Source organism: Panthera pardus, unplaced genomic scaffold, assembly GCF_024362965.1.
Source record: "Panthera pardus isolate Hobbes unplaced genomic scaffold, ASM2436296v1 HiC_scaffold_27, whole genome shotgun sequence".
Taxonomy (NCBI): Eukaryota; Metazoa; Chordata; class Mammalia; order Carnivora; family Felidae; genus Panthera; species Panthera pardus.
In genome coordinates this window covers 29257845-29379575 of record NW_026526843.1, presented here as the reverse complement: position 1 = coordinate 29379575, position 121731 = coordinate 29257845, and the positions used below count along the sequence as shown (strand labels likewise).

The following is a 121731-nucleotide window of genomic DNA, read 5'->3' as shown; positions in this document are numbered from 1 at the left end:
TCACGCTCTGTGTGTGTGTCTCTCTCCCAAAAATAAATAAACATTAACTTTAAAAAAAAAAATAAGTACCGATGTAGCTGGATTCTCGCACAGAGAGTCATGACGCAGAGGTTTTTAATTCCCAGGAAGCAACTTTATTCGTGTCGGCACCACTAAGTTGGGTTCGTACCAGAAGAACTGAGCCCCAAATGTCACGTGGCATAGTTTTTTATACATTTTCTATTTCTTTGTCTCCCGTATATGGTAACACACACAAACACGCAGTCTGATTGAGTAATCTCAGTTTACAAGGTCATGAGGGATGTTGTCACGTAGGCGCATAACCAGGTTACCTTGAAGTTTTTTCTCCCTTTTTTTTTCCCTCTCCTTAGTGAGGGGCTCCACCACATTCCCCCCTTTGATGCTCAGACCCCTTCATTTTGGGTCAAAGAGCATCATCTTGGTTTAGAGGTTTATATTTTCAGAACATCATTACACACGTGGCCATCTTTCTTTCAACCATGGCCTCAATGAGACTGGAGACAGACCGTACAACCAAGGGGGCTAAGCAGGGTAAGATCAAGCACCCTCCCAAAATTAGAAAGATAATTCCCATGAGGGTTTTGAATCCCCCGAGAGTTGAAAACCATCCTCCAAATAACTCCCCAGGGTTCCAATCGTCCCGGTTCTGGACAGGACACGAGCAACCTTTCTCATCCGATCTGTCATCTCCTCTATGACTTTTCCTTCATCATCGATCTGTAGGCAGCAGTTGCTCAGGTTAAATTTTCCACAAACACCTCCCTCAGAAGCAAGCAGGCAATCTAAGGCCAAGCGATTTTGATAGATAGCATTGCGCTTTTTTGGTTTGCTCCTTGGCTAGCAAGTTAGGAGCTCTGGCAGTTTCATCGGTTATAAATTCTACAACCGCTTGCAGTCTGATGATGCGGTTTAGCATGTAAATGGGAGTGCGGTAGCCCCAGGACCCAACGTCTGCCCAGCTGACAGGGCCATAATATTGGATTATACGCTCAGGAGGCCATTCATCATCTTTCCATTTGCCAATTTGTAGGACACACTGGTTTCTTTGAGCCTCTCTATCTGCATACATTTGAACTCCCAGATGTTCTCCCCTTGCAAGTGGGAGCAGGAAGAAAGATGGACGGATAGTCCCTAGCACACATGACCCTGACCAGCCTGAAGGGAGTACCGTATAGGCTGTTTTCCCACTTATGCAGTATAGGCCACCTGGGGCCTGCCATTCGATGGCTGCGTCGACATTGTCCCAGGCCTCTCGGAGATGAGAAAAGTTAGACAAAGGGTGGGGATCTGGCTCAAGGTGATCTGCGGCTCCTTACCATTGGATTTCCCTTCCGGTTGAGTTATAAAATCTTTGGCCTAGGCGTGTTAAGCTTCCAACAGAGACGGTGAACTTTCTTCCCCATCGGCAAGGCAGTTTTTCCCAACAGTTGAGGTTTTGAGGAGCCAAACCCCAGTAGTAGGACTGGGGTATTCTGTTCCATTTTAAGGTTCGTGGGGATCTAATTCTCTAGACTCCCATGGCCATTGATCCCCCTTGATGGTTCCCCTACATAGCAAGAAGAGATCTTTAGGGTCTGGGCAATATTTTCTGCTAAGGCAAGGAATAGGTCGCTTGTTATAGAGGAGATGGGGCGGGTACTTTTTATTTCCTCATAAAAAGAATGAAAGACTTTGTGAGTTGAGGCTCGAAGTGAGACAGCAACCCTCTTGAAGTACAACAGTTCCTGGGGGGTCAGCGCCTATACCAATCCTGAGGCCATTTTCCCAGTTGAGGTCTCCTAGGTTAAAGATAGTGAAATTAACGGGGTTACAGGCTCCCAATTTACAGCTGGAGATTGCAGCCCCCTTTTGGAGGAGTGCCGCCATATCTTTACCTTTCCAAGTGGCCCACGAGACACAGCTCCAGTAGGGGCAGTAAGTCCAGAGGGTACCGTAACATATGGATTGGGGAGAGGCCTGTTCGCACATATATTTGTCATTGAGCGTGTATTCTCATTCCCATGGTGGACTTCTGCAATTTAGAACCCAAAAAGGGTTTTTGTTAATAGCTGCATATCTGTCAAAAAGTACCAATACTGGCATGTGGGGATTAGCAACCTGGGTTTGGCTGATTAACTCCCCCCCTTCCTGGGAGTATCAGACCTCCAGCCACTCCTCAGTTGAGGAGTACTGCGGGTCAAAGCAAGTGTATTGACCCCCCCCCCCCCCACTGGCAGATAGAATAGGTGGTCTTATTGTGTCTGCAGGTCCCCAGGGTTTTCCGCTGGCATGAGAAGTGGGTACGGTATAGTAAGGTCCAGGTGACTCCCTGGCTTTACCTGGTTATGCGAATTCATGGGTCACATGATGAGGAATCGAGGTCTACACAAGGGGTTCAGATTAGAAGCAACCAATACCAACGAAGCATCCTATCCACAAAAGGAAGGTGGGTGCTAACAGAAACCCCCCACCACACTTCCAGCCAGCCGGGGTGGCCTCTGCCAATCTTATGGCGAAAAGTAGAGTCAGAATCACAATAACAGTGAGAAACAAGGGGCGGCAGTGCATCACAGTAAGGAAAGAGATCTAGAAAATGAGGACAGTCTATTTGTTCCACCGGACCGTCGATTCCCCAAGCTTCTGCCATGCATAGGTTAGTCAGTTTCCAGAGTGACTGAAGCAGGGATGCAGTGTCCCCAAGCCTCTGGAGTTGCAGATTGCTTCTTCCGCATGGTCAGCTTGCGTGGCGTTGTTGGATCAGGAACGCACTCCCAGTTTCAAGATGCCGGCTTCACTCTGCTGTGATGAATCCAGGGACCCACCTCAGGCACCTTTACTGCAGTAGGGGTGGACAAAATGACAGTGAGCGGGCCCCTCAGAAGGGTTTTAGGGGTTGGACATTCTACTCCTTCACCCATACAGCATCTTCTGGTTTAAAGAAGTGAGTGTCTGGGAGGAGCCAAGATGGCGGAACCGCATGGAAGTTTTTTTTGCGAATGGCGTCCATGAAATACAGCCAGATCAACACTAAACCATCCTGCACGCCTAGAAAACTGATTTGAGGATTAACACAACAATGTGCACAACCCAAACCACAGAACTAAGTAGGTCTGTGGCAAGGAGAGGTGAACTGGGGGAGAGAGAAGCTGCATAGGAGGGAGGACAGAGATGGGGGGAGAGTATGGGAAAAGCACCCCTCCAGAAAAGCAGCTGGAGAGAAAGTGGAAAAGTGGAAATAGCCGCAGGGAGTGAACTAACACAGGAGAAAGGAGAAAGGAGAGGGTTTAAATTCCATTAAGGTTCTATAAAGGGGGAGTGCAGAGTCTGAAACTCTGCAGCTCAGTACCTGGTGGTGCTCTGGTGGGAAGGGCGAATCCCCAGGAGCAGAGTGAGGTCCAGAGGTCCTCAGGCCACACGGGGAGAAGCGGTTCCACTGCTGGAAGGACATTTGGTAGAGGCTGTGCGGCCACCCGGGCCCAGCAGACCCCAGAGAACAACCACATTTGCTGGTGCTGGAACAAGGTCGGTAAAGGTGAGGCCTGGTGCCAGATGTGTGTTGTGATTTTCCATAATTCCTGAAATGCTGCTGCTACACGATCACATGAACTTTTTCTGGGGCATACTGGTGCCCAGCCACAGTCTCTGGGCATTGACAGCAGCACAGTCCCATGAACATTCCTGGGAGCTGCCCGCACCCGGCCGTTGCTCAGTGAGACCCTCCCACAGAGGATCTGAGCAGGTCAAAGCTGCAGTCCCTCAGAAGTGAGGGGTTGGGAAATACAGTGGCATTTGAGATCAAACTCAGAAGGGAGGTGCCGCCTGGGAACCTGACAGCTTGGTCACAGACCGTGTAAAAGCGGGGAGTGGACAGAAGCTGGAGACAAAGGACAGGTGTGCAATTGCTGGTCAGGAGAGCACAGAGTTCTGATACTAGAGACTGGGTACCTGGGTGATGCCATTTTTACGCCTCCAGCTCATGCGCATACACACCGACAAGGGCCACACCAATCCACCCCAGTAAGCTAAGCAGCACCATCTAGTGGAAAATGGAGCCATTACACTAAGCCCCACCCAACTGGGCCAACCTCCAGGAACACAAATCTCTCTGCCTGCTTAGTTTACAGAATATAAAGTTCTTCATAGTTTGACTTCTAGGGGAAAATGATGTAATTTCAATCATATTTCAGTCTGTTCACTGGTCTATCTATTCAATTTTCTTTTTTTTCTTTTTCATTTCTTTTCTTTTTCTTGAAAACAGAAAGAGAAAAAAATATTTTTATTTTCAATATTTATTAAAAATATTTTTCTTTATTTTTTCTACTATATTTTTTAATTTTGTAAATTTTTCAAATTCTATTTTACTTCCATCATTTCATTTTATTCTATTTACTTAATGAACACAGATACAAGCAAGATGTCTGAACCAGAATTTAGAATCATGATAATAATACTAGTTGGGGGATACCTGCGTGGCTCAGTCAGTTAGGCGTCTGACTCCAGCTCAGGTCCTGATTTCACAGTCTGTGAGCCAAGCCCAGCGTCAGGATCCTGTGCTGACAGCTCAGAGCCTGGAGCCTGCTTCAGATTCTGTGTCTCCCTCTCTCTCTGCCCATCCCCCACTCATACTCTGCTTCTTTCTGTCTCTCAAAAATAAATATATGTTTAAAAAAATTAAAGAAAGAAGAATACTAGCTGGGGTCAAAAATAGATTAGAATCCCTCTCTGAGGAGATAAAAGAAGTAAAAGCTAGTCAGGATGAAATAAAAAATGCTATAACTGAGCTGCAATCTCTAATAGATGCCACAGTGGCAAAGACAGATGAGGCAGAGCAGCAAATCAGCAATATAGAGGACAAACTTATGGAGAACAATGAAGCAGAAAAAAAAAGGGAGACTAAGGCAAAAGAACACAATTTAAGAATTAGAGAAATCAGTGACTCATTAAAAAGAACAACATCAGAATCATAGGGGTCCCAGAAGAGGAAGAGAGAGAAATAGGGGTAGAAGGGTTATGTGAGCAAATCATAGCGGAAAACTTTCTTAACCTGGGGAAAGACACAGACACCAAAATCCAGGAAGTACAGAGGGCTCCCATTAGATTAAAAAACCGACCATCAACAAGGCATATCATAGTCAAATTCACAAAATACTCAGACAAGGAAAGAATCATGAAAGCAGCAAAGGAAAAACAGTCCTTAACCTAGACAGATCAGGTTTGAAGGAGACCTATCCACAGAAACTTGGCAGGCCAGAAAGGAGTGGCAGGATATATTCAATGTGCTGAATCAGAAAAATTTGCAGCCAAGAATTCCTTATCTAGCCAGGCTGTCATTCAAAATAGAAGTAGAGATTAAAAGTTTCCCAGACAAACAAAAATTAAAGGAGTTCATGGTCACTAAACCTGCCCTGCAAGAAATTTTAAGGGGGACTCTGAGGGGAGAAAAGACAGAGAAAAAGACCAAAAGCAAAAAAGACTAGAAAGGACCAGAGAACACCACCAGAAACCCCAACTCTACAGGCAACATAATGGCAGTACTCACTCTAAATTTCACTAGACTAAATGCTCCAATCAAAAAACATAGGGTAACAGAATGGATAAGAAAACAAGATCCGTCTATATGCTGTTTACAAGAGACCCACTTTAGACCTAAAGACACCTTGAGATTGAAAGTAAGGGGATTGAGAACTATCTATCATGCTAATGGTCGCCAAAAGAAAGCCAGAGTAGCCATACTTAAATCAGACAATCTAGATCTTAAAATAAAGACTGTAACAAGAGATGCAGAAGGGCATTATATTATAATGAAGGGGTCTATCCATCAAGAGCTAACAATTGTAAACATTTATGCTCCAAATGTGAGAGTACCCAAATATATAAATCAATTAGTCACAAACAGAAAGAAACTCATTGATAATAATATCACAATAGTAGGGGACTTGAACACCCACCTACAGCAATGGACAGATCATCTAAACAGAAAATCAACAAGGACACAATGGCTTGGAATGACACACTGGACCAGATGGACTTCACAGATGTATTCAGAACATTTCATCCTAAAACAGTGGAATACATATTCTTCTCCAGTGCATATGGAACATTCTCCAGAATAGATCACATGCTGGAACACAAATCAGCCCTCAACAAGTACAAAAAGATTGAGATCGTACCATGCATATTTTCAGATCACAATGCTATGAAACTCAAAATCAAACACAAGAAAAAATTTGGAAAGATGACAAATACTTGGAGACTAAAGAACATCCTACTAAAGAATGAATGGGCTAACCAAGAAGTTAAAGAGGAAATTAAAAAGTACATAAATGATAACACCACAGCCCAAAACCTCTGGGATGGAGCAAAGGCAGTCATAAGGGGGAAGCATGTAGCAATCCAGGCCTTCCTAAAGAAGAAAGAAGGAAGAGGGTTGTGTCTCAGATACATAACCTAACCTTACACCTTAAGGAGCTGGAAAAAGAACAGCAAATAAAGCCCCAAACCATTAGAAGACAGGAAATAATAAAGATCAGAGCAGAAATCAATGCTATTGAAACCACACACACACACACACACACACACACACACACACCAGTAGAACAGATCAATGAAGCCAGGAGCTGGTTCTTTGAAAGAATTAACAAAATTGATAAACCCCTAGCCAGACTGGTCAAAAAGAAAAGGAAAGGATCCAAATAAATAAAATCAAGAATGAAAGAGGAGAGATCACAACCAACACAGTGGAAATAAAAACAAAAAAAGAGAATATTATGAGCAATTATACGCCAATAAAATGGGCAATCTGAAAGAAATAGACAAATTCCTGGAAACATATAAACTACCAAAAGTGAAACAGGAAGAAATAGAAAATTTGAACAGACCCATAACCAGTAAAGAAATTGAATCAGTAATCAAAAATCTCCCAAAAACAAGAGTCTAGGGCCAGATGGCTTTCCAGGGGAATTCTACCAAACATTTAAGGAAGAGTTAGCACCTATTCTCCTGAAGCTGTTCCAAAAAATAGAAATGGAAGGAAAACTTCCAAACTCTTTCTATGAAGCCAGCATTACCTTGATTCCAAAACCAGACAGAGACCCCACTAAAAAGGAGAACTATAGACCAATTTCCCTGATGAACATGGATGCAAAAACCTCAATAAGATACTAGCCAACTGGATCCAACATTAAAAGATTTATTCACCACAACAAAGTGGGATTTATACCTGGGATGCAGGTCTTGTTCAATATCCACAAAAAAATCAATGTGATTCATCCCATCAAAAAGAAAGGACAAGAACCACACGATCCTCTCAATAGATGCAGAGAAAGCATCTATTTGACAAAATACAGCATCCTTTCTTGATAAAAAACCCTCAAGAAAGTAGGAATAGAAGGATCCTACCTTGAGATCATAAAAGCCATATATGAACGACCCAACGTTAATATCTTCAATGGGGAAAAACAGAACTTTCCCCCTAAGGTCAGGAACAAGACAGGGGTGTCCACCCTCGCCACTGTTATTCAACACAGTATTGGAAGTCTTAGCCTCAGCAATCAGACAACACAAAGGAATAAAAGGCATCCAGATCGGCCAGGAGGAGGTCAAACTTTCATTCCTTGCACATGACCTGATATTCTATATGTAAAACCCAAAAGATTCCACCAAAAAATTGCTAGAACTGATCCACGAATTCAGCAAAGTCACAGGATATGAAATCAATGTACAGAAATCAGTTGCATTTCTATACATGAATAATGTAGCAACAGAAAGAGATATCAAGGAATCGATCCCATTTACAATTGCACTAAAAACCGTAAAATACCTAGGAATAAACCTAACCAAAGAGGCCAAAAATCTATACACTGAAAACTATAGAAAGCTTATGAAAGAAATTGAAGAAGACACCAAAAAATGGAAAAAGATTCCATGCTCCTGGATAGGAAGAACAAATATTGTTGCAATGTCAATACTACCCAAAGCAGTCTACATATTCAATGCAATCCCTATCAAAGTAACACCAGCATTCTTCACAGAGCTAGCACAAACAATCCTAAAATTGGTATGGAACCGGAAAAGACCCCGAATAGCCAAAGCAATCTTGAAAAAGAAAACCAAAGCAGGAGGCATCACAATTCCAGACTTCAAGCTATACTACAAAGCTGTAATCATCAAGATAGTATGGTACTGGCACAAAAACAGACACTCAGATAAATGGAACAGAATAGAGAACCCAGAAATGGACCCACAAACGTATGGCCAACTAATCTTTGACAAAGCAGGGAAGAATATCCAATAGAATAAAGAGAGTCTCTTCAGCAAGTGGTGCTGGGAAAACTGGACGGCGACATGCAGAAAAATGAACCTGGACCACTGTGTTACACCATACACAAAAATAAACTTAAAATAAACGAGAGACCTAAATGTAAGATAGGAAGTCATCAGAATCCTCGAGGAGAAAGCAGGTAAAAACCTCTTTGATCTTGACTGAAGCAACTTCTTACTCAACACGTCTCTGAGGCAAGGGAAACAGAAGCAAAAATGAATTATTGGGACCTCATCAAATAAAAAGCTTCGTGACAGCGAGGGAAACAATCAGCAAAACTAAAAGGCAACTGATGGAATGGGAGAAGATATTTGCAAACGACATATTAGATAAAGGGTTAGTATCCAAAATCGACAAAGAACATATCAAACTCAACACCCAAAAAACAAATAATCCAGTGAAGAAATGGGCAAAAGATATCAATAGATACTTCTCCAAAGAAGACATCCAGATGGCCAACCAACACATGAAAAAATGCTCAACATCACTCATCATCAGGGAAGTACAGATCAAAATCACGATGAGATATCACCTCACCCCTGTCAGAATGGCTAACATTCACAACTCAGGCAACAGCAGATGTTGGCGAGGATGCGGAGAGAGAGGATCTCTTTTGCAGTGCCAGTGAGAATGCAAACTGGTGCAGCCACTCTGGAAACAGTATGGAGGTTCCTCAAGAAAATTAAAAATAGAAGTACCCTACGACCCAGCAATCGCACTACTAGGTATTTATCCAAGGGATACAGATGTGCTGTTTTGAAGGGACACACACACCCCAGTGTTTAAAGCAGCACGATCGACAATAGCCAAAGTATGGAAAGAGCTCAAATGTCCATTGATGGATGAATGGATAAAGAAGATGTGGTGTATATATTCAATGGAGTCTTACTCGGCAATCAAAAAGAATGAAATCTTGCCATTTGCAACTACGCGGATGGAACTGGAGGGTATTATGCTAAGCGAAATTAGTCAGAGAAAGACAAATATCATATGACTTCACTCATATGAGGACTTTAAGACACAGAACAGAGAAACACAAGGGAAGGGAAGCAAAAATAATATAAAAACAGGGAGGGGGACAAAACATAAGAGACTCTTAAATATGGTGAAAAAACAGAGGGTTACTGGGGGGATTGTGGGAGGGGGGATGAGCTAAATGGGTAAGGGGCACTGAGGAATCTACTCCTGAAATCATGGTTCCACTATATGCTAACTAATTTGGATGTAAATTTAAAAATAATTAAATAAATAAGGGTGAATATCTGTCAGACTCAGGTAGATCGCTCCCTCACCCAGTGGTGTAAGGTGGTTAGGATAGAGCCGAGGGCCCGCATCTGCTGCCTCAGGGATAGACTGCCTATCTCATTTAAATCCCCCCTATGCCCTCGATAATGGGGGGAGGGGGCCCATAAAGGAATTCATAAAGGGAGAACCCAGTCTTAGCGGGGCTGCGCCCGATTCTTAACAAGGAGATCGGCCACACCTGGTCCCAGCGCAGGTGGGTTTCCTGACACGGTTTACTTAACTGCAGCTTCAGGGTTCAGCTCACTCATTCCCCCTTCCCGGAGCTCTGGGGTCCGCACGCAGCATGTAACCTCCAGGTGATCTTTAACCCCTCTGCCACCAGCCGCACCCCCTCAGCCACGAACGCTGGCCTGTCACGTGACCCCACAGCGACAGGGATCCCAAATCGTGGGATAATTTCCTTTGGAAGTAGTCCGGCCGCTTCTTGTGCCTTTTGCGTGCGAGCCGGGAAGGCTGCCACCCAGCCCGAGAAAGCGCACGCAAACGCCGACGGGTATTGGGGCCTCGGCCCCCGGGAAGCTCGGTGAAGGCCACCATCCCGCTTTCAAGTGGGGCTCCCCGACGCTCTGCACCCCGGGGGCGGCCTTGGGTCCCTGACGTGGGCCATTCCGGGCACACGTTTCACATTGCTCCCCCCCCCCCCCCGGGGCTGGGCCGGAGAGTGGGGGGGATGCCGGCTCACTAGTGTCGAGGGCTGGCCGGCCCACACGGGTGTCCCGATGGAACTGCGGGACGAGAGTTGGGGCCCGGGCCTCAGGAATGGCTACCCGGCCGTCTTCGCATTTCCACCATCCGCCCGGGAGGCAGCTTCCATTTTCAGTCCCACACCAGGTACTTTCGTGGTGTGAGTAATTCGGGTCCCACTGTGCCAGCGGGGTGGGGAACAGCGCGGCGGTTAAAGCCGCCGATTCCGCCGTTCCTTTGGAGGCCGCGAGCTTTGCCTCTCGGTCTGCCTTACGGTGCCCCCGTGCAGCCGTGGTGTTTCCCCATCCTTCGATGTCCCCGGCAATGCATGACTGCCACCCTTTTAGGGGCCCACAGAGCGTCCAAGAGTCCCAGGATTTCCTTACCATAGTTTACGTCTTTTCCTCCTGAGTGTATTAGACCCTTCTCTTTCTATAAAGCCGCATGCACGTGGAGGGGGGTGAAGGCATAGCGTTTGCGTGTATATTAACACGCGTCCCTGCCGCCAGCTGGAGGGCGCAGCTTCGCGTGATGAGCTCTGCCTTCTGTGTTAAAGTCCCTTGGGGGAGGGGTTTGGCCTCAGTGACGGAATTCGGCGTCACCACGGAGTTCCCTGCACGGCGTTCTCCCTCTTTCGCAAAACTGCTACTGTGGGTGAAACACTCGGCGCCGGGGTCCTCGAGAGGCTGGCCCCTCAAGTCTGCTCGGCTGGAGGACACCTCATCGGTGACTTCAATGCAGTCAGGGTCTGGCTGGCCGGGCCCGACGGGCAGCAGGGTTGCAGGGTTCAGGGTGGGCCCTGCTTCCAGGGGTATGTGCGGGTTCTCACGTAGCATTCCTGATATCTGACCATCCCGGCGTTGGGTGGCCAGTATTGTCCCTTGTACTCCATTAATGTCAGTACTGGATGTGTCGTTCGGACTGTCCATTCTCGTCCCATAGCTAACTCGTCAGCCTCAGACACTAAGAGGGCCGTGGCCGCAAGTGCCCATAGGCAGGGTGGCCAGCCTTGGGCCACGGAGTCAAGCTGCTCGGAGAGATATGCCACCGGGCCATGCCATGACATCTGAGTTAGGACTCCCACTGCAATACCAGTGCACTCATGGACGTAGAGAAAGAAAGGCTTGGTCGTGTCTGGGAGCCCCAAACCAGGCACATTAGTGAGGGCTCGCTTTGTTTCCCAAAGACCTTCTTCTGGGCCGATTCCCACATCAGGCGCTCCTGCTCTCCCCGCTTTGTAGCTTCATAGGATGGTTTCACCAGGACTGAATAGTTATGTATCCAGATTCTACAGCAACCTGTGGCCCCGAGATACTCCCGAACCTGGCATCAGGTTGACGGGACCAGGACTGAACAAAAAGCCTACTTCCTCTCTGGCCGAGTTGGCGCTTCCCCTGGGAGAGGTAAAGCCAGATATTTGACTTTCTCTTGACAGATTTGGGTCTTTTTCCTTGAGACCTTGTAGCCGGTTTCCCATAGGAGGGTAAGGAGTTGCCAAGTTCCTTCCACGCAGTCCTCCAGGGACCTTCCGGCCAGCAGTAATCATCTAGGTACTGAAGCAGGACACAGCCATGTCGATCCGCTGGGAAGGCTTTTAAGTCAGAAGCTAATGCAGTATGGAAAATGGTTGGGGGGGTTTTGAATCCCTGAGGCAATCCGGTCCAAGTCAACTGGCCCTTGTCACCACCATTTTCGGGATCCTCCCACTGGAAGGAAAAGATCGATTGGCTCTGGAGGGTCAGGCAGTCGGGGAGGTACAGGAATTCATGGATGGCTTCATGGCCGCCTAAACTGCATCCCTGAGGCAGCAGGAAGGGACAGCCTGTCTGATTGTCCGTGGAACCCATAATAGTGGCTTGTCTCTATGAGAGGGGGCCTACGTGTTGTGTCACCACCAAGTGTTCTGCCCCAGTATCTACCGTGAAGTCAATGGGTCGCCATCCCCCCCCCCCCCACATTCATTTGGACCATAGGCTCTTGGGGGCCTAACAAAATAGAGCCGGGCTGCCCTCGTCCTCCTCATAGTCCTCCTTGGTGGCTAGCCCCATAAAATCACCTCATGGGGGCCCCATGAGGCCGTGATGTTGGTTGGCACCGGCCCTGGACCACTTGGCCTCTTCCTTTCGGCTTGAGGCCCTGCTGAAAATTACCCAGCTGCGGGGGACACTCATTTTCCCAGTGGCCCTCCCGGCGACAGTACGCACGCTGGTTCCGTCCTAACTTTGGTCCTGGGTGAGACCCACCCCCTCCCCGACGTTCCCCTTTTTGGCCCTGGCCTCGCCCCTGCGGGGCACCTTTCCGGGAGGGATCTGACCACTCCACCGAGGCAGCAGCTAACAAGTCTGCCTTTTTCTGCCTTTTTTTTTGTCACGGTTGACAAACCCCTCAGTTGCCACTTTCAGCAACCGACTGGCATTCATGCTGGTGAAACCCTGCAGCTTTTGCAGCCTGTGCCGGATGTCCCTTTGGGCCTGAGCTACGAAAGCCACGCTGACCATCCGCTGGTTAACGGGCGCCTCCGGGTCAAAAGGGATGTAGAGACGAAATGCCTCACATAGTCTCTCACAGGACTGGCTAGGGCTCTCCTCGGGTCCCTGGAGCACTTCTGATGTCTTACTCCTATTTATGGCCTTTGCCCCCTTCCTTCATGCCATTTAGAAGGGCTTCTTGCTACCCTTCAGTCCTTGCGAGCCCTCCATCTACGTTTGAGTCATTTGGGTCCCATTTGGGGTCCTCCCCGGGGAAGTGAGCCTGAGCCTATGCCTGGGTATCTAGCATCCCAGCCGGGGCACTCTCCTCTAACCATTTTAGGGCCGCCTGGGTAATTCAGCGACGCTCCTCCATGTGGAAGGGGGTCGGGAGGAGTTGACGGCAGTCCGTCCAGGTAGGTTTATGGGTTTGAGTTACGGACTGCATTAGTTCAATCGCAGCCTGGGGCTTCTCTATAGGAGGGAGTTCAGGAGGTCCAGAGTGGTAAAGGGTTGGTACACAAAAACACGCTGGCCTCCTCAGATCTGGCCTTCCTGATCATAATAGACAGGTCCCCTAGTTTCCCTCAGTGGCACCTGTAGGGCTCCCCGGTATTGCTACAGGGAGGGACTGTCTCTGCTGGCCTGATTTTCTGGGTGCCTTCCGGGAGGGGTGTATGGGGTTAGGACCGGTGGTCCGGGCGAGCCGGTCACAGCCGGAGAGGCCGGTGGTGCTAGAGGTGGTGAGGACTCGGGACTACGGGCAGCCTCCGGTGGGGTTTCAGCAGCCGGGGTGGCCGGAGGTGCAGGTGGCAGTGAGGGCTGCAGAGGGGCACATAGCGGTGGGGTTTCCTCAGGCTCTGCCGACAGTATGGGTTTTTCAGTTTCCGGCCAGCATTTGGAGGAAGCCGTGGCGCGAGCCATCATAACTTTGCAGCTCTCTTTGATACAGACTTTCAGCCAAGGCGGCCGGGATAGGACCAGGTCTTGCCAACAGTCAATGTAAGGACATTGGTCGGGGCGGCCTGGATCCCCCACAACGACCCCGAACACTCGGCCAACCAGTTCCTTATCAAGTGAGCGCTCGGAGGGCCAGCCTACCGCAAACAATGTTCCATCAGTTTCACAGAATGTCTGGAGCTTTCTGGGAGTTAATTTCACACCATAATCTCCTGAATATCCCTTTTTGAATTTTCTCGACAGACACTCTAGGGGAGCCGGTTTACTCTGCTTTCCACCCATTTCCTCCCCCTGACGGACAACTTTCATGCACAAGAGAGGAAAAAGGGGGAAGGGGGGGCTAATTTGGAGAGGACGTACATTGCTTTGTCCGTTTCCCGCCACTCTCCTCTCAGAGATATTTCAGGAGCCCCTCAGCATTGGCAGGTTCCGTATTAATCCCTGACCAGGATCAGATTCCTGAGGAAGCCTGACGCCGTCTTCAGCCATATGAGGTTGCCACGGAACCACGGATCGGGACTCAACACTGGCTTTGGCCCTTGGTCAGGTTGGAACCTTTCCATTGTCTATCACTTTCACACACAGTCACACAGCGACTCCAACCTGCTGCCCAGTGCCCAGCGCCTTAGAGTTGTGGTTTCGTTCCTTTTTCCTTAGGGAACTACTCAGGCAACTCTGGGACTCTGGGGGGTGATCAGGCTCTCCTTCTTCCTCTTAGAGTCAGGTCTACCAAAAGGAACCCCAGGTTCTTACCAGTCTGTTGGGCGGCGCTCCCTGAGCTGGTTCCTGGGCCTCACCGTGTGTGTGTGTGTGTGTGTGTGTGTGTGTCCTTTGTGCATCCGGGTCCTTGCCCTGATGAGCTGGGATGGGCTAGTCTCCTATGGATCAAGTGGTCTGCTGGTGGTAGGCGAGGTCGCCTCTCCCGGTACCCCGAGGTTGGTACCCCCGGCGACGGGGGGGGGGGGGAGGTGGAAATGCACCGTCTCCGAATCCTAGATGAGCCCTCATGTAATGTAATGGGACTGAGGTTTGTACAGACAGAGTCGTGACACCAAGGCTTTCCTTTCTAGGAAGGAACTTGATTCATGCCCTCACGGGCTCAGTGGGTTCGTACCTGAAAAGCTGAGCCCCGAGTGCAGCGGGTTGTGGCCTTTTGTACGATTTCTACTTCTTTGTCTCCCATACATGGTGACATGCAGACATGCAGTCTGGGTGGTCTATGTTAGAGTTGTGAGGAATGTCACCTGTGCGCACATAGCCTCCCTTGTCTTGAGGTTTTCACCACATTCCTTAGGTGTGACAGTGCCTGGAGCATATTGGTACAGACCTCGTAGTTCTGAAGGTACCTAAAGCAGTGAGAAACTTAGTATTTAAAAAAGAAGGATGGGGAGCCCGAAAGGTCAGTCGGTTGAGCATCTGACTCTTGATTTCGGCTCAGATCATGATCTCAGGGTTGGTGGGTTCGGCTCCCACTCCCCCCCCCCCCCGGCTCTCTCTGCTGTCAGCACAGAGTCTGCTTCAGATCCTGGGTCTCCATCTCCCTCTCTCTGTCTCTGCCCCTCACCCCCCTCCCACAGCGCACTCTCTCTCTCTCTCACTCTTAAAAATAAACATTTATAAATAAATAAACTAAAATAAAAAAGAAGGACAGTGGCCAACACTAGGAAATAAGTTTCGCTTTCAAAATCCTCTGGCGAGAATGGCGATGGGCATGTGTGCGCAGGAACATTCTTGAATTTCCCTCACTCCCGGCAAGGCCTGGAGGCCCCGGTGAGCAGCGCGACACCCTCTCTGTGGGGCCCGGCATTGCAACCGCTTTACTGACATCCGTCACTCACAAGCGAGAAAGGCAGGACGAAGGAATAAGGCATCAGTGGATGCCACGGCACAGAGGGCACGCTTTCCCAAGGCCACAGAGCCCCCCTTCACTCTGGGGACACACGGGTGCTGTGAAACTGGTGTCTGATTAACTCCCACCAGAGGAAACTCTGGCATGACCATGGCACTTTATCCATCATTACTGCCATCACCTTACGGGACCGTGGTGTCCACAACTGGTGACTTTTCACGCAGAACTCCATTAAAGGAGCCTCACGTTGCTAAAGAGTCCTCAGAGACAAAGGTTGAACTGAGAATTTAATGCTTTTTAAAAAGGGGGCCCGCGTTCACTTTGGCAGCGCATACGCCAAAATTGGAACGACGCAGAGAAGAGGGGCATGGCCTCTGCACTTCACTGACCCTTACTCGTTTGGGTTTTTTCCTACGCTGGTCTTCTCACACAAAGACAGCGGAGGTACGACTTCTTCTTTACAAGGAGGGATTATTCTAGAACACTGCTCCGACCGTTTCCTTACTCTTGCTCTGAGCAGCAGTAAACCAACAGGCCCCCTTTTAGTGTTTGGAATTGGGGTGCTCTCAAGGATGTGAAAGGTGACAAAATGCTTCCGAGCTGGGGAAGGATCAATAATGTGCTTTCCTCGGCCGGTGGGGGGAGGGGGAAAAAAAGGGAGAAGAGCCTCTTTCTGGCCTTGATGGAATCCCTTCTCATTTTTCTTTTAAAGCCGCAGAACCTGTGTGCCAGAATGGCTTCTAGTCCCCAGTCTCCTCCGCAAAAGGGCGGGTAGTGACCAGAATTGGAAACACAACGTATGCATGTTCGGTGGCCGCCTTCCCATAAATCCCCGTGAGTAACCTCTTAGGAGGTTTCCCCCAGAGTCCAGGGTTCGGCCTGAACTTGTCAGCATGGATGGAGCTCATCTCTAGAAGAAACACTGCTCTCTCACTAGGGACTCCTCCCACCCCATTTTGCACATACTTGTGGTCCCGAAGGAGCAAGGTGGGGATGACGATGGGGTGAGGGAGGGCGGGATGGTAGAGAGCTACAGGTCAGTGCCGAGTCATCATGGGCACTCGGGGGAACTTCTGTGACATGCAGGGCCTCCAGATGGTGACTCAGGGAGGTCTCCTCATGAAAGGAGGCCTCCTTGTCATTCTGTGTAAATGGCATTTCCTTTGCAATTTGCATACGCACCCTACTTGTTCCCGTTTGATACACAAAGGCAAAGGCACAGAGAATTTTTCTCTTTATTGATAACACAACTGCGGAGGAGAAAAGGGTGGCAGGGGCAACAAGGCGGCCCGGGTGTCAGTGGCACCGGAAGAACCCATCTCCAATCTGGCTTCTGAACGAGAGCGACATTCTAGGGCCTGTCCAGCATTAGGATGACCAGGTGTTCCGGGTTAGTAGGTGGGGTAGTTGTGGGCATTGATGCCCTCTCATCTCTCCTGAGCTTGGCTCTCCTGTTCTTAAACCAAACCTGCAGTCAGAGGGAAAAAGGGATCGGTTTAGTACATCGAACAGTTAACGTCCGAAGACAAAAGCCACTACCTACGTGCAAGTGTGTGCTGTGCGCCACTATTTCATGCTGCGCCAAGGGAAGCTGTTTGCTCAGGGAAGTTACCACCACACCCCCTCCCTTTAGCTCCCCCTTAGCGAGCACCAGCTATGTGCCAAATTCCGGAGTAGGCTTATCACTTTGTCCCTCTCTTCCCAATTTTAAGATTCAAATGGTCTTTTCAGGTATCGGATGCAGGTCTACTTAGGAGTTGCACCCGCTTCTTGCGGATCCTGGATTCTTACTACCTGGTAACAGGATAAAGAAGGGTCTGTATCCTGGCGGCTGACGACCACCTGTTACCGCCAGTTACCTCCTGCCGTCTCCTCACTAGGGACAGTGTCACCTTGTTTGGGGGATAATGTGGGCATTGTCAATAGGGGGCCCTATTTAAGGTCATATTGAGGGGAACAGCTTCCTATTTGACAAGCCTATCTTCGGTGCAAAGTAAATAATTAATAGGAAGAAACGCGTTGGGTTTTCAGACAGATTTCCTTCAAGGATGTCTAAGGGGTCATTACTCCTCCGAAACCTCTTGAGAGTAAAAAGCAGTCTGGCAAGGGAGGCCTCGTCATGGGGTCCCATGGAGTTTGTGGCTCGTCTCACTGGGGCGTGAGAGTTGCGGGGGCCAGGCACACTGCCTTGATACTTCAACCCGTAGTGTTAAGGAAAGTGGAGACCAACGTGACCCGAATGAACTAAAATGCTCAAGACTCTTTGGCCGCCCGGGAGTCTAGGGGAAAGAGGCACACCATCGTCACCGTCGTCAATTCTGCATGCTCCAACTTGCCCCACCCTACAAACCTTTCCGGGCTCAGGGCCAGGTCAGCTCACTGTACTCTGGCCACAGTTCCAGGATCCCGGACCCGAGCCGCTGTTGTCCAGCAGGGCAGGGCAGGGCAGGGCAGGGCCCCTCGGAGCTGCTACACAACCAGGAGGTCCCAATCCCATCCCTTTTTCTTAAGGCAAGGTGAAACAGCACTTTAGGAAGGTGGATGACAACAATGAGGGTAAAGGGGTCATGAAATGGCTTCTTCTTCCTAAATACCTGCCCGATAGTTTTGCAAACAAGCAAACAAAACGGTCAGTTAGACTTGACTATCTTCTCGGTGTCCTAGTTAATGGGGTTAACATTAGATTGAAATCCCTTCAGAAGTTTCCAAACTACGCATCTTGAGTGGCACAAAAGGCCTTCTCTCCCTGCCTGAGGCCTCACGCTTGCACTATTTTAAGATTTGTGGTATTTCTGCTGCATAAATACATAGCTTCAACAAGGCCGATGTGATAGAACTCATTCCGGGCGGGGGGGGGGGGGAATCTGAACATACCAGTGGTCAAATACCCATAAACATAAGATAACAAAAGCTGGCTGTTGTATGGGCTGTATTCTCTCTTCTTAAAATTTTTAAAAAATGTTTATTTACTTATTTTGAGAGAGAGAGAGAGAGAGAGGGGGGGGGGGAAGTGGGGGAGGGGCAGAGAAAGAGGGAGAGAGAATCTCAAGCAGGCTCCGTGCTGTCAGCCTAGAGCCTGATGGGGGGCTCAAACTCACAAACAGTAAGATCATGACCTGAGCTGAAACCAAGAGTCAGAGGCTTAATCGACTGAGCCACCCGGGCGCCCTGATATGGGCTGTATTCTCAACATTGGCTTTACAAAACAGTTCTGTTTGCAAAAGAAAGGAGGAAACCATGTATTAAGTTTCTTGGAGAAATTCAGCTGTCTGGTTGGGAAATCTGTGAGAACACTGTTTTCTCCCTGATTTGTGTCTTGTGGCCTCTTTCCCCTTCAGAATGCCACTTCGAGTGCATTAGGAAACCCAGGAAGGAGAAAGAGCTAGTCACCAAACCTTAACGTTTTTCTTTTCCTCTGCAATACGCCTTGTCAGCCTGAAAAAGCGATCCCAGTCTGCTCCCAACCTTTCCAGTCTGAGCCAGGCCCGGGGCCCCAGTCTGCAGTGTTGGGATGCCACTACTCAACGGTCAGCTCTGTTGGGCTGCTTTTCAGGTACTCCCACCACCAGATCTGCAACTGTTCTTTTTTGAGAAATCTTTTAAAGTTTATTTACATTTTTTAGTAATCTCTACACCCAGCATGGGTCTCGAACCCACGGCCCGATATCAAGAGTTACATGCTCCTCCGACCGAGCCAGCCAGGCGCCCCTGCAACTCCTTTCCATCAATGCACTCACACATGTACTCTGCAGCAAAGCCGATACACCCAGCCTGACTTCCTTTCCTTTCTTTTTTGGGCAAATATCACTTTGCTGTAACTTAAGTGGGGTTTTTTTTTTTTTGGGGGGGGGTCACCTTTTTACGGCATGACCTACTAATTAGTCAAAAGTGCCTGAGGGAATGAAAGTATTTAAAATTAACACAATGACTCTATCCCCAAATAAGGGCCACCCAACCCCCAGCCGACCAAATTCCACAAAACTCAACTCTTCAAAATAGCATCACCAACATGAAAAAAATTCTTAAAATGTTAGAAATCCTCAAGAGAATATGTGCTTACGTGTTTAGTGGATTTGTAGAATTTGTGTAGTATCCAGAAGGCCTATTTTGACTGACATGTAGTTCTTCTCTAACCTTTTTGCCCTTCTTAGGTCAATTAATACTCATTCAGTACTGGGTGTTTTTTTTTTTTTGTTTTTTGTTTTTTTTGCTTGTTTCATACTTTAGGCAAATTTTCAAAGCCTGCAAACCGTTCCCCCATTCTCACCGTAACGTGACTGTCCCAGCAATGTTTTCAGGTTGATGCATCAAAATATTCCAGAAAATTAGAACGTAGAGCTCTCACTCCCCACATTGCCTTACCAAACACTTAAAAACAACAGCAAGAGGACTGGGTTCTCGAACTTTGAAGCTGTCCCTCCACCATCAGTCTCAGCTTCACTAAACAGACACTGGTTACTCATATAGCGTGTTCTGAGCATACATTTCTCCCTCACCCCAATGTTTTTTTTTTAATGTTTATTTTTGAGAGAGAGAGAGAGAGAGAGAGAGAGAGACAGAGCACGAGCAGGGGAGGGGCACAGAGAGAGGGAGACACGGAATCCGAAGCAGGCTCCAGGCTCTGAGCTGTCAGCCCAGAGCCCGACGCGGGGCTCGAACCCACGGACTGTGAGATCATGACCTGAGCCGAAGTCAGACGCTCAACCAACTGAGCCTCCCAGGCGCCCCCACCCCAAAGTTTATAAATTCACCCACTTCTCTAAGAGCTTATGCCTGGCTTTAACTTAGTATAACCAATCCCTCTCATAACCTGCTCCTCTGTGCATTAATTTGAATACTTCCACAGTAAGCCTGAGCCCCAATATGTCTCCACACATGACTCTTCAAAGGATATCTGTGTTTTGGGTGGTGGGTTCGGCCCTGCAGCCGGCTCTGTGCTGACAGCTCGGAGCCTGGAACCTGCTTCGGATTCTGCGTCTCCCTCTCTCTCTGCCCCTCCCCCGCTCACCCTTAAAAAAATTTTTTTAAGTAATAAATGAACATTAAAAAAATTTAAGAGAAAGGAATCATGTTCCCTCGGGTAATGGGAAACATCCGTAAGCTGGAGTTCACATACCCCATTTTTCACCCACAAAGACTCCTAAAGTCGATTTATTTGCCAAAGTTAAAAAAGAAAACCGAAACATACCAACTTGAGAACCCCTGGAACAGAAGTGTCACAAACCCTAAAGCCGGTTTCAGAATGGCTGCCCGGCCATTCAGGTTTACTGACCTGCACTCTGGTTTCGGTCACATTCATGCAGCTTGCAAGTTCTCTTCTGCGGGGAGAAAACCACAAATGTTTAGTATTTGGAGCTGTGGATAAAGTGAAATGTACAGATATACATTTTATGCTTGTTTTAAAACGTGTACCCTCCCCTCAAGAGCCCACCCCCCAAGTAAATTTTTCTGTAATTCCCAGTTCCAGGCTTGCTACGGTTTCCCCTCAAAATTTAAGGTAGCATTAACATCTTGGTAGTCAAGATAAATAATTTTATTGCACTATTTAAAAAAAGAAAAATTCGGGGCTCCGGGGTGGCTCAGTTGGTTAAGCATCCGACTTCGGTTCAGGTCATGATCTCATGGTTTGTGGGTTCGAGCCCCGCATTGGACTCTGTGCTGACAGGTCAGAGCCTGGAACCTGCTTTGGATTCTGTGTCTCCCTCTCTTTCTGTTCCCTCCTCCACTTGCACTCTGTCTCTCTCTCAAAAATAAATAAACACTAAAAAATCTTTTAAATAAAAAATAAAAAATTAATGCAAACAAATTATCACAGTTTTATTTACTTATTTATTTATTTATTATTTTTTAAGTAAGCTCTATACCCAACGTGGGGTTTGAACTCACAACCCCGAGATCAAGAGTCACATGCTCTGCTGACTGAGACAGCCAGGTGCCCCTCCAACTTTTTAAAATTTATTTAAAAAATTTTTAAGTAGGCTCTATGTCCTAAGTGGGGCTCAAAGTCTTGACCCTGAGATCAAGAGTCACACGCTCTTCTGACTGAGCCAGCCAGGTGACCCCCTCCCTCAAAATTTTATTTATTTATAAAAAGTTTTTAATGTTTATTATGATTTGTTTTTTGAGAGAGAGACAGACAGAGAGTAAGCAGGGGACGGGCAGAGAGAGAGAGGGAAACACCGAATCTGAAGCAGGCTCCAGGCTCTGAGCTGTCAGCACAGGGCCCGACGCCGGGCTCGAACTCACAAACCACGAGATCATGACCTGAGCCGAAATCGGACGCTTAACCACCCAGCCACCCAGGCGCCCGCCTCAAAATTGTAAGTGAAAGGATCCAGGCCTACAGCTAGCTGCAGGAGAGTACCTTATTCTCCTTAGCCTGATTCCAATAAAATTTTATTTACAAAAAGCTACCAACACAGACAATAAAAAAAAATGTATAAATTATACTACATCAAAATTAAAAACTTCTGTAGACCAAAGTACAAAATCAATAAAGTGAGGTGTACCTGGCTGGCTCAGTCAGTTAAGTGCCTGACTCTTGATTTAGGCTCAGGTTATGATCTCATGGTTTGTGGGGTTGAGTCCCACGTCAGGCTCTGTGCTGAGTGTGGATTGTGCTTAGGATTCTCTCCCTCCCTCTTCCCCCTCTCCAACTAGCACATATGCACTCAGGTGCGTGTGGGTTCTCTCTCTCTCCCCCAAAATAAATTTTCAAACTTCAAAAAGATCAGTAGAGTGACAAGGCAACCCTTCAAATGGGAGAAAATATGTGCAAATCATATATCTGATAAGGAGTTAACATCCACAATATATTAAGGACTACAACTGAATAAATAAACAAGCAACCGGTTAAGAACTGGGCAAAGGCCTTGGATAGACATTTCTCCAAAGATGATTTTAAAATGGCCATGAAAAGATGCTCAACATCACTAATTAGTCATTAAGGAAATGCAAACCAAAACCACACTGCTACCTCATACCGTTAGAATGGATACTATCAAAAAAAAAAAAAAAACACCAAAAACCAGAAAATAACAAGTGCTGGTGAGGATGTGGAGAAATTGGAACCCTTGTGCAGCCGCTAAGAAAAACAGTTCGGTTCAGGTCATAATCTCATGGTTTGTGGGTTCGAGTTTGTGGGTTTGAGCGCTGCTCAAAAATTTAAACATAGAAATTACCAAATGACCCGACAATTCCATTTCTGAGTATATACCTGAAAGAACTGAACACAGGGTCTCGGAAAGATATTTTGACACCTATGTGCCTAGCAGTGTAATTCCCAAGAGCCAAAAAGTGGAAGCAACCCAAGTGCTCATTAATACTAAATGGATAGGGGCGCCTGGGTGGCTCAGTCAGTTAAGCGTCCGACTTCGGCTCAGGTCATGTTCTCCCGGTTTGTGAGTTCAAGCTCCGCATCGGGCTCTGTGCTGACAGCTTGGAGCCTGGAGCCTGGAGCCTGCTTCGGCTTCCGTGTCTCCCTCTCTTGATCAAGAGTGAGATTCTTAACCCACTGAGCCATCCAGCCACCCCTATAGGTAGAATCTAAAAAACAAAACAGAGATAGACAACCAAAAAGACAGACTGTAATACAGAGAAGAAACTGACGGTTCCCAGAGGGGAATTGGGTCGGGGGACAGGTGAAATGGAGGGGATTAAGAAGTACAAACTTCTAGTTATAAAATAAATAAGTCATGAAAATGAGCATACAATATGGGGAATATAGTCAATAATTTGTAATAATGTTCTATGGTGATGGATGGTGACCACACTTATCGTGGTGCGCACTGAGTAATGTATAAAGTCGTTGAATCATTATGTTGTACACCTGAAACCGATATAACACTGTATGTCAATTATACTTCAATAAAAAAGCCAAAAAGCTTGCAAAAAATTAAAAGACTGTATGCTATGGAAAATAAACCGGTCACAAAAAGACAAAATCACAGACAGGAAGTATAATGGTGGTTACCAGGGGATCGGGGGGTGTATTATTGTGTAATGGTAATAGTTTCAGGTTTGCAATATGAGATTTCTGAAAATGAACGGTGGTGATGGTAACATAAGAATAATGTACGTAATGCCACTGAACTGCACAATGAAAAATGGTAAAGACAGTACATTTTACGAGTATTTGACCAAAATAAAGAAATCAGGAAAAAAATGAATAGTCTTATGGAGAATAAAAATGGGCGCAGGGCTTGAATATGCCCATGAAAAGATCCTCAACATCACTAATCAATACAGAAACACAAATCAAAACCACAATGAAATACCACTTCACAGCCATTGAGACGGCTAATATTAAAAACAGGGGCGCCTGGCTGGCTCAGCCAGCGGAGCGTGTGACTCTTGATCTCGGGCTTGTGAGTTCAAGCCCCACCTGGGGTGTAGAGATTACCTAAAAATAAAATGTTTTAAAGAAATAAATAAGTGTTAACAAGAATGTGAAGAAATTGGAATCCTTGTGCACTTGCGGCCACTACGGGACACAGCACAGTAGCTGCTTGAAAAATTAAAAACAGGCTTACCAAACGATCCAACAATTCTGGATATCTACCCCAAATGATTGAAAACAGTGACTCCAACTGCTATTTGCACGCCCATGTTCACAACAGCGTTATTCACAATAGCCAAAAGGTAGAAGCCACTCAAGTGCCCACAAATAAATGAATAGATCAATGAAATTCTGTATTTACAAGCAATGGAATATTACTCAACCCTAAAAAAGGAAGGGACTTCTGAGACACGCTACATCATGGGTGAACCCCGATAACATTATAGTAAGTGAAGTACTTCAGGCATAAAAAGAAAAATACCGTGTAATCCCACTTATATGAGGCACCTACAGTAGTCAAATTCATCAGAACACAAAGTAGAAAGGTGATCGCCAGGGGCTGGGGGAGATGGGGGAACAGAGAGTGGTTCAGCGTGCATCCTTTTAGTTTTGCAAGGTGGAAAGAGTTCCGGAGATTCGTTGTAAAAAAAAATATGAATGCACTTTAGTGAACTATACACTGAAAAAAATGGTTAAGATCGTATATTTTATCTTCACACATATTTTACCACAATTTTTTTAAATTTATTTTTTTTTAGTAATCTCTACACCGATAAATGGCTCGAACTTAGGACCCTGAGGTCAAAAGCTGCATGCTCCTCTGAGCCAGCCACGACTCCCTATTTTACCAGCTTTTTAATAAGTCTTTTTTCTTTTTTTAATGTTTTTTTTTTTTTGAGAGAGAGAGAGAGAGACAGAAAGAGAGAGCGCGCGCACGAGAGACAGAAAGAGAGAGCGCGCGCACGAGAGCACTTCAGCGCAGAGCCCGATGCGGGCTTGACTGGGCTCGAACTGACGAACCGGGAGATCAGGACCTGAGCCCAAATCAAGAGTTGGACGCTTAACCGCTTACACGACTGAGCCACCCAGCCTCCCCTTAAGTCTTTTTTTCTTGAAGTTTGTGCTTGTTTATGTAATCTCTATGCCTAGGTGGGGCTCGAACCTCGAACTCACGACCCCCAGAGATCAAGAATCCCACGCTCTCCCAACTGAGCCAGCCCGGCGTCCCCACCACAATTTAAAAAAACAAAAAGACCACCCACCACAGATTTCCACAGACTTGTTTCATAGAATTACTGTATACAAATATTTCCCTTGATGCACAGAAGGCATTCTCCCCACCCCTAGTCCTTTTTGGTTTAGGAGGGGGAGAAGGAGGTCGGGGGGGGGGAGGGGGGGACGGGCGAGGGTGGAGGGGCAGGGGGGCCGGGGTGGGGTGGGGGAACGAAGATGCCTGGAGATGAGGCGAAGGGCACTTGCCGGAGCAAGCCACTTACCTTGTGGCCACGTCAGGGTATTGAGTGCGCTGGAAAACGCTTTCCAGCTCCCGCACCTGAAACGCCGTGAACTTAGAGCGCGGGGCCCCCTGCTGCCTGCCGTGGGGCTGACGAGCCCCAGCGGCTGCCACTTGGGGTGGCCCTTCAGCGTGCTGCTGCCCCAGCGCCTGGACGACACCGCTGGCCTCGTGGTTCCCCTCGCCGTCACGGTTCGCCACGCCTTCACGGTTGATGTCGCCTCCACAGTTGGCATAGCTGGCACCGCCCTGGGGGTTATTGTTGCCCACGGGGACTAGACTGCCGTCATCAACGTGGCCGTCTTCTTTGGCTTCTGGGGCCGCGTCCTGCACAGATTCAGATCTGATTTCCACTTCTTGCATCCCCAGCCAGTAGTAGTCGGGGTCACAGTATGCACCCAGGTCACAGTAGTCGCCGCTGGGCAGAGGCTCCATGGCTGTGGTGTGGTGGACGGCCACCGCCTCCGCCCACCCTGTGGTGATCGAGACCAGAGCTGGCCTCTTTTGGCGCGTCGTACCAGTTCAAACGCTTTGGCGCAAGTTCGACGCGTACGTGATCCCCTTTAGACGATTGCTATTGGCTTTCCCTTTCCGCCAACTGAGGTGGGTGGGACTCGCTTCCACACGCAAGTGTCTGGGGCGTGGCCAAAAAATTAGGGCTGTGCGGGGCAAGGCGGGAGCTTGGGTTTGCGCACAATCGGGTCTCTAATTGAAAGTTCGGTTTACCACACCCCTCTTGAGCAGAGTGGTCTGAGGACGGGATGGTACCGGATTATGCGAACTGATTTGGGGGGCAAATCAGGGACGGGGAGAGATGGGGGTTCGAGACTTCTCACTACCTACAGGAGCCCTTTGGGAAAAGTTCTGAGAAAGTCTCATGGTCCAGCCCTCTATATTTGGCAACCTGCACACACGCCGGGCTAACAAGTAAAGTGAAATGATGAACCGAGTTTCTGCAAGGACACAGAAAGCAGAGCCCACCACGTTTCCCGGGTGCCCAGAGTCGGATCTTGGGGCCGGATTTGTAGAACATTCTGGGTAAGATGCACTCTACAGGAAATCCAATGTGCCCGATGAGAAAGTTCAAGTACTCCGGATTTTTAGTAATGACGCCCCATCGGAGTGCAAGTGTAGACCCCCAGCCCAGGGCTTAGTGCACCCGAGAACTCTTGCATTTTGCTGGCTTAGGAGGCCACAGTGAAGTATGCATCTTCCGTGGTCCTCCGCTCGCACATCTGCGGTAGCATGTCCCCTATACAAGCTCAGCCGTCCCCTGTGCTGGGCTCCTGGCATGAACTCAGGTCAGTTTCCACCTTTCCCCCTGCTGCTCCCTCTCCCCCCGTGCTCCCTTTTTTTCCCTAAAAATATCATCCTGATCTCTTGCTCTGGAAAAAATAAAATTGTATTTATTGTCAAAAGAGATCCAGGCCAGTGTAAGGGAGGAAGATTTTTTCCTTCCGTCCTTCAAGGTCTTCTAGCTGGTTTAGGAATTAAATTGACACGAGACAGTTTGACAGGAGAAAAAACAAAGTTTTATTGCGTGAACACAGAGGCCAAATAATGACAGTGACACCTCAAGAAATAACCAAGGCATCTCTGAGGAATTGGCAGGGCAAAGAAAACTTGTGTTTGGGAGCTTCGATTCAGAAGGAATTCTAAACAGAATTTGGGCTGGGGTAGTAAATTAGGAAAGGGTGACAAGGGGTGTTTACACAGCCTTCTCTGCTCTATGGAGGATGTCTCTTTACTTCCTGGTACAGGGAGGGTAACTTTCACGATTTATTTCTTACTTTTTTGGAGACAAAGGGGGCTCGGGGTGTTCTTTTTGTATTGGCTGTTTCTTTTTTTTTATTATTATTTTTTAACATTTGTTTATTTTTGAGACAGAGAGAGAGAGAGAGAGCATGAACGGGGGAGGGTCAGAGAGAGAGGGAGACACAGAATCCAAAACAGGCTCCAGGCTCTGAGCTGTCAGCACAGAGCCCAACGTGGGGCTCGAACTCACGGACTTCGAGATCATGACCTGAGCCAAAGTCGGGACGCTTAACCGACTGAGCCACCCAGGGGCCCCTGTATTGGCTGTTTCTTAAGTAATTTTTATTTAAAATAATCAATATACCAGGGTGCCTGGGTGGCTCAGTCGGTTAAACATCTGACCCTTGAATTCAGTTCTGGTCACGATCTCATGGTTTGTGAGATCAAGCCTGGCATCAGGCTCTGCACTGAGAGCTCAGAGCCTGCTTGGGATTCTCTCTCTCTCTCTCTCTCTCTCTCTTTTTAATTTTTTAATGTTTATTTATTTTTGAGAGAGACAGAGTGCAAGTGGGGGAGGAGCAGAGAGAGAAGGAGACAGAATCCGAAGCAGGCTTCAGGCTCCGAGCTGTCAGCACAGAGCCCGGCATGGGCTCAAACCCACAAACCTAGAGATCATGACCTGAGCCGAAGTCGGATGCTTAACCGACTGAGTCACCCAGGCGCCCCTCTCTTTCTCTTGCTCTCTCTCTGCCCTCCCCCGCTAGTGCTCTCTCGCTCTCTCAAAATAAATAAACATTGAAAAATAAATAAAAATGAAATGAAATCACCAATATTCCAAAGGGGCACATTTTGGAGTCGTCTGCCCTTGGCCCCTATACCAGATTGAGGGCTCTATGGTTCTCTCTTCAAGATGTGTTTCGTAATGGGGTGCCTCCGTGGCTCAGTTGGTTAAGCATCTGACTCTTGATTTCAGCTCAGGTCATGATCTCACGCTTTGTGGGCTGGAACCCTGCATCGGGCTCTGTGCTTTCAGGGTGGAGCCTGCTTGGGATTCTCTCCCTCTCTGGGTTCCTCCCTGACTCACGCTGCTTCGGTCTCTCTCAAAATAAATAAACTTAAAAAAAAAAAAAACAAAACCATGTGTTTTGTAGATGCTTTGGGAGGTGTTAATATCCTGAACATTACAAGCAATTTCTAATAATGAGTCCTATGCTTCGTATTACACATGATTCATCTTCTTTTTGCTATGGCAACCATCAGTGTTTTCAGCATCATCCTGTGAAAGAAATTAAACAATTGGTGGGGGCCTTTGTAAGACGTATGCACCTTGCCTACCGTGCCTAATGGATAAGCGTCGCCGCAGGATGGCTCAGAAATCAGCTGAAACATGGTGATTGACCAATTCACATTTAGAAAAGATGTCAAGGAGGTGGGGGGGGGGTGGCCTGAGTGGTTCCGTCAGTTGAGCATCTGACTCCTGATTTCGGCTCAGTTTGTGAGTTTGAGCCTCGAGTCAGGCTCCATGATGAAGCATGGAGCCTGCTTGGAATTCCTTCTCTCCCCCCAAAATAAAATGAGCATTTAAAAAATTTTTTTTTTTTAAAAAAGAAAGAAAAGATGTCAAGGGATGGCGATCCCACGGCCTCTCTCTGACTTTAACCAAGGTGTTTCGTCCTCAGGCTGACTCTTCCGGATTATGCAGGCCTCTCCCTCCCTTGGCTAGGATCCCGATGATGAATTTTCAGTCTTGGATCGGTTGTTATGTGGGAGAAATACAAGAGTTTTCCTCACGGCTTGCATTAGACTAGCTAGAGCAGCTGTGACGTCTCAGACGTGTTCTCGCACATCTCTGTCCTCAGTGTACTCCCCCGTCATCTAACCCACAGTCCCTCGTGTACCCCAGGGGAGCGTTGCCCGAACTCCATACCACCCACGCTAGTATTTATTTACAATTTTTAAGCTAAATTTAATCTACTTTTTATTTTAAACTTCAGGCGGGGCCCTATTCTTTTTCTTTTTTTAATTTTTAATGTTTCTGTATTTTTGAGAGGGAGAAAGGGACAGAGCGCAAGCAGGGGAGAGGCAGAAAGGGAGGGAGACAGAAAATCCAAAGCAGGCTCCGAGCTGTCCGCACAGAGCCCAATGTGGGGCTCGAACCCGTGAATCGCGAGATCATGACCTGAGCCGAAGCCAGGCACTCAACCGACTGAGCCACTCAGGCGCCCCAAGGGGAGCCCTATTGTAAGCTAAAGTAGCCAGGAATCATAATCTGGTGTGACAGGTTTATGAGAGCAAATCTGGAGCCAGACTACAGAGGTCTAAATCCTGGCTTCGCTCGCCACACGCTCTCTGGCTAATCTGGCGAGCTGCGTATTCTTACTTTGCCTTGGTTTCATCATCTTTAAAATGGGAATGACAGGGGTACCTGGGTGGCTCAGTCGGTTAAGTGTCCGACTTCGGCTCAGGTCATGATCTCGAGGTTCCTGAGTTCGACCCCACATCGGGCTCTCTGCTGTCAGCGTGGAGCCTGCTTCGGATCTTCTGTCTCCCTCTCTCTGCCTGTCCCCTACCTGCATGCGCTCTCTCTCTCAAAAATGAATAAGTATTAAAAGAAGAAGAAGAAGAATGTAATAACAGTGACCATGCATTAAATGCCTATTCTAGGCCAAACAGAAGGAGAAGTACTATAGAAGTTACAGTCACCGGCACAACAGGGTCGAATTCATATTTTCAGCATCAGATCGTCCTGGCTTCCTTGTGTAGAATGGTCGTAGGAGAGAAAAGGTGAAAGCAGGGAGCCAGGAGGCTAATGCAACATTCTGCTTTAAGATAACAGTGGTTAGGGTTAAGGCATGCGGGAAAAGTGAAAGGTTTGGGGATGTGTGTTTCAGGTGGAGTTAAGAGGATTTGCTGATGGATTGGAGGCTTGGAGCGGAAGAAAGACGTTACATGCGTTCACTCATTGGACCCTCACGAAAACCCAGTGAGGTAGGCAGTCATTCTCCCCATTTTTCAAGTGAGGAAGCTGAGAGACGGGCTCATGCATTGGCCCGGGATTCACAGCGAGCCAGGCTTTGGACCTGCACTCTTAACTGTCTCTTCCCGGTTATTAGTGGCCTTTTTTATTTTTTTTTAATTTTTTTAATGTTTATTTATTTTTGGCAGAGAGAGAGAGACAGAGCATGAGCGGGGGAGGGGCAGAGAGAGAGGGGGACACAGAATCCGAAGCAGGCTCCAGGCTCTGAACTGTCGGCACAGAGCCCGACGCGGGGCTGGAACTCACAGACTGTGAGATCATGACCTGAGCCGAAGTCGGATGCTCAACTGACTGAGCCACCCAGGCACCCCGTTAGTGGCCTTTTCCTGCTCCCCACGATGCACCTCTTTTCCTATTTCCTTTTCTTCTTATGCTCTTTCAGTACTTTTTCCCTCCTTTCTCCCTTGACTGAGGATAAAACCCAAGGATCTCACTGAGACCAGTGAGTGTCAAATAGTTAAAGACGCAAGTGAGCGAGTCCCGTCCTGTGGATTCCCTAGATGCAGCAAAGGGCTTGAGGGCCTTTCCATGTTCTGAATCACCACGAAGACCACGTTGGTGGGCCACAGACTCAGTGGGTCTATCTCTCTGGTTAATGTGCCAAAAACACAAAACGAAACAAAACAACTGATATTTGTAAATGCAGACAGAAAGCTTAAGGGTTTTTTCCATTTTACTTAATTTTTTTTAAATTTACATCCAGATTAGCATATAGTGCAACAATGAATTCAGGAGTAGATTTCTTAGTGCCCCTTACCCATTTAGCCCATCCCCTCCCCACACCCCCTCCAGCAACCCTCAGTTTGTTCTCCATATTTACGAGTCTCTTCTGTTTTGTCCCCCTCCCTGTTTTTATATTATTTTTGTTTCCCTTCCCTTGTGTTCATCTGTTTTGTCTCTTAAAATCCTCATATGAGTGAAGTCATATGATATTTGTCTTTCTCTGACTGACTAATTTCGGAAAGCTTAAGTTTTTAAGTATTATTATTATTTTTCCTTTTAGAGAGAGAGTGCACGTGGGGGAGAGGGGCAGAGGGAGAGAGAGAGAGAGAGAGAGAGAGAGAGGATCCCAAGCAGGCTCCATGTGGAGCCCGACATGGGACTCGATCCCACGACCTGGGATCATGACCTGAGCCAAAATCAAGAGTCAGATGCTCAACCCACTGGGCCATCCAGGCGCCCCACATACAGAAAGTGTAAAAGAAAATATAGCATCACTTCAGAGCACACTCACACGATTTTCAGAAAAAGAAAGGATTTGTGGGGCGCCTGACTGGCTCAGTTCGAGGAGCGTGCAGCTCTTGATCTTGGGGTCATGAGTTTGAGCCCCACGTTGGGTGTAGAGATTATTTAAAGAAATAAAAACTTAAAAAAAAGAAAAAGAAAGGATTAGTGAGCTGTTAACCCTCAGAAAGGGTTTCCATATCCTTCCTCATGACAGACTCTAGGGTTTTTCTTTGTGATTTGGCCTATTGGGGGCAGGAGCGGGGGAGGCTACATCATTCGGCGTCTGTATCGTGCCAAAGGGGGACCCAAGTCGAGTAAGCGGCATATTCGTAGATATCCTGAATCTTGAGTGTTCGCAGTAGGTGTGCCCTTACCCGAACTCCCCTGGTGCTGCCCCCTCCACTCTTTTTTTCACTAGCGCCAGTCTTGTGTTTGAAGCCCTGTTTGCCTGTCCTAAGAGTGCTCGGCTGTACCATGAGTTTGGGTCTCTCCTGCCTAGGCAAAGATACTCAATCTCGGACTAGCAGATTCTGCCCCATGTTTATTTTCACCCGAAGATTCTTCTGACTTATTCAAAAGCCTCCAACATTGTGTAAAATCAAAGATAGGCTTTCTGAAAATCAGCAGACCTGGGCCAGGCAGCAGCTAGCTGTGAGTATTGGAGAAGTCCCTTATTTTTCCTTATGTTTCTGGACGTTGACCCACGTCTGCAAGAGGAGATATTTAGATTTTGGACATTCAGATATTAAGACTCTGTCTTAGGAATCTGCCAGGCAGGCTTGCAATTCCACAATTCTATCAATCTATGCTCAAAAGAAGCTTATCAGGCTTCTATGAGTTTGCTCCCTTAAAAGAAAAAAACCAATAGCCTTTTCCATAATCTTATTAACGCTGTTCCCCATAGATCATTAAAATGTCTTTTGTCCAGAGGTGGCCGGGTGGCTCAGTCGGTTGAGTGTCTGACTTGATTTTGGCTCAGGTCATGACCCCGAGGTTGCGACATAGAGCCCTGCATGGAGCTCCACGCTGACTGTGGAGCCTGCTTAAGTCTCTCTCTCTCTCTCTGTCTCTCTCTGTCTCTCTCTGTCTCTCTCTCTCTCCCTCTGCCCCTCTCCCCTGCTTGTGCTCTCTCTCTCTCTCAAATAAAAAAAAAAAAAAAAGAGGGGTACCTGGGTGGCTCAGTCGGTTTTGCGTCCGACTTTGGCTCAGGCCATGATCTCATGGTCTGTGAGTTCAAGCCCCACATCGGGCTCACTGCTGTCAGTGCAGAGCCCGCTTTGAATCCTCTGTCCCCCTCTCTCTTTCTGCCCCTACCCTGCTCACGCATGCTCTCTCTCTCATAAATAAATTTTGAAAAACATTAAAATAAATTAATTAATTATTTTTTTTAAAAAGCCCTGGGTGGCTCAGTCCATTAAGCATCAGACTCTATGGTTCGTGATGAGTTCCAGCCCCGCATCAGGCTCTGCACTGACAGCATGGAGCCTACTTGGCATTTTCTGTCTCCCTCTCTCTCTCTGTCCCTCCCCAGGTCGTGCTTGCTCTCTCTCTCAAAATAAACCAACCTTTTAAATAATAATAAAAAAAGAAATATAAAAAAAAGAGTTTAAAATGCCTTTCTTCCAGAGTGATAAATCTTTGAACATGCTCTGGGCCCAAATGTTCATTTCACATACATTTCTTTAACATTTGTGCATACTATGTACAAGACATTACTGCAAATACTTTCCAAATAGTAACTCATTTTTCTTCACTATAACACTCACTGGGAAGGACCCCATGCAGTGTAAGTGTTTTTGGAGGCATTAGGCACCGGGCAGGAATCTGCAATTGTACTCTGACGTGAATTCATTACTAAGACTCTGGGGCACTTAAGCCTTCTCAAGTGGCACAGTGCGTGTCTTGCAGAGTGCATATGACCACCCGGAGAGCCAGACCAACCCAGCCCCCTGATTCTACCTACTCCCAGAGCTCTAGGTAGCATGGAGGGCTTTGACTTCAGCATCATTACAAATACAAATTCGAGCCATCCGGGCGCCCCAAAAGCCATTCCTTTTACGATATATCGTATTAGTGCACACAATTCTTTTTTTTTTTTTTTAACATTTATTTATTCGTTTCGGGAAAGAGAGAGAGAAAGTGCTCATGAGTGGGGGAGCGGCAGAGAGAGAGGGAGGGAGAGAATCCAAAGCAGGCTGCTCGCTGTCAGCCCAGAGCCCGACTTGGGGCTCGAACCCACGAACCACGGGATCATGACCTGAGCCGATATCAAGAGCTTGATGTGTAACCAACCGAGCCCCCCAGGCGCCTCAGTACACACACTTCCAATGGCAAATATATTCTTCGCCACTCAAATACTGTGCGAAATTTATATTTGTAAATATTTTACATAATTTTGTGGCCACACCTGGACATTTGTGCACCAGCAGGGTCCCATCTGCCACAACTGGTGGTGAGAAAGCCAATAGTCAACGTCTTACGTGTTAGTCCAAGGGCTTTGAACCTGAAGCCGACACACCGTCACTGAGGCCAGATACTCCAAGAGGACCCTACTCGACTGCTAGTTATACCTCCACCAGATCATAGATCCCCGGGGACCCCAGCACAGTCTGCAGAGAAGCACAGCTACATCGACAGCACTGAGGACAAGGAGCCTTCACCCAGACGCAGCAGTGATGAAACTGGTCGTTTAGGAGTCAGGGAGGACCAGGAAGGGCGGCACGGTCAGTGCCTGGACGGTGACAGGTGCTTCAGCAAACTCTATGAAACGAACTTTCTCTGGGACAGCAGGATGGACTGAGCTGTATCTGCTGCTCTTAGTTTGGGGCCCTGGGCCTCCTCCTGCCCTTGAGGCCGGGCATTCAATGTCACGATCTCTCTCTTTGCCTTTCCTCCTCTCCAGATGCAAACCCTCCTGTGATCCTGGCAATTGCATCAGAAGATGAGGAGGAAATACACTGTGAACCTAAGGAAAGAGCAGCAGCGCCGGCAAAAGGCCACGGCCGTGCAGGAGCTCCTGGCCCCATGGACAAAAAGGACCCGGAGGGTGCTGGGCTGAAGCTCAGGCAGCCTGGGGATGGGCAGCAGCCCCACTCCCACGCCACTTTGAGCCCGTTGCGGCTGCAGGAGCAGGAGGGCGTTTTACAATGAATTCCCCGCTTGCACATGTTGCCACGGTAACCGGCACGCACAGGCAGCATCTGCTTTCCCGGGAGCACTGGCTGGATCCACCCTCATTCTCTCTCAGGGAGCCTCATTTTCGCCCTTCCTGAGCCAAAGGTTGGGGGGGCCAAGGCCACTAGGGCTCTCCTGACCTCAGGCACCAGGGTGGAGGCAATGCTTCCTGGGCACCAAGGTAAATATTTTCATGCAGCATTAAAATGAATCAAGCAGTGTGGGTGGTACCTGGGTGGCTCAGTCAGTTGAGCATCCAATTCTCGCTTTTGGCTCAGGTTATGATCCCAGGGTCGTGCGATCAAGCCCCACGTGGGGCTCTGCAGTGACCGTGGAGCCTGCTCAAGATTCTTTCTCTCTCTCTCTCTCTCTCCCTCTGCCCCTCTCTCCCACTCACGCTCTCTTTCTCTCTTTAAAAAAATAAAATGAATCAAGCAGGGAAATGTTAGCACGATGCTAGCTAGGTTTTTGTAAACAGTCTTTGAGTGAAATCAGGGTGAGGAGAGTAAGGGGTGGCCAGCTGTGTAAGCGAAGGGTCAGATTCTGCCTTTCTTTAAAATTGTGACACTTTGTTCATAGTAATAATTAATTATTTTTTTTTAATTGTGCAACAGGTATCATTTATCAGGAATCTGGAGTTTTTGATGCCCTTTAAATTTAGTGTGGAGGAAAAAAACATCCCTAAAGCAAGGCCTCAATCTGAATATTACAGAACAATGTACTGGGGGAGAGGTGTTGTGGAATAGGTATGTATGTATGTATGTAAGTAAACTCTACTCCCAACTTGGGGCTTAAGCTCATGAATCCTGGATCAAGAGTCACATGCTTGGGGCGCCTGGGTGGCTCAGTCGGTTAGGCGTCCGACTTCAGCTCGGGTCATGATCTCACGGTTCATGGGTTCGAGCCCCGCATAGGTCTCTGTGCTGACAGCTCAGAGCCTGGAGCCTGCTTCGAATTCTGTGTCTCCCTCTCTCTCTGTTCCTCCCCCACTCATGCTCTGTCTCTCTTGCTCCTTCAAAAATAAATAAAAACATTAACAAAAAATTAAAAAAAAAAGAGTCGCATGCTTTACTGACTGAGCCAACCAGGCACCCCTGGATAGGCGTGTGTGTATGTATGTGGGTAGGTAGGTATGTAGTTTTAACAAGGATTTTAATTCTTTCTTTTTTTTAAATTTCGTTTTAAGTTTATTTATTAATTTTGAGAGAGAGAGTGAGCAAGCATGGGGGGAGGGGCAGAGAGAGAATCCCAAGCAGGTTCCCCACTGTCAGTGAGGAGCCGGATTCGGGGCTCGAACCCACGAACCGTGAAATCACGACCTGAGCCAAAACCAAGAGTCGGAGGCTTAACCAACTGAGCCACCCAGGCGCCCCAGCAGTAGGTATTTAAAAGCATGCATGAACTGAATGTGATGTATTTCATTTCCTCTACAACTCCTGATACTGAACGTTTGTGATTCGCTCACCTCAGAAGGGAGCTTGCAAGATGCATATGCACGTGACTAAAGCCAGCACCCAGGCTAATATATCTGAAAAAAAGTATGTGGTGAGAAATAATTAGCCATGTTTGGAAAGTAGGTTTTTTGTTTGCTTTTGAAAAGGAGTTTATTTTTCAGTAATCTCTACACCCAGTGTGGGGCTCAAACCCACAAACCCGAGATCAAGAGTCGCATGCTTCATGGGCTGACCCAGCCAGGCGCGCCTGGAAAGTAAGTTTCGAACCTTGGGTCTTTGTGAGTGGAAAATGGGATATATAATCCCCGGTTTATGGGACTTTCCCATTACCAGAAGGAATATGATTTCTTTAAAGTAAAAAAAATAATAATGAGGGTCACCTGGTTGGCTCAGTTAGAAGGGCATGCAACCTACATTTATTATATTTATATCTACTTTAATGTTTATTTACTTTAGTATTTATATTTATATGTAATATTTAATGTGTAAATTTAATTTAATTTACTTATGTTTATTATCGATAAGGATAATATATTAATGAATAAGGATAATATATCAATGGTATATAAATATTATATATAAATACATATTTTCTCCTTTTTTTTTTTTTTTTTTAGTAGGCTTCACACCCAGCGTGCAGCCCAACGCGGGACTTGAACTCACGACCCTGAGATCAAGACCTGAGCTGAGATCAAGAGTCAGACGCTTAACCGACTGAGCCACCCAGGTGCCTCCAAACCATGTATTTGCATGTGCATATGCATGTATATATAAATTAGGGTGGACTTCTGTGCGGAGACCCTCTATAAGATGGGGGATAGCAACGTCCCTGCCATAGAATTGGTGAGAGGACATAACATATGTAAGTACCTGGCACAATGTCTGGCCACAGAAGAAGCCCTCAGAAATGCCCACTGCTTTTATTTCATAACACGTCCTATTACCACAGCATAACCCGCGGTGTAGGTGGCATGATGGAAAAAGGCATGATTAGAAATGACACAATCTCTGGGCGCCTGGGGGGCTCAGTTCGTTGAGCATCTGACTCCTGATTTTCGGCTCAGGTCATGATCTCACTGTCAGGAGATAGGGCTCCGTGCTGTAAGACCCCACTGGGGATTCCCTCTCCCTCTCCCTCTCCCTCCGCTTCTCCCCTGCACGTGTGTATGCACACGCACACTCGCGTACTCTCTCTCTCAAAATAAGTAAACATTAAAAAATTAAAAATTATAGAAAAGAAATTACACATTCTCATTCTTTCAGAGACACTGAAATATCTACGAATGCGACGATGTGGTGTCTCTATTTGCAGCAAAATAATTATGTTGAACTGGTTAGGGTATTGATGAAACAAGGCAGGCTGTGAATAAGTTGAGACTGAGATTAGTCCATAAGGTATGTCTTGTGATTCTCTCTGCTTTTGTGTACGCTTGACATTTCACATAATAAAAAACATGTTTTTATGGGTTTTTTTTTTAAGTTTTATTTACTTAAGTAATCTCTGCGCTCAACGTGGGGCTTGAACTTGTGACCCCAAGATCAAAAAGTCACATGCTCTAGGGGCGCCTCGGTGGCTCAGTCAGTTGAGTGCCCGACTTCAGCTCAGGTCATGATCTCACAGCTTGTGAGTTCGAGCCCCGCCTCGGGCTCTGTGCTGACAGCTCGGAGCCTGGAGCCTGTTTCGGATTCTGTGCCTCCCTCTCTCTCTGCCCCTCCCCCACTCCTTCAAAAATAAATAAACATTAAGAAATTTTTTTTTTAAAGTCACATGCTCTTCCAACTGAACCAGCCAGGCGCCCCTAAAAAACATGCTTTTAAATGATCAGGGTTATAAACTCAAATGCTGACAGACACAGGTGACAGGAGACCAGCAAGGAGAGTGGAGACTGGTGAACTGAGAAAAAATAGATCTTTTTCAAAGGGGATGGCCAGTTCTCAGCTCCAGCTGAGTGTACTGGGGGGAATGTTGGGCCAAGACTACTAGATTTTCCAGTTTTTTTCTTTTCAAGACTGGCCCCAAATCCAAATGTTTATATGAAACTTTCCATTCTTTAAATGTTGGCAACTAACTGGGGCGTCTGGGTGGCTCAGTCAGTTGGGCGTCTGACTTTAGCTGGGGTCATGATCTTGCAGTTCGTGAGTTCGAGCCCCGCGTCGGGCTCTATGCTGACAGCTCAGAGCCCAGAGCCTGCTTTGGAGTCTGCGTCTCCCTCTCTTTCTGCCCCTCCCCACTCACACTCTGTCTCTCAAAAATGAATAAATGTTAAACATTTTTTTTTCAATGTTGGCAACTAACTGAAATATGTATCAAGAAGTGTGCTGGCCATCTAAAACAAGCCTGCAGAATAGATTAGTTTCAGGCTGCAGCTGCCAATGTGCAACCTTTGCCTGAGAAGCTGACATTCAACAATTTTCATTCTCTGGGGCAGAAGAATGTAATCGAAAGCACCCCTAAAGCTAACAATCCCAGGATGCCATTGTTCTACCCTCTTCTGTTTACAAGTCCTGCTCCCACACGTGCTTTGTTCTCTCCTTCTCTGTCCGTGACTGTGAGTTTCTCTCGCTTGGTCCTTCACTCTGCTTACCTAGTTCTGATCTCAAATTTCTGACCACCGAGGACCAAGACATCTGAGTGTCCAGGGCCGGAGGCCCTACGGTAATAAATCAGACCCCCCTTGACCTGATCATACTCGCAGGAACATTTTGTAGCTGTTCCTAATGATAAGTGGGCGTCTTTGGGAGAGTCTCAGGAAATACTGTGCCTCAGAGACAAGGCAACAGGCTGGGAAGTTCAGAGTACCCTGGAGAAGAAAAATGGGATTTCATGAAACTTATATGTCTTGTGGTCAAAAACAATCTCCTGAGGTTCAGCAGTTCCTTCAATCTCCTGTGTTTCTTTTTCTTCTATTAAATGAAGTAAAATTTAAATTTAAGATTTTTCATCTTGTTTACCACATATGTAGTATGATTCCAGTCTTATTAGATTCACTCTGCATACACACATCCATTCACCCTTTCTTCTTCATCCTTGTGTGTGTAGGGATGTCTGTAAGAATATCAAGCAATATTGAATATCCCAATACCAACTCTGATTATTTCTTCTTCATGAAATGTGAGTAGATTTGTTCTTTCGGCTTTGGACTTCTACGAATTCCTTGAATTTTCATAATGCCAATCATGCCTATGACTAAAATAAAATATTATATAAAAGAGCAAAAGAACAGAAATTCAAAACATTTTAAATGCATCAATATTTTAATCTTGTTCATTTTCAAGACTGGAAAATAAATTTGCCCTGGCAGATAAAGTGCAGAACTTTCATTTATATTTGAATTTCGAATAAACAACAAATAATGTGTTAGTATAAATATGTCCCGAATATTGCATGGGACATTCTCATTGAAAAAATAGTGTTATTTGTCTGTAATTAAAACGTGATTCAGCCTCCTGTATTTTTTATACTGAATAATGCAGCAGCAATATAAACATATTGCCATTTCTATAGAAAATACTTTCAATACTTTGTACTTTTTTTCCCATTCCATTCACATTTTTCTTTTAATTCAGGAGAGATTAAAAAATATGTGCTTTGAGGGGCGCCTGGGTGGCTCAGTTGGTTAAGCATAGGACTGTTGATTTCGGCTCAGGTCACGATGTCACGGGTGGTGAGATTGGGTACTGTGTTAGGCTCGTGCTGACAGTGGAGCCTGCTTGGGATTCTCTCCCTCTTTCGCTGCCCCTCCCCGCTTGTTCTCTCTCTCTCTCTCTCTCTCTACCCTCTCTCTCTCTCTCAAAATAAATAAGTAACATTTTAAATATATATATGTGGGGGCACCTGGGTGGCTCAGTCGGTTAAGCATCTGACTTCAGCTCAGGTCATGATATCGAGGTCCGTGTGTTCGAGCCCCGTGTCAGGCTCTGTGCTGACAGCTCAGAGCCTGGAGCCTTCTTTGGATTCTGTGTCTCCCTCTCTCTCTGCATCCTCCCCTACTCATGCTCTGTCACTCTCTGTCTCTCAAAAATGAATAAATGTTAAAAGAAAAAAAATTTTTTTAAATGTATATGTGCTTTGACTTGAGCCATTTCTATAGTATTGCACATGTATTATATATACACATATATACCTAGAGATATAGGACACAGTACACAGCCTGTATCATGTAATATGTGATACACACACACACACAACACACACACACACCCTAATGCAAGCCGAATGGACTGTACTGTCAAACCCGGCTCTCTGTGAAATGTCTTCTGGCCCATCGCCTCTCCCTTCAGTCGTTTCAGGCACCGGGCTGAGAAAGGACACGGTCTCTTATTCAGCTTAGACTCCAATCTCCGAGGAACCGGAAGGATGCAGGGAACTGGGTACTTCCGAAGTTCATTTCCTTGGATGCCCACAGCCCGTTCCGTCGTGGGCAGGACCCCACTCTAGGCGCGGGAGGGGCTTTGTCGACTTCCCTGGAACTGGTTCCAAGTCTCCGATTTGGGCAGGTGTGTGGCATCGCGTTCCAGAAGCCAAGGCACCACTCGTGGCGACAGTGACTCCAGTGGCTCCAGTGGCGGGTTTGCGCCCCCAAGAGCGGGAGGCCTGGGGCTCTGGGGGTAGGGGGGCAGTGTCACAGTTGGTCAAAGAGTCTGGAGCCCCCCAAATCCGTCCGCTCCCCTCGGGGCAGCCGCTCTCACTCTCACCCTTGCTCTCCATCCAGTCACTGGAATGGTCTGAGCCATTAGCGTGGCGGCCTTGACCAAGGCTCCTGAAACCAGTCATACCCATCCCTCTCCTGATCCGCACATGCCCTCTGTGCCACGGGGCATCCCCTTCTCTTCTGTCGCGTCTGCTCCCCGCACCCGCCCTGCCCCCCAACCGGAGCGGGAGCAACAAGCCATGGCCTGGCCCCTGGGGACAAGGAGAGGGAGGAGGTGAGTGAGACGGACGCACCTTTGCCTTGAGGAGCCCACCTGACTTTAGCGTCCCCTTCATCGTTCATCCCGCTCTGGAGCGATCCCATTGAAGCGTTTTCTGTCTTCCTTGCACCCATTTTCATCCTTGTCTTCAATCCTTCCAGTCGAGCCCTTATAAATCCTACTCCCTTACATTCTCACACTTACTCGAGTCCCTTCATATGGTGCCCTGGCCTCCCGCTCACCTTTCCACCTCCCGACTTGGGGCCGACAAAGCCAGCGGCTCCTACCTACTGGAATTTACTCGTTTACTTTAATTTTATTTTACTTTAGTTAATACTTTTCCAGCCAGGTCAGGCGAAGCAGCCCTGATGATCAGTGAGGTGATGAGAGGCCCCGTGCAGATCGCCTTCAGGGCAGGAACTTACTTGTTTTACGTTTCCTTTTGACACCGTTTTATTCCCCCCGCTAGATTCCTGCATGGAAGGAAGGAGCCCCATTTTTTTAAGTGTTAACTTCTAATTCCAGTATAGTTAACATACAGTGCTATGTTAGTTTCGGGTATACAATATAGCGAGTCAACAGTTCTATACATTACCCAGTGCTCATCATGGGGAGTGTAGTCTAGGCGTACATCAGTACATCCAGGAGTACTCTGGAATTCATCACAGAATTCCAAGGGCCTGACACTCAGTAGGCACTCAGAGCTGCCTGGGGGATGATGAACAAACGGCTTTAGTTTGAGATAATAACAGATCTGTAAGTGCAAATTCTTTGTTGGGAGCTGGGGAGGGTGGAGAAAAAGGGTTACAAGTGGGAGAGGAAAGCAAGAAGACCGTTCTAAGTGCTCTGTAATACTTAGCTATTATTCCTATATAACGGTTAGTTATTATGCCCATGATTGTCGTTGCAGATGCCGTTATTTTAAATGTCCTTACCTGGTGTTCTTTACCAGTTTCTTCTTCCCGCTCCTCTATTTCTGTGTCTGTTTTATTCTACCTGAATTTTTTTCAGCTTTATTGAGGTATAATGGACAAATAAAAATTCCATATATTTAAGAAGTACAGCTTGATATTCTTTTTTTTCTTTCACAATTTGATATTCTGATATATGTATGTATACATTGTGAAATGATTGCCAAAACCAAGATAATTAACATATCCGTTACCTCACGTAGTTGCCTTCTATTTCTGGAAAGAACACTTAAGATCTGCCTTCTTGGGGTGCCTGGGTGGCTCAGGCACTTAAGCGTCAGACTCTTGATTTTGGCTCAGTTCGTGGGTTTGAACCCTGCGTCAGGCTTTCTGCTGTCCATGCAGAGCCTGCTTGGGATCCTTTGTCCCACTCTCTGTCTGCCCCTCCCCAACTCTCTCTCTCTCAAAAATAAATAAACATTAAAAAAAAAAGGGGATTTGGGGCGCCTGGGTGGCTCAGTCGGTTGGGCATCCGACTTCGGCTCAGGTCATGATCTCGCGGTCCGTGAGTTCGAGCCCCGTGTCGGGCTCTGGGCTGACAGCTCAGAGCCTGGAGCCTGTTTCGGATTCTGTGTCTCCCTCTCTTTCTGCCCCTCCCCTGCTCATGCTCTGTCTCCCTCTGTCTCAAAATAAATAAATGTTAAAATAAATAAATAAATAAATAAATAAATTAAAAAAAGGGATTTGACATTTATATTTATGTATTTAAAAAAAATTTAATGTTTATTTTTTTAAATGTTTTTATTTATTTTTGAGACAGAGAGAGACAGAGCAGGAGCAGGAGAGGGGCAGAAAGAGAGGGAGACACAGAATCTGAAGCAGGCTCCAGGCTCTGAGCTGTCAGCACAGAGCCCGACGCGGGGCTTGAACTCACAGACTGCGAGATCATGACCTGAGCTGAAGTCGGACGCTTAACCGACTGAGCCACCCAGGCGCCCCTAATGTTTATTTATTTTTGAGAGAGACAGAGAGAGACACACACACGGAGCGTGAGCAGGGGAGGGGCAGAGAGGGAAGGAGACACGGAATCAAAAGCCGGCTCCAGGTTCTGAACTGTCAGCACAGAGCCCAAAGCAGGGCTCAAACCCATGAACTTCAAGATCACAACCTGAGCCAAAGCCGGAGTCTTAACTGACTGAACCACCCAGGCCCCCCTACATCTTTTTGTAAAAAAAATTTTATTTATTTATTTTGAGAGACAGAGAGAGAACATGAGCAGGGAAGGGGCAGAGAGAGAAGGAGATAGAGAGAGAATCCCAATCAGGCTCTGTACCGTCAGCACAGAGCCCGACTTGGGGCTCAAACTCAGGAACCGGGAGATGATGGCCTGAGCTGAAATCCAGAGTCAGACGCTTAGCTGACTGAGCCACCCAGGTGCTCCTGACATTTATATCTTAAAAAAAACAGTCTATCCTCTTACCAAATTTCAAGTATCAATATGGTATTGTTAATGTACTCACCATGCTGTACATACGGTCTCTAGAACTTATTAATCTTGCATAATTAAAATTTTGCACCCTTTGTCCAACATCTCCCCATTTTCCCAAACCTCGGCTTCTGAAAACCACCATTCTAATCTCTGTATGAGGTGAATTCTTTTAGATTCCACATATAAGTGAGATCATGCAGTATTTTTTTTTTTAACGTTTATTTATTTTTGAGACAGAGAGAGACAGAGCATGAACAGGGGAGGAGCAGAGAGAGGGAGACACAGAATCTGAAACAGGCTCCAGGCTCTGAGCTGTCAGCACAGAGCCCGACGCAGGGCTTGAACTCACGGACCGTGAGATCATGACCTGAGCCGAAGTCGGACGCCCAACCGACGAGCCACCTAGGCGCCCCAAGATCATGCAGTATTTATCTTTCTGTGTCTGGCTTCTTTCTTTCTTTCTTTCTTTTTAAAATTTATTTATTTATTTTGGGATAGAGAAAGAGAACCAGCAGGGAAGGGGCAGAGAGCAATGGAAACAGAGGATCCTATGTGGGCTCCATGATGACAGCACCTTTGTCTCATGTGGGGCTGGTACTTGAGAACCATGAGATCGTGACCTGAGCCGAAGTCAGATGCTTAACTGACAGAGCCACCCAGGTGCCTCCTGACTTATTTCATTTAGCATAACGTCCTCCAGGTTCATCCAATGTCTTGTAAATGACATTCCCTGATTTTTAAAGGCCAAATGATATACCATTATACACACACACACACACACACACACACACACACACACACATGCATTTGTTTATTTCACCACATGGAGCCATGAACAGTGGTGATTCTACAAGTTTCTGGGTCATAATGGTCTAATATATCAGACACAATTGAAAGAAAACTCATGGAATTTTACCCTTCACACCAGATTACAGCAGAGGGACACGGTGTACCAGGCTCTAGACTGGCATTTAATGTGCAAATGATACAGCTTCCTGGAACAAACCTGAAGAGTCCGTGGTGTCCCAAGATAGGGCAGTGAACACAAAATCTGCTTAGCTTTTAAAAAAAAAAAATCTTTATTTTTGAGAGAGAATAAGTGGGGGAGGGGCAGAGAGAGAGGGAGACAGAGGATCCCAAGCCGGCTCTGTGCTGACAGCAGAGACTCAAATGCGAATGCGGGACTCCAACTCACAAACCATGAGATCCTGACCTGAGCTGAAATCAAGAGCCAAAGGCTGAACCGACTCAGTCACCCAGGTACCCCGGGTCTGTCTATAACTTCCTCCTCTTAATTCTTTTTTTTTTAAGTTTATTATTATTTTTTTTAGTACTCTCTATACCCAATGTGGGGCTCAAACTCATGACCCGGAGATCAAGAGTCACACGCTCTTCCCACTGAGTCAGCCAGGCACCCCACCTCCTCCTCTCTCTAAGGCTGGAATTCTATATGCAAATAACTCCATTGAGGTCTCTATTTCATCATTGCAGATGCAACAAAGTGTAAGTTCTAAAATTATTGAGGTAATCAGGGAAATCTAAATGTAGGCGACTGGGCGATGATTCCAAGAGATTATTGTTGTCACTGTGCTTATGTAGCCGAAATTTCTGGTTTTTTTTGGAAAGTCCATACAAATAAAGATGTAGAGATGAAAACACATATTGTCTTGAGGTTCTTTTATTTTTTTAGAAGATTTTTTAAATTTTTATTTAAAAAAATTTTTAATGTTTATTTATTTTTGAGACAGAGAGAAACAGAGCATGAGCGGGGGAGGGGCAGAGAGAGAGGGAGACACAAAATCCAAAACAGGCTCCAGGCTCTGAGCTGTCAGCACAGACCCCACGCGGGGCTCAAACTCACGGACCACAAGATCATGACCTGAGCTGAAGTTGGACGCTTAACCAACTGAGCCACCCAGGCGTCCCTAAAGATTTTTTTTAATTTTTAAAAAATGTTTATTTTATTTGAGACAGAGCACGCACAGGGGAGGGGCAGAGAGAGAAGGAGACACAGAATCCGAAACAGGCTCCAGGCTCTGAGCTGTCAGCACAGAGCCCGATGCGGGTCTCAAACCCACGAACCGGGAGATCATGACCTGAGCTGAAGTTGAAGTCTGACACTTAACCGACTGAGCTATCCAGGTGCCCCTATGTTTTTAAAAAAGATTTATAAAAAAATTTTAAAGTAATCTCTACACCCAATGTGGAGCTCGAACTCACAACCCCGAGATCAAGAGTCGCATGCTCCACCAACTGAGCCAGCCAGGCACCCCTTGAGTTTCTTTGAAATTGTCACAGCAAGAAGAGAAGAATGAATGGAGGAGAGGAGTTTTGATAAAAGGAAAGGATGGACAGAAGGAGGGAGGAGAAGATGGAGGAAGGAAGGAGAGAGGAGGAAAGGTAGGGAGAGAAGGAAAATGGAAGGGATGTAGGGGAGGGGAAGGGAGGGAGGGAAGGAGACAGGAAGGGAGAGGAAGAAGGAGAGAGAGAAGGAAACTGTTTTTCCATACTTCATTCCGACTTCTTAAGAATTCCGTGAGTTGACCATCACTAGTTTAGTAAACAGTGGTAGTAATAGGAAGAGTTGCCCTATTTCCAGTTGGGGAAACGGAGGCACAGAGACAGGAAGGCTTGCCAGTGTCATGAGGTGAGACTATACCATGAAAGCAGAAGAACACGGCTGTGCCCGGAAACCAGACACGTGTGCTCCACCCAACTCCAGAGCCTGCTCGCTTTCCTCAGCCCCCTGTTCTCTCCTATAACATTTATGAAGGCGGAAGGGGTGGTTAGGGGCGCGGTCGCCACTCTAGCTGATGAAAGGTGCACACATCACCGTAATGCCACTACACACGCAGACGTTTACATTCCAATTCCAGGGGACGCCTCATGCACCTTGTGGACCGATGTGGCCTCCAGGCAGGGACTCTGGCTCTCCACCTTGATCCCCTAGCCCAGTAACTGCAGTGAGCCGAACCCAGAGCCATCTGGGACTCCCCTCCAAGAACCTCGTCCTAAAACGCTGTTTTCATGAGTCTCGCTTGCCCCAAACTTACAGGGTTCCATGCTCCCAGATGCACATATCCCAACACCTCCCTTGAATTCGACCCCAACGTAATATTTAAACTTGATTTCCCTGCTGGATATGGAGTTCTCTGCAGACTCTTCTCTAGCTCCCTCTCGAGGTCACGCTCCACAGCCACCCTGGCTGTGTCCGGGTTTCCTGAGATCAGCTTTCTACTTCTTCCTTCCTGGGGTTGCTCCTAATACCCTCTCCTATTGTCTTTGTTTGTACGGACGTTTGTTTATTTAGAGAGCACGCACGCACGAGTCGGGTAGGGGCAGAGAGCCGGAGACAGAGAATCCCGAGCAGGAGCCACGCTGGGCCGGAGCCCCATATGGGGCTTGATCTCACATCCACGACATCATGACCTGAGCCAGTACCAAGAGTCCGTCGCTTAACCGACTGAGCCACCCAGGCGCCCCTCTCCTCCCCCCTTTAACTGCAGTTCTGCGCCCAGCCTGCTTAGCATTTACCAAACTTTGGCTCACGCTGAGACGTGAGGGAAGCCCCACTACTCCCCAAAAGCCAACTCCGCTTCTACCAGGGGCTGCCAGGAACAGTCTTCAGAGGTTTGGACCCTTGCCCACTTCCACCAAGCTGCATAGCCTTGGGAAGGTCACCCAACCTCTCCAAGCCTCCGTCGCCTTGCTTCAGTAAGAAACAGTGATGCCTCGCGCCACTCTCCTCCCCTCCCCGCGGACAGCTGCAAGGTTCGTCAGCCAGGCCCCGGTGCGCAGCCAGCACTCACGTGAGGTCACCAGCACGAGCAAGCACGGCCACGTTCACTCCACAGGCTCGCACATCCGCCCAGGGGCAGGGGTTATGCTCCGTGTCCGGCACCTTCGATCACAGCCAGGGCCCAAGCACAGCCTGAGCCCCCTCAGCCCTGACCCCTTACCTCCAGCATCAGCTCCGGTCGTCTGAGCCCGTCCTGTGGGCCTGACTTCTATTACCTTGTACACTTCTCAGCTCAGGAGAGGGGGTACCATCGTGATCCCCATCGTACAGATGCGGCACGGGGGGCACGGGGGTGTCAGCTGATTCACCCGGGCCACAGAGCAACTTAGTGGGGGTGGGGCTCCATCATTTTCAGCTTCTTCCTCTCATGTGGGCCGATCCCTCCGCTCAGACTGGGAGAAGCCAGGGCACAAAGGCTGAGTCTGCGCTGGAGGCGCTGCCCACACTACCTGCCATGGGGCCCTGTAAGCACGGCAGGCCACGAGGTTTGGTGACTGGAGCCCAGGTAGGTACACACAGACATGCAGCGGGGCGCCTGGCTGGCTCAGTTGGGGGAGTGTGACTCTTGCTCTCAGGGCCATGGGCTCGAGCCCCACGTTGGGTGGAGAGATGACTGAAAAAAAGAGTTAAAAAAACAAAGACCCCAAATGACAGGTAGCCCTGGAGACCTGACGGTCACAAGAAAACTTTCTGTCCTCGTTGTCAACTGCCAGAGAACAACCAGCACCTGTCTTCTCTCACGGACCCTTGCGAATAAAGAAACACAAAATTGGCTGAAATCAGAAATGTGAGACAGTGTGGTGTGGCCACTGGAAATATTTTATTTTTGTCACCTCAATTACTCCCGCAGCACCCTGGTGAGGTGGTGGCTATTGCTGTCCTCGTTATACGGATGAGGACACCTGAGGACAGTGAGACTCAGCAACTCAACAGGTTAGCCAGCTAGCCAGGGCGAGCAAGCCGCGACGCACATCCCGGCAGGCTGCCTCCAGAGCGCCCACGGCCATAAACCCGGCACATCGAACCCCAGTCGTGGCTATTTTTGCTTAGGACGAGGCTCCATTCGGTTGTTAAGGTTTGCAAAGTGTGAAGTTACTGAAGAAGATACTACCACAACTGATGCCAAGGTAGGGCAATAGTTGTCTCGGGACACGGGAGGGACTGGGATGGAGCCAGCGGGAAGGCTCCATGGGGACGGGAGACACGAAAGAACGCGTCCCCTCAGCGGTCACGGAGAATCGCAGCTAGTCCAGCACAAACAGAATGAAAGCCCTCGTAGGTCGCTCACGCAATAACTAATCTCAAGTCAAAACTGGGCATAGGGTGTCCAGCCGAGGCGGGGGAGGTGCCTGCGGCATTCAACAAGGGCCTCCCTGAGGAGGAAACATCTGGTTAAAGTCGTCAGGAGGACGCAGTCACCTTGCATCCCTTACCACCTCTTTGAAGACGAATTGGTCCGCAAACCTCTTTTAGTTAGTTTCTTACCCATCCTCCAGGGGCATGAGGCAGGGGCACTTATCCCTGAGACCCAGTGGGTGAGGTGACTAGGGCCCGTGATGCATTTAGGAACCCACAGAAATGATGGAGTGTCTGAATTCAAGTGGGGGTGAGGAGAATGGCCGTGGGGTAAACGAGGGATAAATCGAGCACGTTGTCGAGCATAAGGCCCACTGTGGGAAGCTGTTTTCAATATTTAGGATATTAACGAGTCTTGGAACATCAATAAAACAGTTCTGGCGGGGAAAACCACAGAGCCCGCAATCTGCTCTGCTCCCTTTTATTTGACAAGAAATAAGCATGCATACCATTAAGTGGAGTTCAGTATTTGCTTACAGGTTTCCTCTGTTGATGTAAAAGTGACATACAAAGAATGCACAAATCTCAAACTTACATGTGTTGAGTTTTGACAAACTATATAAAACTATGTAGAGTCACTCTTTATCACGGATTCCTTGCTATACCCCAAATCTCTTGTCCCTTGTCTCTTTTCTGTACTCACCTGGAGAAACCAAAACCCTACATAAATTCAACTCTCCGACCAATAAAAATGTATCCCTGCCGTAAGAAAAATAAATAAATAAATAAAAAAGGAAAAGGAAAAGAAAAACAACCAACAAGAAACAAAATTTATTTAGGGGTGCCTGGGTGGCTCAGTCGGTTAAGCATCTGGCTTTGGCTCACTTCATGATCTCTGGGTTCATGAGGTCCAGCCCCCCATCAGGCTCTCTGCCTTCAGCACAGAGCCCCCTTGAGATCCTCTGTCCCTCCCGCCCCACTTGTGCTCTCTCTCAAAATAAATAAACTTAAAAACAAAAGAGGTAAACTTCATTTATTCCCTCAGCAAGGGCTCAGGAAGATCTTTCTAGAAAAACCGAGAGGCTGAGGGAAGGGAGAAATGGCGGTGGGAAATTACCCGCGTCCAAAAGGTCCCAACCCTTGAGGGACATGCATGCTTGTATAGAGAAATCTATAGCTAGAGGCATAGCTGCTGTGCAGGAATGCTTCAGGACTGGCGGTTACAATGAGACAAAGAAACAAATATTTGAAAAAGAAAAATTGCAAGAAAAAAAAAGCAGGAGCTTTGTGCACTTTAAGCAGCCTTGAATGCACTGTGCAGGTTTGTAGCCCTGCACCGAGATGTAGCTTCATCACTAAAATTCTGGAGGCACCGGACTTTCCCAAGGGGCACGTGTGGTTTTATTTGCATAGTGCATCTGAGCACCAGGCACGATCAGCAACCCCAAGCCCCAGCTCCTGTTCCCGGGTACCCGGGAGTTTGGCGGGCTCTAACTTCAGCATCTCGTTGAAAAAACTCAGAGTGTGCCACCTCAGAGCTGATCGCATTCGTTTGATGACTATTCCCTGCTTTGTACCGGCTGCTAGGTCCAGAGGTTGGGGGGTGGGGGTGGGGCTGGCCCAAGAGAGATTGTCCCAACATTTCTGCCAGGTCTCCAGACCTAGGGTGAGGTCTGTCTCTCACCCTACGGAAATGGGCAAACACAATGCAGCACAGCCCCTTGCTCGGGAGTGGGGGAGACATGCCGCCAGTTTGGGGGACACGAGCTAAGTTACAACCGAAGCCGCCAGCTCTGGTTACCCATAGTCCCCTCCGATGCCTTAGAGCAAGTGCTCCCCACCCCAGCCCTCTTGGCAGGAGCACCCGCCCACTTGGTGCCCAAGCCCAGCCGCATGCGCACCTCGGCGAGCCCAACCCCCACTAAAGGGTGGTATATATAAAGCGCCTAGCCGGACGCTGGGTAGCTGAACTCGACGGCACGGCAGCGTAGCCGGAGCTCAGCAGGCCACCGCTTCATGTGTGACCCAGCGATCCAGCAGATCCAGACGCAGATCCACACAGGACGGCAGAGGGATACTATGGATCCTTTCAACCAATTCAAGCGCGAAGTCACGGGCTTCCCCAGCCTGGGAGTCGACGAGGACCGGGAAGAGCTGCGTGGTCTGTGCCCGTCGGGACAAGCGTCTTCGCCAAGTCCCAGAAATGAAGGGTCCCTGGGCGAGGGGAGCGGTCTGGCCACCCCTCAGATGCCTCCCCTGGTCTCCTCCCCACAGCCCGGGCTCTGATGCTGATATCTGTCTCTGGATTTCTTCTTTTGCAGAAAGCAAGCAAGTGGGGATGTCGCTTACCAGAAACGGAGAGGCGGAGAAAGCCAGGGCAGAGTTCGCACCTCAGCAGCAGGCGGCAGGCATACGTATCAAGGAGGAAGAAGAGAGCGGCGACGACGGTGCTGGTTATGGCCACAGCAATGGCAGAGAAGGGGCCGGCAACGTGGGCGCTGGATATCCGTGGCCCCCGGGCTGCGAAACCCGCGATGTGGGCTGCGGCCGCAGTCCACGGCAGTTGGAGCCAGTGGAGCCGAAGCAGGAGGAGCGCTTGCCCCCCGCCGCGGCTCCGGCGCCGGCTCCGGCTCCGGCTCCGGCTCCGGCTCCGGCTCCGGCTCCGGCTCCCGCTCGGGGAGAGAGGCAGCCGGCGGGCCCCCGCATCGTGTTCACCCCGCTGCAGGTGCGCCACCTGGAGAGCTTGTTCCACTACACCCAGTATCCCAGCACTACCATGCGGTAAGTGGGCTTCTGCGCTGGGCGCCTGTGCGGGGTTCGGGGGGAGTGGCTGGGGTTGGCGGGGATGGGGGGGGGGCGGCGGGAAGAACGGGGTGGTTCTGTGGCGGGGGGAGACCGCGGCGGAGACTGGCGGGGGGAGCGACGGCGGGAACGGGACGGCGGCGAGTGGGGGGGGGTGGCGGCGCGGAGGCTTGTCACGTGTCTCTCTCCTCGTGGCTGAAGTAAAACCTACCGGGCCCTCGAGGCTGCGGGTCCCGCGCCTCCCTTGGTTTAGGCGGGAGCTGAGGGCTCTGCGGGGGGGGACCAAGGGGGACGTTCGGGTGGAGGGGAACATCTGGAGCCCGGAAACTGTCCGCTGCGGCTAATAGAAGAAAGTCCTAGAAAATCCTACTAGAAGCGGGGGGGGGGGTGGGGGGGGTGGGGTGGGGGGGGGAAGGGGGGGAAAGGGGGAGGGCGAGAAGTCTGAGACGCGGGAGCAAACGGGCTAGTAGGATTCCCGCCTTTGCTTAAAATGGTGATAAATCTGCTCGTTGTGGATTATTTCTGCACCGGTTTTTAGTGTTATTTTTAAATTTTAGTGTTATTTTAAAATTATTTACGTATTTGAGGTAATCCCAACTCACTAAAGTAATCCCAATTTATGTATTTTAAATACACCCAACGTGGGGCTGGAACTCATGACCCTTGAGAGTCCCAGGCTCCTCCAACCGAACCCGCCAGTCGGCCCTGCCCTGATTTCGATATTTTTAAATAGTGCGCTGGAAAACGGTCTCGAGTAGTGAATGTTCTGCATTCCCTTAAACTTTGCTAGAGGTCTTTAAAAATCAATTAAAATTTAAAAAAGAAGAAAAGGGGCGCGGCTGGCTCAGTCCGTAGAGCATATGAATTTTGATCTCGAGTCGTGAGTTCAAGCCCCATTTTGGACCCGTAGCCTACTTAAGAAAACCGTAAATCGGGCGCCTGGGTGGCTCAGTGGTTGAGCGTCCCACTTCATCAGGTCGAGAGATCTCTCAGCGTTCTGGGATTCCAGCCCCACCTCTGACTTTGCCTGAAATGCTTTGGATTCTGTCTCCCTCCCTGTTCACCCCTTCCACGCTTGCGTGTGGCGCTGCCTCAACTATAAATCAACATTTAAAAAAAAAAAAGAAAAGCAAAAATAATAAAATTGAAAAAAAAAATTAAAATTAAATCGTGCCGAAGGAAAAACTGCCCTCAAAGGAAGCCTCAAGCTACCCCTTACAGAATAGTGGGGGCGGGGGTGGGGGGGGGAGAGTGTGTGTGTGTGTTGGGGGGTGGATGGTGGATGGCAGGGGGGAAGTTAGTGATAGAAAAACGTAACAAAGCACGACCAAGGAATAAACAGCAGTTTGTGCCATCCTTTAGCCTCTAGTGGGAATGTACTCTTAACTGGGTTCATTACTGATAGATAAAGAGAGATGGGGGAGGGGACGGGATGGGAGGGGAGGGGAGAGACAGAGAGAGAGAGAACGCATGTTGTTTTAGGGCTCTAATTTATCATTTTTTATTTTCATTAAAATTTTTTTTTAACGTTTATTTATTTTTGAGACAGAGCATGAACGGGGGAGGGTCAGAGAGAGAGAGGGAGACACAGAATCTGAAACAGGCTCCGGGCTCTGAGCTGTCAGCACAGAGCCGGACACGGGGCTGGAACTCAGGGACCGCGAGATCATGACCTGAGCCAAAGTCGGACACTCAACCAACTGAGCCACCCAGGTGCCCCTTAGGGCTCTAATTTAACCCATAAATTGGGTAAGAGCAATGACTGAAAGTCCATACAGATAGTTCCTCAGTCAGATTCTTTTTCATTTTGGTGTTGATAACACTAAAAGAAACTGAATTAGAATGTCACGTGTTCTTGGGGACTGTGCCTCCTTTACCCACCAAGACTTGGCTTCCCTTAAATTCTTTGTCAACTGAACCTCACTGTAAATCCTGAAATGGCGTGACTTTTCCTAGTGCAGAAACTGGTTCATAAAATGTCACTGACCTCTCCCCGAAAACAATTTTTCAAAAGGTGAATGAAAAATGCTGTATTTTAACTCACCACCAACTCCATATACTGATCTTTGCGATTTTTCTCCCCTCAGCCAGGAACTTTCGAGATTCATGAATGTGCCTGTAGCCAGACTGCAGGTCAGTAAACCCGAAAAAAACAATTTCGCTGGGAGCCATTTTAAACCTGTTTCAGGATTTGGGGCACCTTGGTCATAGACTTTCTCACGTTTCTGTGTTTTTGTTGCCTTTTTTAGATTTGGGAAATAAGTGTTGAACTTTTGGGTCTTGCGGAGGGGAAGGTGGGATACATAAAGCCCAGGTTTTGGAAATTGCCCATTACCAGAGGGAACATGATTTCCTAAAGGAATGAAAAAATTGGTAGAGTATAGTATCCCTTGCATACACATATATATACACCTTTGTCTAAGCTACACCTTACTGGATGTACTTTCTTAGGTCACTAAATTAGACTTATAATACACATATTTTTATAAGTATATGTCACATATATAGTATACTTATTTTTATGTGCAATATATATTTACGTGCTAATATAACTATATATGTATTTTATATATATTATAAATACAAAAACATGTGTGTAATGGAGTAAATATAAATTATATAAGATATATATTTAATTCATAGAATAATGCTTATATTTATCTAAAGTAGAAATACACTTAATATATAAATGTACATATAAAAATATGTAGTATATTGCATGTATATTCCTTTTTTAAGTTTATTTATTTTGAGAGAGAGAGAGAGAGTCTGTGCGAGCAGGAGAGGGGCAGAGAGAGAATCCCAAGCAGGTGCTGAGCTGTTAGCACAGAGCCTGACATGGGGACTTAATTTCCCGAACCCTGAGATAATGACCTGAGCAGAAATCAAGAGCTGGACGCTTAACCAACTGAGCCACCCAGGCGCCCTATGTGGTGGTTTTCCTTTTGAATATGATCTTTTGCTCTAGGATCCAGGCTAAAGCAATTTTATTTTTTAATTATAAAATTCGTTTGATTTATTTTTTAAATTTTATTTAAAAATTTCAAAAATGTTTTTGATTTTCACTGCTTAATTGCTTTTCGTTTTGTTTTGTTTTGTGTTTTGTTTGTTTTTTTAACATCTATGATTTGTTACTCTAGGATTTGGAGTAAGGCAGTTTTATTTTTTAATTAAAAAATTATTTTATTTCAACATTTTTAAATTCAATCAATTCCAATTTGGAGCTATTGCTTTTAAGTGTTTGGTAAAGGGGTGTGGAGAGTGGCAGGCCTCCACTTTAATTTCCCAGAATTCTTTGATCTGTCAGCCTGAAAACATAGTTAAAGAGTAGATTGTGCATCATGGTAGACGTGGGAGGGGGGAGTCGCAACCTTTGAAATCTGTCCAAGACAAAATAAACCCAAACAACAATTTCAAACAAGGTTGCATCAGCTCAACAAAGGGGAAGCCAGTCTAACGAGGTGGAGGGTAAGGGGAGAATTATTTGGGGATATCACTCACGTTCAAATTTGTGAGAGTACCAAACGCATTAGCGAATGGTCCTTCGAGGAGTGTCTAACACCTGAGATTTTGGTCTTCTTTTTCTGTTTTTAAGTGTACTTATTTATTTTGAGAGAGGGAGAGACAGGGGGCACAAGAGCAGGAAGGGGGCTCCCAGCTTGCCGCTGTCAGCGTGGAGCCCTCTTGGGATCCTCTGTCTCCCTCTCTGTCTGCCTCTCCGGCCTCGCCTGCTCGCGCTCTCTCTCAAAAATAAAAAAACATTAAGAAAATTGAATCTCTTGACTGCCATACATGCCACGTGGCAGTGTCAGTGTTAAGTCTAGTCGTTATGTCACATTATCTTCCTGGTACGTATCTATCTCAAAAGTGGCAATTTTTACCTTGTGACCGACTCTAGGCCCTTCCTCCACCCACCCTTCTAGCACTCACAGACCCGATGTTGCTCCATGAGTTTGTTGAGTTTTTTTTAGATTCCACATATAACTGAGAACATAAAGCGATTGTGTGAAGAACATTTTAATGGGTGTCCCCTCGACTATTTTGCGAATACAGTTAAGAGTTGTTTTGATAACCCACCTCAGTTAGGCTGCTTTGCACTTGTGTAGACTTGGCCTCTGGTAAACTTGGATCCCCCAAAAGGAGCTCCCAGCACTGGTTTCTTTAGACTTTTCATATTCAAGCAGCAGAAAGACCAAGTAACTACGAAGCTGGGAGAGGGAAAATGAGGCAACAGAGAGAGTAGAGGCCCTTAGTCTCAAGTAACCTTTGCCAACTGGGAATGTCTACAAATATTAAATACAAAGGAATTCCATTAATACGATGTGGAAAGGACAGTGGAGTCCAAAGGACAGGTGTTTTGTTTTGTTTTGTTTTTTGTACTGTTCATAGCTGGCAGATAGGCGGGAGGAGCCATTTTGTGACTCCTCTCCCACATGCTTAGCTGTCTCCCTAAAGTGTCAGTTTCGCCTTGTTGCCTTAGGAAAACCATATGATTTCACTTATGTGTGGAATCTTAACCGAACAGATAAAACAGAAGCAGACTGTAATACAGAGGAGAAACTGGAGGTTGCGGGGTAGGGGGAGAGGGACGGGCAAAACAAGTGAAGTGGATTAGGAGGCGCCAAGTTCCAGTCATGTAGTAAATCGGTCCCGGGGATGAAAAGTACAGCAGAAGGAATATAGTCAAAATACAGCAATGACTTTGTATGGTGATGATGGTGATTACACTGATCGTGGTGAGCATTTTGTAAGGTAGAGGAATGACGAATCACTGTGCCGTCCACCTGAAACTACTATAATACTGTATTGTCAGCTATGCTTCGACTCAAAAAAGAAAGGAGAAGGAGGGATGGGATGGGGCTCTCCTGGTTGAGGAGAGGGGCTTAGGGGGCCCTGCCCTGCTGGGCAGCAGCGGCTCCTGTCCAGGGTCCTGGAACTGTAGCCAGAGCAGAGGGCGCTGACCGGGTGCTGAGCCCAGGGAAGTCTGGAGGGTGGGGCAGGGTGGAGGGTGCAGAGTGGACAACGGTGCTGTGCCTCTTTGCCCCCGAACTGTTGGCTGGGCAGAGATTTTGAGAACTTGAGTAAATGTGGTCCTAGTCAGGCTAAACCTTCGCTGCCCCCAAAGTGTAAAACGTCCAGGTGCTGTCCGGTGCTTCAGCTTAACTTGTGTCCCAGCAAGACAAGCCACAGGCTCCTGGGCCCTCCAAGCCCAAGCCTCGCTCACAGTACCATCCTTTCAACTATGAAGAGGTTTCAGAAAACGAATGACCCTTTAGTCATCCTTCAAAGAAACCTTTGGTTTCAAAATCCCACACGTGCCTATGGATTATTTACTGCACATTGAAGACGGGCTTTGCAAACTGGGGGTTGTCGCCGCAGCAGGACTTTATGCTGAGCTTCCCCACAAGCAGGGTGACACTAGCCTAGTGATTAGGAGTCAGTGGCAGCTGGACAGCTGAGGGCCAGCTGTCAGGACACAGCCCAGCACGTGTAAGAGTAACAGCAGGGACGGAGTGCCATTCCTCAGCTACACCTGTTTGCCAGGGTGGGGAAAAATAATACGCAAGGTGGGAGGACAGAGTGAAAGCAATAAGCCAAGCCACAGCCTGGCACGTAGTGGGTGCCGTCTGAGGGTGAGCTGAAGGGAGACCCCTCGGTGGTAACTTTCCTAGGATAATTTAGCAACAAGGAAGTAGCTTCCCTGGTGCAGTTTAAAACCCTGAGGGTGTAGAGAGTAGCCTGCTGGGTTTTGTTTTTTGTGTGTTTTTTTTTTTTTCATGTATGACATTCAATGCTCCACATACTAAAACGATCCTTTTTTCTCTCTGATTGAAGGTTTGGTTTAAGAATAGGAGGGCCAAGTTGAGAAGACAGCAGAGGGCACTGAGGTACAGAAACATGCCTCCCATGCCCATGGTCCCCCCTTTCAACTTTAACGTGGGTGGACCCTACCGTGGCATCTTCAATCGGGGGCCAGATTGTGTGTGGATGCCTCAGGAGCCAATGATGCCGGGGCCACCTCGCCCGCCCATGCAACCCTTTCCTCCTATGTTCCTGCCTCCTCCTCCTCCTCCCTGGTTGCATCCACCTTTCCCTCCCTGTGGCTGCCCTCCACTGTTTCGTCACTGTGGCTGCCCTCCACCTTTCCCTCGCTATGGCTGTCCTCCTATGGCCCATCCTGGTGCTGTACCACCCGTGGCTCTTCCTTAATCCTTTTCCCAAAGAATGGGATCTGTGACAGTTTTTTTCCGAGGTGTTTTTGAGCCAGATTCAAGTTTCTGTATCTGTCGCCATAACGAATAGTTCATTAAATGTGTGCTGAACGTATTAAAGAGAAGTCAAATTCACTGACCCTCTATTTTAGGGCATTTTTTACGTTTTCAATAAAGTTGTGAATTCTCTACAATTGTTTTTGCGTGTGGTGCGGGGTCAGTCAGTTGCATGGGCAATGCCATTCATAGGGAAAGGCGAGGACACCTGCTCTCACGCAGCACTGTCCCTGAGTCACCATCGGCAGGCCAGGCGCATCCCCGAAGGTGCCCACGTGCCCGGGGCAGGGTTACAGAGACCCACCCTCTCCTCCGCCACCCCGTCCTCCCGCCCCGCGCGCAAGCCCGACCCCGCAGAGGTGCAGGAGCGGGTGGCGTCAGCCCCTAAGGAGGGACCGGCGGGCTTCCGGGCGGGGCTGGGCCCCAGTCGCCCCGAGGAGCTGGGGCACAGCCGAGCACTGGCAGGGAAACTCGGAAGGGGCTACTCACAGCTCCCGGAGAAGCGGCAGCCGGGTGTGCATCTGGTGCTCTCCAAGTTGCGTCCGGCGCCTGCCCCGCGGGCGGACCAGACCGGGCCGCGCGGCCTTCCAGCGGGAGGGTCCGGCGCCTGCGGAGGCACCGCGAGGCGAGACCCCCTTCCAGGCCGGCGCTGGGCTCGCTCTCTCTCCCCTGTCCCCCACTCCCCAGGCGTGCAGGGCCCGGCATCGCTCGGCCCCCAGCTCGCAGCTGCCCGGCACCTTTCCGCGAAATCCTTCCTATGGCCCGCCGCCCTCGCGTGCGGTCATTTCAAGTCCGCAGCTGAGAAAGGACCTGGGTCTTTGTCCCCTCGGACTTGGGGTGGCGGAGGGGCTCCTGCGGAACCGAGACCGTGTACCTGGTGCCCGATCGGGTTGTTTACACTGGCACACACAGCCCTTCTCGTTGCCAGGACGACCCCGGCCCCGGGGACGAGTTTCGCCGGTGCACCCAAAATGTCTCCCCCCGTCCCCCAGGTTTGGGTTGTGGCGCCGATCTGATATCGGGGGCCACCACCTCCCCCCCCCCGCGGGCCACCACCTCCCCCCCCCCCCGCCCTCCGCGGTGGCGATGGTTCCAGGCCGTGGCCTCTGGTTGGCGGAAGCGTAGCCTCCCATCGAGGCCGGTCCCCCGCCCCCCGCCCCTCCCCCAGCGCCGCGAAGCCGCAGGCTGTCTGCGTAGCCGCCGCCGTGACTCACCTTCTTCTTCCCTGCCGGGACCCGGGCGGCCTGGGTCTGTAGCCGTGGGCCCTCCACCCAGGCTCCGCAAGCCCATCCTACATCCTACATCTCCCCGGGCAGGTGTGTTTGCAGGAGCAGGAGCAGTCTGGGCACCGTCGTCGTTTCTGACCCCAGGATCCTTGCGTGTAAATAGCAATTTTTGAAACCACTTCTGGTACGTATCTTGGTTGATAAATGCGCTATTTCTTTTATTTGTGCATTTTAATAGTGGCAGACGCTGGAGGGAAACTGGGTATTTTTAAAATTTTATTAATTAGTATTCTATTTTACAGCTTTCTATTTTAACGTCTTTGCCTTTGTTATATATTGTAGTCATTTTGTGCATTGTGTATTGTATTTCGCAGTGCATTTTATATTCTATTTTATCGTTATTTTAATTTAATTTATTATTTTATTTTAATTTTGAGTGTATATTTTTTGTTTTTTATTTCAAAAATTTTTAATTGAAGTGTACTGGATCTAAAAAATATTAATTTCACATTCACAGCGTAGTGATTCGACAATAATACGCATTTGGAAATGCTAGCGATGGGGGTGTAGTTAACCATCTGTCACTATACGAAATTAGTGCCATAGTATTAAGAATATTTCGTAATCTATACTTTTCATCTTGGAGTCGTATTTAATTTTTTAACTGGAAGTTTGTACCTCTTATTCCCCTTCACCTATTTTGCCCATCCCCCCATCCCCTCCCTTCTGGCAACTTCGTTCGTTCTCTACATTTTTGATTCTCTTTGTTTTGTACATGGATTTTTTTTAAAGATTTCACTTAAAAGTGAAATCATTTGGTATTTGTGTTTCTCTGTGTGACATTTCACTTAGCATAATACCTTCTGCGTCCATCCATGTCGCCACTAATTGGTAAGGTTTCATTCTTCAGTATGGCTCAGTAAATATTCCATTGTGTATACATTCAACCTTTTCTTTATCCATTCATCCATAGAGGGATACTTAAATTGATTCCTTGTCTTCGCTATTGTAAATAATAGTGCAATAAACATAATAGTGAATATATTTTTTCATATTAGTGTTTTTGTTTTCTTTTGGGTAAATGCCCAGAAGTAGAATTACTGTATTGCATTTTTAGTGTTTGAGGAACCTCCACACTGTTTCCCATAGAGGCTGCATCAATGTACATTCTCACCAACAGTACACAAGGCTTCCCTTCCCTACACATACCCATGTATCACTTGTTTTTTCTGCTTGCGACACTGGGCATTCTGACTGGTGGTAGGCGATATTGTGGTTTTGACTGCATTTCTCTGATATTTAGTGATGTTGAGCATCCTTTAATGTATCCATTGGTCATGTTTTTTTTTTTAAGAAAAATGTTTATTTAGGTACTCTTCCCTTTTTTGGTTGGATTTTTGTTTTGGTGTTGGGTTATATGCGTTGATTATAAATTTTGAATATTAACCCCTTATGAGATATACAATTTGCAAATATTTTCTGTATTCTGGAGGTTGCCTTTTTTGTTGTTGATGATTTCCACTGCTGTGCAAAAGCTTTTTAGTTTGATGTAGTCCCATTTATTTATTTTTGCTTTTATTTCCGGTGCCTGGGGAGACAGACATATCCAGAAAAATACTGCTATGGCTGACGTCTGTAAATTTACTGTGTTTTTTTAAAGGAGTTTTATGGTTTCAGATCTTAGATTTAGGGCTTTGAGTTTATGTTTGTGTATTGTGCAAGAGAGTGGTCCAGTTTTATTCTTTTGCATGTAGCTTTTCATTTTCCCAGCACCATTTATTGAAGAGACTATTTTTTCCCCGTTGTATATTCTTGTCTCCTTTGTGATCGATTAATTGACCATATAAGCTTGGGTTTATTTCTGGGCTGTTATGTTCTATTGACCTATGTGCCTGTGTTTTTGCCACTTTGCTTTAATTACTATCCCTTTGTAGTATAGTTTGAAATCTGGGATTGGGATACCTCCAGATTCGTTCTTAAGATTGCTTTGGCTAGTCTGATTCTTTTGTGGTTCCAAGAAATTTTAGGTTCATTTGTTCTGAATCTGTGAATTCATTCCCAATGACATGGATGGAGCTGGGGAGCATAATGCTATATGTATATACTCATATGCAGAATTTAAGAAGCAAACCAAATGAGCAAAGGAAAAAGAGAGAGGGAAACAAGCCAAAAAATGGACCATTAACTGTAAAGAACAAACTGTTGGTTACCAGAGGGGAGGTGGGTGGAGGGATGGGCGAAAGAGGTGACGGGGATTAAAGACTGCGCTTGTCTCGTTGAGCACTGGGTGGCGTATGTAATTGTTGAATCATTATATTGTACACCTGAAACTAACGTAACACTGTATGTTAACTATACTGGAATTAAAATAAAACTTAACCAAACACACTAAGGTATTTTCATAGTGACGGCATTAAAGCTGTGGGTTGCTTTGTGTATTATAGACATTTTAATCATATTAATTCTTCCAATCTCTGATCATAGTATATCTTTCTATTTGTTTCATCTTCAATTTCTTTTTTCATTAGAATTTTTTTTTCCTTTTGCTTATTGAAGTAGTTGACATACAATGTTATTAGTTTCAGGTATACAACTTGGTGATTGGAGAATTCTGTACATAATGCATTATGTAATGCTCATCACATAAGTGTAGTTATCATCTGGCACCACACATTATTACAATATCATTGACTATATTTTCTATGCTGTACCATTCATCTCTGTGACATTTATTTTATAACTGGCAGTTCCTCTTTTTTTAAATTTTTTAAATGTTTATTTATTTTTGAGAGAGAGAGAGAGAGAGAGACGGAATGTGAACTGGGGAGGGACAGAGGGAGAGGGAGACACAGAATCTGAAGCAGGCTCCAGGCTCCCAGCTGTCAGCAGAGTGCTCAATGTGGGGCTCAGACTCACGAACCGCCAGATCATGACCTGGGCCAAAGTTACGCGCTTAACCAGGCGCCCAGTAGTTTCTTCCTCTTAATTCCCTTCACCTATTTTGCCTATTCCATCCCTCACCCCCTTTCCTCTGGAAACCACCAGTTTTTTCTCTGGGTTTATAAGTCTGTTTCTGGTTTATCTTTGGGTTTGTTTATGAATTTGTTTTTTAGAATCCACATATAGGCGAAATCATATGGTATTTGTCTTTCTCTGACTTATCTTATGCAGCATAATACCCATAAGGTCCACCCATATTTTTGTGAGTGGCAAGAATTCATTCTTTTTAAGTTTTTATTTATTTTCAGAGAGAGAGAGAGAGAGAGTTGGGGGGCATGAGCAGGGGAGGGGCAGAGAGAGAATCCCAAGCAAACTCTGTGCTGTCATGCATAGCCTGACTCAGGGCTTGATCTCCTGAACCATGAGATCATTACCTGATCCCAAATCAAGACTCAGATATTTAACCCACTGAGCCACCCAGGGACCCCAATTTCATTCTTTTTTATGGCTGAGTGATATTCCATTAAAATGTGTATTTCACATCTTCTTTATTCATCTATCAGTGGACACAAGTTGCTTCAATATCTTGCCTCTGTCAATAATCCTGCAGTAAAGATAGGAATCCATATATCTTCTTGAATGAGTGGTTTTACATTCTTTTGTATATACCAGCAATGGAATTATTGGATTATGCAGTATTTTCTTTTTCTTTTAATCTTTATTTATTTTGAGAGAGAGAGCGCGCCAGTAGGGGGGAGAGGCAGAGACAGGAGAGAGAGAATCCCAAGCAAGCCCCATGCTGTCAACACAGAGCCTGATGCGGGGCTCGATCTCACAGACTGTGAGATTGTGACCTGAGCCGAAATCAAGAGTCAGACCCTTAACTGACTGAGCTGCCCGGGCGCCCCTGGATCATACCTATTTTCTATTTTTAGTTCTTTGAGGAACTTTCATAGTGTTTTCCACAGTGGATGCACCAATTTACATTTCCGCAAACAGTGCGCAAGGGTTTCCTTTTCTCTACATCCTCACCACCAGTTATTTCTTGACTTTTTGATATTAGCTATTTTGACTGGTGTGAAGTGATATCTCATGTTGTTTTGATTTGCATTTCTTGAGAACTAGTGATGCTAAGTATGTACCATCTGTATGTGGTTTTTGGAAAATGTACTGTTTTAATTACGATAGCTTTGCAGTATAACTTGAAATCTGGGATTGTGATATGTCCAGCTTTGTTCTTTCTCAGGATTGCCTTGGCTATTCGGGGTCTTTTGTAGTTCCATACAAATTTTAGGATCATTTGTTCTAATTTTGTGACAAATACTATTGGTATTTTGATAGGCATTGCACAGAATCTGTAGATTGGTTTGGGTAGTAATGGACATTTTAACAATATTAATTTTTCTAATCAGTGAGCAGGGAATATATCTTACCGTTTATTTCTGTCGTGTTCAATTTTTTTTAAATCAGTGTTTTATGGTTTTCAGATTATAGGTCTTTCAACTCCTTGGTTAAATTTATTCCTAGGCAATTTTTTCTGATGCAATTGTAAATGGGATTGTTTTCTTAATTTTCTTTCTGACATTTTGTCATTATTGTGTCTAAACACAATAGATATCTGTATATTGATTTTGTGTCCTGCATGTTTATCGGATTTATTTATTAATTCTAGTAGTTTTTTGGGGTTTTTTTATACATAGTATACTCTATAGTGTATAGGGTCACATCATCTGCAAATAGCGACTGTTTTACTTCTTCCTTACCAATTTGGATGCCATTTATGTATTTTTTTTGTCTGATTTCTGTGCTAGTACTTACAATACCGTATTAAATAAAAAGGATCCTTGCCTTCCTGATCTTAGAGGAAAACCTTTCAGCTTTTTAATATTGAGTACAACGTCTGTTGTTTGTCATACATGGCCTTTATTGTGTGGTGGTACGCTCCTTTTATACCTGCTTTGTTGGGAGTGGTCCTCATGAATGGATGCTGAATTTTATTAAATGTTTTTTCTGCATCTATTGAGATGATCCTATATTTTCATCTTTCATTTCGTTTTTTTAAGTTTATTTAGAGAAAGAGAGAAAGAACATGTGGGGGGGAGGGGCAGAGAGAGAGAGAGAGAGAGAGAGAGAGAGAGAGAATCTCAAACAGGCTCTGCACTGTCAGCACAGAGCCCAATGCGGGGCTCGAACCCAAGAACCGTGAGATCATGAGCTGAGCCAAAATCAAGAGTCTTTTTCTTCTTGATGAGACTGGAGAAAGGTTTATCAATTGTATCTTTTCAAAGCGTCATTTCCTAATTTCCTTAATCTTTAATATTGTCTTTTTGGCCTCTAGATCATTTATTTCCACTCTTTATTATTTCATTTATTCTGCTAAATTTGAGCTTCATTTTCTCTTTTACTAGCTCTGTTAGATATATGGTTAGACTTTTTTGAGATTTTTCTTGTTTCTTGAGGTAGACCTATATTGCCATAATCTTCCTTCTTAGAACTACTCTGCTGTGTCCCATAGGTTTTGAATTGTTGTGTTTTCAGTTTCATTTATCTCTAAGTATTTTTTATCTTTCCTTTTTGATTTCTTCATTGACCCATTGGTTGTTTAGTAGCATGTTGTTTAGTTTCCACATGTTTTGTTTTTCTGCGTCTTTTTTTGTAACAGGTTTTGTTTCATAACTTTGCGATCCATCTTTAAAGATGCTTCTGCTATGATTTCAGTCTTCTAAAATTTATTGAGACTTATTTTGTGGCCTACCACAAGATCTATCCTGGAGAATGTTCCATGTGCACTTGAAGGTGAATTCTGCCTTTTTCTTTTTAAACATTTATTTATTTATTTTTGAGAGAGCGAGAGTGTGCGTGCGTGTGGACACAGGGAGGGAGGGGCAGAGAGAGGGAGACAGAGGATCCGAAACAGGCTTGGCATTGTGAGCACAGAGCCCAATGTGGGGCTCGAACCCATAAGCCGTGAGATCATGACCTGAGCCGAAATCGAGAGTCAGCTGCTTAACCCACTGAGCCACTCAGGTGCCCCAAGCTGTTTTGAATGGAATGTTCTGTATATCTCTGTTAAGTCCATCTCGTTTAATGTGTCATTGAAAGCCACAGTTTCAGGGGCCCCTGGGTGGCTCAGTCGGTTGAGCATCCCAACTTTGGCTCAGGTCGTGATCTCGTGTTCATGAGTTGAAGCCCCATGTCGGGCTCTGTGCTGACAGCTCAGAGCCTGGAGCTTGCTTCGGATTCTGTGTCTCCCTCTCTCTCTCTCTGCCCCTCCCCCAGTCGCACTCTGTCTCTCTCTGTCTCAAAAAAAAAAAAAAATGTCAAAAAAAAAAAAGCGCCACTGTTTCATTATCAGTTTTCTGTCTGGATGATCTATCCATCAATGTAAGTGGGATGTTAAAGTCTTTTATTATTGTTTGCTGCCTATGTCTCCCTTTATGTCTGTTAATATTTGCTTATTTAATTAGGTGCTTCTATATTGGATATACAGATATTTACAAATGTTATATCTTTCTGTTGGATTTATGCCTTTATCGTTATGTAATGCCCTTCCTTCTCACTTACTACAGTCTTTGATTGATTGATTGATTGATTGATTGAAATTCCAGTGTAGTTTCAGGTGTACAATATAGTGATCCAGCAGTTCTATGCATTACTCATTGCTCATCACGGTAAGTGTACTCTCAATCCCCTTCGCCTGTTTCACCTATCTCCCCCACCCACCTCCCCTCTGGTAACCATCGGTTTGTTCTCCATAGGTAAAAGTCTGTTTTTTGGTTTGTCTTTTTTTGTTTTATTTCTCCAATTCCATACGTGACTTAAATCATGTAGTATTTGTCTTTCTCTTACCGACTTACTTCATTTAGCATTATACTCTGTAGATCCATTAATATTGTTGCAAATGGCAAGATTTCGTGGTTTTTCGTGCCTGAGTAATATTCCATTGTGTGTATACACTACTTTATATATGTTTATATATACATTTTTTTCTTAAATGTTTATTTTTTGAAACAGAGAGAGCATGAGCGGGGGAGGGGCAGAGAGAAAGGGGACAGAGAATCAGAAGCCAGCTCTGTGCTGATAGCAGTGAGCCTGACGCAGGGCTCGAACTCAGGAACCGTGGGATCGTGGCCTGAGCTGAAGTCGGACGCGCAACTGACTGAGCCACCCAGGCATCCCTATAATGTATATGTTTTTAAAGTAATCTCTGCACCCAGTGTGGGGCTTGAACTCATGAGCTGGCGATCAAGAATCACATGCTGTACTGACTGAGCCAGCCGGGCATCCGGACGGACACCACTTCTTTCTAATCCATTCATCCATTGGTGTTCACTTGGGCTGCTTCCATAGCTCGACTATTGTAAATAATGCTGCAATAAACAAAGGGGTACATATATCTTTTCAGATAAGTGTTTTTGTATTCTTTGGGTAAATACCCAGTAGTGGAGTTTCTGAATCATACAGTAATTTTATTTTTAATTTTTTGAGGCACCCACATACTGTTTTCCATGGTGGCTGCACCAGTTTGCATTCCCACAAACAGTGCACGAGGGTTCCTTTTTCTCCACATCCTCGCCAACATCTGTTGTTTCTTGCGTTTTTGATTTTAGCGATTCTGACAGGTTTGAGGTGATAGATCTCATTGTGGTTTTGATTTGCATTTCCCTGATACTTAGTGATGTTGAGCTACAGTCTTTAACATCTAATTCTTCTGATATAATCATTGCTACCATTGCTACCCAGGTTTTTGTTTTGTTTTGTTTTGTTTGTTTTTTGCTTCCATTTGCATAGAATATCTTTTTCCATCCCTTCTCTTTCAGTCTCTTTTTGGGTCTGAAGTGAGTCTCTTGTAGGCACCATATAGATGGATTTTTTTTTTTATCAGTTCAGTCACTCTGGTTCCCCCCCCCCCCCCCCGCGTATGTCTTTCCATTGGCGCATGTACTTCATTTACATTCAGAATATGCTTGTTGACACGTATGTACTTATTGCTCTTCTGTTCATTGTTTTCTGGTTGTTTCTGTAGTTGCCTTTTCTTTCTGTTCTTGCTCTGCTCCCTTGATGTTTGATGAATTTCTTTAGTGTTAATGCTTGGATTCCTTTGTCCTTATGTATTGTGTGCCTATTCTAGGCTTTTGGTTTGTGGTTATCGTGATGTTCATTCATAACTTTCTATGCACGTAGCAATCTGTATTAAGTTGGTGGTCACTTAAATTTGAACACATTCTGAAAGCACAACATTTGTACCCCCCTTCCAAGTTTTATATGAAAGATGTCATATTTTCTGTGGTTTTATTTTGTGTATTCCTTGACTAATTGTTCAGATATAATTGATTTTATGACTTTTATTTTTTATCCTTCATGCTTTCTAAATAAATGATGGACCTCCTGTCTCTACTATATGTTTGCTTTCACCAGTGAAATTTTTCCTTTCATAATTTTCTTCTAGTTATGGTCTTTTGTGTTTTATGCTTAAATGTGTCCATTTAACATCTCTTGAATAGTTGTTTTAGTAGTGATGAGCTGTTTTAAGCTTCGTTTGTCTATGAAACTCTTTGTCTCTCCTTCGATTCTGAATACTCTACCTTGCCAGTAGAGTATTTTCGGTTGTAGATTTTTTTCTTCCTTTAAGCACATGGAATATATCTTGTCACTGTCTTTTGGCCTGCACAGTTACTGCTGAAAAGTCAGCTGATAGCCTTAATGGGTTTCCCTTGCATGTAACTGCTTTTCTCTTGCTGCTTTAAGATTCTCTCTTTAATTTTGACATTTTACTAATTGCATGTCTTGGTGTGGACTGCCTTGTGTTCATCGTGTTTGGGGCTGTCTGTGCTTCCTGAACCTTGATGTCTGTTTTCTTCCCCAGATTAAGAAGTTTTTCAGCTATTATTTCTTCCAGTTAGTTTTCTGCCTCCCTTCCCTCTCTTCTCCTTCCAGGAGGCCCATTATGCAAATGTTACTATGCTTGATGTTGTCACAAAGGTTCCTTAACCTATCCTCAGCTTTAAAAATTCTGTTTTCTTTTTGCTGCTCAGTGTGGTTGCTTTCTGTTACCCAGTCTTCCAGCTTGCTGATGCATTCTTCTGCATCCTCTAACTTGCTGCTTATTTCCTCTCTGGTATATTTTTCAGTTCAGTTATTGCATTCTTCAGGCCTGATTGGTTCTTTTTTTTTTTTTTTTAAATTTTATCTGTTTATTTTGCACGAGAGAGACAGTGCAAGTGGGGGACAGGCAGACAGACAGGGAGGGCGAGAGAATCCCAAAGAGGCTCTGCACTGCCAGCAGAGAGCCTGATGTGGGGCCCAAACTGACAAACCGTGAGATCATGACCAGAGCCAAAATCAAGAGTTTTGTTGATTATCTTCTTTGCTGTGGAGAACATTTTATTTTGACGCAGTCACAATAGTTTAGTTTTACTTTTGTTTCCCTTGCCTCAGTAGACCTACCTAGAAAAAAGGTGCTATGGCCAATGTCAGATAAGTTACTGCCTGCTCTTACAGGATTTTTATGGTTTTAGGTCTTTAATCCATTTCAAATTTTTTAAAATGTTTTTATTTATTTTTGAGACAGAGACAGAGCATGAGCAGGGGAGGGGCAGAGAGAGAGGGAGGCACAGAATCGGAAGCAGGCTCCAGGCTCTGAGCTGTCAGCACAGAGCCTGACGTGGGGCTCTAACTCACAGACTGTGAGATCATGACCTGAGCTGAAGTCGGACGCCCAACCGACTGAGCCACCCAGGAGCCCTGGTCTTTAATCCATTTCAAATTTATTTTTGTGTATGGTGTAATAAAGCAGTCCAGTTTCATTCTTTTGGATGTTGGTTTTCAGTTTTCCCAATGCCATTAGGTGAAGAGACTGTCTTTTTCTCATTGTATATTCTTGCCTACTTTGTCTTAGATTAATTGACCGTAAGAGTGTGGGTTTATTTCTGGGTTTTCTATTTTATTCCACTGATACATGTACCTGTTTTTGTGCCACTACCATACTGTTTTGATTTCTGCAGCTTTGTAATATAATTCAAAGTCTGGAATTGTGATGCATCTGCCTTTGCTTTTTATTTTTCTTTTCTTTTCTTTCTTTTTTTTGTCCTAAAGATTTTATTTATTTTTAAGTAATCTCTATACCTACCATGGGGCTTGAACTTACAACCCTGAGATCAAGAGTTGCATGCTCTACTGACTAAGCCCATCAGGCATCCCTTTGCTTTTCTTTCTCAAGATTGCTTTGGCTATTCTGGGTGTTTTGTGGTTCTATACAGATTTTAGGATTATTTGTTCTAGTTCTGTGAATAATGCTGTTGGTATTTTGATAGACATTGCATTAAGTATGTGGATTACTTTGGGTATTAAAGACTTTTTTTTTATTAAGTAGGCTCTACGCCTAATGTAGGGCTTGATCTCACAACCCCAAGATTAAGAGTCACATGCTCTACTGACTGTACCAGCCAGGTGCCCCCTAATATAGACACTTTAACAATATTTGTTCTTCTAATCCATGAGCACGGAATATCTTTTCATTTTTTGTGTCATCTTCAATTTCTTTTGTCAGTGTTTTATAGTTTTTGGAGTACAATTCTTTCACCTCTTTGGTTAGGTTTATTCCTGGGTGTCTTACTATTTTTGGTGCAGTTGTAAATGGGATTGTTTTCTTAACTTCTCTTTCTTCTGATTTATTATTGGTGTATAGAAATGTAACAGACTTCTGTACATTTCTAGCAGTTTTTTAAATTTTTACAAATGTTTTATTTATTTTTGAGAGACAAAGACAGAGAATGAGCGGGGCAGGGGCAGAGAGAGAGGGAGACGCAGAATCTGAAACAGGCTGCATGCTCTCAGCTGTCAGCACAGAGCCCGACACTGGGCTCCAACTTGTGAACTGCAAGATCATGATCTGAGCCGAAGTCGGACTCTTTTTTTTTTTTTTTTAACATTTTTTATTTATTTTTGGGACAGAGAGAGACAGAGCATGAACGGGGGAGGGTCAGAGAGAGAGGGAGACACAGAATCGGAAACAGGCTCCAGGCTCCGAGCCATCAGCCCAGAGCCCGACGCGGGGCTCGAACTCACGGACTGCGAGATCGTGACCTGGCTGAAGTCGGACGCTCAACCGACTGCGCCACCCAGGCGCCCCCGAAGTCGGACTCTTAACCGACTGAGCCACCCAGGCGCCCCTCGAGCAGTTTGTTTGGTGGAGTCTTTCGGGTCTTCTCCGTATAATCTGTAGATAGTGAAAGTTTTACTTCTTCTTACTGATTTGAATGCCTTTGATCTCCTTGTTTTGTCTGTTTGTTGTCACTAGGACTTCCAGTACTATGTTGAATAAAAGTGGTGGGAGTGGATATGCTGGTCTAGTTCCTGACCTTAGGGGGAAAGCTCTCAGTTTTTCTTATTAAGGAGGATGTTGGCTGTGGCTTTTTCGTCTATGGCCTTTATTATGTCGAGGTATGTTGCCTCTCAACCTACTTTGTTGAGGGTTTTTATCATCCATGGATGTTGTACTTTGTCCAGGGCTTTTTCTGTGTATGTTGAAATGACCGTATGGTTCCTATCCTTTCTGTTACTGATGTGACGTATCACGACTGATTTACATGTATTTAACCAACCTTGCAATGCAGGAATGAATCCTAATTGATCATAGTGAATGATTTTTTTAAGGTACTCTGGGATTCTGTTTAGTGGTATCTTGTTGAGGATTTTTGCATCTATGTTTATCAGAGATACTGGCTTGTAGTTCTCTTTTTTGTGGTGTTTTTACCTGGTTTTGGTATCAGGGTAATGTTGACCTCATAGAATTAATTTGGAAGTTTTCTTTCCTTTTCTAATTTTTGGAATAGCTTGAGAAGAATAGGTATTAACTCTTTAAATGTTTGGTAGAATTCGTACATGAAGCTGTCTGGTACTGGAATTTTTTTTGTTGGGAGTTTTTTTGATGTGATTCAATTTCTTTGCTGGTTATCGGCTGTTCATATTTTCTCTTTCTTCCTCTTTCAGTTTTGGTAGTTTTTTTGGCAAATGTTTTTTTTAATGTTTATTTATTTATTTGGAGAGAGAGAGTGTGTGTGTGAGCGGGGGAGAGGCAGAGAGAGAGAGAGGGAGAGAGAGAATCCCAAGCAGGCTCCGTCCTGTCAGAGAACAAGCCACGAGATCATGACCTGATGTTAGAAAGTGGTCCAGTTTCATTTTTGCATGTAGCTGCCTCGTTTTCCCAGCATCATTTATTGAGGACACTGCCTTTTCCCTATTTTATATTATCACTTCCTTTGCATAGATTAATTGGTGTTATAAATGTGGGTTTATTTCTGAGCTACCTATTCTGTTCCATTGAGCTCTGTGTCTGCTTTTTTTGTGTGTGCCCGTACCGCACTGTTTTGATTACTGTAGTTCCGTGGTATAGCTTGAAATCTGGGAGTATGTCACTTCTAGCTTTGTTCTTCTTCCTCGAGAGTGCTGTGGCTATTCGGGGTCTTCTGTGGTTCTATACAAATTTTAGGAAAATTTTCTTCTAATCCTGTGAAAAATGACATTTGTATTTTGGTAGGGATTGAATTGAATCGGTAGACTGCTTTGGGAAGTATAAACATTTTAACAATATTCATTCTTCCATCCATGAGTATGATTTATCTTTCTCTTCATTTGTATTCAATTTCTTTCATCAGTATCTTAATAGTTTTCAGATTACATATCTTTAGCCTCCTTGGTTGCATTCATTCTTAGGTATTTTATTCTTTTTGATACAATTGTAAATGAGATTATTTTCTTAATTTCTCTTTCTGCTATTTCATTGTTACCGTATAGAAATGGAACTGATTTCTTTTTTCTTTAATTAATTTTTAAAGTAAGCTCTACGCCCAATGTGGTGCTTGAATTCATAACCCTGATATCAAGAGTCACACGCTCTACCAACTGAGCCAGCCAGGCACCCCTGGAACAGATTTCTCTTTTTATTTTTTAAAATTTGTTTTCTATGTTTTTAGCTTAGAGAGAAAACGCATGAGCATGGAAGAGGGGCAGAGGGAGAGAGAGACTCTTAAGCAGGTGGAGCCCTATACGAGGCCCGATCCCATGACCCTGGGATTGTGACCTGAGATGAAATCAAGAGTCGGACACTCGGGCGACTGGGTGGCTCAGTCAGTTAGGCGTCCGACTTCAGCTCAGGTCATGTTCTCACGGTTCGTGGTTCGAGCCCTGCATCGGGCTCTGTGCTGACACCTCAGAGCCTGGGGCCTGCTTCACATTCTGTGTCTCCCTCTCTCTGGCCCTCCCCCGCTCACACTGTCTCACTCTCTCTCTCAAAAATAAATAAACATTAAAAAAATTAAAAAAAAAAAAAGAGTCGGACACTCAACTGACTGAGCTACCCAGGTGCCCCTGGAACAGATTTCTTTATATTGATTTTGTATCCTGCAACCTTACTGAATTTTAAAAGTTAGTTTTAATAGTTTTTTTGTGGGGTCTTTAGTATTTTCTATATATATCATCATGTCATTTGCAAATAGTGACAGGTTTGTTTTTTTTTTTCTTTTTTTTGTCCTATGGTGTGGTTTGAACTTGTGGTAATATGTTGAAGAAAAGTGGTGAGAGTTAGCATCCTTGTTTTGTTCCTGGTCTTAGAAGAAAAGCTTTGAGTTTGCCATTGAGTATTATGTTACCTGTGAGTTTGTTACCTATGGCCTTTATTACATTGATTTATGTTACCTTTATAACCATTTTATTCAGGCTTTTTGTCATATAAGCAGTAAAGACAAAAAAAGAAAAGATGCAAATCACTAAAATTGAAAATAAAAGAGGGACATCACCACAGATGTTACAGAAATAGAGTGAGGGAATACTATGAATAATTGTATGCCAACAAATTAGGTAACATAGATAAAATGAACAAATTCATAAAAAGACACAAACTACTGATCCTGTTTAAAGGAGAATCAGAAAATTTGAATGAATGTTTTAAAAGTAAAGAGATCAGGGGTGCCTAGGTGGCTCAGTCGGTTAAGTGTCCAACTTCAGCTCAGGTTATGACCTCGTGGTTCCTGAGTTCGAGCCCTGCATCGGGCTCTGTGCTGCCAGCGTGGAGCCTGAAGCCTGCTTCAGATTCTGTGTGTCTCCCTCTGTCTCTGCCCCTCCCCCTCTCGCTCTCTATCTCTCTCTCTCAAAAATAAATAAACATTAAAAGTAAAGAGATCAGATGGGTGGCTCAGTCTGTTAAGCGGCCGACTGCTGGTTTCGGCTCAGGTCATGATCTCACAGTTTGTGGGTTCAAGCCCTGTGTTGTGCTGGCTTGGGATTCTCTCTCTGCTCCTCCCCTGCTTGCTTGCTCACTCTCTCTCTCTTTCTCTCTCTCTCTCTCTCAAAATAAATAAATGAAACATTTTACAAACGTAAAGAGCTTATATTAGTAATAAATTTCCCACAGAAAAACAAAAGCAAACAAAAGCATTATTATCATAAATGGATGTTGAATTTTGACAAATGTTTTTTCTGCATCTGCTGAAATGATAGTATGATTTTTATCTTTCATTTTATGAATGTGAATCACATTGATTTATATGAATATGAGATATCTTTGTATCCCTGGAATAAATCCCATGTGATTGTGGTATAAGGTCCTTTTAATTCAACTTCCTAATATTTTGTGGAATAATTTTGCATCCGTGTTATTAACAAGGGGTGTTTGCCTCTAATTGTGTTTTTGGTAATGTCTTTGGTTTTGGTATCAGGTAATAACTCCTCTGTAGAATGAATTTGGAGGTGTTCTTTCTCTTTAGTTTTTGGGAATGGTTTGGGAAGGATGGGTATTAACTCTTCTTTAAATGTTTTGTAGAATTTGCCTGGGAAACCATCTGGTCCTGAACTTTGTGGGGAGTTTTTGATTACTGATTCAAATTACTGATTTTATTACTTGTAATTGTTCTGTTTAGATTCTCTACTTCTCATTCCATCTTGGAACGTTGTGTTTCTAGAAATTTATCACATATAATTTTTCATAATTGTCTCTTACACCCTTTGTATTGCTGTAATGTCAGTTATAACTTTCTCTTTCATTTATGAATTTATTTGAGTCCTCTTTTTTTCCTTGCTTGATGAGTCTGGCTAAAGGTTTATCAGTTTTATTTGTCTTTTTAAAGCACCAGGTCTTCGTTTCTTGAATCTTTTTAATTATTTTTTTATTCACTATTTCATTTATTTCTGCTCTGATTTTTATTATTTCCTTCCTTTTACTAACTTTTAGGTTTTTTTGCTCTTCTCTTTCTAGTTTCTTTAGGTGTAAGCTTAGATTGTTTGAGATTTTTTGTTTGTCTCTTGAGATGGGCTTGTATAGCTATAAGCTTTCCTCTGAGAACTTTTTTTGTTGCTTTCTGTAGATTTTTGGAATATTGTATTTCTTTTTTCGTTTGTCTCCAGGTATTTTTTTTATTTTTTTTTTTTTGAGTTATTCAGTGACCCATTGTTTGTTTAGAAGCCTGAAGTTTAGCCTCTGAGTGTGTTTTTTCGTTTTCTTGTAATTGATTTCTAGTTTCATACCGTTTTGGTCAGAAATCATGCTTGATACAATTTCGGTCTTCTTAAATTCATTGAGACTTGTTTTGTGTCCTAACATGTGATCTATCCTGGAGAATGTTCCGTGTATACTTGAAAAGAATGTGAGATTTTGCTCTTTGGGGATGGTATGTTCTGTACATATCTGTTAAGTTTATCTAAGTGAATGTGTTGTGTAAGACCGCTGATTCCATATTGATTTTCTGTCTGGATGATCTGTCCATTCATGCAGGTGGAATTAAAGCTCTCTACTATTACTGCATTGTTATGAATTTCTCCCTTTACGTATGGTAATGTGCCGTATATATTTAGTGCTCTTATGTTGGGCATGTAGGTATTTACAAGTGTTGTATTCTCGTGTTAGATTTATCCCTTTATCTTTACATAATGCCTTTCTGTTGTTGCTTATGACAGTCTTTGTTTTCGAGTTTATTTTTGTGTTATGTAAGTATTGCCACCCCAGCTTTCCTTTTGTTTTCATTTGTATGGAATATCTTTTTCTGTTACTTTTCTTTCAGTTTGTATGTGTCTTTGGGTCTGAAGTGACTGTCTTGTAAGCAGCGTATAGATAGATCTTGTTTTTCTGTCTATTTAGTCACACTCTGTCTTTTGATTGGACAATTTAGTTCACTTACATTGAAAGTAATTCTTCAAAAAAAATGTTTTTAATATGTATTTACTTTTGGGAGAGCACAAGCGGAGGAGGGGCAGACAGAGGGGGACAGAGGATCCGAAGTGGGCTCTGCGCTGACAGGCCGACAGCAGCGAGTCCGACGTGGGGCTTGAACTCACGAACTGTGAGATCATGATGGGAGCTGATGGCAGATGCTCAACCGACTGAGTCACCCAGGTGCCCTTACATTGAAAGTAATTATTGGGGTGCCTGGGGGGCCCAGTTAAGTGTCTGACTCTTGATTTCTGTTCAGGTCATGATCCCAGGGTCGTGGCATTGAGCCCTACATCGGGCTCCACGCTGACTATGGAGCCCGCTTAAGATGTGCTCGCTCTCTCTCTCTCTCTCCCCCTCTGCCCCTCTGCCCCTCTCCCCCCCATCTAAGATAAATAAATAATTTATAAAAATAAAAAAATAAGTAATTATTGATAGGTATGTACTTATTGCCATTTTCTTATTGTTTTCTTCTTTTTGTGTGTGGTTTTGTTTTTGTAGTTTTCTGTTCCTTTCTTATTATCTTGTTCTCTTTGCTGGTAGTTTCTGGACTTCATTTAGTGTTATGTTTTGATTCCTTTTTTTTTTTTTAATTTTTTGGTCTCTGTTACAGGTTTTTGGTTCGTGGTTGCCATGAGTTTCATATATAACCTACCATGTATACATACAGCAGTCTTTTAAGTTGATGGTTGCTTAACTGAACACATTCTAAAAGCATTGCATTTTAATTCAGGTAGATCCACTGTCTTTACTATGTTTTCTTTTATCAGTGAGATCTTTACTTTCCTACTTTTCTTACTTCCAGTTATGGCTTTTTCTTTCTTTTCCACTTAAAGAAGTCCCTTTAACATTTTTTTGTAAGGGTAGCTTATTGGTGGTGAACTCCTTTAATTTTTGTTTGTCTGGAAGACTGTTTTTTCTTTCCTTCACTTGTGAGTGATAACCTTGCTGGGGAGAGTATTGTTGGTCCAGATTTTTTCCTTTCAGCACTCTGAATATATCCTGCCACTCTTTTCTGGCCTGTAAATTTTCTGTTGAAAAACAGCTGATAGTTTTACACAGGCTCCCTAGTATATAACTATTTGCTTTCTCTTGCTGCTTTTAACATTCTCTCCTTATCTTAAAGTTTTGACCTTTTAATTACTTGTGTCTTGGGGTGGACCCCTTTTGCTTCATCTTGTTTAGGGTTTTCTGTCCTACCTGTATCTATCTGTAAGCAGCATATAGATAGATCTTGTTTTTCTGTCTGTTTAGTCACGCTCTGTCTTTTGATTGGACAGTTTGGTTCATTTACATTGAAAGTAATTCTTTAAAAACAATTTTTTAAATGTGTATTTACTTTGGGGAGAACACAAGCGGAGGAGGGGCAGAGAGAGGGGGACAGGGGATCTGAAGTGGGCTCTGTGCTGACAGGCCGACAGCAGCGAGCCCAGTGTGGGCTCTTTTCCCTTCCCTAGGTTAAAGAAGTGTTCGCTTATTATTTCTTCAAATAAACTTTCTGCCCTTTTCTTTCTCTTTTCACCTTCGGGGACCCAGATAACGTGAAGGTTATTACACTTGGTGGTGTTCCGATGGCCCTTTAGCCTGTCCTCAGTTTTTAAAATTATTTTTTCTTTTTGCTGTTCAACTTGGATGAACACCACCACCCTGTGTTCCAGATCACTGATCCATTTCTCTGCCCCCTCTAGTCTGCTGTTGATTCTGCCGAGTGTATTTTTCATGTCAGGGGGACGTTGCGGTGGGGGGAGCGGTGCTAGCAAGGTGGATGGAGACTGTCAGATCTGGCGCCCACTGGCACGGGAGGGCTAGGCAGAAGGAGGGCAAGGAAAATGGTATCCTCTAGGGCTTGCATTTCTTTAGACAGTTCCCACCGATCCCTTCCCTTTCAGCACCTCCCCCCAAATTAGTCACATCTCCTGCATGTGTGTCACATGAGCTTTTCAAACTATAGCCCGTGTGCTTTATTTTGGGCTGAGTGATCGATAGTGTGCTAGACTTTTAAGAGCAGAGGTTCCCTTTTCTATAGCCCTCTGGCTCTCCCAGAGGTAAACCCTGGTGATTTTCAAAGCTCCCGCATTTAAGCCTCTTAGGCTTCCCTGTCTTTCAAAGGCAGACATTATGGGGGCTTGTCCTCCTGGCGCAGGGTCTCTGGGCAGGGAGCAGGTGCCTGATAAGGAGCTTGACTACCTCAGTCCCTATGGAGGACCTGTGCATCTGTGACATCCCTCTTTGCGGTTTTCTGCACTAGGGTATGCGTCCTAACCTGACCGCACTCTCTGTTCCTCCTATCCTTTTTGCTGTGGCTTTTTCTTTATATCTTTAACTGTGAAAAATTTTCTCTGCTAGCCTTGAAGAATTTTCTCTGCTAGCCTTGAGCTTGTTCCCAGAGAGAGTTACTCTGTATGTAATTGTAGTCTTTGCGTGTTGGTGGAAGGAGGTTGAGCTTAGGATCCTCCTACTTCTCCATCTTGATTTCACCTCCTCCCTCTTTTTTTGTGGTGAGGACATCTTAAGATCTATTTTATTATGAGCTTTTAGGTGTATAATAACATATTGTTAACTGTAGTCACCATGGTGCGTATTGAGTTCCCAGAATTTACTGATCTTATAACTGGAAATTTGTACCCTTTAACCACCTGTTGACTTGGTCAATTAAGTGGCTTGCTTTTGGCAAATTGATTTTTTTTTAATGTTTATTTACTTTTGAGACAGAGTGTGAGTGGGGGAAGGGCAGAGAGAGAGAGGGGGACAGAGCATCCAAAGCGGGCACTGTGCTGACAGCGGCCAGCCTGATGTGCGGCTTGAACCCGTGAACCACGAGATCATGACCTGAGCGGAAGTCGGACGCTCGACCAACTGAGCCACCCGGACACCCCTGGCAAATTGATTTTTGATTGATCAGGAGCCAAATCCATGACTTCTAACACCAAGCAAAGCTGAATAGAACAATATTTCTATCATCATACACTTGCCATCTAGTTGGAAAGATGAGACATATTCAGGTGAAAAGATAAAAGATTCTTGAATTAATTCTGATACGGGGCGGGGGGTGCCCACACCACCGATTCTCAGACACCAGTTGAGTGCTCTGTAATTCAGATCAATTCAGACACTATCTACGCAGAGATAGCATCATATCTCACAGGTTAAGGGTTCCACCTCTCAAGACAGCCCTCCCATCTTCCGACACAAGTCTAGGTTGTCACCTGCGCTTCCGACCAACTGTTTTGGGCTGGTGTCAGTCTATCAATAACCAGTGTCGTACTTGCACTATCCTAATTAGTTCCTATTATGATTGCAAGGTGACCTTCAGCTATAAATATCAGGAAACCTTGAAAATGGGGCATAGAGAGGACTTGGATCAAACAGTCATTGCTAGGTTCCTCCCTGTCTACCGTACCTAGTTCATACTACAGTGTAGTTTTCGATGATGATAATTCTTTTTCTGGAGGAGGGCCTCTTTCTGAATTCTTTTAGACAGTTAGGGGGTAGGTCAAAATTTCTTCCTCAGTCTTTTGGGCCTTGATTGTTTTCAGTTTGTAATAATCTTTGTACCAAAGTGGTACATCTTAGGATGGCCTGCCCTTGGTCCCTGCAGTCCCCTTCTCTGAAACTTCCCTGGATGTTTCACACATTAAAAGGTTCCACTGGTAGGTGGTTCCATTTCCGTAAATCATTTTCTTAGTCCTGGCAGTGGATCATTTCGGTTAGTCATTTCAGGGAGGTAGTGATGCATGTATTCTCAGTTAGGCCTTATGGTTCAAGTAATAATGTATGAAACGAGAGGCATTTCTATGGAAACAACAGAAAAGTGTGGTTAATGATTGGAGCAAGTTATAAGCCAGTTTCTGGGTTCTGAGTTGAGAACATTTCTAGATGTTAGGGACGAAGCATCTTTAGATAGAGTGAAAGCAGGCAGTAGCATTCTGATAGACTTTCCTGGTTTGTACTTCCAATGTCTCTGGTGATCCTTTGAGTGACCCACAGAGCAACAGGCATGGAGATGGTCTGTATATGAGCTATCGTGGTGATTTTCTGAAGTTTATAGCAAGTTGTTAATACTCAATTTTCAGGGCTTCAGGAAAAAGGACAATTTTAGTTCTCAGATGATTCCATGACAACAGGATGGGGAAAATTGGAAATGTTAGCTTGAAGAGTTGTAGCCAGACATTGACGGAAACTAGAAGAATGCAGGATCTAGCCTAGTTTACAAGTAGAAAACAAAACCTCAAAGACAATGAACAGAACTAGATACTAATATTCACAAAGGGGTGTTACTAAAACATAATTTTTCTCTCTAAAATCACCCTCGTTTTCCAAAGACAGCCAAATTAAGATTAATTTGTTTGCAAAACCTGGCCTGATTATTTATAGAAAGACAGCAAGAATAGCAGTGGATGATATAGGCTCTTTTAAATCCACTTTGCTGGAACTTTGCATAAGAAATCTGCAGATTGGACTTTTAAAAGCCTCTTGAGGCCAAGAAGCCAAGCCAAATACTTATCTTCAGACTATGCCTGCAGTACCTATAGATTTGGTAATTCCTTTCTTCTTAAGGTCCTCCAAAACTCCTGAGATTCCTGCACCTGCCAGGAAGTGGCCTTCTTTATTCACCTGGTAAGGCTACAGGGAAACCCTGTAAGGAGGATATCAGGCTGTTTTTCCGAGGGGCTTTATTATTGGTCCATAAAGTCTATCTTAGTTCCCTAAAGTTACTAGTTATATGTGAGTCCTTGTACACCCCTCTGAAATAGGACATTCCAGTCAAAACATTGGTAACAGAACTGATGTTTCCAATTGTGTATGTTACAAGGAGAACAGATTTCTTATTTAGTTTATGCAAATAAATATATTGCCACAAAAAAAATGAGAATACTCACCAAGAGTTGCCGAGTTCTGGAGAGATTAAGGAGAAAAGGATAAATGTTTCAATTCTTCCTACAAAAATATAATTTATCAAATTGTTGTTAAGTCATAGTTTTCTTTTTTTTTATTTTTTTATTTTTTTATTTTTTAATATATGAAATTTACTGTCAAATTGGTTTCCATACAACACCCAGTGCTCATCCCAAAAGGTGCCCTCCTCAATACCCATCACCCACCCTGCCCTCCCTCCCACCCCCCATCAACCCTCAGTTTGTTCTCAGTTTTTAACAGTCTCTTATGCTTTGGCTCTCTCCCACTCTAACCTCTTTTTTTTTTTTTTTCCTTCCCCTCCCCCATGGGTTTCTGTTATGTTTCTCAGGATCCACATAAGAGTGAAACCATATGGTATCTGTCTTTCTCTGTATGGCTTATTTCACTTAGCATCACACTCTCCAGTTCCATCCATGTTGCTACAAAAGGCCATATTTCATTTTTTCTCATTGCCACGTAGTATTCCATTGTGTATATAAACCACAATTTCTTTATCCATTCATCAGTTGATGGACATTTAGGCTCTTTCCATAATTTGGCTATTGTTGAGAGTGCCGCTATAAACATTGGGGTACAGGTGCCCCTATGCATCAGTACTCCTGTATCCCTTGGATAAATTCCTAGCAGTGCTATTGCTGGGTCATAGGGTAGGTCTATTTTTAATTTTCTGAGGAACCTCCACACTGCTTTCCAGAGCGGCTGCACCAATTTGCATTCCCACCAACAGTGCAAGAGGGTTCCTGTTTCTCCACATCCTCTCCAGCATCTATAGTCTCCTGATTTCTTCATTTTGGCCACTCTGACTGGCGTGAGGTGGTATCTGAGTGTGGTTTTGATTTGTATTTCCCTGATAAGGAGCGACGTTGAACATCTTTTCATGTGCCTGTTGGCCATCCGGATGTCTTCTTTAGAGAAGTGTCTACTCATGTTTTCTGCCCATTTCTTCACTGGGTTATTTGTTTTTCGGGTGTGGAGTTTGATGAGCTCTTTATAGATTTTGGATACTAGCCCTTTGTCCGATGTGTCATTTGCAAATATCTTTTCCCATTCCGTTGGTTGCCTTTTAGTTTTGTTGGTTGTTTCCTTTGCTGTGCAGAAGCTTTTTATCTTCATAAGGTCCCAGTAATTCTTAAGTCATAGTTTTCTTAAGAGAAAAATTTCCTTAAACCTGGAAGAATAAAATCTTTTTATTTGTTTATTTTTTAAAGTTTATTTTGAGAGAGAGAGAGAGAGAGAGAGCAAGCACACGGATGCACGAGCAGGAGAGGGGCAGAGAGAGAGAGAGGGAGAGAGAGAATCTCAAGCAGGCTCCACGCCGTCAGTGCAGAGCCCAACGCAGGGCTCGAACTCACAAACCACTACTAGCTCATGACCTGAACCAATGTCAAGAGTTGGACACTTAACTGACTGAGCCCCTTCTTTTTTATTCATATATGCTTTTTTTTTTTGAGAGAGAGAGAGAGAGAGAGAGCAGGGGAGGGGCAGAGAAAGAGAGAGAGAATCCCAAGCAGGCCCCGCACTGTCCACTCAGAGGCTGATGTGGGGCTCGAACTCATGAACTGTGAGATCATGACCTGAGCTGAGATCAAGAGTTGGACGCTGAACTGACTAAGCCACCCAGGTGCCCCTGTTTATTTTTATTTTTTGTGAGAGAGTGCACTTGCGCGTGCAAGAGGAAGAGAGACCGAGGGAGAGGGGGGAGGGAACCTTAAGCAGGCTCTACGTTCAGCATGGAGCCCAACACAGTGCTGGATCTCAGGACTGTGAGGTCATGACCTGAGCAGGAATCAAGAGTCAGAGTCTTAACCAACTGAGGCACCAATGCACCCCTAACCACATATATTAATTGGAATTTTTAACCCTTAGAAACCTTTATTCCTAGTGAAAACAAAGTAGTAAGCAAATGTGAACTGTTTGTTACAGCAGCATTCTTTAGATTGGCAAATTCATCAATACGTTTCATAATTTCTATAAACGTGTGCTTCTTCATAGTACAATCTTTCAATAAAGCATGAAAATATTCACTAACAGGCCCAAATTTATCTTCAGTTTCTCTGTAATTAGAAGACAAAGGCAGGTAAACCTCTGCTCAGTAATGAATGTTTTATTATTTTATCTTATTTGGAAATGATGTAGATTTTTTTTAAGTTTGATTATTTATTTTGACAGAGATAGAAAGGGCACTGAAGGGGCAGAGAGAGGGGGAGAGAGAGAATCACAAGCCGACCCTGCACCATCAGCGTGGAGCCTGATGCAGGGCTTGAACTCGCAAACCATGAGATCATGACCTGGGCTGAAATCGAGTGGGACGCCCAACTGACTGAGCCACCCAGGCACCCTGGAAATGATATAGATATTTAATGAATTTAACTGAACACCTTACTTAACCTAACTTATCAAAAGTTTAGGATTTCAGGTCACCAAAATGATTTGTGCAAACTATTTAAAAAGTTTATTTACAAACCTGTTTTTTATTTACACCTTTCTCAGTTTATTTGTTCTTTTTTTTTTTAATATGAAATTTATTGTCGAATTGGTTTCCATACAACACCCAGTGCTCATCCCAACAGGTGCCCTCCTCCATGCCCAGCACCTACCCTCCCCTCCCTCCCACCCCCCATCAACCCTCAGATTGTTCTCAGTTTTTAAGAGTCTCTTATGGTTTGGCTCCCTCCCTCCCTAACTTTTTCTTTCCTTCCCCTCCCCCATGGTTTTCTGTTAAGTTTCTCAGGATCCACATAAGAGTGAAAACATATGGTATCTGTCTTTCTCTGTATGACTTATTTCACTTAGCATAGCGCTCCTAAATGTCCATCAACTGATGAATGGATAAAGAAATTGTGGTTTATATACACAATGGAATACTACATGGCAATGAGAAAGAATGAAATATGGCCTTTTGTAGCAACGTGGATGGAACTGGATAGTGTTATGCTAAGTCTATTTGTTCTTAACACTCACGATTAGATTACCTGCAAAAACTTCATTAGACATGAGCCAAAGTTGACCATTATTTTTTGCTGACAAATTTTGCAACAGAGATAACTTGAATTTATTTGCCTTTAAGTAAACTCAGGCAGAATAAAAGTTTTATATTTAATGCTAATAACTCTAAAGATATGTCTCTTTTAATTAAACCAACAACATTAAATTAGCTTTAGTACTGAATATTTTCCAAGATCACATGAACCTGAAATTCATTTGGATTATGTTTTTATTTTATTGTTGGGAATTTTTATGAATACTAAACTTATATAAACATTTAATTTTCTATAAGCCAATTAAATAGTTTTTCTATAATGTTCATTTTTGAGAGAGAGAAAGAGAGAGAGCTTGCGTGCACCTGTGAGTGTGAGGGGGGTGGGGCAGAGAGAGGGGGGCACAGAGAATCTGAAGCAGGCTCCAGAGCCTGATGTGGGGCTCGAACTCGAGAACTGTGAGATCGTGACCTGAGCTGAAGTCAGATGTAACTGACTGAGCCACCCAACGCCCCAAATGGAGTTCTTTTACAAATTAATTTTAGCAATGCCATGGGGAGGTAGAAAGATATTTCACATTCACATCATCTGTGTGTGTGTGTGTGTATAGACAGACAACATAAATAGACATACAAGGATATTATATAGCTTTTGTTTGTACTAGTATTGATGTGGGAAACAAAGGCAGAAGAAAAAAATTAATTTCCCTTACAACTTCTAGCCCACCGACAAGTCCTTGAGACAGGCAGAGTGACCTTCCCCTGGGAGCTCAGCTGCCTCAATTGCTCCCTTTTGCTAGGGGCAAAAGGGAATCGTAGTTTAACATTATCCTCACCTCCAGGATCCTGTATGTCGACTTTAACATATAAAAATTCCCTTGGAAACTTCCTTTATCTCTACCCACCCCCAAGATATATGTTAGCAATCATACTCCAAGTTTATGGCCCCTGATACACATCTGAAGGGTCTCATGACTGAGTTTTTAGTAAACGGTGACAGATACATGACCTTTTCCTAACAGCACCTAGCCTCTCAAGGTCCTGGAAACTGTCTCCAAAATACATTAGAGACTTATGCTGTCCCTGACCCCCTCCCAAACTGAAGGTATATAATCAGTCACTCTTCACAACCTCGGCGCAGCTTTTTCTGCCCATGAGTCCTGTCCCCGTGCTTTAATAAAACCACCTTTTTGCACCAAAGACATGTCAAGAATTCTTTTTGGCTGTTGATTCCCAACCCCAACACTTCAAACCACATCGTTATCTTTGGAGAGGACATTCTAGGCCCAATTTCCAAATATCTCTCTATTTCTGCTGAAAAACTTCTGCCTTAAGTTTGCATTTGAAAGAATGGCTCTTGGATCCTAGAGAAGATGGGGGTAGGAAATTTACATCACAGAGGCACAGAAAGTATCCATGTTTTCTCCAAGGTGGAGTTTTTGGGGGGAGCATATTTGCCTGTTATCAGAGGTGCTAGAATGTGGGCCCAAGAGCCCTTTTTAACAGTTTTATTTTTAAAAGGCCTCTCTCTTCCCCGTATTCTTCAGTCTCAGGTGATTCTGGGTTGTGTTTACATTTCAAAATCGTAATAAGATCTATAATTTCAAGGGACAGAGAAAAAAATGCAAATTCTCTTCGGAGAGTTTCAAGGTAATTGCTATTTAATATTTTCGTTCTTTTTTCATAAGTACTGAACAGTTTTTGTTCTAATATTCTAATATAGTATCTTTATATTATCTAGAAGTATTTTGAAAGGAATAGGCTAGGTTTTGGGTTTTGTTTCAAGAGTTGCATTTCCCGTTTTGTACAGATCTGCAAGAGAAAGACCGTTGTTTCTCATTCCCCCAAAGAACTGGATTACAGACTGACTCTCTAGGGCATTGACCTACTTCTTTAACTAAAGTTGCTCCCATCTGGGAGATTTTTAACTAAAATGGGAATTAAGAGATTTATGCCTTCGTGATATCTGTATAAAGCATGTTAACAAAAACCTTCTTTTGAGTATGCAATTCAGCTTCGGCCTCTATTAGCCCCTGAATATTGACCTTTAGCTGATCATTTGTAGACTGGCCTAAGAGAAATTCTGTTCCGCTATGATGGGGTGGGGTGGGGGGGTTGCGAATGGCCACTAAGCTAATTCCTCTCGAAATTTGGTAGAATCTTCTCAAAGTGGAGGTTAAAGGGCTTTATAATTTAAAAGGTCTGCTGCCTTCCAGGGGACCTGAAATTTTTTTTCGGTGGGGGTCTAGGGTGCATCTGTAAAGGATATTGTTTGCGTAGGAATGCCTGAAGCTGGCCGAGCCAAGATTACAGAGCCCTGGAAATAGGAGCTAAGTGAGCCTTGCTGCTAGTCTCCAGTGCTTTTGTTGAATTCATTTCCTGGCTTTTAGCATTTACAGGAGCAACCTGTGTACTTTGGGTCTTGACTTTAGGCTGGTGGCTGTCTAAATTTTGCAGGGGAAGTGAAGTTAAAATAGGAAGATGGGGCTGGATTTTAACAATGGGAATTTACGTTGGATGTAGACATTAATTTTTATTCTAGGTCTAATCTCTATTCTTTCATCTTGTCAAGGGAGCCCCGAAGGCCAGCTGATCTACTAATAAGACAATTGAGAGTTCTCTGTAATTTTTCTTTTACAATTTTTTTAAATTATTTTTTTAATGTTTATTTATTTTTGAGAGAGGGAGACAGAGCACAAGCAGGAGAGGGGCAGAGAGAGAGGGAGACACAGAATCTGAAGCAGGCTCCAGGCTCTGAGCTGTCAGCACAGAACCCGACGCGAGGCTCGAACTCACAGACAGAGAAATCAGGACCTGAGCCAAAGTCGGAGGCTTGACCGACTGAGCCACCCAAACGCCCTTATTTTTTTTCTTTCAGATATAATCAATGTCAAGGATCCATTGTCTGGCCATTGACAAGTAGGATCTATTAATCTTAATAGTGACTTAAACAAAAAAGCCTTTTTATGGCTCAACAAGGGATACAAGAGGAATACCCAAAGGCAGTGTAAAAAAAAAAATACAGCCCAAACAAGGTGCAGAAAGTTCATTTCCCCACGTTAGGGTAAGAAAGCAAAAACCCTCGTTGTACAGGTGGTAAGGATCTTGTATTGAAAACAGTATCTCTGGTGTCCCACTGGAATGTGAGATGCTTACAGTCACAGAGCTACTAATCGATGACACTGGGCAGGTGCTAATGGAATGGGGCTTTTCCAGTACTAACAAGCAAGGAAGGTTGAAATAACAGAGGTTCCTTATGGGCTGGGACCGCTTACGACAAACTCCCCTGAGATCTGGCACAGTTGGGCAAGAACTATAAGGAAGCCTGTTTTTTTATTAATTTGTAGTTAAAATTTATTATTTATTTATTTTTATTTTTAATTCCAGTATAGTTAACATACAGTGTTATATTAGTTTCAGGTGTACAACCTAGCGATTCAACAATTTTATGTATTATTCATTGCTCATCAAGATGAGTATACTCTTAATCTGCTTCACCTGTTTCACCCATCACCCCCTTCCCCTCCCCTCTGGCAACCATCAGTTTGTTCTCTATAGTTAAGAGTCTGTTTTTTTGGTTTGTCTCAATTTTTCCCTTTGTTAATTTGTTTTATTTCTTAAATTCCACGTATGAGTAAGATCCTGTTGTATTTGTCTTTCACTGACGGGCTTATTTTGCTTAGCATTATACTCTCTAGCTCCATCCATGTTGTTGCAAATGGCAAGCTTTTTTCATTCTTCTTTATGAATGAATAACATTCCATTGTGCATACATACCACATTTCTGGGGCTCTTCCATAATTTGGCTCTTGTAAATAATGCTGCAATAAACATAAGGATACATATATCCTGCTGAATTAGTGTTCTCGTATACTTTGGGTAAATACTCAATGGTACGATTACTGGATCATAAGGTATTTCTATTTTTAATTAAAAAAATGTTTTTTTTATGTTTATTCATTTTTTGAGAGACAGAGCGTGAGTGAGGGGAGGGACAGAGAGAGAGGGAGACAGAATCCGAAGCAGGCTTCAGGCTCTGAACTAACAGCACAGAGCCTAACGCAGTGCTCGAACTCATGGACCGTGAGATCATGACCTGAGCCGAAGTCAGATGCTTAACTGACTGAGCCACCCAGGCGCCCCTATTTTTAATTTTTTTAATGTTTATTTCTGAGACAGAGACAGAGACAGAGTGTGAGTGGGGGAGGGGCAGAGAGAGAGGGAGACACAGAATCCAAAGTAGGCTCCAGGCTCTGAGCTGTCAGCACAGAGTCTGACAAGGGGCTCGAACTCGTGAACCGCAAGATCATGATCTGAGCCGAAGTCAGAGGCTTAACCGACTGAGCCACCCAGGTGCCCCTATTTTTAATTTTTTTGAGGAACCTCCATACTGTTTTCCATAGTGGCTGCATAAGGTACCATGTTTTTAATCAGCTATTCCAAAACACAAGGAATTACATATTTGACCCCCTTTGAGTAGAAAAGGGTGACTTGCCAAGCAGAAGTTCACCCGCTTTTTTTTTTTAAAGATTTCCCTAAATTCAGATCTACAGCCGTTTCAGCTGTCTGTTCCGGATACATACTGGTACATGCATTTTCCAGTTGGTAGAGACCAGAGAGAGAATATTCTCACTGGTCATAAAGCCAAGCTCTCAGAAGATAGAAAAAAATGAAAGGAAAACCTCCTGTTTTTTCTCATACACACATAATAGTTTTAGCTAAGCCTTGGGTCTTTGAGCCAAGCTAATAACCTCAGAGGGATGTGCTGAAGCCTTGGGGATTGTGTTTTATGGTGTACCTCATTGCATGGAAATTTCCTTGAGGTTGGTGGGTGACCTAGTGTCAATCTAACCCATTCCATGGTTAATTTATCCTAATATAGGAGTCTTTCACAGTGTCAGGATGGCAGAATGTTCTAAGGCGCCAGACTCCAGCTCCCCCTTCCCAATATCGGAGTCTTTGAGTTGGGTGGGAAGCACTCTAACATCTTTTACGTGCTTTACCCACTCCCACTAATTTTGCGGCTTTGGCTCTCAAGATGTCTGTTAGCAACAGCCTTTGCTTCATGTGCACGTTAACCCACAGCAGAGTTTGTCTAAAGAGAAATGTGCACTCACTGGTCTGTGAGCCTGCCTCAAATGGCAGGCTTATTAGGGTCTATGCCTGCATTCTTACCCTATGGTTTTTCCTCCTTAAGACAAATGACACAACAGACAAAGGCAAAGAAAAACCAAGACCATCATCTGGGAAGAAATGGATCAGTACTCTACCAAATGTAGAGTCCCTAAGCCACAAATGTTTTCCTGCTAACCTAAATATATGTATGTATGTGTGTATACACACACACACAGACACACACACACACAGACACACAGACACACACACACACACACACATATATATATATATATATATATATATATATATATATATATGACTCTCATCACTCTTGCTTCACTGGACTCCACAGATGGAGATTCCAGGAGGCTGACATGGTAAGAAATCTTACCTTCTGCTGGCCGTATATCAGTTGCCCAAGATCTCTAAGCTGCGGAATTTTGGGAGCAAATATCCAGTGGAAGCTTATCCTGCCAAGGGTAAAATTTACTCTACCCTTCATGGGTCTTCTAGTTGGTCTAACAATTAAATTGACATGAGACATATTAACAGGAAAAAATGGGGGCATCTGGGTGGCTCAGTTGGTTAAGCATCTGACTTCAGTTTATGATCTCACTGTCCATGAGTTCGGGCCCCAAGTCGGACCCTGTGCTAACAGCTCAGAGCCTGGAGCCTGCTTTGGATTCTGTGTCTCCCTCTCTCTCTCTCTCTGCCCCTCCCCCACTCGTGCTCTGTGTGTGTGTGTGTCTCTCTCTCTGTCTCGAAAATAAATAAATGTTAAAAAAATTTTTAATAAAAAAAAGGACAAAATCAAATTTAATTACAAACATACAGGGAATCCACACAGACATGAAATTCCAGATAGTCAGGCAAAATGAGGTAAATGTGTCATCCAGAACTAAGGAGAAGGGGATGGGGTCTGGAACTTGAAAGTGAAGGAAAGCAGTTCACAGGAAGATGAAAAAGAGTAAATATTCGGTGAACAAATGTTTGTTGGACCATCTAGAAATAATGGGTCACAGAGAGAACTTTGATCAAACAGGTCTTGCTAGGTTCGTCCCTGTCTGTCATAGAATGTAGTTGTCTGTATTGGTTATTCTCTCTTTCTGAAGGAATCCTCTAATTTTTTTTAGGCAGTTAGGGGGAAGGTCAAATTTTCTTCCTGAGTCTTTTGGGTCTTGATTGTTTTCAGCACAAAATAATCTTCCTGCCGAAGAGGCACATCTTGGGGTGGCCTACCCTTGGCCACTACTGTGTGGAAAATAAAAAACACATACTTAAACAAACAATGGGTCAAATTAGAAAATACAAAGGAAATTAGAAAATAATGTCATCTGCAAGTAGAGATAGTTTTACTTCTTCCTTTCCCACCTGGATGCTTTTTACTTCTTTTCTTACCCCATTTACTTCTTTCTTGTCAATCTCCATCACACTGTTGAAAAGAAGTGACAAGAGTGAGCATCCTTGTCTTCGTTTTGGTCTTATTGGATAAGCATTCAGTCTTTCACCAGTAAGTTTGATGTTCGTTGTGGGATTTTGGTAGATGCCCTTTAACATGTTGAAGAGATTCTTTTTTTTTTTTTTTAAGTAACATCTACACCCAAGCCAACAATGGGGCTCAAACTCACAAACCTGAGATCAAGAGTCTCATGCTCCTCCAACTGAGCCAGCCAGGCACCCCAAGGAAATCCTTTTTTTTGTTCCTAGTTTGTTGTATGTTTTTACTATGAAGGGCTGCTGAATTCTGCCAAATGCTTTTTCTGCATCTACTGAAGAAAATTATGTGGTTTTTATGCATTTTTCTATTGATTTGCTGTATTACATTAATTTTCAGATGCTCAACTAACCTTGCATTACATAATACATTAGTAACCTTGCGTTATTAACCGTATATTACTACTGGGATAAATTCCTACTTGGTCATGGTGTACAAGCCTTTTTATATATTGGTGGATTCAACATGTCAGCATTTTGATGAGGATTTTTGTATCTATATTAATAAGAGATATTGGTTTGTAGAGTTCTTTACTTTAGATATCTTGGTCTGGGTTTGGTATTGAGGTAATACTGTCCTCATAGAATGAGTTGGAATGTGTACCCTCCTTTCTATCTTATGGTAGAATTTATGAAGATTTGGTATTGATCGACCTGGTTCTGGCCTTTTCATTATTGACGTTTTCTTTGCTATTAATTCACTTAATTGACTGTCTTCTTTTTCCTTTCTTTCTTTAAAAAAAATTTTTTTTAAGTAATCTCTACACCCAACATGGGGCTTGAGGCTTGAACTCACAACCCTGAGATCAAGAGTCAAATGCTCTCTAGACTGAGCCAGCTAGGCCCCCCATCACTCTCTTTACTTTGTGTGTGTGTGTGTGTGTGTGTGTGTGTGTGTGTGTGTTTTAGAGAGAGAGAAAGAGAGAGCACATGAATGGGGGAGAGGGAGAGAGAAGGAGAATCTCAAGCAGGCTGCACGTGGAGCCTGATGCAGGGCTTGATCCCACGACCCTGGGATCACGACCTGAGTCTAAATAAAGAGTTGGATGCTCAACCTACTAAGCCACCTAGGCACCCCACTCACTTTACTTCTTATAGGTCTTTCAGATACTCTACTTCTTCTTGAGTCAGTTTCACTAGTTTGTGTCATTCTAGGAATTTGTTCATGTCATCTCAGTTATCTAATATGTTGGCTTAGTTACCTAATACAGTTGTTCATACTATTCTGTTATAATTATTTCTTATTTTTATAAAATTATTAGTAATCTTCCATTGTTCGCTTCTGATTTTAGTAACTTCTGTTTTCTCTCACGTGCACTCTTTTTTTTCTCCCCCTTGGTCTAGCTAAATGTCAATTTTGTTGATATTTTCAAAGAACCAACTTTGGGTTTTATTGGTTTTCTCTATTTTTAAATTTTTATTTCATTAATTTCTGCTCTAACCCATATTTCCTTTTCTGCTTTCTTTGGGTTGAGTTTGCTCTTTTTATTCTAGTTTCTTAAGAAGATTGTTAATTCGGGGTGCCTGGGTGATTCAGTTTGTGAGTTTGAGTTCCACGTTGGGCTCTGCACGGGCAGCACACGGCCTGCTTGGGATTCTCCCTCTCCCTCTCTCTCTGCCCCTCCCCCACTTGCTCTCTCTGTCTTTCTCTCAAAATAAGTAAACTTAAAAAAATTAAAAAATAGATTGTTGATTTGCCATCTTTCTTCTTTTCTGATGTGGACATTTAGAGCTGTAAATTTCTCTCTAAATACTGCTTTAGCTGCATTTAATGTTTTGGTATGTTTTGTTGTCATTTTCATTCATCTCAAATTACTCTATTAAAATTTCATCTCAGAATTAATCTCATTTCCATTGTGATTTTTTTCTTTGATCCATTGGTTATTTTCAGTGTACTTTAATTTTCTCATATTTTTGCTTTGCCCAAATTTCTTTGTTTTTAATTTCCATTTCCATGCCATTGTGATCTGAGACATACTTTGTATGGTTTTAATTCTTTAAAATATATTGAGTCCACACCAAGCCACATAATAGTTAAATGTCAAAAATTAGGGGCACTTGGGTGGCTCTGTCGATTAAGCATCCAACTCTTGATTTTAGCTTGGATCATCATCTCATGGTTTCATGGGTTCAAGCCCTGTGTTGGGCTCTGAGCACTGACCACACAGAACCTGCTTGGGATTCTCCCCCTCTTTCTCTGTCTCTGCCCCTCCTCCACTCGAGCTCTCTCTATCTCAAAATAAATAAATAAACTTTTAAAAAATCAGAAATTAAAGCTGGCGAGAGAATCTTAAAAGCAGCAAAAGAAAAAGAATTAGTTGCATACAAGACAATACCCATAAGACCATAAGCTGATGTTTAGCAGAAACTTTGCAGGCCAGAAGGGAGCGGCATGATATAGTCAGAGTGCTGAAAGGAGGGGGGTATAGGTCAGGGGAAGAGCATTTGACTGCAAAGTGCTGAAAGGAAAAGCTTACCACCCAGAATACACTACCCAGCAAGGTCATCATTCAGAATTGAAGGAGAGTCCCAGACAAACAAAAGTTAACAGAGTTCATCACCACTCAGCCGGTCTTACAAGAAATGTTAAGAGGACTTGTTTAAGTGGAAAAGAAAAGGTTATAACTAGAAGTAAGAAAATTATGAAAGGAAAAGATTGCAGTGGCAAAAACAAACATGTGGTAAGGTAGTAAAGTAGATCGGTCACTTACAAAGGTAGTATGAAGGTTAAAGCACAAAAGTAGGAGAATCAATTCTATCTACGAAAATAAATCAAAAAATAGGAGTCATGGCTTTGGAAGTTCTTCCCCATGATCTCCTTATTTACTGCAAATAAGATTTACAAAAAATATTAGTTAAGGGATACATGAAATAAAATGGTGGGAAGTATGACATCATTTACAGAAAACGGAGGGGGGTGTAAAAATGCAGGGCTTTTAGAACGTGTTGACTTAAGTGACAATCAACTTCATACAGACTGCTGTATGCATGGAATGTTATAGATGAACCTCATGTAACCGGAAACCAAGAACCTATCATAGATACACAGAAAAATAAAGGAATCCAAGCATAACACTAAAGAAAGTCACCCCACCACAAGGGAAGAGAGCAAGAAAGGAAAATGGAAGTACCACAAGATAACCAGAAAACAACAAAGTCACTATAAGTACATACTTAGCAATAATGACTTTAAATGTGAGGCACCTGGGTGGCCCAGTCAGTTAAGTGTCCGACCTCGGCTCAGGTCATGATCTCGTGGTTGGTGAGTTTGAGCCCCGCGTCGGGCTCTTTGCGGGCTCCTTGCTGTCAGCGTGGAGCTTTGGATCCTCTGTCTCCCTCTCTCTCTGCGCTTCCATTGCTCACGCGCTCTCTGTCTCTCCCTCAAAAACAAATCAACATTAAAAAAAATAATCACTTTAAATGTAAACAAACTACATGTTCCAATCAAAAGGCATAGGGTGACTGAATGGATAGAAAAAAACAAGACCCATCTGTATGCTGCGTACAAGTAACTCACTTCAGACCTAAAGACACATAAGGAAAGTGAAGGGGTGGAAAAAGATATTTCATGAAAATGGAAACAAACAAAAAAGCTGGAGTAGCGGTTGTACCCCTCTATGCACCCAACATAGGAGTACCTAAATATATAAAACAAATATGAACAGATATAAAGGGATAATTGACAATAATAGTAGGGAACTTTAATGCCCCACTTACATCAATGAATAGAGCATCCAGACAGAAAATCAGTAAGTAAACAGTGGCTTCAAATGACAAATAAGACCAGGTAGGCTTAATAGATACATACAGAACATTCCATCCCAAAGAAGCAGAATACACATTCTTTTCAAGTACACTTGGAACATTTTCCAGGATAGTTCATATTTTAGGCCACAAAACAAGGTTCATTAAATTTAAGAAGATAGAAGTGATTTCAAACACAATTTAAAACAAAAACAGAAACAGACCCATAAATACTGAGAACAAACCAGTGGTTGCCAGAGAGGAGGTTGCAGGGGGATGGATGGATGGGGTAAAAGGGATTAAGAGGTACAAAATTCCGGGGCTCAGTCGGTTAAGCCTCCGACTCTTGATCTCACGGTTTGTGATTTGGAGCCCCACATCAGGGCTGAAAGCACAGAGCCTGCTTGAGATTCTTTCTCTCTCTCTCTCTCCCCCTCCCCTGTTCATGCTCTCTCTCTCTCTCAAAATAAATAAACTTAAAAAAAAAAAAGAGGTACAAACTTCCAGTTATAAAAGAAATGTCGTGGGGATGACCAGCACGGCATGGGGACTATAGTTAATCATACTGTAATAACTTTGTATGGTGACAGATGGTAACTGTACTTACCGTGAACATTTTGTAATGTGTATAAATGCCAAATCACCACGTTGTACATCTAAAGCTAATAAAATATCATGTGTCAACCGTACTTCAATTTTAAAAAGAAAAGGTTCAGTAAGGTGCTTCAGGCTGCACGTTACCAAGTAATGGAGCTGGTTTTGTGCGCAGACTCCATCCATATGCCTCATACTCCTATGGCTCGCCTCTCCAGGATCTGTTTGCGGAGATCCCTCGGGCCGGAAATAGACCTGCCTTATAAAGCTCCTACTGGGTGCTTCCATCCTGGTGGTTAGTCGGCCCTCCGCAAGGATGGCTGCTGGGGAGGAAACTAAACTTCTGAATTCTCCATGACTTAATTTCTCATACCGGCTGCCAGGCTGGGCGCTCCCTGGGTCTGGATTCCTTTCCATCCCACACAGCGCCCCCTAGTTGGTCCTCGTCTCGTATCCCAGCAGCCCAGGACCTGGGCATCCTTCTACTTCTCCATCCATAGAGGCTGGGAAGCCAAGGTGCACACCGAACACGTGCTGACTCGTCTTCGCTGTTCTTCCTCCTCTACCTCTGCCTCCACTCAGTGCCCTCCTCCTCCAAGCCAGCACCCCTACCCTGGAGGCAGAGGTGGCCATTCCCTGAATTGGAAGCCAGTGGGTTGGGCCGGGGACCTGTAGGGCCTGGAGAACCAGAGGGGGCAGGACACGGTCTGACGGTGGCCAGTCACTGCAGGAGTCAGGAGCCTGGGTTGAGACTCTTGTGCTCCCCTTCCAGGGGCTGCCACCTGCCCAGCACAGCAGATAGTGGGTTCCTTGTACCTTGCACCTTGAGCTGCCAGAGTCTCAGGGGCTGTGGTTGGAGCGTGATGCTCATCTGAGCAAATAGGTTTCACAGGGTTGAGCGTAGAGGGAAAAGAAAAGGGAGGAAATGGGGAGAGGTGAGTATATGGAGCACTTCCCGGGAGGCCCTGCATAGTGGTCAAAGCCTGTGGGATACCAGGTAGCTGCTGACTGCCCCACTTAAGCGCACACGTGTTTGCATCATGCCCGGAGGAAGTGATCTGGATGCCTTCCTGGCGGTCCGTGGGGCAGAGGAATGAGCCAGTTTCAAAGAGGGCCTTCTCCATGCCAGCCATCCCATTCATGGGAAGGTTCGGATTTTAGAGAATTAATACTCAACAGGCATTGCAAGGCATCGTAGAGGTAGTAAAATTGAAGTCCAGATAGGAAAATACACATGGCCAAGGTCAAACTGTGAGTTAAGGACATAGCTAGATGCATGCATTAACTCATTCATCCATTTATTTATTCATCAGGCATTGTTTGCATATCTGTCGTGTGCCAGGTACTGTGCTAGACGCTGGGGGTACAGCAATGGTGAGACCAGCCAGGCCCTACCCTCCTGGATTGCCTAGTCCCCAGTACAGACAAGTAAATGAGCTGATTACCATTTAGATTTCTGGGATTGGGGGGTCAAGGATCAAACAACTCCCTATAGACCAGTTCTGCCTTTACTTCCAGCCTCTTTTGCTCCTGCTCCCTGCTCCCTTGGGTTCTGGTCACATGGGCCTTCAAAACACACCAAGCTCGGGGTGCCTGGGTGACTCAGTTGGTTAAATATCTGACTCTTGATTTTGACTCAGGTCATGATCCCAGGGTTGTGGGATTGAGCCCTGTGTTGAGCTCTGTGCTTAGTGTGGAACCTGCTTAAGATATTCTCATTCTCTCTCTCTCTCTCTCTCTCTCTCTCTCTCTCTCTCTCTCTCCCTCTCCCTCTCCCTCTCCCTTTCCCCCTCCCCTCTCTCTCCTACTCCTACTCTCTCCTTCTCCCTCTGTCCCCCTTCCTCCCTCCCTCCTTCTGCCTCTCTTCCTCGCTCATGCTCTCTCTCTCTCTCTCTCTCTCTCAAGTAAATAAGTAAACAAACAAATACACACCAAGTTCATTGCCACCTTGGGTCCTTTTCACTGGCTGTTCTCTCTGCCTGGAATGCTCTTTCTACAGGTCTCTGTATGGATGCCTTCTTCACAGCCTAATAACTCTGCTTAGATGCCACCTCCTGTAAAGCCCTCTCTGAGCCCCTGAGCCAAAAGCCCTCACCCCCACCGTGTTTGGTTGTTTGCAGTCTTGTTGAATCTCTGTCTCCCTCCTAGCTGACAGCGCTCAGTACTTAAACAGTGCCTGGCACGTCGTAAGTACTCCGTTACTATCTTCCAGTAGTCTTAGGAAAGGCTCGGGATTCCTTTTCTTCCCATAAGGCCCCTGAGCACCTTGGGTCTGAAATCCTTACAGAGGACAAACACTCTCATTTCGCAAGTAGTATATTGAGTTGCAGAAAGAGGCAGTAACTGCCTGAATTCATAAAGTTCTAGCAATCTCTTGCCTCACCCTCGTGCTCCCCCAGTCTTGGGGACATCACAGCCAGTTCTTCAGACATTTCTTCTCATTGCAGAGAGCAGTGCACCGAGAACCCGAGAGGCCATTATGCCCCAAGGACACTCAGTCTGAAAGCAACTAATTCTCTCCATTTTTGTTTAAGTGGGAAGATCTTTGCCTTAATTTCTGAAAGACTGCTTTGCTGGATGTAGGATTCCTGTTGGCAGTTTTGTGGGTTTTTTGAGCACTTGGAGTGCTGTCTGACTGCATCAGGCGGAGCATGTATACACCAACTCCCCATGGTCATCGGCTGGGGGCTGTTCCCGGGAGCATCTGTTCCCCAGTGTTGCCAGCCTTCCCCACACAGGCAGAGGGGCTTCGGACCGCGGAAGAAACGTGAGGCGGTTGGACTTTGGGCCAAGCGCATATGGCCGAGGAGGTGTGGTAGGACACGCACATCAGCTGCTCTAGACGACCTGCCAAGGTGACACGGCAGCGGGGCCGTGATTTGAGCTCAGGGTCATCTGATGACAAATTCCACGTTCTTAGCCGCTGGTTGGTTCCGTGAATGGAGAGGCTGGAAAAGAATAGCAGAGGCCTGCTAGAGGGTTGGTCAAAATTACTTACCTAGACTGCTTCTCATTTACATATCCCACACGTTGTTGGAGACCCCTGCTCTGTGCCCATCCTCTGGCCGGGCTTGCTGGTCACAAAGATGAACCAGGCATGTTTCCTGCCCTAAAGGTAAATATGTCTGCTGGGCGATAGTCGTCTAAGGGGATGAACCCACACTTTACTGCCCCATCTTGTCTGTGTTGACTAGGGAGCCCTTCCTGGAGGAGGTGTTGCCTTAGCACTGGAGAGGACTTTTGGGGGTATCAAGCTTATTCCTTTCACTTTACGGGCGAGGGAACCCAGGACTGCAGCAGAGAAATGGCCGGTAAAAGAGGGCATGCAGAAGGCATTCTGGAAGCCAGCCTCCCGAGTGGCCATGCCCTCCCCTGGGCCCCAGTCCCAGATGCAGACAGTGCAGCTATCCCAGATGCAGCTGCTCGGTGCCTACGCCCTCCGCCCTACCCAGAGCTCTTTCCTTCAGAGGGAGACCAGGCTCTGCTCTAAGCCTCAGCCCTGGGCCATTTTTCCTTAAGAAAAAGAAGTGAGCAACCTCTTCTGAAGGCATTTAGTGTACTGGTGTGGGGGAAGGTGTACGTGCACCAGGGGCTGGGGGTTGTGAGAGGGCATCTTAAAGTTTGGTGAGTTGCCTCTTCTCCTTGTCTGGGTTTACCTCGTCCTCAGTTGAGTCCTGGAGGGGAGATGAGCCATAAGGAAAAAAAAAAAAAAGGTGAAAAGAATTTATCTTCGATTTCCAAACTCTACAGCATGAATTTCTCGAAGAAACTTAACAGATGCTATCTACCCCCCCACCCCCCCCCCACACACACAGAGCTTTTGCAGATATAATAGGCCTGTCTTCTGGGGGTCTGGCCCTGATGATGACCTGTGACACAACTCGTAGTGGGTATTTGGCCAGCAGTACATTTGAATTCCCTTGAAATGAGTTGTTGCGGTGATGTGCTCTGGACCCTGTCCTTTACCCCGCACTTCAGGGGGCCGGGCCGGTCCCTTCATTGGTCAGATGAGGACTGCAGGCCCAGAGCAGTGGAGCAGCCTGTTGGAGGGAGCCCCGAGAGCTCCACCCAGAGAAGGCCGGCCTCTGGGTGGGGGGGGGGGCTTGTCCCCCTTTCTGTGTCCGAGATCATTCATTTATGGGCAACACACACCAGCCAGGTTCATACCCTAAGCACTTCCCACACCATCCTGCCCAGAACTCTTTTACTTAAAGGGTTGAAGACACAAGGCCCCTCCCCAAACCCTGGCACTAGACCGGTTTGCCTCTCAGAAACGTAAACAACCTTCTCAAGGGTGTTTTTGCAGGCCTTGACAGAGTGTTGCAATTTAGACTCTTCTTCCAAAAGGCCAAGTGTGATTCCATTACAACTCTCATTCCTCCCAATCTTCTTACAAATATGTGCCTATCAACGGGCAGTACAGCACTTGAGCAACAACCAGCTATGCACTTAGAGTGAATTAACATTCTGAGAACAACAGGCCCATGGCTTGGAAACTGTTCTACCAATATTTTAGTCTCCAGAAAAACAAAGCACTCCTTCTGAAAGCACGTTCGGTCAGGTTACACAAAGAGATAACAAGAGATTTCAGATTCCGGCATAGATGGCATAATTGGTGTCCTTGTCTCCCTCCAGAGCACAGCCCCCAGACAGAATTAGGGCCCTTATGAGAACGGCAGAGTTGGATCATAATTTTCTCTTTCAAGGCCAAGAATCTTTGTCTGGGGAAAATAATAGAGATAAGGCAGAGAACAAGGAGGAGTCTCTGTCTGGTACCCCTTGAATAAGGGGGGCCAAAGAAAATGAAACAAGGGATGTTTTGAACTCCGGAGTTGAAAAGAAGGTTGTGAGACCTAGGGCAGAAAGAAACCCATGGCAATGGCCGAGCCCAGACCTTCCCTTGGGGTGTGGGAACAAAGGTGGTAAAGTGGGGGCTGACAGGTGGGTACCACCCCCGGGAGGAAGCCAGTGGGGCACAAGTGGGTAGCTCTAGTCTGCTGGGCTTTACGAAAGAAAACCTGCGATAGGAAACAGATTCATATGTAAATCTGTCGATCCGTGTGTAAATTCAGATTAATACGTAAATTGGCCCCTAACATCTCCTTCCACAGTTCCCATCACAAAGCCAGGCAATAGGGTACTCAACTGGTCATCCTAAGAGGTTTCGGTTGGATTAAAATATTTATGAAGAATGAAGGAAAGTCAGGACTGAGAGGAAGTTGGGTTTTTTTTAAATGTTTATTTTTGAGAGAGACAGAGAATGCGAGCAGGGGAGGGGCAGAGAGAGGAGAACAGGGCTGAGAGCCCAAGGTGGGGCTTGAACTCACAAACCAGGAGATCATGACCTGAGCCAAAGTCGGACGCTCAACCGACTGAGCCCCCCAGACTCCCCTCAGAGGAGGTTTTACAGTGTGATTTTCCCTGGCCTAGGTCCTCAACCCTAACACCCCAAGAAACACAAAAGATGGTTCTATTTCTTCACCTAATCAGAAGAAATTCCCAAGGATGTGTCACGAGTTCCATGGAGCCACGTCAAAATCTCATCTCCAATAGGGAGTCAGACAGAAATATTGTAAATAGAGGCTAAATCGGTTCTTTTGGTATTTAATAATATAAAACTTCGGGCGCCTGGGTGGCTCAGTCGGTTGAGCTTCAGGCTTCAGCTCAGGTCATGATCTTTTGGTTCGTGGGTTCGAGCCCCGTGTTAGGCTCTCTGCTGACAGCTTGGAACCTGGAGCCTGCTTCGAGTTCTGTATCTCCCTCTCTCTCTGCTTCTCTCTCTCTCTCTCCCCCCCACCTCAAAACATTAAAAAAAATTCTGATATAAAAACTTAGACATTGGACTCTCACCATGGCCAAATTGTTAGGTGAGTAGATTCTATAGTCTCAAAACTTTGCTGAAGTCTCCGCTCAAGGGAGTGTTCGGTGTTCATTCGTTCTGAACTGGAAGCAAGGAGGCTAGCTACCAGCGGTGAATCCTGGTCGACGTGTGGGATGGGAAGGGATGAGGAGGTCATCTCCATAGTCACTGAGTTGCTATCCGAGAGCAGCAACCACAGCCAAGTCCGTAAGTCATGGTCCATTCACCTCACCGTGCTTTTCTTCACCTTGTGAAACATGGGAAAGACTCACTCCGTGGGCAAAATAAAAATGATGCTTTGAATAACTCTGTTCATACCCTCCCGATACTTTCAGGCACCATACACGAACTGGCTTATTCCCTCTCATAACTGGTAGCCTTGTGATATTGTACAGCGATACCTCAGTTCGCTAGAATCACATTAGAGGAGAACTTCGCTTCATCAGGATCATGTACTTATTGCAGGAAAAGGCAAAGAGCCACAAAAGTCACTTTTACTTTGCTGAGTCTTTTTCTTTTTTAAGCCGCTGTTTGCGTTGTGTTGTGTTTTATGCATCTGCTTAGAGGCAGTCCCGGGGGTCAGCACACATTCAGCCTCATGGCCTTTATCTTTTCCAGCTACAATCATGGCAGTGAAGTTTGATCTCAACACGCTGGACTCATTTCTGACCCTCTGCCTTTGCTTGCGCTGTTCCCATCCCAACCCCTTCCTCATCGGGCTTCAGCATTTGGGTCTTGCCTCGTTTCCTCCCGCATTTTCTGTCTCCTTTCACGCACCTCCTTCTTCTTTCTTCTTTCTCAACCTCACCTGGCCAGTTGTCTCCCCCTGCCCCAGCCTGTGGGCCCGAAGCGTGGATCACTCGTGGAGAGGCAGCAGCTGTGACTTCCGGCTTCCCACCGAGAACGGTTTTGTGGGTGGCGTTCTGAGGTTCCCTGCCTGCACCGCGAACACTTGAATTTTCGGATCGGGTGTCCTACTTGTTTCCTCACCAAAGCTAGGGTGGTGCTTTACACGGAGTAAAAAACGAGCGGCGATGAGAGCGGCAGCTCGGATGTTTGGCAGGCCTACTGCGGGCCACGTACTGCGCTGAGCAATATGCGTGAGTTAGGAGTATTTGCTGTTTTGCAGATGAGAAAACAAAGACAGGGAGAGGTTAATCATTTGTCCAGATCACACAGCTGACAAGGGGTACGGTGGAATATACTCATCGTACGTTCCGCTCAGTCCACTGGACTCCGTTTGGGAAGAAAATGGCCGCATGCGTATTTTCACGTATCTCTTCAATAGAAAATGAGAAGAAAAGTGACAACATGGTTTTCTTGTTTATTTCCTGCTCTTTAGAACATTTCATTAGCCAGAGTAAACCTATTTCTGGAGCATTCTGTTGAATTAAGGATATACTTTAAATATACAAGCATACCTTGGAGATATCGTGGGTTCAGTTCCAGACCACTGCAATGAAGCAAATATCACAATGAAGCAAGTCAAATTAATTTTGTGGCTTCCCAGTGCATATAAAAGTTATATGTAGTCTATACTGTAGTCTATTAACTGTGCAGTAACGTCATGTCTAAAAAATGTACATATCTTGATTAAAAAATACTTTATGGCTAAAAACTGCTGACCATGATCTGAGCTTTCAGCAAGTCATAATCACTAATCATAGATCACCATAACAGATAGAATAATAATAAAAAGGTTTGAAGGATTGTGAGAATTACCAAAATGGGACACAGAGACACAAAGTGAACAAATGCTGTTGGAAAAACGGTGCCAGTAGACTTGCTCAAATAAGGTTGCCATAAACCTTTAATTTGTTTAAAAACACACACACACACACACAACTGCAAAGTGCAATAAAATGAGGTATGCCTGTGTAACCATGCAATATTTGTGGATAAAAATTTAGCGGAATAAACCATTGGGCATGTGCTAGAGATTTTTCTTTTGTTCTTCTATTTGCATCGTTTAAATAGAGTCCCTTTGGGGCCCCTGAGTGGCTCAGTCGGTTAAGCATCCAACTTTGACTCAGGCCATGATCTTGCTGTTCGTGAGTTCAAGCCCCATGTGGAGCTCTGTGCTGACCGCTCAGAGCCCGGAGCCCGCTTTGGATTCTGTGTCTCCCTCTCTCTCTCTGCTCCTCTCCCGCTTGTGCTCTCTCTCTGTGTCTCCCCCAAAAATAAATTTTAAAAAAAATTTTAAAAATTAAAAAAAATCCATTCCCTTTTCTATGCTTCAAGCTGCTCTTTTTTCTTTCCGAATCTTCGACCCATCTATTTATTGTCTGTCTTAGAATGTAAGGGAACATATAAGATAAACATCATACAGTAAGGAAGATGGAAATTAATTTTTTTTTTTTAAAAAGAGAAGACCATCTCCCTTTCCTGAGTGAATGGTAGTCGCTCTGTGGACACACGATATCATTGCAGTTTAGAAGTCTTATACACTAAAAAGCAAGACAAGGGGCGCCTGGGTGGCTCAGTCGTTTGAGCGACCAACTCTTGATTGTAGCTCAGGTCACGATCTTGTGGTTCCTGAGATTGAGCCCCTCATCGAATCCCCTGCTTGGGATTCTCTCCCTCCCTCTCTCTGCCCCCTCCCCACTCGTGCTCTTTCTCAAGATAAATAAGCTTAAAAAATATTTTAATGTAAAAAAGGAGATGTTTTGTGTGTGAGTGTGTGACACACACACACACAATGGAGTATTATTCAGCCGTAAAATATAATGAAATCTTGCCACATGTGACAACATGGATAGAACCAGAAGGTATTATGCTAAGTGAAATAAGTCAATCAGAGAAAGACAGATACCATAGGATTTCACTCATATGTGTAATACAAGAAACCAAATGAACAAAGGAAAAAAAAAGAGACAAACGAAAACACAGATTCTTAACTATAGAGAACAAAGAGATGGTTATAAGAGGGAAGGGGATGGGGGATGGGTCAAACGGGTGAAGGGGATTGAGAGTATGCTTATGATGAGCACTGAGTAATGTGTAGAATCGTTCAATCACTGTATTGTACACGTGAAACTAATGTAACACTGTTAACTATACTGGAATAAAATTTTTTTTAAATAATAAATGATTAAAAAAATCAAAAGTAAAAAAAAAAATTTCCGCAACATCTTATGATACATACTGGCATTCGTTAATGTCATGTAGGCCAGTAGCTACTCTAATATATCCCCTCTGTTTACTGATAAGTATTTCCCCTTTGAGCCAGCAATAGTCTAAACGATTAGTGTTCTTGTAGCTTGTTCTGATAAATATGGGGTCATGTTGAATCTCCTACTTACACACTTATTCGACTGTTCTTTTGCTTTCTTACTTATTTTTCCATTTCAATTGAAACTGTGTTAAAATCAGAAAATTACTTGGAGCAAATTGTCATATGTTACATATCTGCTGATCTAATCTACCCGTCCAAGAGCATATCTGCGATGGATCCTTTTGCCAATAACACCTCAATCTTACGTGTTCTGCCAGTACTCCTAAAATCTCTCAGTGGCCCCTCCTCTCTCCTTAGCAGTGGGGTTCAACTCTCTTTGTAGCGCTCAGTAGCTAAGTGAAAGTTGTCCAGAAGCTTCTCTTTACACTGGCCTCATTTCGCTCTGCCTTTAACCTTCTTTCTGTGAGGCCAGTAAAGGTTAGGAGGCCTGGTCTTGGTCCCTTTCTTTCTGACGTCTGGAACTTAGAAGACAGCTTTCTGAAAATACGTTGCTTCCGTTTGGTAGAGTTGGTATCACTCCATCCACGCCTGCTCACCAATTTTGTCCTTCCACTAGCATCCCTAAAGCTCTTGGGTTTCAGGAGATGCTCAGAAAAAGTTAAAAAAAAAAAAGGGAAAAAAAAACCCGGGGGGTTGGGGAAGCTTGAAGTTGCACTCACATTTTCCCACTCTCGGGATCAGACTCGTTAGATTTTCAGAGCATCCAAAGACTTTTCAACCAGACTTTCAACCACCTTGAATCACTTGCTGTTAGTTCACGTGTGCGCTGTGGACTGGATCGTGTTTTCCCCAAATTCAGATGTTGAGGCCTTGTCTTACTTGTCATCTAGGGCCGCCACAACATACTACAGACTGGGTGGCTTTAAACAGTAGAAATGTATTTCTCACATTGCTGGAGTCTGCAAGTGTGTGATCAAGGTGCGAGCGTGATCAGCTTCTGGTGAATGCTCTCTCATGGCTTGTAAGTGGCCATCTGCTTGCGTGGCCACACAGGGTACAGGGGTGGGGGGAGGGGCGGAGGGAGAGAGAGCTTGAGCTTTCTGGTATCTCTTTCTTAAGGGCACTAATCACATCATGAGGGTGGGCACCCCACCCTTATGTCTTCATTAAACCTAATTCCCAAAGGCTCCATCTTCAAATATCATCACATTGGGGATAAGGGCTTCAAAATACGAATTTAAAGGGGACACAGCTGGGGCGTGTGGGTGGCTCAGTTAATTAAGCGTCCGACTACGGCTCAGGTCATGATCTCATGGTCTGTGAGTTCGAGCCCTGCGTCGAGCTCTGTGCTGGCAGCTCAGAGCCTGGAGCCTTCTTCCGATTCTGTGTCTCCCCCTCGCTCTGTTCCTCCCCACTCACACTCTGTTTCTCTCTCAAAAGTAAAGAAACATGTAAAAAAATTTTTTTTAAATAAATAAAGAGGATAAAGGGGACACAGCAAGCCCTAACCCTCAATTGGTCTGTATTTGGATATAAGGCCTACAAGGAGTTAATTTAGGTTAAAAGAGGTCAAAGGATGGAGTCCTGATCCAATAGGATTATTATCTTTATAAGAAGACATAAAGATAATTTATATCTTTATATATATAAAGGGGCGCCTGGGTGGCTCAGTCTATTAAGTGTCCGACTCAGTTTCAGCTGAGGTCATGATCTCACCGTTTTGTGAATTCGAGCCCCATGTCAGGCTCTGTGTCAGCAGCACAGAACCTGCTTCGGATCTTCTGTCCCTCCCCCGCTCATGCTGTCTCTGTTTCTCTCAAAAATGAAGAGACTTTAAAAAGAAAAAGATTAAAACAAAGGAAAAGGAGAGACATGGGAAAGTTTGATCTCTACACACACACACACACACACACACACGCACACACACACGGAAGAAAGGACACGGTGGGAAAGCCCTCACCCCTCAGCTAAGTTCCTGTTGCTGCAGCTGTTGGTTGAGGGTGGAGGAGACGGTCATCTGCTGAGGGTAGAACAGTCTTGCCAGGCTGCTCATCCCAGACTGAGGAGAGACTAAAGAACGGGGAGAGGGGACATGTCTGGAGGCACAAAACCTTCTAGAACCGGTTCTCCACAGCCCTTTGTCATGCCCATTTGCCCAAACAAAATGGCAATAGACTCTATTTAAAAACCACATGGCAGGGGCGCCTGGGTGGCGCAGTTGGCTGAGTGTCTGATGCTCGATTTCAGCTCAGGTCGGGATCCCCAGGTCGTGAGATTGAGCTCCAAGTTGGGCTCTGCGCTGGGCATGGGTCTGCCTGGGATTCTCTCTCCCCCCCTCCCTCCGCCCCTCTCTTACTCGTGGGCCCTCTCTGTCTCAAAAATGAATATTTTTAAAATATAAAAATAAGAGCAACATTGCGGTGTGTGCGTATGTCCAAACTCGTCAAAACGTATGCGTCAAATATGTGCGATTTTTATGATTGAGCATACTTCAGCGAAACTGAAAGAAAACAAAATTTTTGGCTCATTGGCAAATTTGGCCAACTTTGGTGAATTAGTCATACGGTAAGTCGATCCTTCAAAGAATGACCCACTTGTTTGCTTGGTCGCTCTGTGACTTGGCTGTTGGTACAGTGGCTCTCCGTGAGTTGGCTTGGAGCCAAGTCCGTGACTTCTAGCACCAAGCAAATGAGGTGGGACCGTTACCCACTGAAAGATCCTCTTTATTTTTTTATTTTTATTTTTATTTTTTTAATAGGAGATTTATTGTCAAATTGGTTTCCACACAACACCCAGTACTCATCCCAACAGGTGCCCTCCTCCATGCCCAGCACCCACCCTCCCCTCCCTCCCACCCCCCATCAACCCTCAGTTTGTTCTCAGTTTTTTTTTTAAATTTTTTTAATGTTTATTTATTTCTGAGACAGAGAGAGACAGAGCATGAGTGGGGGAGGGGCAGAGAGAGAGGGAGACACAGAATCCGAAGCAGGCTCCAGGCTCTGAGCTGTCAGCACAGAGCCCGATGCGGGGTTCGAACTCACAAACTGTGAGATCATGACCTGAGCCGAAGTCGGGTCGCTCAACTGACTGAGCCACCCAGGGGCCCCTTGTTCTCAGTTTTTAAGAGTCTTTTATGTTTTGGCTCCCTCCCTCTGTAACCTTTTTTTTTTCCTTCCCCTCCCCCATGGTCTTCTGTTAAGTTTCTCAGGATCCACATAAGAGTGAAAACATATGGTATCTGTCTTTCTCTGTATGACTTATTTCACTTAGCATAACACTCTCTAGTTCCATCCACGTTGCTACCTAAGGCCATATTTCATTCTTTCTCATTGCCAAGTAGTATTCCATTGTATATATAAACCACAATTTTTTTTTAATATATGAAATTTATTGTGAAATTGGTTTCCTAAACCACAATTTCTTTATCCATTCATCAGTTGATGGACATTTAGGCTCTTTCCATAATTTGGCCATTGTTGAAAGTGCTGCTGTAGAACTTCATGGAAAGCAGTGCTTTATCATGAGAATTCTGGGATTTTATCGTCACCCGGAGTTTCCCTTTTCGTGACCTTTCCTAGTTCCTTTGTCCCTTTGCCTTCCTAACAACAGGCTAGCTGGGCAGAGCAGGCGGGAACTGTCAGGACTGTGGGAAAGTCTCGGGTCCGGGTGGTCAGCGGGGTGGCGGGAGGGGATGCACCGCAGGGCCTTGCTGTGCAGCACCGCTCTCCTAACCGTCCCTGATACCTGAGTGACCACATGTTTGCTGGGAGCTGCTACAGAAGCCCTGGAAGAAATCTTTCAGCCTGTGTTCCCCAGAGCTCCCAGAAGGAGAGTTTGTGCGTGCTGCTTAGTAACCATCTTCAACCAATGGAAAGTAGAGCCGAAATATTTCTGCCTGCTTCCCCTCTGCCAGGGGTGGGAGGGGGGGCGGGGAATGGGAGACTGTTGCAGGAAGGAGAGTACGGTCAGTCCCGGTATCTGACTTCAGTAACAGGACCAGTCTATAGTGTTCATGCTCTGTTTCTTTCCAGCAGGAGGTGAGCCTTCAGGGCTGTGCCGAGATGAAGAGGAGAAGGGATAAGCCTCGCAGCTGGTATGTATTGGGGGTCCTAGCTGTTTGCCGGCCACTGGGTTAAGGGCTCAGCATGTGATAGGCCATTTACTTTTCACAACAGACATCAATAGTTTCATATTAAATTTCAGAAAACAGGGATGAAGAGCATTAACTTGGCCAAGACACAAACCCAGAGCTTCTGTGCTTTTGCTTGGTTGTTCCTAGATTCTGAGATCAGGGCCCCTGTTGGGTGCTTGGCGGTTTCCTTTAAAGCCAGAGGTACCTGGCTGGCTCAGTCGATAGAGCATGCGATGCTTGCTCTCGGGGTCATGAGTTCAAGCCCTGCGTTGGGCAGGGAGCCTACTTTAAAACAAAAAAGTCTGTTTTTAAAAAAGGCTTATTTATTTTGGGGGGGGGGAGAGAATCCCAAGCAGGCTCCGTGCTGTTAGCGCAGAGCCCAGCGTGGGGCTCAATCTCACAAACTGTGAGATCGTGACTTGAGCCGAAGTCAAGAGTTAAATGCTTAACCGACTAGCCACCCAGGCGCCCCCCCAAAAGTAAAGTCTATTAAAAAAACTTAAAGATACCTTTTATGAAACACAGCTGATGAGAGTATACTGTAACGATTATCAGTGCAGAATCAGGAGCAATTTACAAAGCGCTTTTTTTTTTTTTTTTTTTTTTTTTTTTAAGTACGCTCCATGCGTAGCGTGGAGCCCAATGCGGGGCTTGAACTCACAACCCTGAGATCAAGACCGGAGCTGAGATCAAGAGTCAGACGCTTAACAGACCGAGCCACCCAGGCGCCCCATACGTAGTGCCTTTTTTTTCCCCTCAAATTTCCTTGCCTATAAAATGGAGATAGCAATAATGCCTATTGAATAGGATTTTTCTGAGGATTAAATGAAATAGTTCATTTTAAGATTGAGAACAGTACCTGGCACATTGTAGCCTTTCTCTTTGAGGTTTAGATGTTATTCCTGTTGTTTGTTAGTAGTAGAAGGAGTATAACTGATATTCTTTTAAATGGTCTTTGTTGGTGAAATAAAAAGATGACGATCTATGTCAGAACCCAATCTTACCATTTAGTCCGTGAAATCTCCACGGCTGGGAGCCCCTGCCCTTAACCACCGTGCTTTGTATGTGGAATGGTGGAATTCTCGTGTTGAAACGTCTGGTCTCAGTCCCAACAAAGAAAGGAGAGTACTTCACTAAACGTCCTCTCTGTTCAGGGAGAAATGCTGAGCTCGCTGCCCGGAGGACACCACACCCCCCCGGGACTGCCTCGCAGGGACTGCGCTGCGGAGGCGGCCTAGAGAGGTAAGAACATGGGAGCGGGGAGGAGGTGTGGAAGGCAGTGTGGCTCCCCGGGGGGAGAAGACGCACTTTGGACTCCGAGGGTTTCAGACCCCAGATCTGCCACCTACTGGCTTTGTGACTGCAGCTGAGGCGTCATCTGTACCATGGCTCTTAATGGGAGTTCACAAGGCCGAAAACCAGGCGAAATGAAGATTCGTGCACGTGGAGCACCCAGAACGGGGCCTGGCGTGCCGTAGGTCTTCAGTAAACGTTAGCCTAGTCATGACGATTAAGAGACTGCCCACAACAGACAGAATAAAGAAGTAGGGACACTGGAAGGGGCCCACGATGGAACCAGAAAGCTTATATAAACAATTTGCTGTCCTCCCAAAATGCTCCGTGGCTTCTGCTGCCGTCTCCTGACACCCACGGCCCAGGTGCCCCGCGCGATCCTCTGACTCTTGCCGATGGACTCGCTACCACGTTATACAAGCATTTGGGTTCCAACGTGGACCATTGGTCCTTCTCTTTAGCTCCTGACACCCCGGCCGAAATTGGTGGGTGGCTCACATTAAGCGGACAGAGGGACTATGAGAAAGGCAGGGAAGCGATTCCCTCACCAGCGTTTACTGTTCTCTGCTGCGTGGAGCTGAAGTTGTCGGAGACTGCAGACTCAGTTGCACCCAGTGACTGTTCTCAGATCTAAGCAGAGCCCTGGTGCCAGCGGACAGCCCGCTGTGCGTTGTGCTGTTGAGACTCCTGCTTCCTCTAAGAAAGAATGTCGAGCTCTTTGAGATTGCTGTGTCCAGCGATCTGAGGAGACCTTAGTAACTTGACCAGTTTGCCTCCGTGATGAAAGAGGTAATCTTGGTAAACTTGATGAGGGAAGGCGGCTCCTACCGAGGTGCATCGCCACGACCCCCTCCTCCAGAGCGCCTTGACGGTAGCCACTTGCCTCAAGAGGAGGAAGAAGGGAGAGATGAGAGGGTAGGAATACCAGAGACCCTCTTCTTCCTCAGCCGGGTACCCTTTGGGCTCTGACAGACTTGGCCCACATGTGAGGAGTACGCTTAATAAAAAACTCATCTGCAGCAGCCTCGCAGAAGGTGTGGAGGCCCCGTAACTCACCCCGGTTGTCCCTGGGTCTACAGTGAGGGAATGGGAGCCATATGTGATGAGACTGTTGACCAGACAAAGATTCTTAGGTTTGTGCATGCTGCTCCCGCACGTACGAATTATCAAACCCAATTAAACCTCCACCCAGTGCTCGCTTCGGCAGCACGTAGACTAAAATTGGAATGTTACGGAGAAGATTAGCATGGCCCCTGCACAAAGATGACACACAAATTCGTGAAGCGTTCCATATTGTTTTAGTCAGTCAGAGAAAGACAGACATCATATGACTTCACTCATATGAGGACTTTAAGAGACAAAACAGATGAACATAAAAGAAGGGAAACAGAAATAATATAAAAACAGGGAGGGGGACAAAGCAGAAGAGACTCATAAATACGGGGAACAAACTGAGGGTTACTGGAGGGGTCATGGGAGGGGGGATGGGCTAAATGGGTCAGGGGCACTAAGGAATCTACTCCTGAAATCATTGTTGCCTGATATGCTAACTAGCTTGGATGTAAATTAATTAATTAAGAAAAAACCTCCACCCACTGAAACCTCAAATGTGGTTAGGTCAGTTGGTCAACAACAAACACAGCCTGGATCTTTACTGAGAAATGTCTGGGCACTGAAAAAGTGGCTGCTGCAAAAATAGGAAAGGCTTTTACCAAAGACCGCTCTGGGCCCGGTCACTCAGTCCTCAAAGGAGGAGATTGGTCTGCTGCCCGCTAAGGAACTCTGGGCCGGTACCGGGTCCCGGGGACTTGATAGATGGTCCCACTATGGTCTGTATGGTGATGGCCCTCTGCCTCTCCTGGTGAATCAGGAGATGAATCAGAGAGCCCTGCGTCTTAGTGTCTTAGTTCAGGACAGAATTATTGGCCTGCTGTTGGGTTTTGGTGGACACTGAGCACATGATCGATGGCTGTGAAGTAATCTTAAGACCAGAAATCCCACTCGTATCACAGATCTAGCAGATATCTCAAATCACCTGGTGGAGGTGGTTCCAGAGTCTTCCGAACTAAAATACAAATGGTACATACTGGAATGAACAAAACTCAGCCCAGATGAGGTCTCCTAACTCCAAGGTAATATCACAAGAGCGTCCGTCTGGTTCCCTGATGTATTGCCCAAGGAGCCACTGCCCCCACTGGCCCAGTGAGGACCCACGTGTGAAGGCTTCCTGGACCACAATGGGCCTGGCTCACTGTCCGCTCCTCCTGGTTAACTCCTAACCGGCAGGAACGGGGTGCAGCTGCCATCCAAGCTGAGGGAGACCTCACCCCTGGCCGGGTGCGGTAAAGGTTGCTCAGTATAACGGGCAGAGCTTCGTGCAGGGTGAATGGCTGGCTATCCAGGCCACCTCAACAAAGGAGGCTTGCTGTGTTTCCACAGACTGATGTACTGTGGCTAATGGCCTTGACATTTTTTTCAGGCCTCTGGCAAGACTCAGATTGGCGTGTGGAGCGAGCCTCCCCGTGGGGGCAAGGCATTTGGGTAAAAATCAGTTCTGCTTCTTGGGACTCATGTGGATGCTCGCCAGAAAGACCCCTACGCTGACAAGGGGGAACATCACAAACGAGCAGACTGTGCTGGTCAACTAAACATGGACACTGAAGTGTCTCATTTACTCCAGAGCAGGCAGATGTGCCTCTGGGGCCCAAAGGAGGATGGCCGAGTGGGAATTCAGTGTAGGGAAGGAAAAATTCTTTCTCTGCTGCCCTTCAAGGTCTTCCAGCAAGACTAAATTAAATTTCATAAGACAGATTAATGGGAGAAAAAGCCAGTGTCGTTATGTGGGCACAGAGGCCCAGTAATGAAATTGAGACATCAAGAAATGACCAAGGCAGGCAGTATTTATACTATTCAGACAAAGAGACAAGAAACTTGTGAGGAATTGACAGGATAAAGAAAACAGGTGTTAGGAACTTTAATTAGTAGGGACTTCTGGGGCGCCTGGGTGGCTCAATCGGTTGAGTGCTGACTTCAGCTCAGGTCATGATCTTGCGGTTCGTGAGTTCGAGCCCTGCATCAGGCTCTGTGCTGACAGCTCGGAGCCTGGAGCCTGCTTCGGATTCTGTGCCTCCCTCTCTCCTCCTCCCCCACTCACTCTCAGTCTCTCTCTCTCTCTCTCTCTCTCTCTCTCTCTGTCCGTCTCAAAAATAAGCATTTAAAAAAAAATTTTAATTAGTAGGGAATTCTAAGCAGAATTTAGGCTGAGGTAGTAGATTAGGAAAAAACCCCAGGGTTTGTTTCTACAGCTTTCTCAGCTTTAAAGTCTCTATCTCTGGTCCTAACGATGTTTTTTTTTTTTTTTTTTTTTTTTTACCTCTTAGGACAAGGAGGGTATTTTTCATAGATTGGTTTCCTGCTTTCCTGGGGACAGGACGGTTTGAGTGTCCTCGCGTCAGCAGTTTCTTAACTTTTATCTTAAATTATCAGTATGCCAAAGTGGCACATTTCGGGGTGGCCTGTCCTTGGCCGCACGTCAGAAACCATCCTAGACCGGGCCTACGTGCGTGGACTGCCACAGCTGTCAGAAGAAAACATAGGGAAGAAACTCCTTGATGTTGGTTCTGACAGCGATTTATTGCATGTGACGCTGTAGCAGGGTTCTTGCACAGAGAGTCAGGACCCCGAGGCTTCTCTTTCCAGGAAGAAACTTTATTCGTGCCGGCGCCGCTCAGTTGGGTTTGTACCCGAAGAACTGAGCCCCAAATGCCACGAGGCATAGTTTTTTGTATATTTTTTACTTCTTTGTCTCCCATATATGGTTACACACAAACGTGCAGTCTGATTAAGTGGTCTCATGTTACAAGGTCGTGAGGGACGTTGTCAAGTACGCGTATAGCCAGGTTGCCTTGAGGGTTTTTTTCTTTCCTTAGGGAGGGGACCCTACCACACTCCCGGCTTTGGTGCTCAGACCCCTCTATTTTGGGTCAAAGAGCATCATCTTGGTTTAGAGGTTTATATTTTTATAACATCATTACATGAGTGGCCGTATTTTTTTAAATTATGGCCTCAGTGAGACTGGAGACAGACTGTACAACCAGGGGAGCTAAGCAGGGTAGGATTAAGCAACCTTCCAGAATTAGGAGGAGGATAATTTTTATGAGAGTTTTGACCCCCCCAAAAAGTTGAAAACCATCTTCCAAATAACTCCCTGGGGTTTTAACCATTCCAGGTCTGGACGGGGACATGAGCAATTCTTTTCATTTGATTTGTGATCTCTTCTATGACTTTTTTTATTATTGTTTACCTGTAGGCAGCAGTTGCCTAGGTTAAACTTTTTATAAACTTCTCCCTCCGAAGTAAGCAGGTAATCTAAGGCCAAGTGATTTTGATAGATAGCATTGTGTATTTTGGTTTTCTGCTTGGCTAGTAAGTTAAGAGCTCAGGCAGTTTTATTGGTTATAATTATTATAACCGCTTGCAGTCTGATGATGCGGTTTAGCATGTAAATGGGAGTGCGGTAGCCCCAGGACCCAACCTCTGCCCAGCTGGCAGGGCCATAATACTGGATTATACATTGCGGGGGGGGGGGGGGGGCGGCATTTATCATCTTTTTAATTGCCAATTTGTAAGGCACACCACTTTTTTTGTCTCCCTGTCCCCATGCACGTGGACTCCCAATTGTTTCCCTCTGGCAAGTGGGAGCAGGAAGAAAGATGGATGAAGAGTTCCCAGCACCCATGACCGTGACCAGCCTGAGGGAAGTGCTGTATAGGCTGTCCTTCCACATATCCAGTCTAGTCCCCCTGGGGCCTGCCATTTGATGGCTGCGTGGACACTGTCCCAGGCCTCTCAGAGAGGAGAGAAGTCGGACAAGGGGTGGGGATCTGGCTCAAGGTGCTCTGGGGTCCCCCACCACTGGGTTTTCCAGGTGGTTGAGTTATCATATCTTTGGCCTAGGCGTGGTAAGTTTTTAACAGAGATGGCGATGAACTTTTTCCCCACCAGGCAAGGGTTTGGGTTTTTGGAGGACCCAAACCCTGGTAGTAGAACTGGGGTATTCTGTTTTACTATAAGGTTTGTGGGGATCTAATTTTCTAGTCTCTTATGGCCATTGTTTCCCCATGTTGGTACCACGAAGTATCCTGTCCCCAAAAGGAAGGTGAGTGCTAACAGAAACCCCTCACCACACTTCCAGCCAGCTGGGGCGGCGTCTGCCTATCCTATGGCAAAGAGTAGAGCAAGAATCACACTAGCAGTGACAGACAAGGGGTGGCAGTGCATCACAGTAAGGAAACAGATATAGAAAACAAGGACAGTCTATTTGTTCCACCGGACCGTCGATTCCCCAAGCTTCTGCCGTGCATAGATTAGTCAGCTTCCGGAGTGACTGAAGCAGGGCTGCAGTGTCCCAGCTGCTCCCAGGCCTCTGGAAATGCAGATTGCTTCTTTCGTACATTCAGCTTGCACGGCACCCATGGATCAGGAACGCACTCCCAGTTTCGAGGTGCCGGCTTCACTCTGCCGTGATGAATCCAGGGACCCACCTCTGTTACCTTTACTGCAGTAGGGGTGGACAAAATGACAGTGATCGGGCCCCTCCGGAGGGGTTTTAGGGGTTGGACGTTCCACTCCTTTATCCATACTGCATCTCCTGGTTTAAAAGGATGAGCGTCTGTGGTCAGACTCGCAGGTAATCGCTCCCTAACCCAGCGGTGAAAGGTGGTTAGGGTAGAGCCAAGGGCCCCGCCATCTGTTGCCTTAAGGTTAGACTGCCCATCTCATTTAGACGCCCCCCACATGCCCTTGATAATGGGGGGACGGCACCCATAAAGGATTTTATAAAGGGAGAACCCCGTCTGCTTCTTCAGCCTCCCACCTGCAGCTGCAGTCTGCCCCCCTGAAGGTCCCTTACCTCCCCCTGCCTAATGTTACCCCTTTCCCTATTCATTCCTCCCCTGGAACAGGGCCTGTAACTGCTGTTAGGGAACAGGGACGACGACCGCTCTGACTTCTTCAAGCTGAGAAGGGACGGTGTGGGGGCACAGCAGTTAGAGTCTGCCCGAGGGTCGGTCAGGTGGCCCACGGTACGGTTCTACAGGGAGGCTGGCAGGCATGAGGCGGCATAAACATTAGCAGGCACCAAGAGAAAAACGTCAAGGTTATACTCGCCAACGAAGTGGCATCTTAAGATGATGTCCCCAGTTTCCAAACCTGTCAGACAATCTAGGAGAGACCCTGCTTTGTAAATAACGTACGTCAGGGCATCTCTCATAACCCAGGTGATGGAGGAGCGGGAGCAGTAAGTAGTCCGTGGTGGCTCTGCTTCCAAGAGTTCGGCCCTAACTTAATTTAAAAAAATGTTTTTTCAAGCATCTAATGCTTGTGAGGTGTTATTTAGAGTTTTGCTGAGTATAAGCAGACAGTCTGCTTTATTTTGGGGTGTAAAACTTTTCCAAGAGCCAGGAGTTCTAGAGAAAGCGTCAAGGCAGCCATTTACCATTATTCATTTGCAAATTTCTAGGTAAGCCAAACCTGGGTATTATTTTATAAAGCAGAACTTGTATTACTTTTTGTGCCTTTTCTGTCTTGGAGGAGAAGGCCTTTACTCCATTCGTAAAAGTATCAATCCGTACCCACAGATGTTGGGATTCCTCTGACCTTGGCACGAGTGAAACCTAATTGTTAGTCTTTCCTGGACAGTCTCCAGTTCCTGGGTTGCCTGGGAGAGCAAGTTTGTGGTTGAAAGGATGGTTTTTAAGACATACTTCACAGGCTGATACTACTTGGCATAACTGTCCTTGACAGATTTTTTTTCCAGCAAACATCCTTTGGGCCATTTGATAAGTTTTGTCCCTCCTTAAACGAAAGGCCTAATGTTGTGTTTTAATGATCTTTTTTCAAGCTCTGTGAGCTTGGTAATAGTAATTGCCCTGCTCTGTTTGTAACCATTTCAAGGGAGGGAGACAGTGTCTAGGAGTCAGACCCCAGTTTATTTTTGGGGGGAGAGTAGGTGGGATTGAGTCTCCGTTAATAATTGATGTAGCAGGGAAACTATTTTCCTGAACCCTGGTATCTACAGCCTAAATGAGATGGGCAGTCTAACCTTAAGGCGATATCCAGTGATTTTCCAAAACTCATAATACAATTGTTTATTTGTTCTGGGATTAGTAGTCCTGTAGTCTCTGATTTAGTTATAATGTCCCTTCCTAGCAAGGGAGTAAGGCTCTCTGGTATTATCAAGAAAGAATGAGAAAAAATTTCCCATATGTATCCCAGGGGCTGAGAGAACAACTTAGAAGTTTTCCGGAGATACCTCTAATCGTCATGCTGCGTTTGGACGGTTGGCCTGGAGAGGAAAGGAGGACAGAAAAGGTAGCTCTGGTGTTAAGAAGAAATCAACCAGTTTTCCTTCTATACTTAGAGTTACCCGAGGCTCTGGGTTTCTGATAGACAGTTGCTTTAGGGGAGCCACCGTGAAGAGCCCGAGGCCCCGTCAGTCCCTTCCAGGGACACTGGTTATCTGAGCCCTCACAGATAGAGGTCTCCGAGGGCATTCAGATCTCCAGTCACTGTCTCCACACAAGGGGCACGGCTTATGAGGTTTTCGTTTTGGTTGTCCCCTCTGAGGGCATTCTCATTTTAGTGCTCTGAACAGCCATATAAATGGCACTTGGTGCCAGGACCTCCGGAAGTCCAGTCTGACACAACTAAGGCCTCAGATTTTTTTAAGCCTGCTTTTCTGTTTGTGTTTTTTTTTTATTCTTATTCTGCTCTTGATCTTGGCAGCTCATAAGAGCTCCTCCAGGGTCCCTTCCGGACCAACAGCCAGTTTTTACAGTTTTTTCTGAATATCTGGGGCCCATCAAGTGACAGATTTGTCTTTTAGAATCCTCTCAGCCTCAGGGTGTTAGGGGAGATAACCATATATTTAATGAGAGCCTCCCTTAACCTTTCCAGGAAGGCCACCGGGGTTTTATTTTGTATCTGAAGATAGTGGTGAAATCAGTGTAATTTAAAGGTTTACCTTAGACCTCCTGACCATATATAAAGTTTTTTTTAAGATTTTTTTTTTTTTGCAAACTTTTAACAACTTTCCTTTGCTTTTAGATTTTGACCTAAGCCTTTTTTTTTTTAAACAACCAGTCTCATTTAGGACAAAATTCCTCCTTTTTTTTTAACCTTTAACAAAAAAAAATATTTCCATTTCTTATATTTTTTATATATCTACTCCTTTACACGTAGAATTGTTTTTAAATTTTATTCTTTTTTTAAAAAACTTTATTCTTAACTACATTTAGCAGAATTTTAACTCTTAGAAACCTTAGTCTCCAGTGAAAACTAAGTAGTAACCAACTGTGAACTGTTACATTAGAATTTCTTAGATGGCAAACTTATGAATCAATTAAGCACAAAGCAGTTTTTCAACAGATCCAAATAGCCTTGGTATTTCTGCAACAAGTCAAAAGCACAGACCTGCATCTAGTAATTAGTGCTCTAGCCTCTTGTTAGATATCCAATGAATTTAATCCCAGTTTGTTATGCAAGCAAAAACTTTAATGTTTTTTAGATTACCAAAGACTTTGAAAGCTGTCTTAACAATTACCCATGAAAACTATGAGACAGATAAAGTTAACCATTACTTTAAGTCATCTTTTTGCTAACAAATTGGAACAGAGATAACATGAGCTTATTTGACCTTCAGCAAATCTAGGTAGAATAAAAGTTGTTTTTTTAAATGTTGACAAACATTGTCTCAAACCAACAAACTTAAATTAGCTTAAACACAATACATTTTACTTGGGTCCACTTAAGACCGTTTGTTCCCCATGGTTAATTTTTACCTGGACCAGTTGGTAGGGTAATCTGAAGTTGGAGATCTTGGCTCCAGGACATTTAGCGGGGCAGGGGGAGCTGATGGTGTCTGACGCATTGAGGAGCCAGTTGTGCAGGCCGCCCCCCAGGTGGTGCAGAAACAGGAGGGGGGAAGAGAAGGCAGAAGACGCGAGGTGCCAGCTGAAGGCAGAGAAAGAGAATTCCCAGCTTTAAATCTTGTCCGCTCAGACAGAGCAGCAGACTCCAGGTTTCTTTTGTTTTGTTTTGTTCTCCGCTAGTGGAATTAGGCAGTCCAGGTCGGTTCGGAAAAGTCAGGGAATTTCCCCGAAACAAGGGGAGTTTCGCAGCTGCTTGGGAATGTTCCTTAAAGTCCCCGTTCTGAGGTAGACCAACCAGAGACAGTTGGCTCTAATTATCGTAGTCATTGACCCAGGAAACGAACGAGAGACAAGTCCCCACACACAGTCACATGGCAACATCCCACCGCCTCCAACCTGCCACCCAGTGCCCAGCGCCTTAGAGTTGCAGCATCGTTCCTCGTCCCTTGTAGAACTACCAGGGCAACTCGGAGGTGATCAGGCTCCCCTTCTGCCTCTTAGGGGCAGGTCTGCCAAAACGAGCCCGGGTTCTTACCAGTCTGACGGGTGGCGCTCCTTAAGCTGGTTCCTGGGCCTCACGGGTTCCGTTGGTGCACATGGGGTCCTCGCCCCAGTGAGGCACCTCTCCCGGCACTCCAAGGTTCGTATCCCGGTGGCGAAGGAGGTGGAAACGCACCGGCTCCGAATCCCGGGTGAGCCCCCAAGTAATAGAGCAGGATTCTCTCACAGAGAATCATGACCCCGAGGCTTTTCTTTCCAGGAAGCAACTTTATTCGTGCTGGCACCACTCAGTTAGTTTGGTACCCGAAGAACTGAGCCCTGAACACCACATGGCATAATATATATATATATATATATATATATATATATATATATATATATATATATGTTTTACTTCTTTATCTTCCATATATGATAACACACAAACATGCAGTCTGATTAAGTGATCTCATGTTACAAGGTCATGAGTGATAGTGTCACGTATGCACATAGCCAGGTTGCCGTGAGGTTTTTTTTCTTTCCTTAGGGAAGGGACACCCTACCACAACACAAAAAGCACATTCAACAAAGCAGGTATAAACAAGGGGGACTACATCAAACTAAAAAGCTTCTGCACAGTGAAGGGAACCATCAACAGAATGAAAAGGAGAAAATATTTGCAAACCATATATCTGATAAGAGGTTAATGTCTAAAATATGTAAGGAACTTCCATAATTCAATAGTGAACAAACCAGTAACTGGTTAAAAATTGGGCCAGGGCGCCAGAGTGGCTCAGTCGGCGTCCGACTCTTGATTTCGGCTCAGGTCGTGATCTCACGGTTTGTGAGTTCAAGCCCCATGTTGGGCTCTGTGCTGACAGGACAGAGCCCACTTTGGATTCTCTGTCTCCCTCTCTCTCTCTCTGCCCCTTCCCCACTTGTGCTCTCTCTCTCTCAAAAAAAGAAGAAGAAGAAGAAGAAGAAGACCTGGATAGACAGTTGCCTGGAGAACAGGTGCATGAACAGGTTCTCAGCATCACTCATCATCAGGGAAATGCAAATCGAAATCACAATGAGATCCCACCTTCTAGGGGAGCAAAATTTGCCACCCCAAAATGTGTCTCTCTGGCATGAGAGTTAATTTAGGCTGATTAGTTTTAAGGAACAGAAGACCCAGGAGCTTTTTCTTTTTACCTCTTTTTGAACTGCCTAAAAGAATTTAGATAGAGGACTTCGTCCAAGAAAAGAGCTGCCATCCCTGTAATTACGGTGTAATGCCAAGTCGGTGTGGCAGATAGGGAGAGACCTAGCAAAGTGTTTGTTAAAATTCCTCTGTGCTTCCTGTCGTGTCTTTATGGCTCAGGAAACATTTGTTTCCCATTTATTTTTTTTCATTTTCCCGTGAATGGCTTTCCTTCCCTTAGAAGTCTCAGACCCCTACCCCTTTCTCCTTAGTTCAGGATGACGTACGTACGTCATTTTGCCCATCTTTGGAATCTCTTAGGTTTATGTGGATTCTCCGTAGGTGTATAATTAAATTCGGTTTTCTCTGATTGCTCTATCTTGTGTCATTTTGATTATTCGGCCAACCAGCCAAAAGAACTCAGAGGTGAAGGGGGAAATTTCCCTTTCTCCAACAACCTCACACCTATGGGGATGGCTACTATCAAATAGACGAGAGATAACAGGTGGTGAGGATGTGGAGAAAAGGGCACCCTCGTGCACTGTGGGTGGGGATGTCAATTGGTGCAGCCCCTGTGGAAAACAGTATGGAGGTTCCCCCCAAAATCAGAAATTGAACTACTATATGATCTAACAATCCCACTTCTGGGTATAAATCTGAAGGGAATGGAATCAGTATTTGGAAGAGATATCTGCACTCTGTGTTAATTTCAGCATTATTCACAGTAGTCATAACATGGAAATAACCTAAGCGTCTGTAGATGGATGAATAGATAAAGAGAATTCATCCATCTACAGACGTCCGACATATATATATATACACATATATATACGTATATACACACATATATATATGTGATGTGAGAGATGTATAATGTGAGATATATATATCTGCTGTCATCTGTGACAATATGGGTAAAACTGGAGGACATTATGCTAAGTGAAATAAGCCAGACAGAGAAAGACAAATACTATTTGATCTCATTCATATGTAGAATGTAAAAAAATTAAGTCAAACTCACAGAAACAGTTGAATGGTGGTTGCCGGGGGCGGGGGGGCGGTGGGGGAAATCAGGGGATGTTGGTCAAAAGATAAAGAAGTTCTGGGGATGTAAGGTTTGGTGTGGTGACTGCAGTTAATAATACTGTATTGTATACTTGACATTCGCTAAGAGAGTATAACTTTCTTTTTTTCAGGTTTCAGATATTTAGTGATTCTGTGCATTTAGAGGGGACATATTTCCTGGATAAGTGGCAAATTGTGCAGATGTCTTCTGGAAGACCTTCGTTGTAAGCAGCTTTATGGTGAAACATTTCATTTCGAAGTCTGCACCTTCTTCCTTCGGCTTGCCGTGATCTACGTTCGCAGAATAGAACCTGTATCGATTATTGCGACCCAGTTTGCTCCAGGTTTCTGGATTGAATAAATACCAGGAGCAAGACCTACAGCGCTGCCCCAGTACCTCTAGCTCCACTAAATACGAAGAGAGGGATCAGGCTTGGCTGCTTCTCGGAACATCTTGGAAGATCTGGCGGAACGTGGTGGTGGCAGACGCCTAGGGTCTGGAAGGAGGGAAGAACGAATCTGCAAGGCGCAGGTGCCCAGAGAATAGATCCGAAGCCTTCTTGCTACACACGGAAAAGGTAACTGTGGGAGGTGACGGATGCGTTAAAATTAATTGTGATCATCGTTTCACAGTGTCTACGTATATCAAATCGTATTGCACACTTTAAGTATATACAATATTATTTGTCCATTATAATTAAAGCTGGGAAAAATTAAAAATCGTGTCAGATCCATCAATCGATGGTTCTGTTGAGCTGAACTATCTCTTTGCTGCTTGTCTGCCTACTGGATCTGTCAGCTACTAACAGAGGGAGTGTTGAAATCCCTCACATTAATAGTGGATTATCTATTTCTGCATTTTTATCAGTTTTTGCCTCTTGTATTTTGACGCTTTGTTGTAAAGTGCATATATTTCAGAGATTATTGTGTCTTCTTGGAGAATTGACTCCCTTGTTATGTAATACCCTCTTTACCCCTGCTAAGTTTCTTGTTCCAGTGCCTTTTTTTGTCTGAAATTCACGTAGCTACTCCAGCTTTCTTTTGACTCGTGCCGGCTCGGTTCACCTTTCCCAACTCTTTCACTTTTAATGCATATGTGTTTTTATATTTAAATTGGGTTTCTTGTGGACAGCATATAGCCGGGTCTTGGTTTGCATCTACCCTTACGGTCTCTTCTTGCAGAGACCACTCCCTTTTGAAGTGATCACTGACACGGTTGGATTTACATCCACCATGTTCGTGAAAATTTTGTACCTGCTGCACTTATTCTTTGTGTTCTTTTTAATCTTCCTGTTTCTGCCCTCTCTTTTAATTGAGCACTTTTTATTGTTCCATTTTCTCTTCTCTCTCAGCGTATCAGTTATATTTCTCTTTAACTTCTTGGTGGTTTCCCTAGACCTGGACTGCGCAACGTAAGTCTCCAACCAGTCCAGGTCCGCCTTCAGATGACGCTGCAGCGTGGGCGTAACGGACTCCGCGGCCTCTCACCCCATCCCTTACTAACACTGCTACATTTATTGCACTAACCGACCTGCTATTACCGCGCAGTATGTTGTGGCCGGTATTCCTTTGAACAGTCGTCCATTAGATTAAGTTAGACTAAGAAAAATAAAATACGCGATTTTGATCTTCACGTGTTCCTTCTGTGACCCCTTTCCTTTCGTTTACGTAGATCCAAATTTCTGACCAACACCATGTTCCTTCCCTCTGAAGAGCAGCTTTTAACGCTTACCCGCAACGACAGTTCTCTCAGTTCTGTTAGCCTGAACGTTATGGACTGAATTGTGTTCCCCTCCGAAGTTGATATGGTGAAGCCGTGACTCCCAGCATGACTGTATTTG

At 45.2% G+C, this 121731-nt stretch overlaps 2 protein-coding genes, 2 long non-coding RNA genes and 1 other non-coding gene across 5 annotated transcripts; 3 read left to right on the top strand and 2 right to left on the bottom strand.

The window, feature by feature from the left end:
• Positions 1–16803: 16803 nt before the first annotated feature.
• LOC109250745 (rhox homeobox family member 1-like) lies at positions 16804–50936 on the bottom strand. Its single transcript, XM_019421849.2, has 4 exons — positions 50840–50936; positions 25421–26487; positions 20859–20904; positions 16804–17054 (listed from the first exon to the last, which is right to left on the bottom strand). The coding sequence occupies exons 2-4, from the start codon at positions 25870–25872 to the stop codon at positions 16938–16940; spliced, it is 615 nt and encodes a 204-aa protein (XP_019277394.2). The 5' UTR covers positions 25873–26487; positions 50840–50936; the 3' UTR covers positions 16804–16937.
• Positions 50502–57698, top strand: LOC128773922 (homeobox protein ESX1-like). The gene is made up of 4 exons (XM_053892101.1): positions 50502–50651; positions 50812–51271; positions 53380–53425; positions 57128–57698. Exons 1-4 carry the CDS (start codon positions 50507–50509, stop codon positions 57500–57502), a joined length of 1026 nt encoding a protein of 341 aa, XP_053748076.1. The 5' UTR covers positions 50502–50506; the 3' UTR covers positions 57503–57698.
• LOC128773923 (uncharacterized) lies at positions 51408–58562 on the bottom strand. Its single transcript, XR_008418412.1, has 3 exons — positions 58051–58562; positions 53337–53408; positions 51408–51661 (listed from the first exon to the last, which is right to left on the bottom strand). It is a non-coding gene; the product is annotated as an uncharacterized LOC128773923 (long non-coding RNA).
• Positions 58563–58622: 60 nt separating this feature from the next.
• On the top strand, positions 58623–120748 carry LOC109250746 (uncharacterized). Its single transcript, XR_002073156.2, has 4 exons — positions 58623–58971; positions 106839–106900; positions 108094–108181; positions 120022–120748. It is a non-coding gene; the product is annotated as an uncharacterized LOC109250746 (long non-coding RNA).
• Positions 109424–109530, top strand: LOC128773939 (U6 spliceosomal RNA). Its single transcript, XR_008418432.1, has one exon. It is a non-coding gene; the product is annotated as a U6 spliceosomal RNA (small nuclear RNA).
• Positions 120749–121731: the final 983 nt, after the last annotated feature.

What these genes read in the sequence shown, in the direction of transcription:
- LOC109250745 (XM_019421849.2), bottom strand. Translation starts at nt 25,872, where the DNA reads ATGGAGCCTCTGCCCAGCGGCGACTACTGTGACCTGGGTGCATACTGT. An exon ending in TACCCTGACGTGGCCACAAG is followed by an intron (nt 20,905 to 25,420) that starts GTAAGTGGCTTG and finishes TTCTCCCCGCAG; the next exon opens with AAGAGAACTTGCAAGCTGCA. An exon ending in TGACCGAAACCAGAGTGCAG is followed by an intron (nt 17,055 to 20,858) that starts GTCAGTAAACCT and finishes CTCTGACTGCAG; the next exon opens with GTTTGGTTTAAGAACAGGAG.
- LOC128773922 (XM_053892101.1), top strand. Translation starts at nt 50,507, where the DNA reads ATGTGTGACCCAGCGATCCAGCAGATCCAGACGCAGATCCACACAGGA. An exon ending in GGACCGGGAAGAGCTGCGTG is followed by an intron (nt 50,652 to 50,811) that starts GTCTGTGCCCGT and finishes CTTCTTTTGCAG; the next exon opens with AAAGCAAGCAAGTGGGGATG. An exon ending in TGCCTGTAGCCAGACTGCAG is followed by an intron (nt 53,426 to 57,127) that starts GTCAGTAAACCC and finishes CTCTGATTGAAG; the next exon opens with GTTTGGTTTAAGAATAGGAG.